Genomic DNA, 144,179 nt, shown 5'->3' with positions numbered 1-144,179 from the left:
TTAACGACGGATCTCTGGATCGATACGTCGGACCGCCCCAGCCGGATTCTCCGCCATACTCCTTTTATCACCTTCGATTCCCTGGAAAGACTGCTCAACGATTTGGGTCCAGACGCTCTCCTCTTTTCGACCTGGCTTCAGAGTGTGATGAGAGAACCTCTTCAAATCCAAGAAGATTCTCAGACCGGGGAAACTTATTTTAGTCCCGTGGAGAACAAGGTGATGGACTTTCAGTTTCAAAATTTATCGGAACTGTTTCAATGTGCTTTATGTTTTTATTCTTCTTAAAGAGTCGGGGGGGAAAGAAAAACTAAAAATTGTAGAATAATCGTAAAAAATAATTTTGTTTTTCTTTAAAAAAATATTGAGATAGTCCAATCTTGGGGAGGAGGTGGAAAATTCAAAACTATTATCTAAAACAGATGTGGCGGTCAGTCCATTTCGATCCACGGAGGAGGATATGTGTGAGATTCTCTGATCCATAGAGAGTTTCAGAAAAAAAACTGCGAAAGTTTCCCCCTATCTCCAAAGAATGGGTATCCAGGTTGAATGCACAGTACAGACTGATGGGAAGCCGAAACTCGAGTTCCTTAAATAGAAAAAAATAAGAGCTCCTTCTAGAAACAATTTTAGATGTCTTGTTTGGATGAGTGAGTCGACTGGGAAAAATTTCTCAGCGCTCTGAAAAAAAAAACTTTTGGTTAATTTTTATCATGTCTTATAGACATGATAAAAATTAACTCTCTCTTCGTTTTGTCTGGGAATGATGTCTCACCGTTTCGAAAAATAGAACATATCCCATTCTTGAAATTCTATTATTTTAGAAAGGATGATGAGTGATGGTCTATTTTTCGAAACGGTGAGACATCATTCCCAGACAAAAAGAAGAGAGAGTTAATTTTTATCATGTCTATAAGACATGATAAAAATTAACAAAAAGTTTTTTTTTTAATTCAGAAATTTTTCTCTGAGCTTTGCCAATTTTTTTCCCAGCCAGCTCCATCCATAAAACAACACCTCTCAAAATCGTTTCTCACTTATCTATTTAAACCACTCGAAGTTTGCTTCCAATGAGTCCACGCATCTTGGCCTTTCTTCCACTCTGCTCTGAGAAAGATAGGATAGATTGTTTTGGGTGGACCGTCCTGTTGACGCTTCCGATTTATATAGAGAGCTATATATAGATAGGGTCCCTCCTAACTCCCTCTATTATGACTATTAGTCTTTTCTTTTTTTTCCAAGAAATATACAAAGAATGATCCACAGTTTTTTTCCGTTAATATAAAAAAAATGCTTCTACCTTCCGACTTCTTTTTAGTACCTCTTTAGGTGTCTCCTCCTTCTGGATTTTTTCCTTCTCCTCTCTTCCTCGCGAGCAGGGAATTGGAAATGCTGTTCAGGATGCAACGCTCGTAAAGGCTCCATTTTCTTCCTGGAGAGGGCGTCTACGGCAAACACCGTCTTGTCATGAAATTGGAGTTGGTAGTAAAGAGGTCCGTGAATAATGTACACGGAGCGAGCTCGCAGTCGATAGGGAATCATACGATACCCGTCGGCTTCTGATTCCATTTCCCATCCATAAAGACGGATAGAAGCTTCTCCGGTTTGAAGAATATGAACCCACTCGGGTGAAACGTGAAATAGTTTTAAAAAGGTTCCAGCATCGACGGCGATCACATTTTCCCATCGCAGATAAGCGTGTAAGCGAAAGGTTCCTGCCTCCATCATCGATTGGAAAGCAAAGTGCTTGAAAGCTTCGATGGACGAAAAATAATGCAGGATTTTTCCATCGTAACAGGATAAATAGCACATGGTTTCTTGGACGATTTGTTCCATACGCTCCGGGTCCCGAAACCATTCTTCGAAACGGGAGAGAGGTTCCCATTGATGAGCTCGTTCGAGATGACAGACGGGCGTGATTTCCATCAGGGTAGGTAGAACTGCAACGGCATCGGTCGACATTTTAGTTTTGCTCGGTTGGGAAGGAAGAACGAGAATGAACCCTGTAGGCAAAAAAACTCGGATCTATATAAATACTAGTGGAAAAAAGGCGAGGGAAGGGAAGTTCTTCCTTCCTCCCAAAGAAAGAAAAGTGGGTGGAAAGAAAAAAATCATTTCACTCTCAGAAAAAAAAAGAATTTTTTTCTTGTCAACATGTTGTCTAGACATGTTTCTAAAAATAGATTTCCAACAAAGGTTCATTCTTTTCTTAGAAATCTATTTTTAGAAAAAACTGACATATCCTTCACAAATAATTTCTTTTTTTTTCCTCCCTCCAGTCAACTGGATGGGCAAGCGTTTCGGGTCAGATCAGTCCGTGCTGACATTATTTTTTTTTAAATACAATGGAATTAGTATAGGAATGTACTAGAAACTGAACCAAGGTTAAAAAAAATATCAAAATCAATACTCACTTCTTGACGATTTCTTTTTCCAAAAACCTGTCGAAGAATTCTTGATGGGTTATCCAATCTCTAGACCTGTCTGAAGGGAATCCAATCTAAGGTGAGCGCGCATTTACCTGACGCGAAACTCGGAATATCTGCATAAATAACAAAACGTCCATTCTTAAAAACTCATCGTCTAGTCCATTGAGTTGGTTGGGGAAGAAAAAAATTCTCAGAGCTCTGAAAAAATTTCTGAGTAAAAAAAAAAAAAACTTTTTGTTAATTTTTATCATGTCTTATAGACATGATAAAAATTAACTGTCCCCTCTTTTTGTCAAGGAAGGATGTCTCACCGTTTCGAAAACGAAACCATAACTCATCCTTCTCATGGCAATTATTCCAAGAATGAGTCACGGTTTGTTTTTCGAAACGGTGAGACATCCTTCCCAGACAAAAGGAAGAGAGAGTTAATTTTTATCATGTCTAGAAGACATGATAAAAATTAACAAAAAGTTTTTTTTTTATCACTCAGAAATTTTTTCCTCCCAGTCGACTCGATGATCCAAACAAGACAGATCCAAATTGTTTCTAGAAGGAACTCTCCCTTCTCTACTTAAACCACTCGTGTTTCCAACTTCAGTTCAGTCTGTGCTGTGAATTCGACCTGGATACACACTTCTCCCTCCTGGAAAGAATTTCTGTGAAGGTATGCGAACATTTTTCTCAGCTCTTAGAAAATTTTACCAGCTGACTTGATCGACGAGAGACATCGAACATTCTGTTATCTGCGGAAGCCGTTTCATTTTCGTGCAGTCCATGCTGTGGACTCACCTGAATATCCATTGCTTCCTCCCCTTCTGGAAAGGGTCGTAGCTTTTTTAGATCCTCGTCGCTCTTTTTACGTTTCGTTGGATATCTAGGACGAACTTTTTTACCTTATTCCTTTCAAACTCTAATATTGCGGTTGGAGAGCCGTCATGGAAAATCAGCCATGATCCTGACGAATCTAAACCGACTCCTTGAAAGCAGAGCTATGTCATGTTTTTTTGATGACAGATTTCCAAGCTCCGAGTGATGAGAAATTTAGAAATTTTGCAGTGTTAACGGAAAGGAGGAGACAGAAACCTGGAGAATGGAAATGAAGCTGAGAAAAAATGCTAAGAGCTCAGAAAAAAAAGACTCTTTCCAGGAGGGAGGAGAAGCGCGTATCTAGGTTGAGTGCACAGCACACACGGATCTGAAGTTGGAAACGCGAGGGGTTTAAATAGAGAAGCGAGAGTTTCTTCTAGAAACAATTTTGGATGTCTTGTTGTTTGGATCATCGAGTCGACTGGGAAAAAAATTCTCAGAGCTCTGGAAAAAATTTTCTGAGTGATGAAAAAAAAAAAAAAAAAAAAAAACTTTTGGTTAATTTTTATCATGTCTTCTAGACATGATAAAAATTAACTGTCCCTCCTTTTTGTCAAGGAAGGTTGTCTCACCGTTTCTAAAAATAGATCATGACTCATTCTTGGAATAATTGCCTTGAGAAAGGGTGAGTGATGGTCTATTTTTAGAAAGGGTGAGACATCCTTCCCAGACAAAAAGAAGAGAGAGTTAATTTTTATCATGTCTGTAAGTTATGATAAAAATTAACCAAAAGTTTTTTTTTTAATCTGATCTAGAGAATTCATGACCATTGGTTTTTTTAATAATGGACTTTCACCTATCCCTTTTAACCCTCCGAGTTTGGCTTTGGATCCATGTCCTTGCTTCCACATTCAGAGCTCTTTTCTTCAACATTTCGATGCGGGGGAAGAATCAATTCTTTCACGACGTTTAGATATTCTTTCAGAATGCTAGAAAACTCATTCAAAGAAGAAGTATCTAAGGGTGGAGTTGCCGGTTGAGGAAAATTCACGAGTCTTGGAACCGGATTATGCGAATCCGTCTGTATGCCAAACTGTAAAGGTGAACCACCCGCTTTAGGAGAGCAGATAATAGTAAGATCCATCTTTTTTCAATTTTTGATTTGAATATACTTGTTTCTTCTTACTCGGAACATTTTCCTTTTTCTTCCTCCTCATCCAGGAACTGAATTCCAGGTGGAACGGAAGCATTTGTAATAAACTGTTGTTTCTTGGTTCCACACGCCTGACATTTTCCCGTGACCATCGGCCGTCGATTTTTCGACATGCGATAGTGGACGTCGACCGTATCGGTCTTGGCTCGGCATTTCACACACCAAATGGAATACGAAACAGGTTCCGCGTCAGAATGCTCCATTGCAGTAACACACTCTTTATTATTTTCTTCTCTTTTGAGAGAGAGAGAGAGATCTTAACCAGAAGTGTAGATATAAAATTTAGGATACGTTTCGGATCCGTCGGCTCTTTTCGCATACCCCACTTCTTCACAGAGGTATTCCCTTTGCTGAGCCGATCTTCGAGGATAAAACTCGTTTCCCCAAGCATCGCGAGCATAACGAATTCGATCGCCGGCCGTTAAACAATATTCGACTCCATCCGCCTTTTTAGGATACATTTCATGCCCCGATTCGTCTTTGGCATAAGGGAATAAAACAGACGTATAAAGCGAATACTCGTCCCCATTTTGAAATTTCGGGTAGTATTCTCGTCCAAAAGCCATTCGGGCATACCGTCGAGGAGCTAAAATGTATTGGTTTCCGTTTAAATCTACCGCGTAATACTCATGACCGTTTTCGTCTCGAGCCAAGATAGGATTTCCTTCAGGATCCGTGACGTATAATTCGTAATGAGGATGTTGGGGGTCGGTCGGGTATCGTTCTTTCCCCGATGCGTCTACTCGATAAACAGACATGCTTAGTTCTCGTCGCCTGCTCCTTCCTTCCTTCTCCCACTCGAGACCCGTTGAGATGAGGGTATGAGGTTGATATCTATAAAATGGGTTGACCCTTTCAAACTATTCCATTGTTTAAAGACGGGTGGGTTAGGAAAAAAAAAATATTAATAAAAGCAAATATCTGAACGGTTCAACACAACGGGTGAATTTAAAAAGGAATAGTTCTCTCTATCCAGTCACAGGATGGTTTCTTCTTCTTGAACGGCTCACACTTAACTGAAGCGAAACTCGGAACTCGAAATGTTTAAATAGATCATAGAGTCCATTCCAGAAAGAATCCGGAGATGTCTTGTCCAGCCAAGTCGACTAGAAAAAAAATTCTCAGAGCTCTGGAAAAAAAAAAAACTTTTGGTTAATTTTTATCATGTCTTCTAGACATGATAAAAATTAACTGTCCCCTCTTTTTGTCTAGGAAGGATGTCTCACCCATTCGAAAAAAACAAACCATGACTCATTCTTGGAATGGTTGCTATTAGAAAGGGTGAGTGATGGTCTATTTTTAGAAAGAGTGAGACATCCTTCCCAGACAAAAAGGGGGTTCATTAATTTTTATCATGTCGAGAAGACATGATAAAAATTAACCAAAAGTTTTTTTTTTTTTTTTGATTAACAGAAATTTTTTCCAGCCGACTCGATCGACAAGACGTCCCCATTTTTATTTAAGAATGGATTCTTGTTTATTTGTGTAAGTATTCCGAGTTTCGTTTTAGATGAGTCTATGTTGTTGAAGAGAAAACATGGGTACCCTCATTTTTTTTTCCTATCTGATTTCTAAGATGAATTCAGTGAGTTCACCTTGACCTTTTTAAATTTTGTTTGTTTACTTTTAGCCCAGAGGTCGACGGATAAATCATTCTGATTTTTTATATATTTTTTGTGTCCCTCTCTCTCTAAGAAACCTGTCTCGTTCCAAGTCTTCTCGAAGTGCTATTGGTTCGTTTCGAGACGAGGTCATTTCACACACACCCCCCTCCTCCTCCTCAAAAAGTATATATATAAATTAAAGGAAGTGATTTTCATACACACACTTCACCTTTTTGAGTGGTGTCACGATGAGCCTATCCAGTAGAGAACGTCTTAGGGAAAGAATGCGTGAACAGAAACGACGCTGGCGAAGCAATTCAGCTAATCGAGAGCGAGAACGAATACTTCAAAGGGAACGTTATGCTGTTCTTAAAAACAACTTCCGACCGCGAAAGAAACATCTTCCTCCCAAGCAGAGGGAAAGCTATATGAATTTGCAGTATAAGGATATGTGGTCCGAAGAAGCCTATCAAAAATGTATTCGACAATGTAATAAAGAGCAATACAATTTCCTGATCTACGTTCTCGTCCGTTTGTACACTTATTACGCGTTACCTGAATCGAAACGTCCCCTTCCTCTGGATATTATTGTGCAAGGATCTGCCGGAACGGGTAAATCTTTCCTGATCCAAGATTTATACCAAACTCTGATTCGAACGCCTCTTTTTAGCGAAGCGTGTTCGGTTCTCAAACTCGCACTCAGTGCTCAAGGAGCGGTCTACATTACGGGAGATACTTTGCATCATGCCCTGCGTCTTCAAATGAACGGGACTTTTGTTCGACCTCTGACCCAAGAGACTTTAGACTATTACAGACCCCTGTATGCTCCTTTACGGATGGTGATTCTGGATGACGTTTCCACGATCGGATCCAATTTATTTTCGCGCCTCGACCAGCAACTTCGACAATTGTGTCATGTGCCGGATAAGCCGTTTGGGAATGTGCATATGATTAAATTCGGAGATTTGCAGCAGCTCCAACCGATTCGCGACACGCCCATTTTTTATTCTGAAGGGTGGTGGACGCCTCAATCCACGCTCTACTATGAACTAGTCGAATGTATGCGATTCTCTCTGGATTACGAGGAGAGACTCGATCGTTTAACGAGAAATCACTTTTTAGAACCGGACGATGTGGCATTTTTCCAGTCCCGCGTTCGCAGTTTCGACGAAATTCCTCGCGAAGCTATTATTCTCTGTTTTTCGAGCAAGGATGCAGAGAAATGTAATATGAAACGTCTCCAATCCCGAGGGACGTACTGTTCGTGTCTGGCTCGAGACGTGATTTATTCCGAGAGCGAAAAATTGCGGAAGAGGATGATGAAATGGATTCAACATTTACATCGATCTCAGATGGCGAATCTCGAATCCGTCCTCCATTTACAAAGAGGAGCGCGATATCAATTGACTAAAACGCTCGACAGATCCAAAGGATGGATGAATGGAGCGATTGGAACACTACACCAAATAGACCAGGACGAAGACGGAGTTGTGACGCGTGTCTGGCTGCAATTTTCGAATAGTCTAGCTCCTATCGATCGCGTCTCCATTCGTATTGACACCTGTTCGACGAAAAGACTCGCATTTTATTGCGAACAGTTTCCTTTGATGTTAGCCGAAGCGATTACGGCTCATAAAGCCGAAGGAGCCACCTCTCCGTCGATCGCAATTTACATGCACGGACCTTTTAATCGATTTCAGCAATATGTCGCTTTTTCTCGAGTGACTCAACTCCAGGGATTGTATATTCTGGACCAGTTTCGTCCCCGCATGAAATTGGCGAGCAAGCAAAAATACGAGGAGGAACTGGAGCGATTGCAAAACATGTCCCGTATTCCGTATGATATATCGGCTCGAAAAGAGAACCAAGATCCGTACGAGTTTCTCATGAACCTTCTTCAATGTGGGAATCGTCTTTCCTTCCATCTTTCCAATAGAAACATCTCCCAAGAAAAACAAGTCGTCAAACTAGAAGAAAAACCTTCTTTCCATGTAAAACCTGTTATAAAATGTCACTCTTAAATCTTTTTTTAAAAATTCAATAAAAAGAAATATTCTCCATCAAAACCCCTCCATTCTTTCAAACCTTCACAAAACGCTCAACAATGTCCACACAATGGGAAGAGAAAAATCGATCTCAACGGTCCACACAACATGTTGACTCCTCAAAATATGTCTCTCCCAAGTGACAGGATGCTTCTTCTTCAACGGCTGACACTCATCTAAAGCCGAACTGGGAATGCTTAAATAGATAAGCGAGAGTTTATTCTTAAAAAAAATGGCGCTGTCTTGTCAATGGAGAATCGAGTCGGCTGGGAAAAAATTTTGAGAGCCGGGAAAAAAAATTCTCTAACTCTTAAAAAAAAAAAAAAAAAAAAAAACTTTTGGTTAATTTTTATCATGTCTTCTAGACATGATAAAAATTAACTCTACCTTCCTTTTGTCTGGGAATGTTGTCTCTCCGTTTCTAAAAATAGACCAGAACCCATTCTTGGAATTTTATTCTTTTTAGAAAGGATGAGTGATGGTCTATTTTTAGAAACGGTGAGACAACATTCCCAGACAAAAGGGGAAGGTAGTTAATTTTTATCATGTCCAAAGACATGATAAAAATTAACAAAAAGTTTTTTTTTTTCAGATTTAGAAAAATTTTTTTCCTGGCTCTCAAAATATTTTCCCAGCCGACTCAATTCTCCAATTGACGACACAGCGTCATTTTTTTAAGAATGGACTCTCGTTTATCTATTTAAACATTTCGAGTGTCACTTCAGATGAATGTCAGCCGTTTAGGAAGAAAAACGCAGATTCCCATTTTCTCATTTCCTTCAGAGAGAGAGGCCTAGATTTTCGAGACTCGATGACTTTTCAAGCATTTTTTGTTTAAGCTATTCGACTTCATATTTGTCTGACGTTCAAGAGTATGATCTCTCGTGGATGGATCTCTTCCACCTCATTCTCTTTCCAGTCGATTTAGAAGGGGGAGGGGAGATTTTTTTCCCTCATGGAGGATGTCTCCTGAATACCGTTCAAAGAGTCTATGGAGAAATTATATGGTCAGAGTCACGGATTTCAAGGGTAATCTGCTTCTCAGCTAAAAAAAAGGATCTCTCTTTCCCAGTCTGTCTTCGATTGCCTCGTTAACTGTGAAACCCATCGCTTTTCCGATTTCATGGTTCTCCCAGTATAATCAGACAGTCGGTCACAAAAGTATTCGAACACCGGTACCCTATCAGAAAATGACAAGATGGCGTTTTTTTTCTCTTTTCCTCTGTGTGTCGTGTTATTCCATCCTAGGTTTTCTTCTCCCCCCCCCTTCTTGGAAAAAAGTGGAAAAAATTGGTCACGATCTCTTTTTGAATGGGGAGATGCCATTTTGAGAAAAAGCTGACGACCCTATCTTGGAGAATGAACATGACCGCTCTACACACCCTTTCATTCTGTCTCTCTCTGAATTGGGAAGCCATTTTGGGAAAAAGCAGATGACCCTATCTTGGAGTATGGAAATGAACGCCTCTCCCTCTCTCTTTGAAATGGGAAGCCATTTTGGGACCCTCTATTCTTGGGGAGGGAGAAAACTGAAGTCTGCACTTCGCTGTCTCTGAATGCGGAAAGCCATTTTGGGAAAAGCGGACCCTCTTCTTCTGATCTTGGAGAACTGGAAATGAACGCTCTACACGATCTCTCTTTGAATTAAGAAGGTATTTTGGAACCTTCTAATTTTGGAAAACTGAAATGAACGCTCTACGCATTTTCTCTCTCTCTCTCTCTCTTTGACATGAGTAGCCATTTTGGAGGATTCTCCACCACCATCCTAACCTTGGAAAACTGAAATGAACGCTCTACACCTTCTCTCTCTCTCTCTCTTTCTCTGAAATGGGTAGTCATTTGAAAACTCCCTAACTTTGGAAAAAACAGAAATGAACGCTCTACACCATCTCTCTTTGAAAATGGGGGGTGTCATTTTGAGACCTCCCTCCCCTAAACTTGAAAAAAAAACTGAAATGAACGCTCTACACCTTCTCTCTTTGGACATGGGTAGCCCTTTGGGGACCCTCTCCTCTTGGTAGAAAAAAAGAACTGAAGTGAAGGCTCTACACAATCTCTCTTGGAATAGGATCCATATTTCGGGAAACGTGGATCACCTCATGCTGGAAAACTGAAGTGAACCACCAAGATTGGACTCTATATAATATTTTTTTTCAATTGACATCTTGACCCTCCTCCAATTTGTTATTAAAAAAAATTGTTTTTTTTTTGTTTTGGTTTTTATCCCATTTCCGATGTGATTTCAGAAATGCAATTCCATAACAGTTCAATTTCATTCGAGGTTAAATGATCTAAACAGTCTTTAACCCACCCATCCGTATGATTATTTTCTTCTTCCTGTTGCATCAAATTTTGTAAGTCCATATAATCATTCCATACGGGAAGGGCTGGATCCTCACAAGGCTGTCTTGAAACACTTGGAGTCTCTTTGGGATGAGTGGAGGGATCTAGGATGTCTGGACCCGGCTGAAATTCTACCTCTACGATTTCTGGACCCGTTGGAACTTGTGAACCCGGCTGAAATTCTACCTCTACGATTTCTGGACCCGTTGGAGCTTGTGAACCCGGCTGTGATTCTGCCTCCATGATTTCTGGACCCGTTGGAACTTGTGGACCCGGCTGACATTCTACCTCTACGATGTCGGGACTTTTTGAAGCTTGTGGACCCGTCTGACATTCTACCTCTACGATGTCGGGACAGGTTGGAGGAGAAGAAGAAGAAGAGGATACTGGAAGAGGTTCTGTCTGTGAGGAGTCCGAAAGAGGCTGCCTGTTTGAACAAGTCGGGGAAGAAGAAGAAGAAGCTTCTGGATTCTGAAGCGGATCTTGCACGCCAGGTAGGTTCCGGTAAGTCGACCGTTTTATAAGACGTAATTTTTTTTCTTCCTCCTCATCTTCAATCGTGATGACTTCAATTTCATTCCGTTGCCGGGTCGATTTTGTTTCGGGCCATGACGGTTTGGTCCAGCTCCTCTTATCATCTAAGGAAGGGATGGGTAAAGGTGGCGGGGGGTTCTCTTCTTCTTGAAACACCATCGGCGATTGGAAAGAAATCTCCTTTTTCAATTGTTTCCAAAGCGAGTACGAGCACCGATCGACGAGAAAGAGACTCTTCTGGGTCGTGACGATGAGATATTGCGTTTTCGGGGGAACGACATAGTTTTGAAAAGGTCTTAGAATATATTTCTTATATTTCGTCCTGTCGCTGACTTTAAAACTTCTTTCCTTCAGATTAGGGGACGATCGTTCGTAATAGGCGAGAGGAGCGGCTGTGGTCTGAACAATATGAACTTCGTCCTCAGCCGTCGTTCTCACTCCAAACGTAAAATATCGTTTCGTGAGAAAAATGGGCCGTCTCAAAGCTCGAACCATCCGATTCCAAGAGAAGGGAGATTCCTCTTTCGTTTGTTGCGATTCGAATAAATTTCTGTATATATTCTGAACGAACAGGTTGGAGGATTCGACATCTTGGTTGAAAGAAACGATCGCTTGATGAGGTGGTAAATGCGGAATAAATGTCGCACAATAACACGCCAAAAAAATTTTCAAGTTGGAGATTTGCTTTAGCGTCTTCAAATCCTGCCCGTTCGAAATCCGTTGAGTTGGAAAAACGTCTAATAGCGACATGGCTCCCAATGGAAAAGAAATGATCTCGCCCAGTACTCTCGCCTTTTTATATATATAGACACACACAGACACACATAGAGGCTCTATGACGTCCGTTTTATTTGTTTTTTTTTTGTTTCTCTCTCTCTTCTTTCCAAGAAATCTTACCTCCATGACCTCTTTTTCTTTTCTTAAAAGATGAATGTGTGTGGGAATGAGGAAGTGAAAGTAATAATTTAATAAACAAAAAATTATCCAACCATGACCTTTTTTTTTCAAAGTCATCCTTTCCAATCCAAGGACGTCCAGAGATAGAGGAAGCAGGGAGAGAGGAGGAGGGAAGAGAAGGTCACACTCTCTTTCCCTCTATAAATAAAAGGGGAGAGCCCCAAAGTCGTATTTTTGTCCAAGTGGATCATGAGGAGGCATCCCCAGCTCACTACGTGTATTCCTTTCAAATATAAATATGTTGATCTTTCCTTTTATATCATCCAAGGAGTCGTTTACTTGAAAGCCTCCGATTTTTCAAAATGTGCGGGTTATCATACCGTGGGGAGTTGTCAAAAGATGCGGGACGAATTTTTGTCCGACGAAAACGTGTTGATGGCTCGTGACATTCCACCTTTGGATGCACAAATTTTGTTAATGAAACGAGCCAAATATTTTTACACGTCCCACTTTCTAACCGTCTCACAAATGAATAGGATTATGGATCGTCTTGAGAAGACAAAAGGGATTCTCGTTCATTTTAGTGAATGGTTGCACAAATGTTTGCACGAACCTCTCTCGATCGAGAAGACTGGGAAGAATACCTATTATATTCTTCTCGAGGACTCTCCTCCTTCGTCTCATCTTAAGGAGGCCACGACTTTTGAAAAAATCCTCGAGCAAGAAAAAATAGAATGGTGGAACAACTACCCCATCCCTCTCCCCGAGCATCAAGAGGAGCCTGTTCAGAAGAAAAAGAAAAAACCTTTCCAAAAGCCTATCCTCATCCTCCTCGATAATGATGGGGATGAGGAGAAGCCTGTTCAGATTCCTCTCCGTTTGTCAAAACCCGTCGAGGATGAAAAACCTCTCCCTTTCTCAAGACCCCTTGAGGAAGAGAGACCCCTCGAGAAGGAGAGATCTCTCCCATTGTCAAACCTCCTCGAAGATGAAAAACCTCTCCCTTTCCCAAGACCCCTCGAGAAGGAGGGACCTCTTCCTTTATCAAACCTCCTCGAAGATGAAAAACCTCTCCATTTATCAAGACCCCTCGAAAATGAGGGACCTCTCGATTTGTCAAGACCCCTCGAGGATAAGGGAACCAAAACTTCTCTCTCTTTCTCAAGATTCCTCGAAGAGCAGAGATCTCTCCCTTTCGAAGAGAAGGGACCTCTCAGTTTGTCAAGACCCCTCGAGAATAAGGGAACCGAAACTCCTCTCCCTTTCTCAAGACTTCTCGAGGAGGAGGAGGAGGAGGAGAGACCGCTCCATGTCTCAAGACAGGATCCCCCTCTATCTTTTGAGGATCCGAGGGAAATGATTCCTATTGAAAAACCATCTATCGACGATCCTCAGAAAAGGTCTTCGGAGGAGACTAGACTTCCATGTAGAAAACGAATCTGCCACAATCATCATCATAATAATAATATACCCCCTTCTCAACAACAGAATCCTACAACATTTGCAGATAAATGCATTCAAACCAATCCCTTTATAGTAACCCTTTTGATTGGAGAACCCGTGCATTAGCCTCGAAAAAAAATGAGATTCTAGACTGTTTCTATGACCAGAATGTTAAGCCAATAGATAGGTCTAGCTCAGAATTTTTCTTTTTAAAAGAAAATAAATAAATAAATAAATAAATAACCCAAAGACTATTCGTAAATATAAATGGTAAAGTCTTGAATCGGCTGGAAAAAAATTTTCAGAGCTGAGAAAAATTCTCCAACTCAGGGGAAAAAAAAAAAAAAACTTTTTGTTAATTTTTATCATGTCTTAGACATGATAAAAATTAACGACCCCCCCCTTCCCTTTTCGTCTGGGAATGTTGTCTCACTCTTTTGAAAAACAAATCGTGATTCATTCATGGAATGATTGTCATTAGAGAAAGGATGAGTCATGGTCTATTTTTAGAAAGGGTGAGACATCCTTCCCAGAAAAAAGGGAGGGTCATTAATTTTTATCATGTCTAAGACATGATAAAAATTAACCAAAAGTTTTTTTTCATTAGAGAATTTTTATCTCAGCTCTGAGAAATTTTTTTTTCTCCCAGCCGATTCGAGACTTTACCATTTTTTTTAAGAATGATTTATCCCTGATCTATTATTTCAAAATTCCAAGTTTCGCTTCAGAACCATCTGTGCTGTTGAAGAAGTAACGTGATATATGTATTTTTTAATGAGTTTTGTCAAGATTGAATTGTGCAGGATCGACCTTGCGAATTTCTTCTCTGTGTCTTTAAATAATAATGATACCGAACCGCTTTTTGTAGAGCGTAATGGAAAAAACCTTTTGTATGGTTAGGACAATTCATGTGTTCGATCCCATTGTATTTGAGAATCTCTTGCGTCGATCCCGAAATGCAATAAATGGATCTTTGCAACCATTTCTCTAAAAACCGTCGTTTCATTTCTCCTCGCACCCAAATCATGGAAAAGGGTTGCGTCAACATCGTTAACACCCATCGATGAGCCTATCCAGTAGAGAACGTCTTAGGGAAAGAATGCGTGAACAGAAACGACGCTGGCGAAGCAATTCAGCTAATCGAGAGCGAGAACGAATACTTCAAAGGGAACGTTATGCTGTTCTTAAAAACAACTTCCGACCGCGAAAGAAACATCTTCCTCCCAAGCAGAGGGAAAGCTATATGAATTTGCAGTATAAGGATATGTGGTCCGAAGAAGCCTATCAAAAATGTATTCGACAATGTAATAAAGAGCAATACAATTTCCTGATCTACGTTCTCGTCCGTTTGTACACTTATTACGCGTTACCTGAATCGAAACGTCCCCTTCCTCTGGATATTATTGTGCAAGGATCTGCCGGAACGGGTAAATCTTTCCTGATCCAAGATTTATACCAAACTCTGATTCGAACGCCTCTTTTTAGCGAAGCGTGTTCGGTTCTCAAACTCGCACTCAGTGCTCAAGGAGCGGTCTACATTACGGGAGATACTTTGCATCATGCCCTGCGTCTTCAAATGAACGGGACTTTTGTTCGACCTCTGACCCAAGAGACTTTAGACTATTACAGACCCCTGTATGCTCCTTTACGGATGGTGATTCTGGATGACGTTTCCACGATCGGATCCAATTTATTTTCGCGCCTCGACCAGCAACTTCGACAATTGTGTCATGTGCCGGATAAGCCGTTTGGGAATGTGCATATGATTAAATTCGGAGATTTGCAGCAGCTCCAACCGATTCGCGACACGCCCATTTTTTATTCTGAAGGGTGGTGGACGCCTCAATCCACGCTCTACTATGAACTAGTCGAATGTATGCGATTCTCTCTGGATTACGAGGAGAGACTCGATCGTTTAACGAGAAATCACTTTTTAGAACCGGACGATGTGGCATTTTTCCAGTCCCGCGTTCGCAGTTTCGACGAAATTCCTCGCGAAGCTATTATTCTCTGTTTTTCGAGCAAGGATGCAGAGAAATGTAATATGAAACGTCTCCAATCCCGAGGGACGTACTGTTCGTGTCTGGCTCGAGACGTGATTTATTCCGAGAGCGAAAAATTGCGGAAGAGGATGATGAAATGGATTCAACATTTACATCGATCTCAGATGGCGAATCTCGAATCCGTCCTCCATTTACAAAGAGGAGCGCGATATCAATTGACTAAAACGCTCGACAGATCCAAAGGATGGATGAATGGAGCGATTGGAACACTACACCAAATAGACCAGGACGAAGACGGAGTTGTGACGCGTGTCTGGCTGCAATTTTCGAATAGTCTAGCTCCTATCGATCGCGTCTCCATTCGTATTGACACCTGTTCGACGAAAAGACTCGCATTTTATTGCGAACAGTTTCCTTTGATGTTAGCCGAAGCGATTACGGCTCATAAAGCCGAAGGAGCCACCTCTCCGTCGATCGCAATTTACATGCACGGACCTTTTAATCGATTTCAGCAATATGTCGCTTTTTCTCGAGTGACTCAACTCCAGGGATTGTATATTCTGGACCAGTTTCGTCCCCGCATGAAATTGGCGAGCAAGCAAAAATACGAGGAGGAACTGGAGCGATTGCAAAACATGTCCCGGATTCCGTATGATATATCGGCTCGAAAAGAGAACCAAGATCCGTACGAGTTTCTCATGAACCTTCTTCAATGTGGGAATCGTCTTTCCTTCCATCTTTCCAATAGAAACATCTCCCAAGAAAAACAAGTCGTCAAACTAGAAGAAAAACCTTCTTTCCATGTAAAACCTGTTATAAAATGTCACTCTTAAATCTTTTTTTAAAAATTCAATAAAAAGAAATATTCTCCATCAAAACCCCTCCATTCTTTCAAACCTTCACAAAACGCTCAACAATGTCCACACAATGGGAAGAGAAAAATCGATCTCAACGGTCCACACAACATGTTGACTCCTCAAAATATGTCTCTCCCAAGTGACAGGATGCTTCTTCTTCAACGGCTGACACTCATCTAAAGCCGAACTGGGAATGCTTAAATAGATAAGCGAGAGTTTATTCTTAAAAAAAATGGCGCTGTCTTGTCAATGGAGAATCGAGTCGGCTGGGAAAAAATTTTGAGAGCCGGGAAAAAAAATTCTCTAACTCTTAAAAAAAAAAAAAAAAAAAAAACTTTTGGTTAATTTTTATCATGTCTTCTAGACATGATAAAAATTAACTCTACCTTCCTTTTGTCTGGGAATGTTGTCTCTCCGTTTCTAAAAATAGACCAGAACCCATTCTTGGAATTTTATTCTTTTTAGAAAGGATGAGTGATGGTCTATTTTTAGAAACGGTGAGACAACATTCCCAGACAAAAGGGGAAGGTAGTTAATTTTTATCATGTCCAAAGACATGATAAAAATTAACAAAAAGTTTTTTTTTTTTCAGATTTAGAAAAATTTTTTTCCTGGCTCTCAAAATATTTTCCCAGCCGACTCAATTCTCCAATTGACGACACAGCGTCATTTTTTTAAGAATGGACTCTCGTTTATCTATTTAAACATTTCGAGTGTCACTTCAGATGAATGTCAGCCGTTTAGGAAGAAAAACGCAGATTCCCATTTTCTCATTTCCTTCAGAGAGAGAGGCCTAGATTTTCGAGACTCGATGACTTTTCAAGCATTTTTTGTTTAAGCTATTCGACTTCATATTTGTCTGACGTTCAAGAGTATGATCTCTCGTGGATGGATCTCTTCCACCTCATTCTCTTTCCAGTCGATTTAGAAGGGGGAGGGGAGATTTTTTTCCCTCATGGAGGATGTCTCCTGAATACCGTTCAAAGAGTCTATGGAGAAATTATATGGTCAGAGTCACGGATTTCAAGGGTAATCTGCTTCTCAGCTAAAAAAAAGGATCTCTCTTTCCCAGTCTGTCTTCGATTGCCTCGTTAACTGTGAAACCCATCGCTTTTCCGATTTCATGGTTCTCCCAGTATAATCAGACAGTCGGTCACAAAAGTATTCGAACACCGGTACCCTATCAGAAAATGACAAGATGGCGTTTTTTTTCTCTTTTCCTCTGTGTGTCGTGTTATTCCATCCTAGGTTTTCTTCTCCCCCCCCCTTCTTGGAAAAAAGTGGAAAAAATTGGTCACGATCTCTTTTTGAATGGGGAGATGCCATTTTGAGAAAAAGCTGACGACCCTATCTTGGAGAATGAACATGACCGCTCTACACACCCTTTCATTCTGTCTCTCTCTGAATTGGGAAGCCATTTTGGGAAAAAGCAGATGACCCTATCTTGGAGTATGGAAATGAACGCCTCTCCCTCTCTCTTTGAAATGGGAAGCCATTTTGGGACCCTCTATTCTTGGGGAGGGAGAAAACTGAAGTCTGCACTTCGCTGTCTCTGAATGCGGAAAGCCATTTTGGGAAAAGCGGACCCTCTTCTTCTGATCTTGGAGAACTGGAAATGAACGCTCTACACGATCTCTCTTTGAATTAAGAAGGTATTTTGGAACCTTCTAATTTTGGAAAACTGAAATGAACGCTCTACGCATTTTCTCTCTCTCTCTCTCTCTTTGACATGAGTAGCCATTTTGGAGGATTCTCCACCACCATCCTAACCTTGGAAAACTGAAATGAACGCTCTACACCTTCTCTCTCTCTCTCTCTTTCTCTGAAATGGGTAGTCATTTGAAAACTCCCTAACTTTGGAAAAAACAGAAATGAACGCTCTACACCATCTCTCTTTGAAAATGGGGGGTGTCATTTTGAGACCTCCCTCCCCTAAACTTGAAAAAAAAACTGAAATGAACGCTCTACACCTTCTCTCTTTGGACATGGGTAGCCCTTTGGGGACCCTCTCCTCTTGGTAGAAAAAAAGAACTGAAGTGAAGGCTCTACACAATCTCTCTTGGAATAGGATCCATATTTCGGGAAACGTGGATCACCTCATGCTGGAAAACTGAAGTGAACCACCAAGATTGGACTCTATATAATATTTTTTTTCAATTGACATCTTGACCCTCCTCCAATTTGTTATTAAAAAAAATTGTTTTTTTTTTGTTTTGGTTTTTATCCCATTTCCGATGTGATTTCAGAAATGCAATTCCATAACAGTTCAATTTCATTCGAGGTTAAATGATCTAAACAGTCTTTAACCCACCCATCCGTATGATTATTTTCTTCTTCCTGTTGCATCAAATTTTGTAAGTCCATATAATCATTCCATACGGGAAGGGCTGGATCCTCACAAGGCTGTCTTGAAACACTTGGAGTCTCTTTGGGATGAGTGGAGGGATCTAGGATGTCTGGACCCGGCTGAAATTCTACCTCTACGATTTCTGGACCCGTTGGAACTTGTGAACCCGGCTGAAATTCTACCTCTACGATTTCTGGACCCGTTGGAGCTTGTGAACCCGGCTGTGATTCTGCCTCCATGATTTCTGGACCCGTTGGAACTTGTGGACCCGGCTGACATTCTACCTCTACGATGTCGGGACTTTTTGAAGCTTGTGGACCCGTCTGACATTCTACCTCTACGATGTCGGGACAGGTTGGAGGAGAAGAAGAAGAAGAGGATACTGGAAGAGGTTCTGTCTGTGAGGAGTCCGAAAGAGGCTGCCTGTTTGAACAAGTCGGGGAAGAAGAAGAAGAAGCTTCTGGATTCTGAAGCGGATCTTGCACGCCAGGTAGGTTCCGGTAAGTCGACCGTTTTATAAGACGTAATTTTTTTTCTTCCTCCTCATCTTCAATCGTGATGACTTCAATTTCATTCCGTTGCCGGGTCGATTTTGTTTCGGGCCATGACGGTTTGGTGCAGCTCCTCTTATCATCTAAGGAAGGGATGGGTAAAGGTGGCGGGGGGTTCTCTTCTTCTTGAAACACCATCGGCGATTGGAAAGAAATCTCCTTTTTCAATTGTTTCCAAAGCGAGTACGAGCACCGATCGACGAGAAAGAGACTCTTCTGGGTCGTGACGATGAGATATTGCGTTTTCGGGGGAACGACATAGTTTTGAAAAGGTCTTAGAATATATTTCTTATATTTCGTCCTGTCGCTGACTTTAAAACTTCTTTCCTTCAGATTAGGGGACGATCGTTCGTAATAGGCGAGAGGAGCGGCTGTGGTCTGAACAATATGAACTTCGTCCTCAGCCGTCGTTCTCACTCCAAACGTAAAATATCGTTTCGTGAGAAAAATGGGCCGTCTCAAAGCTCGAACCATCCGATTCCAAGAGAAGGGAGATTCCTCTTTCGTTTGTTGCGATTCGAATAAATTTCTGTATATATTCTGAACGAGCAGGTTGGAGGATTCGACATCTTGGTTGAAAGAAACGATCGCTTGATGAGGTGGTAAATGCGGAATAAATGTCGCACAATAACACGCCAAAAAAATTTTCAAGTTGGAGATTTGCTTTAGCGTCTTCAAATCCTCCCCGTTCGAAATCCGTTGAGTTGGAAAAACGTCTAATAGCGACATGGCTCCCAATGGAAAAGAAATGATCTCGCCCAGTACTCTCGCCTTTTTATATATATAGACACACACAGACACACATAGAGGCTCTATGACGTCCGTTTTATTTGTTTTTTTTTTGTTTCTCTCTCTCTTCTTTCCAAGAAATCTTACCTCCATGACCTCTTTTTCTTTTCTTAAAAGATGAATGTGTGTGGGAATGAGGAAGTGAAAGTAATAATTTAATAAACAAAAAATTATCCAACCATGACCTTTTTTTTTCAAAGTCATCCTTTCCAATCCAAGGACGTCCAGAGATAGAGGAAGCAGGGAGAGAGGAGGAGGGAAGAGAAGGTTACACTCTCTTTCCCTCTATAAATAAAAGGGGAGAGCCCCAAAGTCGTATTTTTGTCCAAGTGGATCATGAGGAGGCATCCCCAGCTCACTACGTGTATTCCTTTCAAATATAAATATGTTGATCTTTCCTTTTATATCATCCAAGGAGTCGTTTACTTGAAAGCCTCCGATTTTTCAAAATGTGCGGGTTATCATACCGTGGGGAGTTGTCAAAAGATGCGGGACGAATTTTTGTCCGACGAAAACGTGTTGATGGCTCGTGACATTCCACCTTTGGATGCACAAATTTTGTTAATGAAACGAGCCAAATATTTTTACACGTCCCACTTTCTAACCGTCTCACAAATGAATAGGATTATGGATCGTCTTGAGAAGACAAAAGGGATTCTCGTTCATTTTAGTGAATGGTTGCACAAATGTTTGCACGAACCTCTCTCGATCGAGAAGACTGGGAAGAATACCTATTATATTCTTCTCGAGGACTCTCCTCCTTCGTCTCATCTTAAGGAGGCCACGACTTTTGAAAAAATCCTCGAGCAAGAAAAAATAGAATGGTGGAACAACTACCCCATCCCTCTCCCCGAGCATCAAGAGGAGCCTGTTCAGAAGAAAAAGAAAAAACCTTTCCAAAAGCCTATCCTCATCCTCCTCGATAATGATGGGGATGAGGAGAAGCCTGTTCAGATTCCTCTCCGTTTGTCAAAACCCGTCGAGGATGAAAAACCTCTCCCTTTCTCAAGACCCCTTGAGGAAGAGAGACCCCTCGAGAAGGAGAGATCTCTCCCATTGTCAAACCTCCTCGAAGATGAAAAACCTCTCCCTTTCCCAAGACCCCTCGAGAAGGAGGGACCTCTTCCTTTATCAAACCTCCTCGAAGATGAAAAACCTCTCCATTTATCAAGACCCCTCGAAAATGAGGGACCTCTCGATTTGTCAAGACCCCTCGAGGATAAGGGAACCAAAACTTCTCTCTCTTTCTCAAGATTCCTCGAAGAGCAGAGATCTCTCCCTTTCGAAGAGAAGGGACCTCTCAGTTTGTCAAGACCCCTCGAGAATAAGGGAACCGAAACTCCTCTCCCTTTCTCAAGACTTCTCGAGGAGGAGGAGGAGGAGGAGAGACCGCTCCATGTCTCAAGACAGGATCCCCCTCTATCTTTTGAGGATCCGAGGGAAATGATTCCTATTGAAAAACCATCTATCGACGATCCTCAGAAAAGGTCTTCGGAGGAGACTAGACTTCCATGTAGAAAACGAATCTGCCACAATCATCATCATAATAATAATATACCCCCTTCTCAACAACAGAATCCTACAACATTTGCAGATAAATGCATTCAAACCAATCCCTTTATAGTAACCCTTTTGATTGGAGAACCCGTGCATTAGCCTCGAAAAAAAATGAGATTCTAGACTGTTTCTATGACCAGAATGTTAAGCCAATAGATAGGTCTAGCTCAGAATTTTTCTTTTTAAAAGAAAATAAATAAATAAATAAATAAATAACCCAAAGACTATTCGTAAATATAAATGGTAAAGTCTTGAATCGGCTGGAAAAAAATTTTCAGAGCTGAGAAAAATTCTCCAACTCAGGGGAAAAAAAAAAAAAAACTTTTTGTTAATTTTTATCATGTCTTAGACATGATAAAAATTAACGACCCCCCCCTTCCCTTTTCGTCTGGGAATGTTGTCTCACTCTTTTGAAAAACAAATCGTGATTCATTCATGGAATGATTGTCATTAGAGAAAGGATGAGTCATGGTCTATTTTTAGAAAGGGTGAGACATCCTTCCCAGAAAAAAGGGAGGGTCATTAATTTTTATCATGTCTAAGACATGATAAAAATTAACCAAAAGTTTTTTTTTCATTAGAGAATTTTTATCTCAGCTCTGAGAAATTTTTTTTTCTCCCAGCCGATTCGAGACTTTACCATTTTTTTTAAGAATGATTTATCCCTGATCTATTATTTCAAAATTCCAAGTTTCGCTTCAGAACCATCTGTGCTGTTGAAGAAGTAACGTGATATATGTATTTTTTAATGAGTTTTGTCAAGATTGAATTGTGCAGGATCGACCTTGCGAATTTCTTCTCTGTGTCTTTAAATAATAATGATACCGAACCGCTTTTTGTAGAGCGTAATGGAAAAAACCTTTTGTATGGTTAGGACAATTCATGTGTTCGATCCCATTGTATTTGAGAATCTCTTGCGTCGATCCCGAAATGCAATAAATGGATCTTTGCAACCATTTCTCTAAAAACCGTCGTTTCATTTCTCCTCGCACCCAAATCATGGAAAAGGGTTGCGTCAACATCGTTAACACCCATGGAAAATAACTGTACGGAATTTCTCCTTCGTACCACGACAAGCCGTTATAATAATCACTCGCCCACACAGCGGTTCGTTTTTCTTTTTCGGTGAGCATTTGCCATGGAAACGGGGGTTTAAAAACAAATACCCCTCGAGAAGTACCGTCCAATGTGACGTAAGCCAATTCTTTCACAATAAAGGCTCCTTGAGAATCGTAGAAACCTTCAATGTCGAGCACGAGTTCCATGTTTTTTATTTCTTTTTCTTTCCAAGGTGACCTTTATTATTATTATGATGGATGTGTATTGAGATACGCACGATATTATTCAAAAACAAATATATATACGAATGTGACCTTTCCCAGAATTCATACGACCTGTCACGTGCAACCTTCTCTCTCTCTATAAAAGAGGAGATGGCGAGAGAACGCTATCCATTTTTTCCTTCAGGACACACACAGCGAGAGAGAGAGAGAATTTTGTTTTCTTTTTTCCTCAATTGAAGAAGATGGACATTTTGAGTACCAAACCTCTCAAAGATTCCTACATTGTTCTGGACATGGAATACTTTCACTGTTATGATCCAAAGACGGGAGATATATGTTTCATCTTGAAAGAACTGGGCTATATCACTTGCGATTTAACCTTATGCGGATCCATGATTTTTCTCCCTCCTGTCCATTACGATGACTTATCGTCCCGCAATCAAGCTGTGGTCAACCAGACTACAAATAATCGACACGGCCTGCAATGGACCGAGGGTCGTCTTTCCTACGAGCATCTTCCTACGATCCTGAAAATACTGACCGAAAATGTGGAGGCGATCTACGTCAATGGATACGATAAGGCCGAATTTTTCAGCAAGCTCTGCCAGCGATCCGTTTACGAGTTTTACATCCCAGGGAAAACCGAGTGGCGGAACAAGTCGAAATGCACGCGACACCAATATTTCCAAAAGATGATTCATTGTGCCGAGAACAAGGTGAGAAATTTTCGATACCATTTTATGGAGGGTAGTTACGTTTTCCGGAAATTACATTGTTACCCCTCCGAGAGCAAAGCTGTCGAAGACGAAGAGGAGGCGGAAGAATCTCCCCAGGAGAACTCGTGCGACGATGAGGAGGAGGAGGAGGAGGATGAACTTTCTAATAATAATAATAAAAAATGTCTAAGTTGGGATGCTTTAGAGACCCAAGAATATTGGTCTCAACCCTTATCTCACCTAGACCTGAAAGAGGATCCTCAAGTGTACTCTTTGTGGTCCTCTTCTAAAATTTGGTCTTGGAGAGAACCCTTGAATGTTCATGAATGAAATGGTATGTAAATCCCTAGAGAAAAAAATTAAAAAAAAGTTCCTTTTTTTTTGTAATATGTTGATTTCTTTCCAATCCCATTTCTTTTCCATAACTCCACCCCAATCGACGAGAAGAAGAAGAATCTTCCAAGTTACACAAGAGGAATCTTCCAAGTTACACAAGACGAATCTTCCAAGTTACACAAGACGTAGAAAGATTTCACAAGGATTTATAAATCACACTCTCCCACATGATATATGTATAGAGAGAAAAAGACCCTCTGTTCTCTAGCCAATACGTCAAGACTTCCCTAAACTAAGAGAGACCATGAGTACCGAGGAAACCTTAGCAGAGCAAGTGGAAAGACTTTCAAAGAGATTAGAAGAGTTAAGACGGGATAGATTTACAGTTCCGCCGACTAAAGAGGAAACTATCATCGATTTCAACAAACCGCTGTACTTTCATCCCCTACCCTAAAGAATGAGACGAGTGGACTCGCCGTTGAACAGTTCCAATGAGAAACAAAATGTCACTTATTTGAATAGCCAATTTCAACACATGAATATTTCATAAGTATTTTTTTGTTTTTTTTCCCTAAAGCGTAGGGAGATAGGATCAGTAGTTTTTCCCTTTCCATCGTCGAAAAAAATTGGGAGGAAAAATCTTTCTGATCTCTTTCAGAAAAATTTTACAGCCTTAAAAAAAAAACAACTTTTTGTTAATTTTTATCATGTCTTAGACATGATAAAAATTAACTCTACCCCCCTTTTGTCTGGGAATGTTGTCTCACACTTTCTAAAAATAGACCATCACTCCTCCTTTCCTAAAGAATAGAATTCCAAGAATGGGATCTGGTCTATTTTTAGAAACGGTGAGACCCTATTCCCAGACAAAAGGCGGGTAGAGTTAATTTTTATCATGTCTAAAGTTCAGGGTCCATCCATCTTCTTATGTGAAACGGTGACCCTGACGAGATCGAGATAAACAAGTCCTGTGAGTTGTTTTGTAATCTTGACGCGATCCAAGAAAGACTTTTTTTTTTTTTTGAAATAGGCGGGGAGGAGAGAGAAAATGTTCTCACGACCCTCAGATATCTTTTCATAAATATATTTTTTATCACAGTGTTTCTTTCATTCCGATCCTTTTAAGAGGTTGGAATGACCCTGACATTTAGATGGGGTCGCGATCCCGACAGATGTCGCGCGAGTATAAAAGTGTGTGTCCTCCGCGAGATTTCTTCAGAGAACAGAAGAAGATGTGAACTGAGCTGGTAAGGCTCTTTGGTCCTATGAATATGGTTATCTATAAAATCGATTTGATTCTTAGTTTTTTTTTAATAATCATAATAATCATAACTTCATTTAAAAAGAACTCTCTTCTTAACCCTTTGAAAAGAAAAATGTCTCTTTCAAGACGACGACTCTAAAACGTTTTATTGTTTTTTTTCCTTTCTAGATCTTCCCTGTTATACATATATATACCTTTTCGATTCTTTTTTTTCCTGTTTGTGGGAGACATCACCGTATTCATCGCCACGGCGTGTTCAGAAAACTTTATCGTGCTCGATCTAGAGGGTTTCCAGTCCTACAACCACAAGAAGGGTGAATTTACCTACGTTTTAAAAGAATTGGGCTATGCGACAAAAGATTTTTTGACCGTGGGATCGTTGACGTTTGCTCCTCCTCACCCCTTCCACCAACTGAGTGAAAAAAACCAAAAGACGAATGCCTGGCTGACGAGAAACCGGCACGGACTTCGTTGGAACGAGGGTCATATTCCCTACAACCATTTAGGACGCATTCTCCATTCGCTCACTCACAGCTTCTCCACGATTTATGTGGTGGGATGCCAGAAAGCTAAATTCTTTGCTAAAGCCTTGGATTATCAAAAACCCGTGACGGAAATTTATGTGCCAGATGGAATCATTTGGAAGTATCGGGAAAAATGTGCCCGACATCATCAAAGGAGGAAATATTTCCATTGTGCCGAAAACAAAGTGCGCAACTATCGATGGCATATTACGGAAGGAGATTTTCAAATCCATCACGTCTATCCAGACGGAACGGAGAAAGAGGAGAGGATTCAGGAGGAAGCAGACAATCCTCTGCAAGCTTTTGATAAGGCCTACGATCAGTTAGAGAAGGATCCGTCCCCAAAAGCGTACGATGACCTCATCCAGAAATGGGATAATCTGTCCTGTTTCCAAGTGATGGAACATCCGGATGAGCATACGCCTTTCCACTTGATGGGCTCTTCTACTTCTTCTTTGTCGTCAACTTCCTCCAATAACTCGAGGAAGACGGAGGGTTGGGGAGACATACCTGAAAATATTCCCCATTACGATCCAGCAGCCTGTTGGGACGAACCTTCCAAAAAATCTCCTGAGACCCCCAAAATATCTTCAGAGGATCCAAAGACAAAATCCACTGAGTGTTGGGACGATGAACGGACGACTCATGCTCCAAAATCCACTAAGACTATGTCCACTGAGTGTTGGGACGATGAACGGACGACTCATGCACCAAAATCTACTGAGACTATGTCCACTGAATGTTGGGACAATGAACTGACGACCCATGCTCCAAAATCTACTGAGACTATGTCCACTGAGTGTTGGGACGATGAAACCGAAAAGACGACAGAGAATTGGGATGACCGTTCTCAAAAGTATTTGAATTGATATATACATAAACTCAGGAGAAAAAAAAAAAGAAAAGATTTTTAGAAATAAGTAGGGAAAGGTTCTCCGCTTTCCCTATATTTATGGAAATGGACTGAGAAGAGAGAGAGACGAATCAGGAGACCAAAAAAAAATGGGACTTGGAAGGAATGAGTGCAAATGCATTCGATTCCTTCCGAGACCCATTTTTTGGGGTCCCCCTCTCATCCAATCTTGGAAAAGAGCTTTGTCCTATTTTTCTAGGTCCATTCGAAAAGAATTGAATCTATCCATAAATTTTCTTAAAAGAAAAAAACAAAAAGATCCATTACCTCTTGCTCGGTCCAAAGTCGAGAATCTTGGAAAAAGTCATCCACTGTCCATCCAGTCAAGCTTCTCTGTAGAAAATCTAGGAGGTGCATCTGCATTCTTGAACACCCGGCAGTTATTATTGGACGCGAAACGTCGAATGCTGAAATAGTTAACAGTGAGCCCATTCTTATAGAAACGGGGATGTTTTATTCATCCAGTCGAGTGCGGAAAAATTTCTGAGAGCCGGAGAAAAATTTCTCTGGTTGAAAAAAAAAAAAAAAAAAAAAAAATACCCCCCTTTTAGTCTGAAAATTGATGTTTTCAATTTTTAAAAAATTGAAGACATCAATTTTCAAATTTTCAGACTAAAAAGGGGGGTAATTTATTTTTCTAATTGCATCCAATGTAAGATCCAAGTCACGGTTTGTGTTTTCAAAAAATTTAAGACATCAATTTTTAGACGAAAAGGTTTTTTTTTTTTTTTTTTTTTTTTTCATATCTAACTTTGTAAGGATCTTAAGTTTTACTAACGTTTATTTTATTTTAAATCTTTACTATCACTTCTTATTTTCTACTTCCGGCCAGAATTATAAGCGTGAAGGAGTTTATGCAAAGTTGTCTGGCGAACGCCAAGTATTTAAGTGTGGCCTTTTTGCCAAGCAGAAGAGAGGAAGCCGTGAGTTCGAAGCAGGCCGCTTACCTTAGAAGTTACGCAGTTCTTACTTTGCCTTCCAGGCTAGAGGTTTTAATCCTCTTGATAAATTAAACGTATTGTAGTGTTCACAGTCTCTGTGCTACATACGCTTCCTGTTATTATAAGGCCAATCTTATTCTAAAGTTAAATTAGAGTTTAGTTTTATTTTGATATCTTTTAAGTTAGACCCCGAGTGGAGGGTCATTGTATTCCGAAGTACGGAAGTCATTGTATATAAAGAAAAAAAAAATAAAGGGTTTTGTATACCCTTCGTCTGTATCCTGTCTACTTACTACAATTAGTGAACATAGCTTTAGTAAGCTCTCTGTTCTAGTCAGGTCATTGTATGTTTCCGAAGAAGGTTAGAAGAAACATTGAACCTGATAGTGGCGCCCGACGAAGAATAACCATGGCCGAGTTTCAAGAAGAACCTGTGCTGCCTGCAGAAACAGCTCAGAATCCAGAAATGCCAGCTGCCGCCCTGGAAGGATTTGGGTATATTGTCCAGACCATGCGCGCTTCGATGAAACCAGAAGCAACGTTTAATGGAAACTCACAGGTAACCAGTTTTTTGGAAAAATTGGATGACCACTTCATGCTCTACCCCGTGCAAGTGTTTCAAAAAGTTACCTTAGCTACCAGCGCTTTGAGGGGCCAAGCGCTTAACTGGTTCAAATGTATCGGCAGAAGTCTCTTGGGTCAAGCAGGAAGTCCCACCTATACCTACGAAAATTTCAAGACTGCCCTACTAAAAGCCTTCCCTGTTGTAAGGGATCGTGCGAAATTAGAAACAGAACTTTTCAGTATATATCAACAAAGAATCGAAAACCTCTCGAGCTTTATTTTAAGAAAAATTCACGTTTTCAAGCTCTTGTATGGAAACCGTCCGGATCCTGAAATAATTCAAGTGATTTTGCCGAGGTTACTACCCCAAGTGCAAGACTTTATTGAATTGAGAAATCCGACTACACTGGAAAAATTATTTGAGCTAGCAATCCAGTTTGAAAGTAGAAGAACGGCGGACGTCGAAAGAAGACGCCAATATCAACAGCGAAACCAATTTGGTACGCCAAGACTACAGCAAACTCAAGCACATGGCTACGGAGAAAAAGCGAATCAGTGGGCAAGGAAACCCGAGCATTCAAAAACAGCCGGCGAACGTCGACAGTTCAATAGCAACCCAGAAAAAAAGTCTCAAGGCCAGTGGAGAAAGAAGGAAAGCACCGAAAGAAAAAATAATTTAAACTAAAACGGATTTCTGCTGACGAGAGGGTGCGGAAATCCGAAGGCCACGAAAACCCCTCTTCCTACAAGTTAAATACAGTAATGGTGAAAAATTTAACTCTTCCGAAGATTGAAGTCTTGGTAAATAATATCCCGGCCACCGCACTCCTGGATACCGGCGCGCAGTGTTCCTGTGTGGCAGAAGTCTTTTTTAGAAAGTATTTTCGCAAATACCGCATATATAATGCGGATAATACAACAGTATTAGCGGCGCAAGGAGAACAATGTAAGTGCGTAGGTAAAGTACCTTTGTACATCCGTATCAAGGACGAACAAGTAAAGGTGATGTTTTTTATAGTAAAGAATTTGCAAGCACACTTAATACTAGGAATAGACTTTCTTTCAGACGCACAAGCTACACTGGATTTTAATGAAGCGTCTCTTAAGCTGACGATGAAACCAGTGTGTGTAGAAAAGGTTGAACCGCCAAGGGTAAATCTCGACCACCTGCCTAATGACGAGCAAGATAGAATCCGACAAGTGGTAAGTGAATTTGCTTCCTTATTTAGTGATATTCCAGGATTTACCCAGGTTACTAACCATAGTATTGACACCGGAGATGCATTGCCGGTTCGTCAAAAACCATACCGGTATGATAAGAATAAGGAAAAAATTATAGAATGGCATATTACCGATATGCTACGTAAAAAGATCGTAACGCCTATCTCAAGTAGTTATGCTAGTCCGGTGGTTTTATGTAAGAAAAATAATGATTATCCTTTGGAGCATCCAAAAAGGTGGAGATTCGCTATTGATTACCGTAAATTAAATTCCATAACGAAATATCCGGTATATCCGTTACCGATTATAGAAGAAATTTTAAGGAACATAAAATCAACCAAATTTATGACAACTTTAGACTTAACGAATGGTTATTTTCAAATAGGGATCAGGCCTGAGGACGTGCCTAAGACTGCTTTTATAACCAAGTCTGGCACTTATGCATTTTTGCGAATGCCGTTTGGCCTTTCAGGCGCCCCAGCAACATTTCAGCGATGCATGGACATTGTGTTAAGACCTGTTCTCGGAAAGTCCACATTTATCTATTTAGACGATATCATTATTACTAGTGATAATCTAGACCAACATGTACAGGATTTAAGACAGGTGTTTTCTTTATTAAATGAGGCCGGTCTAAAAGTTAATGTCGAAAAATGCAAATTTGCAGCCCCTGATTTAAAATATTTAGGTTACAAAATATCGCAAAAAGGGATCGAGACAGATGAATCAAAAATAATCGCTGTACAAAAGTATCCGACTCCAAACACGGCAAAGAAGCTCTCTTCTTTTCTAGGACTTTGTTCATATTATAGGTCCTTTATAAAAGATTTTGCGGCTATCGCTGAGCCATTGTTAAAATTAAAAAGGAAAAAGGCAAGATTCTCGTGGACGGCCGAAGCCAATAGTGCTTTCGAAAAATTAAAACAAGCATTAACGCAAGCCCCTGTGTTGAAATTTCCTGAAAAGGATGAAAATTTAGAAATTTCAGCGGATGCTTCGGATTATGCGGTAGGAGCGGTACTTTCGCAAAATCAGCAGCCAGTAGCATTTTTTAGCCGAACTTTAAATCAAACACAAAGAAACTATTCCGCGACCGAGAGAGAGGCACTTGCAGTTCTGTTAGCAGTGCAAAAGTTCCGAGTCTATTTTGGAAAGGCGCCGATAACAGTATATTCTGATCATGCGGCGGTAACTAGATTGTACTCTGGAAAAAATTTATCCCCAAGGTTAATAAGATGGGCACTCAAGCTGCAAGAATATAATCTGGTAATCAAGCATACCCCCGGAAAGGAAAATATCGTAGCAGATGCCCTGTCACGAATTAAATTAGACGAACAGGGTAATACCGTAAAAGTTGCAATGCTGACAGCGTGTACAATAAATTCCCGAGAAACTGTAATAACCGAACTGGGTAAGGATCCTGAGTTTGGAAGTATTTATGAGTATTTGAAGGATCCTGAAAATTTTAGCCACCAAGATATTGTGGCGATAAGAAATAGGGCGGCCCATTACGAACTAATAGATGGTCTATTATTTTATACAAAAACTACGAATTCCAACAACGAATTTCGACCTGTTATCCCAGCTAGTCTTAGATTAAATATCCTGCAAGAGCTCCATGACAGCCCTTTAGCTTCTCATGCTGGTATTCGAAAAACTACTCAACGCGTACGCGAGGCAGTCTACTTTCCTGAACTGCAAAAGTTAACAAGGGCGTATGTCCAGTCCTGCCCAACATGTCAAGCCGTTAATTATATTAATTTCCGCCCGGCCGGGTTTCTAAATAGTATTAAATCCGAATTTCCAAATGAAATAATCGGTATCGATTTATTGGGCCCTTTCCCAAAAAGTCAGTTAAACAAAAGTCGCTATCTCCTTGTTATAGTTGATCATTTTAGTAAATGGACCGAAATTGTTCCCTTAAAACGAGCCTCCGCGAAATTAGTTACCGATTCTATTTTAAATAAATATATTTTAAAATACGGGGCGCCCCTAAAAGTTATATCGGATAATGGTCCTCAATTTGTAAGTAATATATTTGAAGACATGTGCCAAAAACTGGGCATACGTCATTTAAAAATGGTCCCGTATCGGCCGCAATCAAATATAGCGGAACGGGTCAACAGAAATATAGTGAAAATTATCCGTAGTTATGTTAAAAATTTTCATAAAAGCTGGGATAACTATGTCAATGAATTTGCTTTCGCCCTTAGGACCGCAAAACATGATACAACGGGAAAAACTCCTGCTGAGTTATTTCTAGGCAGAAAGATTATAACACCGTTAGATAAACTATTTTATGTGCAACAAAGAGCCCCAGAATTTAAAATGGGTGATATAGAAAAACTAATAAAAGAAGCAAAAAAGAATACAGAAGTAGCACAAAGAAAACAAAAATTGTATTATGACTTGAAACGACGGGGAGTAACTTATAAAGTAGGGGATGAAGTACTAAAAATTAAGCATTCACTTTCTTCAGCACCAGAAGATAAAACTGCCAAATTTTTCCCACGCTTTGAAGGACCATATGTTATAGAAAAAATAACTCACGCTGTTGTAGTATTAAAGGCAAGAAATGGTGAAACCTGTTCCGCAAACATTGACCAGATAAAACCATTCTATGACCGTAATAAAATGCAAATCTTTTCAGATCTTTTGCAGGATCCGGTACGGCAGACACCGCAGGTACAAGTTCCAGAGGTGGGAAAACGACAAGTACAAGGCCAAGCCAATGAGAGACAGAAGCAAGTGAAAAGAAAATTGCCCCGCGGAAAAATTGAAGGTACAAAGAAAAAGAAGCCGTTCCACCGTCCAAAAAACAGAGTTCACGAACACCCCCAGAATGAAGAAGGGAGAAGGACGACGTATGTGGAAAAGACCGGGAGAAAGGACGGCAACTATAACCCGGCTGTGAAACGGAAGATTGACTCATCCGACAGAACTCTCCGCAGCAAAAGTCGCCGAACTGCGGAAGGGCCATCAGCGGCGGAGGAAAAAGTACAAGAAAAATTTGAACGGCCAACAACGAGGTCCAAGCAGGATCACGACAGAAGTTTCCCGGTTCCACCAAGACCAGCTGCCTTCAAACGGCCAAGACCACAAGCAGAGGACAGAAGGAAGATGTTCAAGGGTGGCCGTAGTGGTGAAAAACGGAAGCTTCCAGAGGAAAGCACTGAAGGGCGAGCCCGTACAAGAAGGAGGATCAACCAAGCTACGGTCTGCAGCACCTTTAAAGACTGGGCCCAGAAAAGGATGTCTGAATATTACAAAGATAAGTAAAATTTTGTGTTACTTTACAAACTTAAGTTAATCTTTCATTCTTACTGCAAGTGGCAGATTTGAAGAAGTTTTACCTCATGCGAGGTCTACCTTTATCGCCAAAAGGGCGAGAAATGAGTTGTGACCGATTTTCTTATTATGTTTTTCAATTACTCGCGCGTAAAACTAAAGTTGATGTATAATAGCGTTGTATAAAGACTTAAATATTGTAAAAAGTTATTGTATAAATTTTATTTAAAACATTCTAACAAGAAAGAAGTTTTAGTCTGAAAGACTTTTTGAAATGTAGTATTATTTCAATGTAGAAAGAATTGGCACTTGCTTTGAAAAGAATAGAAGTTAACAATGTACTACTAATGTATGTTTTCAAATGTGTAAAATTAACGGCATCTTGATATGTTCTTGTATACATGTGAACTGTTATTTTGAATGTTTAGAAATAACGTGATATGGTAAAAGTGAAAGTAATGTTAAAAAATTTGTTATTCGTGTGACTGTAAAGATTAAATCATGGTGAATATGTGTTAAAGGTTGAATGATGTAGTTAGGCTCTCTGACGCTACACTTTAGAGTTAGCCACTTTCAGAATAGTACCTCAGGGTCTAGAGTTGAAATTAGGGTGTGTTAAGAGGTCTCGTATGTTGAATTTTAACACGTTAGTGTTTTGATTGTAGGAGGAAGTGTTGAACACATAGACAGAAACACATTCGTGTTTGGTGTTTTTACAACACATGTCAGAGAGCACGGGGAGAGATAATTAAAATAGTCATGAATGAAATAAGAATGTTAAGAAAAGTATATTCTATATGTTATTTGCAATGTCATTCTGTAACATTTCATTAAACTAGTTTTCCTTCCAGATCTCTGGAAGGAACCAGAATTGAATAAAGCTCCTGTTTTGATGCAGTACAGATGAAAAAGAAAAAAGATTGTTGTATATTCCGGGAGCTGCTATTGTAACAAATTTCTTTCTTTTAAAATTTTCTAGTTTCTAGCTAAGTTATGTTTGTAAAAGTTTGGCCTCGCGTTAGTTTCTAGAGCTAAAAGTTTTCAACAAGGTCGTTTTAGACCTCAGTTTCAAACTAATTAACTCTGGCGGGAAGTATGTAAGGATCTTAAGTTTTACTAACGTTTATTTTATTTTAAATCTTTACTATCACTTCTTATTTTCTACTTCCGGCCAGAATTATAAGCGTGAAGGAGTTTATGCAAAGTTGTCTGGCGAACGCCAAGTATTTAAGTGTGGCCTTTTTGCCAAGCAGAAGAGAGGAAGCCGTGAGTTCGAAGCAGGCCGCTTACCTTAGAAGTTACGCAGTTGCTACTTTGCCTTCCAGGCTAGAGGTTTTAATCCTCTTGATAAATTAAACGTATTGTAGTGTTCACAGTCTCTGTGCTACATACGCTTCCTGTTATTATAAGGCCAATCTTATTCTAAAGTTAAATTAGAGTTTAGTTTTATTTTGATATCTTTTAAGTTAGACCCCGAGTGGAGGGTCATTGTATTCCGAAGTACGGAAGTCATTGTATATAAAGAAAAAAAAATAAAGGGTTTTGTATACCCTTCGTCTGTATCCTGTCTACTTACTACAATTAGTGAACATAGCTTTAGTAAGCTCTCTGTTCTAGTCAGGTCATTGTATGTTTCCGAAGAAGGTTAGAAGACACATTGAACCTGATAACTTTGAGCCACAGAAATTTTTTCCGGCTCTCAGAAACTTTTCCCAGCCGACTCGATGTGAATAAAACTTTACTGTTTTTTAAGAATGTTATTTAATGGATCGATTTCAACCTATCGAGTTTCGCTTGAGTTTTAGATGTGAATAAAACTTTACTGTTTTTTAAGAATGTTATTTAATGGATCGATTTCAACCTATCGAGTTTCGCTTGAGTTCCGGCCGTGCTGTGGGCCCACCTGGATACAAGTTTTCCCCTTTTGGAATAGAATTTCCGTCAAGGTAGGCTACTTTTCCTCTTTTTGCATTTTTCATGTCATTTCATTTGTATTACAATATACTGAATACGGGCGTTCGAACTGATTTCTAGGCTATTTCTATACAAATGGAGCTCGATCCAAGAAAGAAATGATGTCTTTTTTTTATTTTGTGGACTGCCCTATTTGTATTGGAATATACTGAAAACGGGTGTTTGAGTCGGTTTTCAGTATATTTCAATACAAATAGAGCTCGATCCAAGGAAAAAAATGATGTCTTTTTTTTATTTTGTGGACTGCCCTATTTGTATTGGAATATACTGAAAACGGTTGTTTGAGTCGGTTTTCAGTATATTTCAATACAAATAGAGCTCGATCCAAGAAAGAAATGATGTCTTTTTTTTTTATTTTGTGGACTGCCCTATTTGTATTGGAATATACTGAAAACGGTTGTTTGAGTCGGTTTTCAGTATATTTCAATACAAATAGAGCTCGATCCAAGAAAGAAATGATGTCTTTTTTTTTATTTTGTGGACTGCCAATTTGTATTGGAATATACTGAAAACGGTTGTTTGATTCGGTTTTTAGTATATTCCAATACAAATAGAGCTCGATCCAATAAAGAAATGATGTCTTTTTTTTTTATTTTGTGGACTGCCAATTTGTATTGGAATATACTGAAAACGGGCGTTCACGTCGGTTTTCAGTATATTTCAATACAAATGGAGCTCGATCCAAGAAAGAAATGATGTCTTTTTTTTATTTTGTGGACAAACAATTTTGTATTGGAATATACTGAAAACGGGCGTTCACGTCGGTTTTCAGTATATTTCAATACAAATGGAGCTCCATCCAAGGAAAAAAATTATGTCTTTTTTTTATTTTGTGGACAGCCAATTTTGTATTGGAATATAATGAAAACGGGCGTTCACGTCGGTTTTCAGTATATTCCAATACAAGTGGAGCTCGATCCAAGAAAAAAATGATGTCTTTTTTTTATGTTGTGTACAGCCAATTTTGTATTGGAATATACTGAAAACGGGCGTTCACGTTGGTTTTCAGTATATTCCAATACAAATGGAGCTCCGTCCAAGGAAAAAAATGATGTCTTTTTTTTATTTTGTGGACAACCAATTTTGTATTGGAATATACTGAAAAGGGGCGTTCACGTCGGTTTTCAGTATATTCTAATACAAATGGAGCTCTATCCAAGAAAAAAATGATGTCTTTTTTTTATGTTGTGGACTGCCCTATTTTGTATTGGAATATACTGAAAACGGGCGTTCGAGTCGGTTTTCAGTATATTCAAATACAAATGGAGCTCCCTCCAAGAAAAAAATGATGTCTTTTTTTTTATGTTGTGGACTGCCCTATTTTGTATGGGAATATACTGAAAACGGGCGTTCGAGTCCTTTTTCAGACTATTTCTATACACATTCCACTATATCAAAATGACGTCATCGTTGAGTCCAAACAGAGTCGTCCCCGGACAGAGTCGTCTCCGGACAAAGTCGTCCCCGGACAATTTTATACCGAATTTGTATAGAGATATACTGAAAATGGGCTTGAGGGCCGCTTTCTGGTATATTCCTATATACATTCGGTTGCATTCAGAAACAAAAAGAATGTCTTTTTGAATGGATAGGATGACTATGGAAACCGGATCTCTCTCTCTCTCCCAAGATTGGATGAGAGAGCGGCCCCTATTTGTATTGCAATATACTGAAAACAGGCGTTCGAGTCGGTTTCTAAACTCTTCCTATACAAATTCCACCATCTATATAGAAATGATGTCATCGTTGAGTCCAAACAAAGTCGTCCCCGGACCATCTTGATGACCGAATATGTATAGAAATAGTCTGAAAATGGGCTTGAGGGCCGGTTTCTGGACGATTCCTCTACAAATTCAGCCGCATCCAGAAAAACAAAAATACATAATTTCTTTTTGGGTGGACAGGAGATGATAAATTTCTTTTCTCTCTCTCTCTCTCTCTCTCCCAAGATTGGAGGAGAGAGTGGCCCAAAAAAATGGGTCTCGGAAGGAATCGAATGCATCTTGAAATGCACTCATTCCTTCCAAGACCCATTTTTTTGGTCTCCTGATTCAACTCTCCAGTCTATGGAATAGGGAAAGCGGAGAACGTTTCCCCTTCTTTAAGCGACTGGAGACCATAGCGCATCATCATCATCATCATCATCCTCTTTCTCATACTTTTCAACGAAGGCTTGATGTCTCTGGATGATTTTGGGGAGATGATGGATCCCGAATTGAGTGATGAAAAAGAGGGGACTCTTTTTCCTTTCTTGTTCGTCTTGCACAGTCTCTCGGAGGGTGATATACGTTTCCCCGTCCTCCTCAATTTTCGTCAGAGGTCTCATGAATATTTTACACATCCAAGGGAAGAGCGACTTGTTATGCAGGGATTTCGAAGCGACGAAGGCCGCTTCATTTGAAGTGAGGACAATCTGGTTCGGATGACCCCATTCTTTAGAGTAGTTGTCCAAATCGCCTAGTCGAAGAAAATGGTGTCGATTAGGAAAAAAGACTTGGAGAACACTCGTCGTATGCGACACGTTCGTAGGCAAGAGAGTCAAGATGTCTTTGGCATTCCAGTACAGGAATCCTAGATCCACATACGCGTGCACGTAATAGTCATCGTTATATTCCAGTTTGAGCAGCATGGCTTTTGTTTTTTTTTCCGTTCTCAAGGCGAAACACTCGTCTGATATGAACAAGAGCTCGCTGGCGATCCGTTTATATAGACTCCTCAGAGAGAGAGGGAGAGGGGAGGAAGAACAAGGTTGATGAATTCTAAAATAAAAAAAAAATGATAAAACATGAGTGTTTGTGAAGGTCATAGAGAGATGATTATAAAGTTGTTTTATTTTTTATTTCCTCAAAAGAAAAAACCAAAAGGGTCCCATTCCATACGACATAACCTTTGAGAAGGTGACGGGGTCATGTGTCTACAAAGTTGATAAACTCTAGAATAAAAAAAAAGCTTTCATCACGTAGCTCTCGAGAAGAAAATGACAGGGGTCTCTAGGAGAAGGTCATAGGTAGTATACAAAGGATGGTTGTTTTTTACTTTCGTTCCTCTCAATCCCATGACTTTTGAAAAGGTGACGGGGTGTCCTTTAGGAAAAAAATAGAAGGTCATAGAGAGAGAGGTAGACAAAGTTGATTTTTTTTTCTAGAAGTCAACCGTCACGTCGCCCATCACGTGGTCTTCTCGTATATATAGAGAGGCGAGTGGAAGACAGACTCTATTTCCCAGAGAGAGAGACTGCTGTGCGTAGCCGTATTTCTACTCAAGATGATGATCCGCGTCTTATATAATGAGTTTGTGAGCATTCGCTGTTATGTGGATGACGGAAGATTATTTTGGAACGCTACGGACATTTTGCCTCTGATTCATACTTCCAGCAAAAGAACCTGGGACATTCTCTCCGTGTTTTTCGACGAACACCACGTCTTCAGGAAAATAAAAGATCTTGAGAGTCTCGGCAGTTCTCAAGAGGGATATGTCCTCTCCAGCGAAGAAATGTTACATCTGGCCGAAAAGAATCCTAAAAATAATCAGCTTCTCGCCTGGGTGTATAGCATTTTAACTCAGCCGCTGGTTCGAGTTGTACCCAATCAACCCGTTTACCGACTGCTCTATCCGGGGGAGAGATTTCCCTTCATCACCCTCTTTAATCTGGGAGTGCGCTACATACCGCCTCATCCAGGCATGACGGACTCTTCTACTTACCCTAAACAATATGCCAGCGCTTATTGCCAGACAGACCCCCGTCAAGAAAAGGTCGCCGAGACTCAAACGGATCCTCTGGTGGTCTCTTTAAATGTCACTAAAGTCATCACCTTCTAAAAAAAACAACCACCACCACCCAAAAAAAAATTTGCTCCTCCTCCAAATTTTTTTTATCTTCTCGAAAGAAAAAAAAAGAAACTTTTCCATCTAGCCTCTTTCTTTCAATCCCTCTTAAGAGAGAGAGAGAGAGAGAGAGGGAGGGAGGGAGGAGAAAAGAAAGAGAGTTCTGAGGAGGCAAAAGAAATGGGTCTGTAAGTAAACGGGTGCATTGCGAGAAAAAGAGGGTCCTCTTTTTTTTCTCGAAATGCACCCGTTTCCTTCCAGACCCATTTTTTTGATCACTTCTTCAGACCAATCTTGGAAAGGGGGGGGACACAAATTGTGCGTAAAGTCCATTTCGATCAAGACTGGATTTTTTTTTGAAAAGAAAACATAATGTTATATATAGATAGCTAAATCTTTATCATGATATTCTTTAAGAATTTCTTAGCCATTTGTCAAAGAAGGGGACTATAATTGAAGAATTTATGAATTTGGGAACATGTCACCCATGGCAAATCTAAAATCTTGGAAGTGGATACTGGAAAGCCCCGCTCTGATTATAATTCTGAGTTCTAGCATGGGACATTTTTTAGATCAATAAGCTAAACTATTTTTCTAGTCTCATATTCTCTCGTGACTAGGGTTTCAGATTTGGGTAGACAGAGACACTGTTCTGAACAGAAACGTGGAATGCTTTTATAGAAAAGTGAAGAGTTGAAAGTGAAAGTCGAAAAACGAAATGGGATCGGCTAGGAAAAATTTCTCAGAGCTCAGAAAAAAATTCCGAGATTAAAAAAAAAAAAAAAAAAAAAAAAAAAAAAAACTTTTTGTTAATTTTTATCATGTCTTCTAGACATGATAAAAATTAACTCACCCCCCTTTTGTCTGGGAATGTTGTCTCCCACTTTCTAAAAATAGACCATGACTCATCCTTTTAAAGAATAGAATTCCAAGAAAAGACTGGGTTCTGGTCTATTTTTAGAAACGGTGAGACAACATACCCAGACAAAAGGGGGATGAGTTAACTTTTATCATGTCTTCTAGACATGATAAAAATTAACAAAAAGTGTTTTTTTTTTTTTTTTTTTTTTTTTTTACATCTCAAAATTTTTTTCTGAGCTCTGAAAATATTTTGCCAGCCGATCCATTTGTATTAGAATATACTGAAAACCGACTCGAACGCCCGTTTTCAGTATATTCCCATACAAAATTGGCTGTCCACAACATAAAAAAAGACATCATTTTTTTTCTTGGATAGAGCTCCATTTGTATTAGAATATACTGAAAACCGACTCGAACGCCCGTTTTCAGTATATTCCCATACAAAATTGGCTGTCCACAACATAAAAAAAGACATCATTTTTTTCTTGGATCGAGCTCCACTTGTATTGGAATATACTGAAAACCGACGTGAACGCCCGTTTTCAGTATATTCCAATACAAAATTGGCTGTCCACAAAATTAAAAAAGACATCATTTATTTCTTGGATCGAGCTCCATTTGTATTGAAATATACTGAAAACCGACGTGAACGCCCGTTTTCAGTATATTCCAATACAAAATTGGTTGTCCACAAAATAAAAAAAAGACATCATTTCATTCTTGGATCGAGCTCCATTTGTATTGAAATATACTGAAAACCGACGCGAACGCCCGTTTTCAGTATATTCCAATACAAAATTGGTTGTCCACAAAATAAAAAAAAGACATCATTTCTTTCTTGGATCGAGCTCCACTTGTATTGGAATATACTGAAAACCGACGTGAACGCCCGTTTTCAGTATATTCCAATACAAATTGGCAGTCCACAAAATAAAAAAAAGACATCATTTCTTTCTTGGATCGAGCTCTATTTGTATTGAAATATACTGAAAACCGACTCAAACAACCGTTTTCAGTATATTCCAATACAAATAGGGCAGTCCACAAAATAAAAAAAAGACATCATTCTTTTCCTTGGATCGAGCTTCATTTGTATTGAAATATACTGAAAACCGACGTGAACGCCCGTTTTCAGTATATTCCAATACAAATTGGCAGTCCACAAAATAAAAAAAAGACATCATTTCTTTATTGGATCGAGCTCCACTTGTATTGGAATATACTGAAAACCGACGTGAACGCCCGTTTTCAGTATATTCCAATACAAATTGGCAGTCCACAAAATAAAAAAAAGACATCATTTCTTTATTGGATCGAGCTCTATTTGTTTTGGAATATACTAAAAACCGACTCAAACAACCGTTTTCAGTATATTCCAATACAAATTGGCAGTCCACAAAATAAAAAAAAGACATCATTTCTTTCTTGGATCGAGCTCTATTTGTATTGAAATATACTGAAAACCGACTCAAACAACCGTTTTCAGTATATTCCAATACAAATAGGGCAGTCCACAAAATAAAAAAAAGACATCATTTTTTTCCTTGGATCGAGCTTCATTTGTATGGAAATATACTGAAAACCGACGTGAACGCCCGTTTTCAGTATATTCCAATACAAATAGGGCAGTCCAAAAATAAAAAAAAGACATCATTTCTTTCTTGGATCGAGCTCTATTTGTATTGAAATATACTGAAAACCGACTCAAACACCCGTTTTCAGTATATTCCAATACAAATTGGCAGTCCACAAAATAAAAAAAAGACATCATTTCTTTCTTGGATCGAGCTCTATTTGTATTGAAATATACTGAAAACCGACTCAAACACCCGTTTTCAGTATATTCCAATACAAATTGGCAGTCCACAAAATAAAAAAAAGACATCATTTCTTTCTTGGATCGAGCTCCATTTGTATAGAAATAGCCTAGAAATCAGTTCGAACGCCCGTATTCAGTATATTGTAATACAAATGAAATGACATGAATAATGCAAAAAGAGGAAAAGTAGCCTACCTTGACGGAAATTCTATTCCAAAAGGGGAAAACTTGTATCCAGGTGGGCCCACAGCACGGCCGGAACTCAAGCGAAACTCGATAGGTTGAAATCGATCCATTAAATAACATTCTTAAAAAACAGTAAAGTTTTATTCACATCTAAAACTCAATCGAAACTCGATAGGTTGAAATCGATCCATTAAATAACATTCTTAAAAAACAGTAAAGTTTTATTCTATTCCAAAAGGGGGAAACTTGTATCCAGGTGGGGCCACAGCACGGCCGGAACTCAAGCGAAACTCGATAGGTTGAAATCGATCCATTAAATAACATTCTTAAAAAACAGTAAAGTTTTATTCACATCGAGTCGGCTGGGAAAAGTTTCTGAGAGCCGGAAAAAATTTCTGTGGCTAAAAGTTAGATATGAAAAAAAAAAAAAAAAAAAAAAAAACCCTTAAAGTCTAAAAATTGATGTCTTCAATTTTTTGAAAATTGAAGACATCAATTTTCAGACTAAAAGGGGGGTATTTTTTTTTTTTTTTTTTCAACCAGAGAAATTTTTCTCCGGTTCTCAGAAATTTTTCCGCACTCGACTGGATGAATAAAACATCCCCGTTTCTTTAAGAATGGGCTCACTGTTAACTATTTCAGCATTCGACGTTTCGCGTCCAATAATAACTGCCGGGTGTTCAAGAATGCAGATGCACCTACTAGATTTTCTACAGAGAAGCTTGACTGGATGGAGAGTGGATGACTTTTTCCAAGATTCTCGACTTTGTACCGTCAAGAGGTAATGGATCTTTTTGTTTTTTTCTTTTAAGAAAATTTATGGATAGATTCAATTCTTTTTGAATGGACCTAGAAAAATAGGACAAAGCTCTTTTCCAAGCTTGGATGAGAGAGGGCCCCAAAAAATGGGTCTCGGAAGGAATCGAATGCATTTGCACTCATTCCTTCCAAGTCCCATTTTTTTTTGGTCTCCTGATTCGTCTCTCTCTCTTCTCAGTCCATTTCCATAAATATAGGGAAAGCGGAGAACCTTTCCCTACTTATTTCTAAAAATCTTTTCTTTTTTTTTTCTCCTGAGTTTATGTATATATCAATTCAAATACTTTTGAGAACGGTCATCCCAATTCTCTGTCGTCTTTTCGGTTTCATCGTCCCAACACTCAGTGGACATAGTCTCAGTAGATTTTGGAGCATGGGTCGTCAGTTCATTGTCCCAACATTCAGTGGACATAGTCTCAGTAGATTTTGGTGCATGAGTCGTCCGTTCATCGTCCCAACACTCAGTGGACATAGTCTTAGTGGATTTTGGAGCATGAGTCGTCCGTTCATCGTCCCAACACTCAGTGGATTTTGTCTTTGGATCCTCTGAAGATATTTTGGGGGTCTCAGGAGATTTTTTGGAAGGTTCGTCCCAACAGGCTGCTGGATCGTAATGGGGAATATTTTCAGGTATGTCTCCCCAACCCTCCGTCTTCCTCGAGTTATTGGAGGAAGTTGACGACAAAGAAGAAGTAGAAGAGCCCATCAAGTGGAAAGGCGTATGCTCATCCGGATGTTCCATCACTTGGAAACAGGACAGATTATCCCATTTCTGGATGAGGTCATCGTACGCTTTTGGGGACGGATCCTTCTCTAACTGATCGTAGGCCTTATCAAAAGCTTGCAGAGGATTGTCTGCTTCCTCCTGAATCCTCTCCTCTTTCTCCGTTCCGTCTGGATAGACGTGATGGATTTGAAAATCTCCTTCCGTAATATGCCATCGATAGTTGCGCACTTTGTTTTCGGCACAATGGAAATATTTCCTCCTTTGATGATGTCGGGCACATTTTTCCCGATACTTCCAAATGATTCCATCTGGCACATAAATTTCCGTCACGGGTTTTTGATAATCCAAGGCTTTAGCAAAGAATTTAGCTTTCTGGCATCCCACCACATACATCGTTGAGAAGCTGTGAGTGAGCGATTGGAGAATGCGTCCTAAATGGTTGTAGGGAATATGACCCTCGTTCCAACGAAGTCCGTGCCGGTTTCTCGTCAGCCAGGCATTCGTCTTTTGGTTTTTTTTCACTCAGTTGGTGGAAGGGTTGAGAAGGAGCAAACGTCAACGATCCCACGGTCAAAACATCTTTTGTCGCATAGCCCAATTCTTTTAAAACGTAGGTAAATTCACCCTTCTTGTGGTTGTAGGACTGGAAACCCTCTAGATCGAGCTCGATAAAGTTTTCTGAACACGCCATGGCGATGAATACGGTGATGTCTCCCACAAACAGGAAAAAAAGAATCGAAAAGTATATATGTATAACAGGGAAGATCTAGAAAGGAAAAAAAAAAAACAATAAAACGTTTTAGAGTCGTCGTCTTGAAAGAGACATTTTTCTTTTCAAAGGGTTAAGAAGAGAGTTCTTTTTAAATGAAGTTATGATTATTATGATTATTAAAAAAAACTAAGAATCGAATCGATTTTATAGATAAATATATTCATAGGACCAAAGGGACTTACCAGCTCAGTTCACCTCTTCTTCTGTTCTCTGAAGAAATCTCGCGGAGGACACACACTTTTATACTCGCGCGACATCTGTCGGGATCGCGACCCCATCTAAATGTCAGGGTCATTCCAACCTCTTAAAAGGATCGGAATGAAAGAAACACTTTGATAAAAAATATATTTATGAAAAGATATCTAAGGGTCGTGAGAACATTTTCTCTCTCCTCCCCGCCTATTTCAAAAAAAAAAAAAAGTCTTTCTTGGATCGCGTCAAGATTACAAAACAACTCACAGGACTTGTTTATCTCGATCTCGTCAGGGTCACCGTTTCACATAAGAAGATGGATGGACCCTGAACTTTAGACATGATAAAAATTAACTCTACCCGCCTTTTGTCTGGGAATAGGGTCTCACCGTTTCTAAAAATAGACCAGATCCCATTCTTGGAATTCTATTCTTTAGGAAAGGAGGAGTGATTGTCTATTTTTAGAAAGTGTGAGACAACATTCCCAGACAAGAGGGGGGTAGAGTTAATTTTTATCATGTCTAAGACATGATAAAAATTAACAAAAAGTTGTTTTTTTTTTTTTTTTTTTTAAGGCTGTAAAATTTTTCTGAAAGTGATCAGAAAGATTTTTCCTCCCAATCTTTTTCGACGATGGAAAGGGAAAAACTACTGATCCGATCTCCCTACGCTTTAGGGAAAAAAAGCAAAAAAATACTTATGAAATATTCATGTGATGAAATTGGCTATTCAAATAAGTGACATTTTGTTTCTCAATGGAACTGTTCAACGGCGAGTCCACTCGTCTCATTCTTTGGGGTAGGGGATGAAAGTACAGCGGTTTGTTGAAATCGATGATAGTTTCCTCTTTAGTCGGCGGAACTGTAAATCTATCCCGTCTTAACTCTTCTAATCTCTTTGAAAGTCTTTCCACTTGCTCTGCTAAGGTTTCCTCGGTACTCATGGTCTCTCTTAGTTTAGGGAAGTCTTGACGTATTGGCTAGAGAACAGAGGGTCTTTTTCTCTCTATACATATATCATGTGGGAGAGTGTGATTTATAAATCCTTGTGAAATCTTTCTACGTCTTGTGTAACTTGGAAGATTCGTCTTGTGTAACTCGGAAGTTTCGTCTTGTGTAACTTGGAAGATTCGTCTTGTGTAACTTGGAAGATTCTTCTTCTCGTCGATTGGGGTGGAGTTATGGAAAAGAAATGGGATTGGAAAGAAATCAACATATTACAAAAAAAGGAACTTTTTTTTTATTTTTTTCTCTAGGGATTTACATACCATTTCATTCATGAACATTCAAGGGTTCTCTCCAAGACCAAATTTTAGAAGAGGACCACAAAGAGTACACTTGAGGATCCTCTTTTAGGTCTAGGTGAGATAAGGGTTGAGACCAATATTCTTAGGTCTCTAAAGCATCCCAACTTAGACATTTATTATTATTATTATTAGAAAGTTCATCCTCCTCCTCCTCCTCCTCATCGTCGCACGAGTTCTCCTGGGGAGATTCTTCCGCCTCCTCTTCGTCTTCGACAGCTTTGCTCTCGGAGGGGTAACAATGTAATTTCCGGAAAACGTAACTACCCTCCATCAAATGGTATCGAAAATTTCTCACCTTGTTCTCGGCACAATGAATCATCTTTTGGAAATATTGGTGTCGCGTGCATTTCGACTTGTTCCGCCACTCGGTTTTCCCTGGGATGTAAAACTCGTAAACGGATCGCTGGCAGAGCTTGCTGAAAAATTCGGCTTTATCGTATCCATTGACGTAGATCGCCTCCACATTTTCGGTCAGTATTTTCAGGATCGTAGGAAGATGCTCGTAGGAAAGACGACCCTCGGTCCATTGCATGCCGTGTCGATTATTTGTAGTCTGGTTGACCACAGCTTGATTGCGGGACGATAAGTCATCGTAATGGACAGGAGGGAGAAAAATCATGGATCCGCATAAGGTTAAATCGCAAGTGATGTAGCCCAGTTCTTTCAAGATGAAACATATATCTCCCGTCTTTGGATCATAACAGTGAAAGTATTCCATGTCCAGAACAATGTAGGAATCTTTGAGAGGTTTGGTACTCAAAATGTCCATCTTCTTCAATTGAGGAAAAAAGAAAACAAAATTCTCTCTCTCTCTCGCTGTGTGTGTCCTGAAGGAAAAAATGGATAGCGTTCTCTCGCCATCTCCTCTTTTATAGAGAGAGAGAAGGTTGCACGTGACAGGTCGTATGAATTCTGGGAAAGGTCACATTCGTATATATATTTGTTTTTGAATAATATCGTGCGTATCTCAATACACATCCATCATAATAATAATAAAGGTCACCTTGGAAAGAAAAAGAAATAAAAAACATGGAACTCGTGCTCGACTTTGAAGGTTTCTACGATTCTCAAGGAGCCTTTATTGTGAAAGAATTGGCTTACGTCACATTGGACGGTACTTCTCGAGGGGTATTTGTTTTTAAACCCCCGTTTCCATGGCAAATGCTCACCGAAAAAGAAAAACGAACCGCTGTGTGGGCGAGTGATTATTATCACGGCTTGTCGTGGTACGAAGGAGAAATTCCGTACAGTTATTTTCCATGGGTGTTAACGATGTTGACGGAACCCTTTTCCATGATTTGGGTGCGAGGAGAAATGAAACGACGGTTTTTAGAGAAATGGTTGCAAAGATCCATTTATTGCATTTCGGGATCGACGCAAGAGATTCTCAAATACAATGGGATCGAACACATGAATTGTCCTAACCATACAAAAGGTTTTTTCCATCGCGCTCTACAAAAAGCGGTTCGGTATCATTATTATTTAAAGACACAGAGAAGAAATTCGCAAGGTCGATCCTGCACAATTCAATCTTGACAAAACTCATTAAAAAAAATACATATATCACGTTACTTCTTCAACAGCACAGATGGTTCTGAAGCGAAACTTGGAATTTTGAAATAATAGATCAGGGAGAAATCATTCTTAAAAAAAATGGTAAAGTCTCGAATCGGCTGGGAGAAAAAAAAATTTCTCAGGGCTGAGATAAAAATTCTCTAATGAAAAAAAAAACTTTTGGTTAATTTTTATCATGTCTTAGACATGATAAAAATTAATGACCCTCCCTTTTTGTCTGGGAAGGATGTCTCACCCTTTCTAAAAATAGACCATGACTCATCCTTTCTCTAATGACAATCATTCCATGAATGAATCACGATTTGTTTTTCAAAAGAGTGAGACAACATTCCCAGACGAAAAGGGAAGGGGGGTCGTTAATTTTTATCATGTCTAAGACATGATAAAAATTAACAAAAAGGTTTTTTTTTTCTGAGTTGGAGAATTTTTCTCAGCTCTGAAAATTTTTTTCCAGCCGATTCAAGACTTTACCATTTATATTTACGAATAGTCTTTGGGTTATTTATTTATTTATTTATTTATTTTCTTTTAAAAAGAAAAATTCTGAGCTAGACCTATCTATTGGCTTAACATTCTGTTCATAGAAACAGTCTAGAATCTCATTTTTTTTCGAGGCTAATGCACGGGTTCTCCAATCAAAAGGGTTACTATAAAGGGATTGGTTTGAATGCATTTACCTGCAAATGTTGTAGGATTCTGTTGTTGAGAAGGGGGTATATTATTATTATGATGATGATTGTGGCAGATTCGTTTTCTACATGGAAGTCTACTCTCCTCCGAAGACCTTTTCTGAGGATCGTCGATAGATGGTTTTTCAATAGGAATCATTTCCCTCGGATCCTCAAAAGATAGAGGGGGATCCTGTCTTGAGACATGGAGCGGTCTCTCCTCCTCCTCCTCCTCAAGAAGTCTTGAGAAAGGGAGAGGAGTTTCGGTTCCCTTATTCTCGAGGGGTCTTGACAAATTGAGAGGTCCCTTCTCTTCGAAAGGGAGAGATCTCTGCTCTTCGAGGAGTCTTGAGAAAGAGAGAGAAGTTTTGGTTCCCTTATCCTCGAGGGGTCTTGACAAATCGAGAGGTCCCTCATTTTCGAGGGGTCTTGATAAATGGAGAGGTTTTTCATCTTCGAGGAGGTTTGATAAAGGAAGAGGTCCCTCCTTCTCGAGGGGTCTTGGGAAAGGGAGAGGTTTTTCATCTTCGAGGAGGTTTGACAATGGGAGAGATCTCTCCTTCTCGAGGGGTCTCTCTTCCTCAAGGTGTCTTGAGAAAGGGAGAGGTTTTTCATCCTCGACGGGTTTTGACAAACGGAGAAGAATCTGAACAGGCTTCTCCTCATCACCATCATTATCGAGGAGGATGAGGATAGGCTTTTGGAAAGGTTTTTTCTTTTTCTTCTGAACAGGCTCCTCTTGATGCTCGGGGAGAGGGATGGGGTAGTTGTTCCACCATTCTATTTTTTCTTGCTCGAGGATTTTTTCAAAAGTCGTGGCCTCCTTCAGATGAGACGAAGGAGGAGAGTCCTCGAGAAGAATATAATAGGTATTCTTCCCAGTCTTCTCGATCGAGAGAGGTTCGTGCAAACATTTGTGCGACCATTCACTAAAATGAACGAGAATCCCTTTTGTCTTCTCAAGACGATCCATAATCCTATTCATTTGCGAGACGGTTAGAAAGTGGGACGTGTAAAAATATTTGGCTCGTTTCATTAACAAAATTTGTGCATCCAAAGGTGGAATGTCACGAGCCATCAACACGTTTTCGTCGGACAAAAATTCGTCCCGCATCTTTTGACAACTCCCCACGGTATGATAACCCGCTCATTTTGAAAAATCGGAGGCTTTCAAGTAAACGACTCCTTGGATGATATAAAAGGAAAGATCAACATATTTATATTTGAAAGGAATACACGTAGTGAGCTGGGGATGCCTCCTCATGATCCACTTGGACAAAAATACGACTTTGGGGCTCTCCCCTTTTATTTATAGAGAGAAAGAGAGTGTTACCTTCCCTTCCCTCCTCCTCTCTCCCTGCTTCCTCTATCTCTGGACGTCCTTGGATTGGAAAGGGTGACTTTGAAAAAAAAAGAAGGTCATGGTTGGATAATTTTTTGTTTATTAAATTACTACTTTCACTTCCTCATTCCCACACACATTCATCTTTTAAGAAAAGAAAAAGAGGTCATGGAGATAAGATTTCTTGGAAAGAGAGAGAGAAACAAAAAAACAAATAAAACGGACGTGATAGTACCTCTATGTGTGTCTGTGTGTGTCTATATATATAAAAAGGCGAGAGTACTGGGCGAGATCATTTCTTTTCCATTGGGAGCCATGTCGCTATTAGACGTTTTTCCAACTCAACGGATTTCGAACGGGGAGGATTTGAAGACGCTAAAGCAAATCTCCAACTTGAAAACTTTTTTGGCGTGTCATTGTGCGACATTTATTCCGCATTTACCACCTCATCAAGCGATCGTTTCTTTCAACCAAGATGTCGAATCCTCCAACCTGCTCGTTCAGAATATATACAGAAATTTATTCGAATTGCAACAAACGAAAGAGGAATCTCCCTTCTCTTGGAATCGGATGGATCGAGCTTTGAGACGGCCCATTCAAACAGACCGGCGATATACGGATCCGCGCACGAGTTTTCGGTGGAAGAATATTTTTCTCACGAAACGATATTTTACGTTTGGAGTGAGAACGACGGCTGAGGACGAAGTTCATATTGTTCAAACCACAGCCGCTCCTCTCGCCTATTACGAATCATCGTCCCCCAATCTGAAGGAAAGAAGTTTTAAAGTCAGCGACAGGATGAAATATAAGAAATATATTCTAAGACCTTTTCAAAACTATGTCGTTCCCCCGAAAACGCAATATCTCATCGTCACGACCCAGAAGAGTCTCTTTCTCGTCGATCGGTGCTCGTACTCGCTTTGGAAACAATTGAAAAAGGAGATTTCTTTCCAATCGCCGATGGTGTTTCAAGAAGAAGAGAACCCCCCGCCACCTTTACCGATCCCTTCCTTAGATGATAAGAGGAGCTGGACCAAACCGTCATGGCCCGAAACAAAATCGACCCGGCAACGGAATGAAATTGAAGTCATCACGATTGAAGATGAGGAGGAAGAAAAAAATTACCTCTTATAAAACGGTCGACTTACCGGAACCTACCTGGCGTGCAAGATCCGCTTCAGAATCCAGAAGCTTCTTCTTCTTCTTCCCCGACTTGTTCAAACAGGCAGCCTCTTTCGGACTCCTCACAGACAGAACCTCTTCCAGTATCCTCTTCTTCTTCTTCTCCTCCAACCTGTCCCGACATCGTAGAGGTAGAATGTCAGACGGGTCCACAAGCTTCAAAAAGTCCCGACATCGTAGAGGTAGAATGTCAGCCGGGTCCACAAGTTCCAACGGGTCCAGAAATCATGGAGGCAGAATCACAGCCGGGTTCACAAGCTCCAACGGGTCCAGAAATCGTAGAGGTAGAATTTCAGCCGGGTTCACAAGTTCCAACGGGTCCAGAAATCGTAGAGGTAGAATTTCAGCCGGGTCCAGACATCCTAGATCCCTCCACTCATCCCAAAGAGACTCCAAGTGTTTCAAGACAGCCTTGTGAGGATCCAGCCCTTCCCGTATGGAATGATTATATGGACTTACAAAATTTGATGCAACAGGAAGAAGAAAATAATCATACGGATGGGTGGGTTAAAGACTGTTTAGATCATTTAACCTCGAATGAAATTGAACTGTTATGGAATTGCATTTCTGAAATCACATCGGAAATGGGATAAAAACCAAAACAAAAAAAAAAAACAATTTTTTTTAATAACAAATTGGAGGAGGGTCAAGATGTCAATTGAAAAAAAATATTATATAGAGTCCAATCTTGGTGGTTCACTTCAGTTTTCCAGCATGAGGTGATCCACGTTTCCCGAAATATGGATCCTATTCCAAGAGAGATTGTGTAGAGCCTTCACTTCAGTTCTTTTTTTCTACCAAGAGGAGAGGGTCCCCAAAGGGCTACCCATGTCCAAAGAGAGAAGGTGTAGAGCGTTCATTTCAGTTTTTTTTTCAAGTTTAGGGGAGGGAGGTCTCAAAATGACACCCCCCATTTTCAAAGAGAGATGGTGTAGAGCGTTCATTTCTGTTTTTTCCAAAGTTAGGGAGTTTTCAAATGACTACCCATTTCAGAGAAAGAGAGAGAGAGAGAGAGAGAAGGTGCAGAGCGTTCATTTCAGTTTTCCAAGGTTAGGATGGTGGTGGAGAATCCTCTAAAATGGCTACTCATGTCAAAGAGAGAGAGAGAGAAAATGCGTAGAGCGTTCATTTCAGTTTTCCAACATTAGAAGGTTCCAAAATACCTTCTGAATTCAAAGAGAGATTGTGTAGAGCGTTCATTTCCAGTTCTCCAAGATCAGAAGAAGAGGGTCCGCTTTTCCCAAAATGGCTTTCCGCATTCAGAGACAGCGAAGTGCAGACTTCAGTTTTCTCCCTCCCCAAGAATAGAGGGTCCCAAAATGGCTTCCCATTTCAAAGAGAGAGGGAGAGGCGTTCATTTCCATACTCCAAGATAGGGTCATCTGCTTTTTCCCAAAATGGCTTCCCAATTCAGAGAGAGAGAGAGAGAGAATGAAAGGGTGTGTAGAGCGGTCATGTTCATTCTCTAAGATAGGGTCGTCAGCTTTTTCTCAAAATGGCATCTCCCCATTCAAAAAGAGATCGTGACCAATTTTTTCCAGTTTTTTCCAAGATGGGGGGAGAAGAAAACCTAGGATGGAATAACACGACACACAGAGGAAAAGAGAAAAAAAACGCCATCTTGTCATTTTCTGATAGGGTACCGGTGTTCGAATACTTTTGTGACCGACTGTACGTATGTATGCATTTTGCATAACTCAAAAACGGTTAGTTATAGTATGAGGGTCTATGTTCCTTCTTACCTTCTTCGGGAACATACAAGGACCTGACTTGGAACAGAGAGCTTACTAAAGCTATGTTCACTAAATGTGGTAAATAGACAGGATACAGACGAAGGGTATACAAAACCCTTTATTTTTCTCTATATACAATAACTTCCGTACTTCGGAATACATTGACCCGCTACTTGGGGTCTAACGTAAAATATAAAAATAAAACTAAACTCTAATTTAACATTAGAATAGTAAACGTGGAAGTTTGGCCTTATAATAACAGGGAGCGTATGTAGTACAGAGACTGTGAACACTACAATACGTTTAAATTTATCAAGAGGATTAAAACCTCTGGCCTGGAAGGCAAACAGCAACTGCGTAACTTCTAAGGTAAGCGGCCTGCTTTTACTCACTGTTTCCTCTCTCTCTTGCTTGGCAAAAAGCCACAACTTAAATACTTGGCGTTCACCAGACAAACTTTGCATAAATACGTTCACGCTTATAATTCTGACCGGAAGTAGAAAATAAGAAGTGATAGTAAAGATTTAAAATAAAATAAACGTTAGTAAATCTTAAGATCCTTACATACTTCCCGCCAGAGTTAATTAGTTTGAAACTGAGGTCTAAAACGACCTTGTTGAAAACTTTTAGCTCTAGAATCTAACGCGAGGCCAATCTTTTACAAACATACTCCGCTAGAAACTAGAAATTTAAAAGAAAGAATTTTTTTTTTTTTACAATAGCAGCTCCCAGGATATACAACAATTTTTTTCATCTGTACTGCATCTAAACAGGAGCTTTTATTCAATTCTGGTTCCTTCCAGAGATCTGGAAGGAAAACTAGTTTAATGAAATGTTACACAATGAAATGGCAAGTAACATATACAATTATACTTCTCTTAATATTCTTATTTCATTCATGACTATTTTAATTATCTCTCCCCGTGCTCTCTGACATGTGTTGTAAAAGAACACCAAACACGAATGTGTTTCTGTCTACGTGTTCCACACTTCCTCCTACAATCAAAACACTAACGTGTTAAAATTCAACATAACAAGACCTCTTAACACACCCTAATTTCAACTCTAAACCCTGAGGTACTATTCTAAAAGTGGCTAACTCTAAAGTGTAGCGTCAGAGAGCCTAACTACATCATTCAACCTTTAACACATATTCACCATGATTTAGTCTTTACAGTCACACGAATAACAAATTTTTAACATTACTTTCACTTTTGCCATATCACGGTATTTCTTAACATTTAAAATAACAGTTCACATTGTATATAAGAACATATCAATATGCCGTTAATTTTACACATTTGAAAACATACATTAGTAGTACATTGTTAACTTCTATTCTTTTCAAAGCAAGTGCCAATTCTTTCTACATTGAAATAATACATTTCAAAAAGTCTTTCAGACTAAAACTTCTTTCTTGCTAGAATGTTTTAAATAAAATTTATACAATAACTTTTTACAATATTTAAGTCTTTACACAACGCTATTATACATCAACTTTAGTTTTACGCGCGAGTAATTGAAAAACATAATACCAAAATCGGTAACAACTCATTTCTCGCCCTTTTGGCGATAAAGGTAGACCTCGCATGAGGTAAAACTTCTTGAAATCTGCCACTTGCAGTAAGAATGAAAGATTAACTTAAGTTTGCAAAGTAACATAAAATTTTACTTATCTTTGTGATATTCAGACATCCTTTTCTGGGCCCAGTCTTTAAAGGTATTGCAGATAGTTGTGTGATTTATCCTCCTTCTTGTACGGGCTCGCCCTTCAGTGCTTTCCTCTGGAAGCTTCCTTTTTTCACCAGTTCGGCCACCCTTGAATACCTTCTTTTTCTCCTCTGCTTGTGGTCTTGGCCGTTTGATGGCAGCTGGTCTTGGCGGAACCGGGAAACTTCTTTCGTGTTTTGCTTAGACCTCGTTGCTGGCCGTTCAAATTTTCCTTGTACTTTTTCCTCCGCCGCTGATGGCCCTTCTGCAGTTCGGCGACTTTTGCTGCGGAGAGTCCTGTCGGATGAGTAGATCTTCCGTTTTAGAGCCGGGTTATAGTTGCCGTCATTTCTCCTGATTCTCTTCACATACGTCGTCCCTCTCCCTTCTTCATTCTGGGGGTGTTCATGAACTCTCTTTTTTGGACGGTGGAACGGCTTCTTTTTCTTGTTACCTTCAATTTTTCCGCGGGGCAATTTTCTTTTCACTTGCTCCTGCCTCTTATTGGCTTGCCCTTGTACTTGTCGTTTTTCCACCTCTGGAGCTTGTGCCTGCGGTGTCTACCGTGCCGGATCCTGCAAAAGATCTGAAAATATTTTCATTTTATTACGATCGAAGTAGGGCTTGATTTGATCAATGTTTGCGGAACAGGTTTCACCATTTCTGGCTTTTAACACTACTACAGCGTGAGTTATTTTTTCTATAACATATGGTCCTTCAATCGTGGAAAAAATTTGGCAGTTTTATCTTCTGGTGCTGAAGAAAGTGAATGCTTAATTTTTAAAACTTCATCCCCTACTTTATAAGTTACTCCCCGTCGTTTCAAATCATAATAGAGCTTCTGTTTTCTTTGTGCAACTTCAGTATTCTTCTTTGCTTCCTTAATTAATTTTTCCATATCACCAATTTTAAATTCTGGGGCTCTTTGTTGCACATAAAATAATTTATCTAACGGTGTTATAATCTTTCTGCCTAGAAATAACTCAGCAGGAGTTTTGCCCGTTGTATCATGTTTTGCGGTCCTAAGGGCGAAAGCAAATTCATTGACATAGTTATCCCAGCTTTTATGAAAATTTTTAACATAACTACGGATAATTTTCACTATATTTCTATTGACCCGTTCCGCTATATTTGATTGCGGCCGATACGGGACCATTTTTAAGTGACTTATGCGCAGTTTTTGGCACATGTCTTCAAATATATTACTTACAAATTGAGGACCATTATCCGATATAACTTTTAGGGGCGCCCAGTATTTTAAAATATATTTATTTAAAATAGAATCAGTAACTAATTTCGCGGAGGCTCGTTTTAAGGGAACAATTTCGGTCCATTTACTAAAATGATCAACCATAACAAGGAGATAGCGACTTTTATTTAACTGACTTTTTGGGAAAGGGCCCAATAAATCGATGCCAATTATTTCATTTGGAAATTCGGATTTAATACTATTTAGAAACCCGGCCGGGCGGAAATTAATATAATTAACTGCTTGACATGTTGGGCAGGACTGGACATACGCCCTTGTTAACTTTTGCAGTTCAGGAAAGTAGACTGCCTCGCGTACGCGTTGGATAGTTTTTCGAATACCAGCATGAGAAGCTAAAGGGCTGTCATGGAGCTCCTGCAGGATATTTAATCTAAGACTAGCTGGGATAACAGGTCGAAATTCGTTGTTGGAATTCGTAGTTTTTGTATAGAATAATAGACCATCTATTAGTTCGTAATGGGCCGCCCTATTTCTTATCGCCACAATATCTTGGTGGCTAAAATTTTCAGGATCCTTTAAATACTCATAAATACTTCCAAACTCAGGATCCTTACCCAGTTCGATTATTACAGTTTCTCGGGAATTTATTGTACATGCTGTAAGCATTGCCACCTTTACGGTATTACCTTGTTCGTCTATTTTAATTCTTGATAGGGCATCTGCTACGATATTTTCCTTTCCAGGGGTATGCTTGATTACCAGATTATATTCTTGCAGCTTGAGTGCCCATCTTATTAACCTTGGGGATAAATTTTTCCCTGAGTACAATCTAGTTACCGCCGCATGATCAGAGTACACTGTTATCGGCGCCTTTCCAAAATAGACTCGGAACTTTTGCACTGCTAACAGAACTTGAAGTGCCTCTCTCTCGGTCGCGGAATAGTTTCTTTGTGTTTGATTTAAAGTTCGGCTACAAAATGCCACCGGCTGCTGATTTTGCGAAAGTACCGCTCCTACCGCATAATCCGAAGCATCCGCTGAAATTTCTAAATTCTCATCCTTTTCCGGAAATTTCAACACAGGGGCTTGCGTTAATGCTTGTTTTAATTTTTCGAAAGCACTATTGGCTTCGGCCGTCCACGAGAATCTTGCCTTTTTCCTTTTTAATTTTAACAATGGCTCCGCGATAGCCGCAAAATCTTTTATAAAGGATCTATAATATGAACAAAGTCCTAGAAAAGAAGAGAGCTTCTTTGCCGTGTTTGGAGTCGGATACTTTTGTACAGCGATTATTTTTGATTCGTCTGTCTCGATCCCTTTTTGAGATATTTTGTAACCAAATATTTTAATTCAGGGGCTGCAAATTTGCACTTTTCGACATTAACTTTTAGACCGGCCTCATTTAATAAAGAAAACACCTGTCTTAAATCCTGTACATGTTGGTCGAGATTATCACTAATAATAATGATATCGTCTAAATAAATAAATGTGGACTTTCCAAGAACAGGTGTTAACACAATGTCCATGCATCGCTGAAATGTTGCTGGGGCCCCTGAAAGGCCAAACGGCATACGCAAAAATGCATAAGTGCCAGACTTGGTTATAAAAGCAGTCTTAGGCACGTCCTCAGGCCTAACCCCTATTTGAAAATAACCAGTCGTTAAGTCTAAAGTCGTCATAAATTTGGTTGATTTTATGTTCCTTAAAATTTCTTCTATGATCGGTAACGGATATACCGGATATTTAGTTATGGAGTTTAATTTACGGTAATCAATCGCGAATCTCCACCTTTTTGGATGCTGCAAAGGATAGTCATTATTTTTCTTACATAAAACCACCGGACTAGCATAACTACTTGAGATGGGCGTTATGATCTTTTTACGTAGCATATCGGTAATATGCCATTCTATAATTTTTTCCTTATTCTTATCATACCGGTATGGTTTTTGACGAACTGGCATTGCATCTCCGGTGTCAATACTATGGTTGGTAACTTGAGTAAATCCTGGAATATCACTAAATAACGAAGCAAATTCACTTACCACTTGTCGGATTTTTCCTTGCTCGTCATTAGGGAGGTGGCCAAGATTTACCATCGGCGGTTCAGCCTTTTCAGTACGAACTGGTTTCATTGTCAGCTTAAGGGACGCTTCATTAAAATCCAGTGTTGCTTGTGCGTCTAAAAGAAAATCTATCCCTAAGATTATATGGGCTTGCAGATTCTTTACTATAAAACACATCACCTTTACTTGTTCGTCCTTGATACGGATATACAAAGGTACTTTACCTATGCACTTACATAGTTCTCCTTGCGCCGCTAACACTGTCGTATTATCCGAATTATATATGCGGTATTTCCGAAAATACTTCCTAAAAAAATCTTCTGCCACACAGGAACACTGCGCGCCTGTATCCAGGAGTGCGGTGGCTGGGATATTATTCACCAAGACTTCAATCTTCGGAAGAGTCAAATTTTTCACCATTACTGTATTTAACTTGTAGGAAGAGGGGTTTTCGTGACCTTCGGATTTCCGCACCCTCTCGTCAGCAGAAATCCGTTTTAGTTTAAATTATTTTTCATTTCCGTGCTTTCCTTCTTTTTCCCCTGGCCTTAAGACTTTTTTCCTGGATTGCTATTGAACTGTCGACGTTCGCCGGCCGTTTTTGTATGCTCGGGTTTCCTTGCCCACTGATTCGCTTTTTCTCCGTAGCCGTGTGCTTGAGTTTGCTGTAGTCTTGGCGTACCAAATTGGTTTCGCTGTTGATATTGGCGTCTTCTTTCGACGTCCGCCGTTCTTCTACTTTCAAACTGGATTGCTAGCTCAAATAACTTTTCCAGTGTAGTCGTATTTCTCAATTCAATAAAGTCTTGCACTTGGGGTAGTAACCTCGGCAAAATCACTTGAATTATTTCAGGATCCGGACGGTTTCCATACAAGAGCTTGAAAACGTGAATTTTTCTTAAAATAAAGCTAGAGAGGTTTTCGATTCTTTGTTGATATATACTGAAAAGTTCCATTTCTAATTTCGCACGATCCCTTACAACAGGGAAGGCTTTTAGTAGGGCAGTCTTGAAATTTTCGTAAGTATAGGTGGGACTTCCTGCTTGACCCAAGAGACTTCTGCCTATACATTTGAACCAGTTAAGCGCTTGGCCCCTCAAAGCGCTGGTAGCTAAGGTAACTTTTTGAAACTCGTGCACGGGGTAGAGCATGAAATGGTCATCCAATTTTTCCAAAAAACTGGTTACCGGTGAGTTTCCATTAAATGTTGCTTCTGGTTTCATCGAAGCGCGCATGGTCTGGACGATGTAACCAAATCCTTCCAGGGCGGCAGCTGGCCTTTCTGGATTCTGAGTCGTTTATGCAGGCAGCACAGGTTCTTCTTGAAACTCGGCCATGGTTATTCTTCTTCGTTGGGCGCCACTATCAGGGTCTATGTTCCTTCTTACCTTCTTCGGGAACATACAAGGACCTGACTCGGAACAGAGAGCTTACTAAAGCTATGTTCACTAAATGTGGTAAATAGACAGGATACAGACGAAGGGTATACAAAACCCTTTATTTTTCTCTATATACAATTACTTCCGTACTTCGGAATACATTGACCCGCTACTTGGGGTCTAACGTAAAATATAAAAATAAAACTAAACTCTAATTTAACTTTAGAATAGTAAACGTAGAAGATTGGCCTTATAATAACAGGGAGCGTATGTAGTACAGAGACTGTGAACACTACAATACGTTTAAATTTATCAAGAGGATTAAAACCTCTGGCCTGGAAGGCAAACAGCAACTGCGTAACTTCTAAGGTAAGCGGCCTGCTTTTACTCACTGCTTCCTCTCTCTCTTGCTTGGCAAAAAGCCACAACTTAAATACTTGGCGTTCGCCAGACAAAGTTTGCATAAATACCTTCACGCTTATAATTCTGGCCGGAAATAGAAAATAAGAAGTGATAGTAAAAATTTAAAATAAAATAAACGTTAGTAAAACTTAAGATCCTTACAATAGAACGTTGAAATTTTGTATATGGGTCCGTTATAACATCTAGATGTTCACCTCCCTTTTTATTGCAATCGGTAATACTACCAAACGTAAATATGTATATATATATATCAAATAAATTATAATTAAATGTAAAGTACATATATATGTGTCCTTATAATTAAATGTAAAGTACACACACATACATATATATATATATAATAAAAGCCAAGTAAGGCGAAAATAAAAGCTTTGGCTTTATAAATAAATAAAAGCCATCAGGAAAGATGAATAAATAAATAAATAAATAAATAAAAATAAAATAACTATTACAATAATAAAATAATTATCAACTAGAATATTAAATGATTATTATTATAATTCAATAAAAAAATTAAAGACAAATGAAAATTTAATTAATTCTTAAATTTAAGATGAATAACTAAGTAATGAAATAAAATACTAAACATCGTCTTGTTTGGGGCTGTGGCTAAAATTGCAATTTAAGAACTAAGCCGAGCATTAGCTAAATTTAGGCTTTTGATGAGCAAATAATGTACTGTTTACCAGAGTATAGATAGAAATTTGGTAGTGTAATTCTTCTAAAACGACGTTTCGGAGCTGCCTTCCAGCACCAATTCCTGTTTTTTTTTTTTTTTCCGGTTTCGGTTTATTCGGTTACAGCAAAGCACACTAGGGCTATTGCCTACGGGGAGGGAGGCCTTCGTGTAGTATTTTTTAAAGGGAACTGACTCATATGCAAGTTACACACGGGAATAACAATGAAAACGCCCGTGCAGCTAGCCGTTAGCCGGGAATTGAACCCCGGACCGAACTATTAGTGCTCAGCGACTTTACGGCTCGAGCTCTGGTGGGCTCTTTTTTTTCTTTTCATTTGCTGTTTGAAAAACGGGTGTTCACTTTACGATAAAGTAAGCACCTGTTTACTTCAATTAAAATGGGTTAGACGATGTGACTCTTCCTACTTTAATCTCACTTAGCTTTTGATTTCTAATATTGATTCAATGTTTTCTGTAGACAAAGTATTCTGATTAGAATAATAGATTTCAAACATGTTCAAAAGGTGTGTATCTGAATATAATTAGGTTTTTATAACATAGGGCCCATTTTATTAGCTTCACATAGTTCTAAAGCAATTGAACCACAGCATCGCTGTTTTGAAAGAAAGTAAAAATGTGAGAAATGTATAATGAACATTAATATACAAGCTTTATTAAAAATAGTCAGCCTTTTAAAACGTGACCGTCTATGCTTTTAGAGGATTTTTGGAGCCCGGTGCATTTGCTCTGGCATCTTAAAAAAGTGATGTTCAATATCACCGTATGTTTATGTTCTCAAAAATACAGGTCTCTTTCAGAAAGCGACCTCTTAGAAGTCGTCAATAAATGATTCAGTATAATTATTTTCTAATAGACCATAGAATAAATTTATTTTAACGTCAATTTAAAAATGGCTGCTTGTACTAAGAGTTAAGAGCAATAAGACTCTAACTTTTCTTTCGCAATTAGCTATCATGCCAGCTGAATTGTTTTCTGCATAACCTTTATTGTGTATAATTGAAATATTTAGCTATGCATTCAACAAATATACAACAAATGTAAGACAAATCATTAAAAAAATTAAAATTTGGAACATTAATGATAATTTTTTTGTTATACATAAAATATTATTAATGAATGATGAATTTATATCATATTATATATAAATCAAAATTTAAACTCCTATTCCTTTATAATAAATTGAAGAAAAACTATAAAGTGAATTAATTTTTAAAAACAAAACGAAAATTAAAAAAAAAAAATTGTCATATACCTAGAATCTAAAAATGACGTAACAGAAATTGTAACAGAAATTTTGTTAGAAGTCTAGCATATGTATAGTTATTTGTGATAAAACTGTCGTAACATGATGCATATTTATCATTATCGTGAACCAAAACAGTATGCTTTACATCCTTACAAATATACGTGATAGATTTTAATATTTATTTCTGCATATACTTACGTTTCCCAAAGACACGAAAGCAAGTCAAGCAGATTTTTGTCGTATTAAGCAGACTTAAGTTCTCTGTTAGCTAGTGTAACATAATTTCGGATGTTAGTGTAACATAATTTTGGACTCTATGAACCTTCCAGAATTATTAGCAAAATAGTGGAAACGTCTTTACAAAGTGTTTTTATAAGCAAACAGCAGATGTACACTGAGCAGTGATCAACTGATATATTTCTTAAATGATTTGGTTTAGTTGATTATGACAAAACACACTGGGGCTATGTGCCTAAAAGGAAAAATGCCTTCGTAGAGCACTTTCTTAGGAAAGCTGGCTCGTATGGTACGTGGTAAGCTGGTACGGGAAAAAAACCACGAAACGCTTATGAAGCCAACCCGTTTCCCTGAGATCGAACTCAGGTCAGAACTACCAGTGTTCAGCGATTTTACCGCTCGACCGCTGGTGGGCCATTTCTTAAATGAATAAAGGTATACTCATAGCATTATGAAATAACACATTGAAATATTTAGTGCTTCACTATTATCTCTAATAAAGTAACATAAAACTTTCCTTACCTTTTATAGATTTCCAAATTTCTTTTAAGTTCTTATTCTTACTTAACTTATACATTTGCGAATGTTTTTATCGATTTTATTGTTAAGTGTAAAAAGCAATTTGACATTTGTAATATAGCACTCCTTGTCTCAACAAATAACAGTCTCAACAAGGAGTTTTTGGAGAGGGGATGAATCGGGGAAATTTCACCCTTTCGTCATTAGCGGTTCTGATGAAGGGAGTGGGGGAAGCAGCAAACGAAATAACGAATAACGGACAAATAACGAAAGCTAATCTTTAATGCGGTCTCCTAGTTTCTGTATTTGTATTTGGGAAAGTTTTATGGTCATTATGAAAAAGTGAAAATTTGATATGGATTCCGCATGACTTCCTTCTACGACTATTTAAATTATGCTTATTTTTTCTGCACTTCATTTAAACTTATTTCCTCGAATTATTCTAACTCAATTAAGCGATACCCGAAGGCAAGTTACAAATGGCATCAAACATTGCAAATTTTGAAACTAAATTTCCTGGTCAATCTTTGTCCTACGAGACTCAAACTTCTTGTATTTTTATTTTTTCATAACAAGTATAAAACTTTGCCAGATATAAATATAGAAACCAGAAGACGACATTAAAAGTTAGATTTCATAATTTGTCCAAAATTAATTCTTTTTTAAATTTGACATTGACAAAATATGAATATTTTCGTCATTTAAAATACTTCTGTATTTTTGTTGCACCGTATTTAAACTTGCTTCCTCGAGTTATTGACATTAAATTACATTAATTCCATTATCTATCGGAAAATAATTATAGCAAATCATCTATTTACGACATCTCTAAGAGGTGCTTTTAAGAGATCTCTATTTTTGGGAACATAAACAAACATTCGTAGTGAACATCATCTTTTTAAGACCACCACATGTAAAATCCTCTAAAAGCATGAATTGTTGCACTTAATGAGGACCCATTACTTTTAATAAGAAATGTAACATTAATCTAAATTATACGTTTTTGATGTGTGTGCCAAAATAGTGATAACGTACTTCTGTTGCTTTAGAAATGTGTGAAATTAAAAAAATGCATACTATACAACAAAAATGTTATTATATTCAGATACACACCTTTTGAACACGTCTGAAATTCATTATTCTGCTCAACATAATTTGTCTGCATAAAATATTAAATAATATTAAAAAATCAAAAGCTAAGTCGAAGTAGAAACAGTCATATCTTCTAAACCATTTTAATTGAAGTAAACAAACGTTCGCCTTATCGTAAAGTAAACACCTATTTTTCAAACAGCGGATGAAACGGGAAAGAAGGATTTGGCGGGGGAAGGCAGCGAACGAAATAACACTTTTTCGAGCTGAGGATGAAATGAGAAAGGACGAAACGATACTAAGCCAATAAGGCAAGATCTGGTATTTTACTTTATTATTTAATTAGTCATCATAAATTTAAAAATTATTTTAACTTTTATTTGTTTTTACATTTTTATTAAATTGTACTTATAAGTATTTTATATGTCAGTTGCTAATTATTATGTTACTTTAATTATTCATTATTTTAATCACTATTTTTTATTATTTTAATTATTAAGTTTTTAATAAGTAATTTTTTGTTATTTTAATTACTAATTAATGTTATTATTGTAATATTTATTTCCTTTCTTTCTTTATTTTTTATTTTATTTTTTCCTGTTTTCCTGAGAAACTAAGCCCTGACAGCAATAGAAAAATTAATAATGAATCCAGTGCACCAAAAAATAATAGCCAAAATAAAGTGAATTATTTCTACCCCAAAATGCGACGCAAAGCTCCCTATCGCAGCACTACCCAGTTCCCGCGGGGTGATTCAATGCTCACGTGATTCAATGCAATGCGACGTTTCAAGGCCCTTTTTAGGGCCGTAGACCGATAAAATAGGCTCAGGATACGGATACCGATCGATTTTACCGAAAGTAACGAGTAACGATACGATAGTAACGAGTACTGGTTCACCGAGTAACGAATACATACGGGTACACAATTTCTCGTTACTTCTACAGCACTATTAATCAGATAGCCTGGCCCAGTGAAAGTAGACGGCCAGAGTAACTCTGATTCTTTCTCGCTTGACTGGGTCTGACCACGTGGTTCTGCATGTTGGTTGATTTTGAATATCAATCATTTGCACTAATTTGTTGCTGATAGCCAGCTTTCTGGTGCTATTTTTCTTTGTCTTCAGTTTTACAGTTCTTTTATCAGCTATACTTTATTTTGATATTAGTATTGTTTTATAATAATAGTTTTCTTATTTGGTTATTTGGCCCTACAAGTCGCCCTCCTAGCTTGCGCCTGTAGGGGTTCATCTGCCCATCCGCAGAAAAGCTTCTGGGGCTTTTAGCGGGGCGCGAGTTTTGCTGTTGTCCGTTGTGTGGACTGGATTTTGATTTCCAAAACATGTCGTGTTTGAACATGGAAATAAAGGACATTGAAGTTGACATTGTATTACTCCAATACATGATCACTAGCATTGATGAAAAGATTAGTGAAAACAAAGCTTCGGAAATTAATTTAGTAATACGCGCGAATTTAGAAACACGCATTCTAAAGAAACAAAAATATATTGAACTGTTCACTGATGAGGGTAATTCGGCGACGATAAACATATCCGAGAGCACGTCTGCAGGGGAACAGGTATTTGTCCTCGCACATAGAATAAAAGCTACAGGTACAAGATTCAAAGCTAATCATGTCGCTTCTCATTTTGAAATTCCCCTTTCCAATAATTTTTCTATATCAGAAAACTTGAATGAAGCTGAAAGTGAAAATGTTTCTGGTCTTCGCAAAAAAGATGGCGAAAATTAATATACCTCAAAATGAGGAGACCAGGGTGGCTCCCATGGGTGACACGCCCGTTGAAGAAGAACAAATATATGACAGTGCAGCTAAGATACAAGAATCAAGTGCTGTTGACCTACAAAATACTGCCAATGAGATGGCGGATTTTTCCTTTCCTAAAAAAATTAGTGTAAGACATCCTTCCATTGTAATTAGAGATGGGAAATGCAGCTTCTAACCTCCTTGGTGTGAGTAGCCTTTTAGCTATTCGCATCGTTGGTGCGATTAGCCACTGCACTCAATGCGCATGCGTGAGTGATGTTGGTGCGAACAGCTTATTCACAAAGCCTACAGACCGTTTCTACTGCTGTTTGATCTGATTGGTTAAAACAGGAAACGTAGGGTTACAGAACCTAGTGCTTGGCACTTTTGGTTCATCGCCTTTACAATTTGAATTTGAGCGTCGTGTACCAAAAATTGTGCATAACCCACCGGAGAAACCACAGCTCAGCGATAACGAACGTGGGAAAAATTCTCAGACTTCGAGATCGTCGGTTCTATCCCCGCTCGTATAATTGATAAACTGTGCTCTACACGGATTTACTTTTAACTTTACTTTTAACTTTATTGAATGACTTTGTCATTATTTATCTTTTCGATTTCGGGTGCGGTGTTAAAAATTAAACGCCTGTATTTTCTCTATTTTTGTTAATTTTTCTTATTTTTATTTATTGGTTCGTACTCTTTGTAGTAGGTACCAGTAGCAAGATTACGATCCAAGATCCCGAAAAGCGTTTCAATAGAAATAGCGCATAATTGAATAAAATATAATTTTAGTTATACTTACTTTTCATAATTTAAGTAAAAAAGAATAGGAATCCGACGCCCTTAAATGTTTACTGAATGTTTTCATTTGGATTATTTTTTAATGTTCCTTTATTTGTATAAATTAAATGCGCTATGGAAATTTACACAATAGGCTCTTTCTAACAGAAATGACAAAAAAGTGCATATGCTATCTCCATGTAAACACCTTTTTGCTGTAAAACAATTACGTACTTTTAAAAGTTTAAATTCAAATACAAATAAACTATTACTAAGATCAGTAAGTTATTTAAAATATATTCCACACAATTCCTCCAAGCTTTCATTCATAAACTAAAAAAATAGCGAATGAAATAAACCCTGTTTCCATTTGTTCGGCGTTAATTACCACGCCTACAAGCAAGGCCTTGCTACAAGGCGATAACTCGCCAATCCAAATATTAAGGCTCCTATATAGAGGAGCCTTAGTGCGAAGGAAAAGTATATAGAAAGAGGGGCAATTTCGTATTTGAGGAGAGTAAAAAGGAACTTCGTACATTTTTTACGAGTTCAAAAGGCCAGAAAGAAAAGATGGGGCAAAATAAAATTTAAAATAAATGGCCCAAAAATAATAGAGGAGAAAAAAAAAAAAAAAGGGCCTATAGAAAGAAAAGGAAAAGAAGTAGAAAATATCCTAAAATACGATTGTGTCCATGAGTGTAGTTAAGGAGTTCATCTGAAAAAATTAGTGTCTTTAAGAAGCAAACTTTAGCTAAGTTAAAAAAAAAAAAAAAAAAAGGGGAATGAATTCCCACATGGTAATGTGTATGCCCTTATCTTGAGACCTAACTAGAAAAGACATATATCATCACAGAGATGTACATAATATTCTAACTAAAGTAACATTAAATATTACCGTTCCCAAAAAATTCATTTATATTTCAGAAAAACAGTTATTGACAAAATTATAAATCCATCATACACAGTGTGAGAGCATTTCAGCAAAAATAAATTATACAGTTTATTTTTCTTAAATATTAGTTAAATATAAAATTAATTTATTAATTTAACCGTTGAAATTTATTATAGTACAAGTTTAACAAATTCCGTCACTGTATTTTTATTTGCTCATAATTCTAAGTTTGAGACATGAAAAAAAAAAAAAAAAAAAAAATCGGGGATCTTTGTTACAAAAATCACAATCTATACTCATCGATGATCAAGAGATCCCCATTTTTCCCTCACAAGAAATTCCTAAGCACTAAAAGGTGGGGCCTCCGAAGGGTGTGAGTTGCTGATAAGAACGGACTACTGATAAGGAATGTGGCATCTCTACGGAATAGTTACGAAGAAAAGAACCACATGACCTGCTACTATTACCAACTATTGTATAGTGCTAGAATCTTATGAAAATAATAAATAAAGAAATTTAATGACACTCTAGTGATAGAGAAACAGATATTTTATAAATATTTTATAGAGAACAGAATGTTACTTATCTGAATATTCCGTGTCAGGGCCTCTTTTGGATTTCTCGTGTTCATAGTGAACAGCTAACAAAACACCTGTAGTTTCGAAGAAGCGAAGTTTCCTTTTTCAATTTGATGAATGAGATATTGCATAGGAAAGGTGCATTTAACTATTTTAGAGAGTTGAAAACATTTTTGAAACACTTGTTTAAAAATTTTCGGAGCTATGTTTAGACACTGCCTCCAGCTTTCGTGATCGCAGCGCCAGTCCCCCCAGATTTCCAATTATTGAAGTTTGGCAACATCATTGCGTTAAGCATGGCGGTTGTGTCAACAATTTTTAGCACAAATAACAACAAATGGACCAAGGCTTGTGTTATAATAGGTGGCTGTGCCGCTGTAGGCTTTTCAATGTATTCGGTTTACTGGTATTTTAAAAATAGGAATAAAATGATTGACGAGGGTTTTGAAGATATTTCCGTAAGTAATTGTTTGTATCTGTTATCGTTTTAGCGATTTGATTATTTATTTTTTAAATTTCTAGAAGTACGTAATTAATGTAGCAAATATAATGAAATGAGAATTAACTGATATGCTTATTCTTAAGACATTTAAATATGCCAGTGTGCTTAAATCAAAAGCAGAATGTTGGAGCCGAAAACTTTTTTATTATGTGGGAACTTAAGTCATGATTTTAGATAAGGAAATATTCATTTAAAGTAATTGTTAGAAATATTATTGAGGAATTCGGCATACGCATCTTCGTATACGAGAGAATGTAATAAAGTTTCTGCAAACATTTGCAAATTAAATATAATTCTGGTTCAGAGACTTTTTAATCCCACTAACAGAAGATTTCACCACAGTTCTAACAAGGGATCGTTCTAAACAACTTATAGAAATATGATTATGTGGGATTTCGTAATTTTTGGCGCAAAAATCCCCGCTACACAAAGCCAAAATAACAAGACAAAGAATTGCACAAACTGGGTATTCATGTACACATCAACCTATTTTCACTTAGAAAAACAGGTTAATCTTTACATTATGGTAACTTGGCGTTTTTTTGGCGAAAATTTGGCGACCAACTCTCCTACAGCAACCCTCTATTTTTTTTTCCCGCCGCCATTTTGTCTTCACGAAGTAAAGACATATTTCTTTTCTTTTTATCTACTGAACACTTCTTCCAACAATCTACTAGCCGAATTACACTTATGCTACAAATTTTATCTAACAAAACTGCTTAATCATGACAAATATTCACTGCAAAATTGGGAAAAAGTGCACAATACCATACTCCTTACGCGTTTTTCAAAATAACACATACACATAAACCATGTACACGCCGACTTATTTTTACTTAAAAAAACATCCCAGAATTGCACAAAATAGGCATTGCGCACACTCTTCACTATATCCATGTACACTGCTTTTTTCTCATAAATTAGAAAAATTTCACAAAAATACATGACAATTCTCTCAATCTTTAAACCCGGTAAAAAGAACATATATGAAATTACCCGATCGCGAAAACTTATTTACCCTTTCCAAATATGAACATTTCCACATATAAAATAAATAAAATATCCAAAAACTTTTACCTCTAAATCATCTATTACATTATACACGTCACCAACGAATTCATACCGCACGCATTACAAATACTTAGTATCAAAAATTTAAATTATTTCCATGCACGTTTACTTCAACTTAAACGTGTACCAAATTTCTACAAACATAAAATTCACAAAATAACTATCATTTAATTAAAATATCACTAAACCATGTACACGTCGACTTATTTTTACTTAAAAAAACATCCCAGAATTGCACAAAAATGGCATTGCGCACACTCTTCACTATATCCATGTACACTGCTTTTTTCTCATAAATTAGAAAAATTTCACGAAAATACATGACAATTTTCTGAATCTTTAAACCCGGTAAAAAGAACATATATGAAATTACCTGATCGCGAAAAAGTATTTACCCTTTCCAAATATGAACATTTCCACATATAAAATAAATAAAATATCCAAAAACTTTTACCTCTAAATCATCTATTACATTATGCACGTCACCAACGAATTCATACCGCAAGCATTACAAATACTTAGTATCAAATATTTAAATTATTTCCATGCACGTTTACTTCAACTTAAACGTCTACCAAATTCCTACAAACATAAAATTCACAATATAACTATCATTTAATTAAAATATCACTAAACCATGTACACGCCGACTTATTTTTACTTAAAAAAACATCCCAGAATTGCACAAAAATGGCATTGCGCACACTCTTCACTATATCCATGTACACTGCTTTTTTCTCATAAATTAGAAAAATTTCACGAAAATACATGACAATTTTCTCAATCTTTAAACCCGGTAAAAAGAACATATATGAAATTACCTGATCGCGAAAAAGTAATGAACATTTCCACATATAAAATAAATAAAATATCCAAAAACTTTTACCTCTAAATCATCTATTACATTATACACGACACCAACGAATTCATACCGCAACCATTACAGATACTTAGTGTCAGATATTTAAATTATTTCCATGCACGTTTACTTCAACTAAAACGTATACCAAATTCCTACAAACATAAAATTCACAAAATAACTATCATTTAATTAAAATATAATTAAATTCAAAAACACTACTTAAAATATAAATGAGCACATACATTAAATTAATACATACACAAATACCCATTTCGAATTCACTTTAGTTACGACCATGGGATCCAAAAATTCACGAACACTGTTTCACACAACACAGAATAAAGCCAAATACAAAATTTCCAGATTTTTCCCGATTTCCCCCCTTTTCCGATTAAAGAACCGTAATTCGTCCATTAATATCACATGACATATCCCATGATCTCTCATTTCCCTCACACAAAATAATGCATAATCGGAACTGAGTACTGCTCACATTATTACCAAAGTGCCAGGTAGTAACCTTTATCGCCTCCAAAATGTCGCCAAACTACCAGTTACCATATTGTAAAGATCAACTGAAAAACATCAGAGAATTGCACAAACTAGGCACTGCACACTCCCTTGGCTTTGTCCATGTACACATCGAAATGTATTCACGTAAAAAGTCAAAGGAGCAGCCAACAAAAAAATATATAATCTCAATGAACTACATTTTAAATCAAGCAATGAAATAACCAAAAAAGGTAATTCATCTTTGCGTTACACAAAGGAAATACCCACTTACCTTATTTACGAATTAACATCACGTCAAACAAAATTCCTTAACAGCATCCAAAAACTTCCTAAAATTATCTGAACTAGAATCTGTATATTGGCGTCGTGACATAAATTCACAAAAAAAGTGTAAAAAATATCCTCCGTAGCGCCGTTCGACCATACGCATTTCCTTCCTACAAACAGGACACTTGATAATGGCTACTAAGTAAACCTTCATTTACCCACCAGTCAAGTAATGCTCTTTCCCCCTTTCCTTCCAAATCGTACAGAAACTTCAAATTAATCTCACCGCATTCAGCCATTTTATCGCCTAAACCACAAAACAAGCAATATACGTCCTAACCAACACACATCACAACCCCTTACGAATTTACCGCAATCATGCAGCCGATTACACCATATTAGGGTTTCCATAACATTCAACTACTGAGGCTACCATAAATGAAACAATAACTTCGCGATAATACAGTCAAAAGTCTTTAATCCGTACTCGTAGGGACTTCGGCGATTCCAGATTATAGATCATCAGTTTAAATCTGGTAAGATGTCATGCAGAAATTATATAATTAAAATATGAAAATGTAATTTATGAAATAAAGAGCAATTATGATCTAAAGGGTATTAAACTTTACTAAAAAAAAGCTTAATATTTATTTGTTTACTTTATTAAACATATCTTTCAATGCGCGCATGCGTAAAGCATACATTACGCATAGTCAAAATTAGAAAATTGGACCGAAAACTATTTGATGTGTATTTGTGATATTTATAATGACGAGGAAATTAATTTAAATTATATCGGAGTACATCGAGATAAAACACTGCATTTAGTGAGGAATTATAAGCTGAATAAAATTTTAAAAAATCGATTGATCTTTGGATTATGGTAACTTGGCGATTTTATGGTGAAAATTTGGCGACCAACTCTGCTACAGCAACCCTCTATTTTTTTTTCGCCGCCATTTTGTCTTCACGATGTAAAGACATGTTTCGGTTGATCTTTACAATATGGTAACTGGTAGTTTGGCGACATTTTGGAGGCGATAAAGGTTACTACCTGGGACTTTGGTAATAATGTGAGCAGTACTCAGTTCCGATTACGCATTATTTTGTGTGAGGGAAATGAGAGATCATGGGATATGTCATGTGATATTAATGGACGAATTACGGTTCTTTAATCGGAAAAGGGGGGAAATCGGGAAAAAATCTGGAAGTTTTGTATTTGGCTTTATTCTGTGTTGTGTGAAACAGTGTTCGTGAATTTTTGGATCCCATGGCCGTAACTAAAGTGAATTCGAAATGGGTATTTATGTATGTATTAATTTAATGTATGTGCTCATTTATATTTTAAGTAGTGTTTTTGAATTTAATTATATTTTAATTAAATGATAGTTATTTTGTGAATTTTATGTTTGTAGGAATTTGGTATACGTTTTAGTTGAAGTAAACGTGCATGGAAATAATTTAAATATATGACACTAAGTATTTGTAATGGTTGCGGTATGAATTCGTTGGTGATGTGTATAATGTAATAGATGATTTAGAGGTAAAAGTTTTTGGATATTTTATTTATTTTATATGTGGAAATGTTCATATTTGGAAAGGGTAAATACTTTTTCGCGATCAGGTAATTTCATATATGTTCTTTTTACCGGATTTAAAGATTGAGAAAATTGTCATGTATTTTCGTGAAATTTTTCTAATTTATGAGAAAAAAGCAGTGTACATGGATATAGTGAAGAGTGTGCGCAATGCCATTTTTGTGCAATTCTGGGATGTTTTTTTAAGTAAAAATAAGTCGGCGTGTACATGGTTTAGTGATATTTTAATTAAATGATAGTTATTTTGTGAATTTTATGTTTGTAGGAATTTGGTACAGGTTTAAGTTGAAGTAAACGTGCATGGAAATAATTTAAATTTTTGATACTAAGTATTTGTAATGCTTGCGGTATGAATTCGTTGGTGACGTGTATAATGTAATAGATGATTTAAAGGTTTTTGGATATTTTATTTATTTTATATGTGGAAATGTACATATTTGGAAAGGGTAAATACTTTTTCGCGATCAGGTAATTTCATATGTGTTCTTTTTACCGGGTTTAAAGATTGAGAAAATTGTCATGTATTTTCGTGAACATTTTCTAATTTATGAGAAAAAAGCAGTGTACATGGATATAGTGAAGAGTGTGAGCAATGCCATTTTTGTGCAATTCTGGAATGTTTTTTTAAGTAAAAATAAGTCGGCGTGTACATGGTTTATGTGTATGTGTTATTTTGAAAAACGCGTAAGGAGTATGGTATTGTGCACTTTTTCCCAATTTTGCAATGAATATTTGTCATGATTAAGCAGTTTTGTTAGATAAAATTTCTAGCATAAGTGTAATTCGGCTAGTAGATTGTTGGAAGAAGTGTTCAGTAGATAAAAAGAAAAGAAACATGTCTTTACTTCATGAAGACAAAATGGCGGCGGGAAAAAAAAATAGAGGGTTGCTGTAGGAGAGTTGGTCGCCAAATTTTCGCCAAAAAAACGTAAATTTACCATAATGTAAAGATCAACCCATGTTTCTTTTCTTTTTATTTACTGAACACTTTTCCAACAATCTACTAGCCAAATTACAGTTATGCTAGAAATTTTATGTAACAAAACTGCTTAATCGTGACAAATATTAACTGCAAAATTGGGAAAAAGAGCACAATCGCAAACTCCTTGTGCGTTTTTCAGAATAGCACATACACATAAACCATTTACACGTTGACTTATTTTTACTTAAAAAAACATCCCAGAATTGCACAAAAATGGCATTACACACACTCTTAACTTTATCCATCTACACTGCTATTTTCTCATAAATTACAAAAACTTGCACGAAAATGCAAAAACATTCTGTGATTCTTTAAACTCGGTAAAAAGCACATATATGAAATTACCTGATCGCGAAAAAGTATATACCCTTTCCAAGGATGAACATTTCCACGTGTAAAATAAATAAAATATCCAAAAACTTTTACCTCTAAATTATCTATTATATTATAAACGTAACCAACGAGTTCATACCGCAAACATTACAAATAGTTACAAATACTTAGTGCCAAATATTTAAATTATTTCCATGCACGTTTACTTTAACTGAAACGTATACCAAATTCCTACAAACATAAAATACACAAAATAACTATCACTTAATTAAAATATAATTAAATTCAAAAACACTACTTAAAATATAAATAAGCAAATACATTAAATTAATAAAAATTAGCTTACAATCCTAATTACTTTAAACTAAATCATTGCTAATAACAATTTTCCAATAATACCATATTACTTTATTTACTCCTTACATTTAGAACAATGCATAAAAATAATATCCTCAAATAATTAAAAATACTAACTTACCTAATCTTCTTGATTACGTGGCTGATAAACTTTTCTTATTTCCTCCTCTAAATAAAAAGCAAGTGTATTGGCGCCTGTTTCAGGATCTTTAAAATCATACTTATAGTTCACAGCAAGGTACCAGGTAAAATAAATAACTTAATAAAACATCTTTACTTCTATCTCGCACAACCTTAAAAAAACACTTATTACTACCCCTTTCAATCCCACTAAATACCCATTTCGAATTCACTTTAGTTAGGGCCATGGGATCCAAAAATACTAACACTGTTTCACACAACATAGAATAAAGCTAAATACAAAATTTCCAGATTTTCCCCCTTTTCCGATTAAAGAACTGTAATTCGTTCATTAATGTCACATGACATCTCATGATCTCTCATGCGTAATCGGAACTGAGTACTTCTCACATTATTACCAAAGTCCTAGGTAGTAACCTTTATTGCCTCCAAAATGTCGCCAAACTACCAGTTACCATATTTCAAAGATCAGCCAAAAAATCTGCCCTGAAGATGAGGATAGTGCTGACAGATCAACTTCCAGATAATTGCACGCCGCGACGTTCACCCCCCCCCACCCCCCGCAGAGCAGCGTGAAATTGATAAACAGATTTTGGAATGGTTAGAGAAACAAATCGCATCTCTGTCACTTTCTTCATGCCTTTATCCATTTTTTGCAGCAATTCCACTTTTTATTTGATGGACATCGAAACATGCTTTCACTTTGTAGATCCTTTGGCAGCTCCAGAATCAGAAATTCTTTTTTTGACATAATCGAAAGTTCAAGTTTACTTTTATAAAATTGCTCTAACAGTCTGCAAAAAATAATAAGCCGGATTCAATTAGAAGATTAAGGAACAACGCAATTTGCAACATTAACTGAAATAGATAATTTTAGCTTAGCTTATACCGTCCGTAATACATTAAACACGCATGCGTAAACGTATTATGCGCATGTGTAGACGCATAATGCGCTTACGCATGCGCAGAAGGTTTGTAGCTTTGAGGTCCGGATTGAAGACTTTTGACTGTACGAGGGATACTCTTCTCTGTACTCTGTGTTATGTTCTATAATTTACTTGTGACCTTTCAGATTAAAAAATTAAAAAATATTGATGTAATTATCTTTAATCTCCCCCCCTCCCACAATGAAAATTTTCAATGGTTGCTGATAAAATGATGAAATTGTTATAAAAGGTGTTGTACAACAAGTACTCTAACACGCTGGTTATCATAAATTAAGGAAAAATCACAAAAATAGCGATGACTCCCTCAAAAACAGCGAAACCGTATAAAATTTGAATAAGTTTCCAAGTAAAAGTAGCTGAGTAAACCTTCAATATGCAAATTAGTGGCACTGCACTCGGAATATGTCATCTGCGGGGAGCATTAAAATCCTTGTTTGAGAGCAAGCCGACATATTTCACTAAGTGACATCAGAAATCTGAGATAGCCAATTCGTTACAAAGACCTCCAGGCTTCGTTTGTCTGCAGAACTACGATGGAGAGCCATTGGGAGAATAGAGGCAGGACAAAGGCAAACAAAAGTGGCCAGATGACTAAATGTGAGTCCTTCTGTGGTTCATAGACTTTGGAGGCAATTTCAGACCACAGATTCGGCATCTAGGAGGTTCAGCCAAGGACGGCCAACTATTACGACGGGCACCGATGACCGATACTTGACATTATGTGCACGTAGGAATAGAACCGCTACTCTGACTCTTCTTAGATCCTCCCTTGCTGCAGCCCCCGGAAGGCTGGTATGAACGTTAACTGTGAGTAGAAGGCTTCATGAAGGTGGTCTGTATGCGAGGCGACTAGCCATTTGCGTGCAGCTCATGTCACGCCATAGGAGGGACCGTTTGCAGTGGGCATGACAATATATCTACTGGACGCGTGATCAATGGAGGACTGTTCTCTTTACGGATAAGTCCAGGTTTAGTCTAGAAAGCGATAGTAAGTGTTATTTGATATGGAGAGAACCTGGAACTCGTTATCATCCGTAAAACATCCGTGAAAGATATGCAGATGGAAAGAGGCAGTGTCTGTGGTTGGGATGGCATCTCTTTGGATGGACGCACAGACCTCCATGTCTTTCCAAGGGGAACCGTGAATGTGAATGCACAGGTTTATAGAGATGACATCCTTGATGTTTATGTGCGCCCATATGTCTGAGCAATAGGTGATGCTTTCCTGTTACAGGACGACAACGCAAGACACCACAAGGCTTACGTTGTAGATGATTATCTTCAACACGAAACAATTATGCGCATGGAGTGGCCAGCTCGATCCCCGGACTTGAATCATATCGAGCACGTTTGGGATGCTTTAGGGAGATGACTAGTTGCTCTCAATCCGCCCCCTCAGACCCTTGCCGTGCTTGCAACTGCTTTGCAAGAGCAATGGCTCTCGCTTCCTATAGAACTGATAGACCGCATAATTGAAAGCATTACACATCGCTGCATGTGCTGTATTGCTTCTAGAGGCGATCAGATTCCATTTTGGAGGTACTTTTCCTATACCAAACTGACATCTTCGATTTATCCATTTTATACTTGTCCTAATTTCGGCTAATCTTTGGAATATGGTAACAGGTAGTTTGGCGACATTTTAGTAAGGCGATAAAGGTTACTAGCTAGGACTTTAGCAATAATCTGAGAAGTACACTATTAGAATCGCAAACTGTTTTGTCTCAGAGAAATGAGAGATCATGATACATGTAATGTGACATTTTTCGGAAAATTCCAATCGGGATTTTAGCTAATAAGCACTTAGAAACAATTTCGCTACTAAAGTGCAGAATCGCACACTTATTTGTTTGGCGCTTTTTACAAGTGTAAGAAGAATTGGATTTTTTGTCAATTTTCTTTGACTTTTTAAGTGAAAATAGGTCGATGTGTACATGGATAAAGTCAAGAGTGTGCGCAATGCCATTTTTGTGCAATTCTGGGATGTTTTTTTAAATGAAAAATAAGTCGACGTGTATATGCAATTCTTAAAAACGCGGCGAACAGTGGGCGATTCTACACTTTCTCCCAATTTCGCACCTAATCTTCATCATGATTAAGCACTTTTTTCCATAAAAGTTCGTACTTCGGCTAGCAGATTGTTGGAAAAAAAAAAGCCTTTAATTCGTGAAAACAAAATGGCGTCAAAAAAAAAAAAAAAAAAAAAACCAGCAGGTTGCTGTAGCAGGGTTGGTTGCCAAAGTTTCGCCAAAAAATCGCCAAGTTACCATAATCCGAAGATTCACCCTAATTTCTATACTACAATATTTGACTGGTAATTTTTTTTTTGTTATTTAATACCTTTCTATGTGTTGTATATTGTGGGTAAGTTTCATTAACTTCTACATGTAACTTCTTCAGTAATCGTGATTTTTGTGATTTTTCCTTAACCCTCTGAGCGGCCAGGATTTTTGCTAAGAAAGCACATATTTTCTAAAACTACTATGAGAACAAATTATTTTTTTGATTTTAATGTAAAAACTCTGCTGGTATTTCATACCTAGATTTGCTTTCTTTTGATATATTGCCTTAATTTCTTTCACATATTTTAATATGCACGTATATATACGTTCTTAGAGATATCACAAATAATATTGTAGGCTGTATATGTACAGGTTTGCCGCTTAGAGGATTAATTTATGATAACCAGTGTATATAAAGTAGACTGGATACCTTTTGCAGCATATCTACTCTGACGATGATGGGATGGCCAGGATTCTTACTCCTGTTACATTATTGTATATTTTTCATTAGATAAGATTTTGCTTAGAAACTTTTTGTTATATATGTGTTTATAGAAGCCCCTGAATGAATATTTGGAGTTTAATTTTAAGTGTTAAACCTCCTCTACTAATATCACCTGTAAACAGAACCTTTTTGGCTAATCTTTGGAATATGGTAACAGGTAGTTTGGCGACATTGTGGTAAGGCGATAAAGGTTACTAGCTAGGTCTTTAGCAGTGTACATGGATAAATTCGAGTGTGCGCAATGCCGTTTTTGTGCAATTCTGGGATGTTTTTTTAAGTGAAAATAGATCGACGTGTACATGTATACCGTGTATGTGCAATTCTTAAAAACGCGGCAAGCAGTTTGCGATTCTGCACTTTCTCCCAATTTCGCACCTAATCTTCGTCATGATTAAGCACTTTAGTTCCATAAAAGTTCTAGCATAAGCGTAATTTGGCTAGCAGATTGTTGAAAAAAAATTTTGAGTTAAAAAAAAAAAAAAAAAAAAAAGCCTTTACTTCGTGAAAACAAAATGGCGTCCAAACAAAAACTAGCAGGTTTGGTTGCCAAATTTTCGCCAAAAAATCACCAAGTTACCATAATCCAAAGATTGAGCCTTTTTTTGAAGATTAGATATTGTTTATAGTTGAAAAAAATACTTTCTACTGGAGCTGATACATTTAGGGGTGAAATACTTAACTGAGCAGACAGACAGTCATGCTCTTTTCAAATTCCCTCACATTTTTCAGGACTGGACAGCCTTGAACATAAATAAAAATTGTGGGCTGTCTGGGATAAGCCCAGATATTGGAATATTTTTGTTTCCTCTTTTGTTCTATAATTTACTATCACAACAACCTAAGGTTGAAGTTTATTCTACGGTACCACTTGGTGAATCATCTATTTTCCGACGCCAAGATTAATGCCAGGAAGGATCGACATTAATTTTAAAACCACCTTCTGCCCACTACACAAAATCAAAACAAGAAGTCCATGACTTACACATACTCGGTGTCCATGTACACACTGACCTATTTTAAATTAAAAAGAATCAGAGAATTGCACAAATTAGGCATTGCACACTGCCTTAACTTTGTCCATGTACACATCAATTAATTTTCATTTAAACAAAATCGGGAAGCTAAAACAAAGTTAAAACTATCATATTAAGAAAAATTTTGCTACTATCTTCACACATAGAGATAAACAAATAACCAAAAATACCCAAACAGAGAGTAATAAATAATCAAAAATACATTTTCCCAAAATAAAAACATTAAACAACAAATCTTTTAGCAAAAATTAAATTGCAATGAATTGGAAGTTGATCTGTCAGCACTATCCTTATCTTCAGGGCAGATGTTTTTATTTTATTTGGCTTATAATTCCTTAATAAATGTAGTATTTCATCTCGTTGTACTCCGTCTTTGATATGATTTAAATCATATCCCTCGTTATAATTCGCTTCCGATAGTGAAGAAAGTGACACAGAGGTTATTGAAAACAAAAAAATTTCGATTGACAAATTATTCGGTACTCTCGACACAGTAATTATAGGACTTGAACCGCGAAACTTTGTAACTGAAGAAGAAATTATGTCTGTTTATAGAATTAAAGAGAAAGTATTATCACATAAAACGAAGCAACTTAAACAACTTACATTGAAAGAAATGTTTAATAAAGTAAACAAATATCAAGCTTTTTTTTTTTTTTTTTTTGTAAATTTTGATACCTTTTAGATCATAATTGTTCTTTATTTCATAAACTACGGTTTCATATTTTTAATTTTATAATTTCTGCATGCCATCTTACCAGATTTAAACTGATGATCTATAATCCAGAAAAATCGATAATCCGGAATCGCCGAAGTCCCGACGTATCTGGATTAACAACTTTTGACTGTATTACTCAATTTTCAACAAATCTTCGCTTTGTCGAGAGAAGGAAGCGTTGTTGTGCATGCTCTTTCCAGAATTAATAATACCATCTCCAACTGATTGCGCAACCATTTCAGAATTTCAAGATGATGAAGAATTAATAATTTTTAAAAACAACCCAAGGCTGAGAATGGTTTAGATTCCCTTTCCAGGCACTGACAAATTGTTTTATTGTGATGTTTCCTCCAACAACCGCCCATTCATCCCCTTAAACTTTCGCCGACAGACGTTTTCTTCTATTCAGACACTATGTCATATAGGGATTAGAAGCACAAGAAAATTAATCACAAAAAGATTCATATGGCGAAGTATCTATAAAGATTGTCAGTTATGGTGTAGGGAATGCATGGAATGCAAACGATCTAAGGTTCAAAGACATACAAAGTCACCTCTTATAGACTTCAAGGTTCCACCTGAACATTTTCAACACATTCACATTGATATTGTTGGACTCTTGTCTTCATGTCGAGGTTTCAGATACTTACTAACAATGATTGATTGTTTTTCAAAATGGGCTGCAGCCCGGTGGATCAATCGGCAGAAACAGTTGCAAAGTGGATGATCTCAACCCATATTTCTAATTTAGAATACCAGAGCATATTACATCTGATCAAGGGCATCAGTTTGAAAGTGAACTCTTCTCATCTTTGAGCAACTACTTCGGTTTTTCAAAAATCCAGAAGTGCAGCATACAATCTACAATTGAATGGATTGATTGAGTGACAACACAGGATTATAAAGGCAAGCTTGAAATGTTATTTACAACAAAGCAAATCTTAGGTAGACACTTTAACTTTGGTTCTTCTTGGATTACGCTCTGCACTGAGAGAAGATACAGGATACAACTGAGCTTCTTTACGGAAGTTCCCTCTATTTACCTGGAGAATTCGTCACTACAATCCCTAATGTCACACACGTACAGTTCATGTAAAGGCTACAAAGTATTATCCGGAACATGAAACTTTCTGCAATGACTACCCATGGCATTGCATCTGTATTCGTTTCAAAACACCTTTTGAATTTCTCACATGTTTTCGTCTACAATAACGTGGCCACTTCATCTTTGCAGCCAGTTTATCTTGGGCCTTATGTTGTCAAACACTGAGCACGAAAGTATTTTGACATTGAAATTAAGGGAACTGTCAAAAGAATTTCAATTGATAGACTGAAACCATGTTTACAATGATGAGCATCCTCTTGAAAGCCGCAGGTACATGGATTATCCATATCCACACACATAGTTCCATCAGGGGGCACATAAAGAACTTCAGGGCAAAATTTCGCCATTGGTCAATCACAGCCGAAGAACCGTCGGATTTCCACCCAATTTTAAAAGGATTATGTCTCCTAATCATTTTTACTGAAAAGGGAGTTGTGTAGCATCCTCTCTGTTTCCTCTTCATCTTACCTTTAATTTCTGTGCATTTTAATTTTCGTAAGATGGCAACATAGGATTGCTGCTCACAAATTTTCTTTCATGTGAATTATGTTTTTTACTTGTTGCATTTTATTAATCATATTAAATTTAATTCAATCTGTGTTATTTTAATCTACTATAGATATTTGTAAATTTTTATATGAAGATTCAAAGAATGTTTAATCAATTAGTATTTATATTTAGTTTACTTCCAATTAAAGGTATTAAGTGTATCCACATGAGTAAAATGTACATTAATTATTAATTTTATTTTCATCATTTTTAAACATGCTTTGACAAATAAAAGTTTTCCATCACTTCTGGAGATTTTCTCACTATAAAAGTGTAAGAAAATTTAAAAACGAAATTATCCAAAGAAAATTAAATTTAGAATAATCATTTAAATATAAATATTATACAGTACAAAGTCTGTAATCCAGACTCATTGGGACTTTGGCGATTCCGGATTAGGGGTTTTTCTGGATTATAGATCATCAATTTAAATCTGGTAAGATGGCATGCAGAAACTGTACAGTTAAAAATATAAAAACCGTAATTTATGAAATAAAGAGCAATTATGATCTAAAGGGTATTAAATTTTACAAAAAAAAAGCTTAATATTTATTTACTTTATTAAACATTTCTTTCAATGCGCGCATGCATAAAGCATACATTACGCGCGCGCGTAATGTATACACATTCTTTACGCTCATGTGTAAAGTTTGTGGCTTTGAGGTCCGGATTATATATCATTTCGGATAATGGACATCCAGATTACAGACTTTGTATTGTGTTTTACTTCATGATTGTATTACAAATAGTTCATTAACCTGAACCATGCATTATAAAGTGAATTAAGGTCAGTTTAGAGTTCCTTTGAAATGGTGTCTCTGTGCAGTGTGGAAACCTTTTTTTTTTTTTCCAATTTTCTGCCCAAAATCTCCCGGGCTTTAAGATTTCAGTGTTGGTATCTATGTAAACGACATAATAGAACACAGTTTTTGTTATTTTTGTGAGCTTATTTAATGCTCTTGAATATATTTTGAGCTTTAAAAAATAAAAAGTTAAACTCTTTTTTGTAATAAAACTCTATTCTGTAGTAAATATATCACATCAGTCTTAACTCTGCAATGTTAAGATTGATGTGATATATTTACTACAGCAATGAGTTAAGATTGAAGCAACAAATTTGAAATTCTAAATTCTTGTCATCTTGTTTATTTGTAGTAATGTAATTTCAATGTTAAGTCTCAAAATCATGCCACTTCTGATTTCTATTATCTTCTTGTATACTTCAATACTTAATTTAGTCATTTATAAGACAACAAGCATTTATTAGAAGATAAAACGTATTTGTAACTTATTATGTGTAATATGTAACGTATACTTGAATGTATATCTCATAACCATCTTTTTTTAATTGCACTTACATGTGTGTAATTTTAAGAATGAAAATAGAATAGCTGTAACTATTGCAATTTCTCAGTAGGCATTCTATCTTATTACAATAAATATTTTAAATCATACTGTTGTGACTCCTATAAGTTTAGCATTTCCTGTTTCTTATTATTTAATAGTTTGTTTGGTAATTTTGTCTGATGAATGATTCTGGCAATCAGCTTTGTTTTTTAATGTTGTGATTGAAAAATTCCCATTCTAAGTAAGCAGCAGTTAAGTATCACTAAAAATACTAAATTTGTTTCATCATTAAGATGTAGGAATAATTTGATCGTTAAACTAAACTCTACATGTAAAAAGTCACATTTACCTGTATGTGTTTGTAAAGTGAAATAAATCTGATATTAAACAAAGTTCTATTAAAAAAATAATTCTGATTGAACTTGAAAATAAACAATGAGACGTATTTTCCATGCCAGAGCGTGATCGGCTCTTAAGCAATAACGCCAATTACGCGCCAGTGCATGATCAACAGCGAATATGTTAAATACAAAAGTTGTAAAAAATTTTCCTGTGTTAGATCTATTGACAGTAAAGTACACTACTTATTTAAGTTCAAACATCATCTCCTTCATAATAATCACCTTGTGCCGAAATGTGCCAATCTCAGTGTTCCTATCACTGCTAGAATGTAGATTTGAAGCAGTTTATGGAATTTGCAATTTATGCTGTAGATTTTGTGACTAAATTCACAAAGCTTGTGACCAGAGGTTGTGCAGATTTTAGGATTTTGTGGATTTCAGGATCACATCCCACAAGAATTGTGGGCAGATGCTGTGACTACTGCCTGTTATTTGCACAACAAGTGTCCATCAAAACCTGAAGGAAACGTACCTGAAGATTTCTGGACCAAGAAGCCTGTGCAAATCAGTCACCTGAGAATATTTGGCTGTCGAGCTTTTGCTCAAATTGGTAAAACGCTACAGAAAGGAAAGCTAGGGAAGCATGCTCAAGAATGTGCCTTTATGGGATACCCGAAGGTATGAAAGGATACAAACTATGGAATACAGAAAAAGATAAGTTATTAGTGAGCAGAAATGTTAAATTTGATGAGACTGTTTTTCTATTGAGGAAGAGCCAGACAGCTACTCAAGCAAAAAAGGAAAATGAAGTGACCTTCAACTTAAATCATGAGTACAACTCTGACAGTGAAGTAAATGTTGTTCCATTAGAAGTACCCATCAGTTGCACCACCACAGGAGTCAAAGATGTTGAAACCCCATTAAATGACACAGCAGAAGAAATTGAAGACACAGAATCAGCATTCCTGGAAGACTCTATTGGAATCAGAAAAGCACTAGAAAAAGGACACCTAAGACTTACTATGGAGATCTAATGTTATATAAAGCTGTTTGTGAAGAACAACCTGCCATCAAAATCTGTAAGAACCCAACAAGTTTAAAAGAAATAATGACTTCACCAAATGCAGAGATGTGGAAAGAAGCCATGAAGGAAGAATTGTCTAATTTGTACGAAAATCAGACATGGGAATTGGTTCAAAAGCCAGCTGGCATCAAACCCATAGGAGCACAAGTGAGTATTCAAAGAAAAACAAAATGCAGAAGGAGAAATAATCAAATTTAAAGCTCGATTAGTAGCTAAAGGCTACTCACAAGTCCCTGGTAGAGATTTTCAGAGACTTTCTTCCCTTTTGTAAAGATATAAGAACCCTTCTAGTCCTTGCTGTTGAGTTACAAAGGGAAAGTAATCAAATGGACATCATTGCTGCCTATCTAAATGGCTTACTCAGGGAAGACATATACGTGGCATAACCTGAAGGATTTCAAGAGCAAGGTAAAGAGCATCTAGTGTGCCATTTAAAGAAAAGCTTGTATAGCTTAAAGCAATCAGGAAGACAATGGAATGAATGCTTTGATACTTTCTTGAAGAATTGTAGACTGTCACGCTCCAAATGTGATCCATGCATTTATTATCATCCGAACAAATCATTATATCTTGGTATCTATGTAGATGACATGTTGGTTGTTGGAACCCTAAAGGAAATAACCTCATTTAAGCATAAAGTTGTGCAAAGATTGAAAGCAAATGAAATACTATCTATGAGGAGGATCCAGAAGCATACTAATGGCACCTTATCATTAGATCAAACAGCTTACATAGAAGAATTTCTGGAAGGGTTCAAATTAGAATCAGTCAGGGGAGCATCAACACCCATGGATCCCACTGTAAAACACCAAAAGCTAGATGACGAAGAGTGAAGAAGTATAAAAGCAGAAAGTGACCAAATTCCATATAGACAAGCCATAGGTAGCCTATTATACCTTGCTTGTGGAACGCATCCTGATATTGCATTTAGTGCAACCTATATGAGCCAGTTTAATAAGAGGCCATCTGAATTTCACTGGAGGAGTGTTAAACATCTTTTCCACTATCTTAAATAGACCGAACATCTATCCCTTGCATTCAGAAAGACAGGAAGAGCCTTTGAAACATTCTCTAATGCTGACGAGGTTGACAGAAAGTACTTCAGTGCATATGTTCTGATCTTAGGTGCTGCTGCAATATCTTGGTGCAGTAAGAAGCAGTCTACTGTTGCCTTATCATCGGCTGAAGCCGAATATGTTGCTGCTGGCCTTGCTACAAAGGAAGTTTTATGGATGAAGGGACTGTTGAAGGAACTGGGGATGCTGAAGTTTATCCAATCACCCTCAGTTAGACAACCAAGCAGCTATATTCATCACACAAAACCAAACTACATATGAACGCAGTAAGCACATGGACATCAAGCATCACTTCATACGTGACTATATTGAACAAGGTGTGAATAAATTGGAATAGGTAAATTCCAAGGAAAACATAGCTGATCTTCTAACTAAAAACATTTCAAGGACAGTGTTAACCAACTTGAGAAAATATTAAGGTTTTTCACAAATAGCCCTCTCATGTGTAATATAAAAGGTGCCTGTGTATGCTCACAACACTTGTAAATTTCTTTTACCAATTTTTTGTATTGTTGAGTTATGAAGAGTTACTGTAAGTTCCCTTTTTTTTTTTTAATTTTTGCATTTTTGAAGGTTGTGTTTAATCAGTTTTTTTATGCATACTTTGGCAAGGAGGAGTGTTAGAAATAAACTTAATTTTGTTTTTATGATGTTGTATCTGCCAAAGCAATGCTATATTTATAAACACTATGTTCCTTAATATTCATGTGTAGCTTTTTTTGTTTTTTGCTGAATGGCAACAGTTAGTCAAGTAAATAAACATGTAATGTACATTTGTAGTTTGCTTATTTCTTTCTACTATATTTCAAAACTATATCTGCCATTTAAGTGATTTCTGTCATGGATAACTCATTATTTTTATGGTAAAGACCATTACCGCTCCAAGAGAGTATTTTTATGTTGCACCTGTTGCTGAAATTTTAATAATTTCGGTAATAATGCTGAAATTATTGGTGAGTACGTAGGTGTGGGCCTTAAACTTTGTTTCTTCTACTATTTTACGAATGAGTCAATGTGAGACTGAGTGTGCAGTTGTAGTTTGCATATTTCTTTCTACTATATCTGCCATTTAAGTGATTTCTATCACTTCCTATGTCATGAAGTAGAGGGTGAAGAACATCGTTTTTAGCGGAAAATGCATTTGCAAGTAGTGTTAAACGAAAAGAATTGAATGCATTAGTTCAACTAGATGAACCTACTGCTGCTACTTTAATTTCGAACATATCTGCAAGAAAAGTTAGTTGTGTATTCTACAACCATCCTGTTGGAAGTCTGGATTGTCAAAAATTATCAACAATGAATTACAATGACAGAAAATCCGAAGTTATGCGACAGAAATTTTGCCTTAAGCCTGGTCATATGGCAAAAAAGTGTCACAGTAGTGTGAAATGTTTGAATTGTTCTCGGAGGCATTACACGTTACTTTGCCCAGATTTATGTAAAGATATTAATTACTCATCAAAGGACAAGATAGCAGAGGAAAAGCAAAATTCTACATAGACTATCGACATATCTTCCTTCAGAACATGAAATATGTTTGAAAACAATCATGATCAGATTACGGCACAGGGGCAAGAAAATCTGTGTTCAAGTGTTAACTGAAGATGGATCTCATCATTCCTATATTGAGAAGAGCTTAGCTGCTGAGTTAAATGTTCCTCCTTCTAGAAAAGAAGTGTTATCTCAAAGACTGTTTGGTGGAAGAATTTCTCCAGCTGATGAGCATAATAGGTATGCAGTGTAACTATTGAAAGTTTAGATCGAAGGTATTCTACTTCAATGTCTCTGTTTGATCAACAGAAAATTTATTCAACGCTACCCAGAATACGTGATGAAACATTGCTTGTTGATCTTGCTTTTCGAGGGATAAAACTGACAGATGTTGGAAGAGATACACTGCCTGCAAAGATTCTTCTATCTATTTCATCTGTAGAGACTTTACTAGGTTGGACAATTTTATTGGACAATTGGGGGACTAGGGAAGAAGAAGCAAGTGGTTAATGTGGTCACGTTAAATCTTCAAAATTTTGAATTGCTGAAGGTATGGGATTTAGAAGTTTTAGGGATTAGAGATCCTGTATAAAGAAAACTTAAGATCCTTTTTGAAGAAGAAACTTTGATCGATTTCAAGAAAACCTTAAGGGTATATGAAAATGGACATTATGATGTAGCTTTGCTGTGGGTAGCTAGCGAGGCATCCTACTCTTAATGATAAGTACAATATAGCTGAATCGTGACTTTGCATGGTAACATAACGTTTGTTAAACAAAAATAACTTCGAAGCCTCTGATGCTGTATTCCAACAGTGGAAATTAAAAGACATCATAGAAAATGTTCTAATGGAGCAGCTGTTTAAACTTGGTCATTATCTCCCTCATAGGCCTGTTATCAAGCCATCCAGCAGTAAATACTATGAAGGTTCGCCCAGTATTTGACGCTTTTTTCAAGCGGCCTGGATGCACTTCTTTAAACAATTGTTTGTGTGGTTGACTGAGTCTGATATATCAGATAGTTCCCATGCCGGGAATTGAACGCGGGCTGCCTGAGTGAAACGCTTGGGCTTTGTGATAACGAGATTCAGGAAGATGTAAAGGTAACTCAAAGCGGTCATCGAGTAGTGCCTGTAAAACATCTAGACCTATGAACTGCTATTTACTTTTTCCTTAGGGACTTTGATCATTGAAATGTCATTTGTGTGTTTATTGTTCTTCAATGTTATATTCATACGTTTATTCAATTTCACACCAAGCGTTAAAATTTCTGACTATTATGTATATATATGTTACAGTAAAAATGATAAATCAGTGATTATATAAAATTATCGATGATTATACATAATCACCACTGAATTTGGTAAATATGATAAATTATTTCAAATTTATCAAATTTACCGGTTACTTTATAAAATCCCCAACTCGTAATGGGGAAGGTAATAATTTCGGATTATTTTGTTGAAACAAACCAAACCCATATTCTATGATGGAAAAATCATTTATTTGCATTTACATGTAAGTTTACTTCTTTAGACTGTTTTAGAATTACAAAGATTGCCAGATTTTTTACATTTGCACTTATCATCATAATCACCACTAAATTTGGGAAATATCCAACTCATAATGGTAAATATGATAAATATCATGACTTATTGGGTCAGTAGAATAGAGTGCAGGTTTTTCTTTGAGTAGTTACTACTCAGAAAGATATTTTTTGGTTGGACAATATGGTGTTAAGAGACCACGAATTACAATATTTTATATTTTAAAATTAAAAAGTCAATAAATTGTTATTTTAGGTCACATACATTTATTTAGCCTGAACGAAATTTGAATAAGGGCCTGACGGGTGTTGTGAAATGGAAAAAAAAAAAAAAAAAAAATATGCAATTTACATGAGCTTGTACAAAACAGTTGCACATTAAAAAAATAAAATAAAAATAAAAAAAAAACTGCAGTTACATATAAAAAACAAACTAAGCTCATATTCTAGAGGAAAAAAAAACATTTTTTTTCAAATAACATTAAATGCTATTACTAAATATTTTAAGTTTACTTATTTCAACATGTTAGACTATTATGACATTTAGAATTACAAAGTTTGCCAGATTTTTTTACATTTGCACTTATCAGACTCGCATTGTCCCTTACAAACACATCGCTGATCTCCAGATAGAGATGTCTTTCTAATGCATTCTCGAAGTGATATTGCTAGATCTGGAAAATCGTTAAGCAAAATAAATTTTTCTTCACAAATTATGAATTGATTTCTGGTATACAACTGTGAAAGTCTTCCTTGTGTCATTCCTAATTGATAAAACTCTTCATTTTGAACTTCTAATATCACCGCTAATAAATTTCGGGGATCTCTTCTTGCTCATATGTCAACGTCTGGTATTCGTAGCTTCACTGTGTCACCAACTTTACCAGCAGGGAATTTAAGATTTGAAACCTTCAACATTTTCTTCGCTTGTAATTCTAAACCTTCTTTAGCACTCATTCTACTCGTATGTTTTCTTACTTGCTCTTGCCTGCATAAAATATCTGCCTGGATTAGAGCGACCACTGCTTCATTCTCTTTCTGAGTCTTAAAATTAACTTCAGATGGAGGGCCATTTTGAGATAGATCGTTATTATCCATATTAGAAACATTTTCTATTTTGCTATTGGTGTTTTCAGAAGCATTATTAACTGTCTCGATTAATGCCTGAAGCTCTTCTTCAATTCTAAGATGTTCGATAGAGTCATTCAGGAATGAAGACGTTTTCAAGCCAAATTTTGCAGGCGTCCCAAACATTGCTTCATAAGGAGAACACTTGATGCCTTCATGAATGCTCTATTTTTCATAAGTTGCACAAGCCGTAACCCTTTGGACCATTTACTGGTGTGATTGCTTTCAAACCAAGAACTTAGCATATTTTCAATATCCTGGTTTGCATGTTCAACCGAACCTTGAGTCTGGCTGTGCCTAGGTTTTCTGTGCACAGTTTTCTGATCCGACCACATTGCCTAAGCTTCTTCTACGATTTTGTTACTAAACTCATGACCGTTGTCACTTTGCAGTACACTAGGGGCTCCAAATATAGTAAAAATATCAGTTAGATGACATGCAACCTCTTCTGCACATTTGCTTTTTAGAGCTTGCAACTGTACGAACTTCGTCAAGTGGTTTTGATAGACAAATATAAACTTAAAGTCATTATCTGGTTGCGACTGCATGCCAATTAGGTCCACCTGGCATCTTGAGTTCATCATGAAAGACCATTGGCCTAACAAGTCCTTTCTTAGGTACCTTTTTTTGGGGGGGGCGGACAACTTTCACACAAATTTAAGTAAATGACTTCTTTGGTAGTAATGTTTTTGTACTTTTTTTGAAGTTCTTTTAACATCCTGTTTCTACCACCATGGCCTATTGAAAGTGTACCTCATGAATTATGGTGAAAATTTCTTCAAGTACACGTAAAATCTAACATTGGAGCTGTCTTCACTTACGGGAAAGATAAGTTTTTCAACATTGCCTACTTTCATTACATCATATCTTTTTAGTCTCTGATAACCTTTCGGTTTTTTTCCCACTACTTTTGCTTTTACTATTATTCACTTTTTTTAAAAATCATCATATCTTTCTTTCGTCAGAAAACCACTGTTTGTTTTCTTAGTATCCATAATATTAAGTAATTTGGAATTAAAACGTTCAAGCATACCAGTCATTATTCAATGTTTTATTTTTTTAAGAGAGGGTAGCAAAAAAATGTCTACATGCAATGAAATGAGAACTGCTTCTGAAATCACGTGTTGATAGAAGCCAAGCTGTTGCGCAAACTGAACGAATTTTTGTAAAGTTAGGGACTTTTATCACATTCTCCATTATGAGTTGGGGATTTTATAAACTAACCGATAAATCTGATAAATATGAAATAGAATTTTCGTAAAGTTAGGGACTTTTATCTTATTCCCCATTATGAGTTGGGGATTTTATAAACTAACCGGTAAATTTGATAATATGAAATAATTTATTATATTTACCAAATTTAGTTACCAAATTATGTATAATCATCGCTAATTTTATATAATCACAGAATTTATTACTTTTACCATAATATATACATTTTCATTGCTTCATTTTGCATTGATTTTATGGCAAACTTGCCTGCAATGTAAAGTAGGGAGAGGATGTTGTGATTCCTGTTTAGCATTCCCTGTTTCTTATTATTTAATAGTTTGTTTTGTAATTTTGTCTGATGAATGTAGATGAATGTATCTGGAAACCAGCTTTGTTTTTTAATGTTGTGATCGAAAAATTCCCATTTTGAGTAAGCGGTAGTTAAGTTACATTACTAAAAATACTGAATGTTTTTCATCATAAGATCTTTAGATCATTTGATCGTTATACTAAACTCTACATGTAAGTTAATGTAAGTAAGAGTTATACTAAACTCTACATGTAGTCACATTTATCTGTATGTGTTTGCAAAGTGAAATAAATTTGATATTAAACGGAGTTGGATTTCGAGTCAAAACACATACTTACTTAAACTCCATAAAATTTGATCTGATTGTACAAAGGTTAGAAAAACTGATATTTTATGTATTAAAATATTTTGTGTACTAATTATACAGAATTTTTATTTTGCTAGATTAGAATTTAGTTTGTTTTGAAATTTTGAAACTGGACTATTGCAAGGCCAGATTGCACAAAATATTGCTATATAGCTCTTATGTAGGTAAAATTATATTTGTGTATTTAATGTTTTATTAAGAAATATATTTATATGATATTAAAGATAAATAAAATGGTCTTATTCGTCATTATTTGGCAACTAGTTTATTACAAAATGAATACTATAACATTTCAAAGATATTTTGGTATCGTCGTAACCGTTGATCTACCGAATTTTGTTACTTAGTAATTAGTTTTGTAACAGATAGCGCCACCTCTTTTCCCAGTCATTTCATTGTGCAATTGAGTGTGCCATCATCCAATTAAAAATGTAGAAATATCTTTCACATTTGCATGATCAGATTTATTATTTAATATTAATAATTTTTTTACATTTTCCAAAATATATGTTTCTTTTGTTGTGTTTCATGGTATGTATAAGAAAATTTTTAGTGTGCGAATGAAAGGGTGAAGTATTTTTTTTATTAGATAGCTGATTTATTATGTTATGTATTTCAATGAATTACTTGATATTAATATAACTAAAAGTGAGCCCCTAAATGTTATGGATATAGATCAGTGCTTCTTAGCCCTTTGACTAATGCATGCCATCTAAACGTAAACTGAAAAACTTTAGTCCACTACAACATTTTATAGTAATTACTTTTCATTTTCTCTATAGAAATATTAAAACAAATATGTACTGCCATTTAGGCAGCCTATTGGCTCTGTGTATTTTAAATATGCACACGTAAAATAAATATTAGATTAAAAATTGGTTACCATTTTGATTATGAAGATTTTAAGTTATAACAAATTTCACACTAAATTATAAAATTCAGTGTGAAATTTGGGCCTGTTTAAGAGAGGTCAGTTTCCTTATGTCTGGTCTTATTTCACTTAGTTTTAATCATAAATTAGGATCCACTTTAAATTTTGTTTTGTATTTATTTTTTAAATATAACATGGAAGAAAATGCTTATTCACAAAAATAGTTTGAGCAAAAAGGCAATAAAAATTTAGTAGCTTTGTTTGAAATTCCTTTAAGTTCTTTTCTTTTTTTGGTTCAGCCGAAAATTAGCAAGTGTGTTATTTTTGAAATCTTCAGTTAGAGTTTGATCACAGAGACAAAATTTCAGGTACATTAGAACAAAATCTATTTCTAATCCAATTTTCTTTTCATAATCCTCATGTTGAAATTATTTATCAATGAAAAACAATGATTTTTAATGTTGGATGCTAATTCTTTGTTTATTTCCAAATTATTTTTGGTTTGAACTTTCTAAAAGTGGTAAAAAGCTAAAAATATTATTATCCAATTCTTTGCTTATTAGCTCCTGTTTTTTTATCATTGCATTTATTTTATCTCTAATGGATAGTTCATGCACTAGGATTTCTAATCTAAGAGAGAGGAACATGTTCCTTCCTCTCTCCAAATCAAAACATCTGGAATCCCTGTTCAGACTATATCTGGACTCCTCAGTAAACAGTACTCGGGGGGCCAGTCATCTTGGCTCCATTGAATGATAATAGCACCAGTTTAAACGGGTTCCCTGGAAGCTGGAGTGATTGGAACACAAAACATTGGTTTTATCACATACAGTCCAACCTCATTAAGCCTTCATGCAGCAGTAGAACGTCTAATTCAAGTTTTTGTGACAACCTGACAGTCTGAAACCAAATCTCTTCTTGTTACTTCATGGTTTCTTCGAGCTGACAACAGAAAATGGTCTTCTGAAGCAGCAAAAAATTCTAATATAGAGCTATATAATCATGCCAGATTGACTCAAGAGCCGAGTAATTTACTTCATGTAGTGGGCATTTGATTTTACAAACTCATGCCGACTACTGAAAAAGTTTGTAGAATTGAGAGTTTGCAAATGCAAAATTCATTAAAAATTGCAGTTTGCTCTCACTTTATATTTGTTAGTGATTAGAAAATAATCAGTCATTTTTATTTGCTACATTTCAGTAAAATTCTGTAGAAATCTTATAGAACTAATCTCATAGTGTGTGGCTATGTCAGTTTTAGTCAAGATATGAACAATCAATTATTTTAATTGTTTTCCATTATCACTCATTAAAACAACACATTCTCTTCTTTTGATTTGATACTTCTTGGAAATCAAACCCTGTCAAACAAAGAGCAACATGGTAATGTCAGAAGTTAGAAACGCATGAAGATTCTTCCTCTTATGTTACAGCAGATATTTTGCATTATTGCCAAAAGCATTATTAAGGCTTTTGCAATAAATTCAGCTTAATCATTGCATGCAATTCATTTCAAAAATATGTTAGTTCATTGCTTGTTGTTTGAAAGTTTTATAACTATTTATAGAAGACAACTCCAATTAAATTGTATTATTCTGCAATTTTTTCTGTCTTATTACCATTGTTAAATTATTTTTATATTTAAATAATTTTCATGCTGCTTTCCATAAGAATTTATAAAAATACTTAGCAAGGTAACCTTGTTCTAAAATCCAGATTTAAAGATTGAATTTTGAGTTCCGATCTGGGACCAGCTATAAAATCAAGAAGAGGACTTAGAATCTTATGTAAGAATTTTTGGAGGTGCATATGGTTATAACTCTTTACTTATGGATGATAATCTACATCTGTCTACATTAAGAAAACTTTATTGACAAATTCTGTGGAAATGAAGCCATTGAGCAAATACTGTGGCCAGCAAAACCTTCTTATCTTACCCCAATAAAGAGCTTATAGGATTACCTTGTGAAAGCAGCTACAGGGATACATCCTCCTCCTTGAGATATTAATGCCATGAAGACCTCGTTGCTGGAGGAGTGGAACTTAATTCCCCAAAGTGTGGTTAGTAACATTATTGACAGCATAAAAACATGTTTTGATGTATATGAAGTCGTAGATCATATTCTGTATTAAATTCTTAAGCTTTTTTTTTTTTTTTTTTTTCCTGTGATTTTTCTTTTTTTTATATTTCTCCCAACTCTTCTTGTAACGTATTACAGTTAGTCTATATTTTAGGGTGCCCCTTGAATTATCGCCAAGTTGTTGTTTCATTTATCGCCAAATTGTTGTTTCATTTATGATAACCTGAGTAGTTGAATGTTACGGAAACCCTATTATGACATGATTGGTTGCATGATTGCGGGGAATTTGACTGATGGGAAAATATTTGTGAGGGCTTATTTCTGTGTTGGATGTCAATTAGGAAGTACGTTGCTTATTTTGTGCATTACATCGTAAAATGGCTAATTGACTGGTGTGTAAATGAAAGTTTACTTAGTAGTCATTATTAGTGTCCTGCTTCTACGAAGGAAATGCGTATGGTCAAACGTAAAGATCGTTCAGATGGCTTTGCATGGGTTTGTTGCAAGAAAGGAAACCTTGTGAAGGGTACCTTGGGTACCTTGTGAAACCTTGTGAAAGCAGCTACAGGGATACATCCTCCTCCTTGAGATATTAATGCCATGAAGACCTCGTTGCTAGAGGAGTGGAACTTAATTCCCCAAAGTGTGGTTAGTAACATTATTGACAGCATAAAAACATGTTTTGATGTATATGAAGTCGTAGATCATATTCTGTATTAAATTCTTAAGCTTTTTTTTTTTTTTTTTTCCTGTGATTTTTCTTTTTTTTATATTTCTCCCAACTCTTCTTGTAACGTATTACAGTTAGTCTATATTTTAGGGTGCCCCTTGAATTATCGCCAAGTTGTTGTTTCATTTATCGCCAAATTGTTGTTTCATTTATCGCCAAATTGTTGTATCATTTATGATAACCTGAGTAGTTGAATGTTATGGAAACCCTATTATGACATGATTGGTTGCATGATTGCGGAGAATTTGACTGATGGGAAAATATTTGTGAGGGCTTATTTCTGTGTTGGATGTCAATTAGGAAGTACGTTGCTTATTTTGTGCATTACATCGTAAAATGGCTAATTGACTGGTGTGTAAATGAAAGTTTACTTAGTAGTCATTATTAGTGTCCTGCTTCTACGAAGGAAATGCGTATGGTCAAACGTAAAGATCGTTCAGATGGCTTTGCATGGGTTTGTTGCAAGAAAGGTTCATGCAAGAAATGCTACTGACAGTCTGATACTAAGGAGGATATTTGTTAGTTTTATTTTTGTGAATTTATTTAGCTATGCCAGTATGCAGATTCTAGTTTCAGATAATTTTAGGAAGTTTTGATGCTGTTAAAGAATTTTGTGTGCCACAGACTGAAGACACAGGAATTTCTAGATAAGGTAAGTAGATATTTCGTTTGTGTAGTGCGTGGATGCGATATAATGTATTTCCTTTTTTATGTTATTTCATTGTTTGATTTAAAATGCAGTTTATTGAGATTATCTATTTTTTGTTTGGTTCTAGTGTAGAATTGGGTGCTTCTTCGATTTTTAAGTGAAAATAGATCCATGTGTACGTGGACAAAGTCAAGGGAGTGCTCAGTGCCGAGTTTGTGCAATTCTCTTAGGTTTTTTTAAGTGAAAATAGATCAATGTGTACATGGACACCGAGTTTTTGTAATTCTTTGACGTGTTATTTTGGTTTTGTGTAGCGGCCATCTTGAAATTGTGCCTTGCTGGCCAACTACCAATTTTCGGTGAGGGGCACCCTAAAAAATATTATTACCCATATTATTATTTTCATTGTTTCATGATACAGGTTTATATTATATGCAGTGCTCTTAATTTTTTCCCTTTGTTTTTATGTGTTATGCTATGAATAACACACAAATTCATAAAATTATAATTTACAGTTTCGTGCATGTAAAGATAATTTTGGACATCAATGTAAGGGCTTTGAATATATTTAGGGAAATTGATTGGTTTATGTTGATTGATTGACTTCTGGAAATTTAGTAGTGAATTTTAATTAAAAAATGTGTAATATAAATGTATTTACATATTAATTATTTGTGTTGTTGCATTTGTTCTATAGCCATCCTCGAAATGTTAATGTAAATCATCTTTTCTGTAAAGCCCTGGCCACACTTCTTACAATGCACAGTAGCCCTGTGTATCTGCCTTTTTTTCCCTGCAGTATTACTGCCCTAGTAACAAGTCATGAGAATAAAACTTGTGTTAATGTGCTTTTGGTAATTTTATGAAAAAAATTCAGTTTCCCTCTTAGAATATAATATTTGGGATGCAACTTGTGCCTTTGGCAGCTTAGTGTCTACAAGGGGGACTATCCAAAGAAAACTTAACACACTCTTTCTCTTGGAGAAAAAGTGGAATGTGCTTTGACAGTATGTATTTTCATGCTTTTTACTTTCATAATAAATGAATGAAAACTTGAAATATAATCTCATATAAAAAAGAATTATTGAAATTTTGGGTTGCAAATATTTTACTCATTAGCAAAATTGCTCCTATACTTCAGGCAAGAATGTGTGTATTTTGCTATATTTGAATAGCCATAACCAACCATCTTCAGGCAGAAAAAGGTGTAGATTTTTCCCATCATATTATCCCATTTAATTGACAGTTATAAATGACAAAGTGAGAGAAATTCATCATTTAAGATCTTCAATGAATAAAGAAAGTGATCTTTTAAAATAATTAACTCATGCATCCATTCATCTGATTGTCATATTTCATACCATATTTAATAATTAAATAACTAATTTAGCAAACAGTACATAGCACAAGCTTTTTTGTTTGTTTAATAGGAACATCTAAAATTTTTGTGAACATCTATGAATATCGCAACGTTTGCACTTCTGCAGATAGGAAGGCTGATTTAATATGAGATTAGTACTTGAGCAGCAGACATAATTTAGTTTAATTCACAGCTCTCTGATGTACAGTCTGCTTTTAAGTTTTAAGTGTAACTTGTGCCTTTGGCAGTCATATTTATTTTACTCTTGGACACCTCCATCCTGATTTGTAAAAGGGAATAATAGTTAAATTCTTTAAAGTAATTTCTTCAGGTGTCTATACTTTCATCAGTGTACTTTGTTTTTTCATTCAATAACTATTATTGTTTTAAAAGGCATGTGCATATTTTTTTTTATATCACACAGTGATTATCTGTAGCTAGTTGTAAAAGATTCAAAATCCTAAATTTGAATTTTGCATCTAATTAAGGTTGGAAATCAAATGCTAGAATTTAATAAAGTCATTCTGAAATTGGATTGCTAAATATACTAATGAATGGTAAAGTTATCTATGTATTTATTTTAAAATTTTATTGCACAGATGTAATAAAAATGGTATCTTTGATGATATCTTTTTAGATGATTGATGATTCTGTGAAGAAGATTTTGGTTCTGGGTCTGGATAAAGCTGGAAAAAGTAGTTTTTTATCTCACTTGTCAAAAGCTGAAGACAATGCTAATAAACCAGAACATACTGAGGGATTTAGTGTTGTATCTGTAAACTGCAAAAATGGGAAGACATTGAATTTTTGGGAAAGTAAGTTACATGAAATATTTGTTAACCTTGTATTTGTGTATCTGTTTCCAGTATGCAGCATTGGGTTTAGTGGAAAAATTACTTCTTACAAGGAAAGTGTTAGCCTTGAAGTATGTATTGGTTTGAAAAAATAAAGCTCATTTTCTGCCCAATGAAAAAGAATGATAGTTTAAATTAACTTCTAAATACCTATAGGTAATCCAAAAAATTTTCAAGTTACGATTGCCAAAGATCTCCCCAAATGTTGCCACATGTGTATGTTTTCTACTGTTTATATCGATTTTAACTAGTTTTATTAATATATTTCTGAATGAGCAGAATATTGCAGTTTTTGCATAGCTTTTGTATTGATCCAAATTATAATACTTTAATTGAAGCAAATAATTTCATTATTATATTGAAGCTGCTTACTGATATTTTCACCAAATCTGCAGTCTACACTTTGAAGTTACGTCATCAAATTGTACATCCCTTACCTGGGTTAGTGATTTTTATTGCAGACAACTCCTGATTTACTGGGGTAATTACGGAGAATGACATCTGCAGTTTACTCAAAATTACAGTAATCAGAAACAGTTGAACACAAGAAAGAAGCATAACCTAACAGAAACAACAGAAAAATTCCATTAGCAGTTTCTCTTCTGGAAGATCAACTGCTGTGTTTTATTTTTTGTAGTCGTTCAGTTCCTTCTTTTGTAGTTCTCATCTGTATTTTTTTCAGTTGTTGAAAAGGTTTGCAATTTTTTCCAGTATGTTGGAACCTTAATTTATTTTTTGTTGTATTTACACTGAATTTATTTTTTGTTGTATTTACAGAGAATTACACTGGTTATCATAAATTAAGGAAAAATCACAAAAATAGCGATAACTACCTAAAAAATAAACCAAACCGTGTAAAATTTGAATATGTTGCAAAGTAAGAGTAGCTGAGTAAGCCTTCAATATGCAAGTTAGTGGCACTGCACTCGGGATACGTCATCTGCGGGGAGCATTAAAGCCCATGTTTGAGAGCAAGCCTACATATTTCACTGTGACAGTGACATCAGAAATCTAAGATAGCCAATTCGTAACAATGACCTCCAGGCATCATTTGCCTGCAGAACTGTAATGGAGAACTATTGGGAGACTAGAGGCAGGACAAAGTCAAATAGAAGTGGCCAGATGGCTAAATGTGAGTCCTTCTGTGATTCATAGACTTTGGAGGCAATTTCAAACCACAGATTCGGCATCTAGGAGGTTCAGCTAAGGACAGCCAGCCCACTGCTACGATGGGCGCCGATGACCGATATTTGACATTATGTGCACGCAGGAATAGAACCGTTACTCCGACTCTTCTTAGATCCTCCCTTGCTGCAGCGACCATCCATTTGTGTGCCACTCACGTCACGGCATAGGAGAGACCGTAGGCACGACATGTCCACTGGACGCGTGATCAATGAAGGGCGGTTCTCTTTACGAATCAGTCCAGGTTTAGTCTAGAAGGCGATAGTAGGCGTTATTTGATATGGAGAGAACCTAGAACCCATTATCATCTGTCATGCATACAGAAGGGGCAGTGTCTGTGTTTCGGGTGGCATCTCTTTGGGTGGACACACAGACCTCCATGTCTTTTCAAGGGGAACCATGAATGCTCAGATTTATAGGGATGACCTCCTTGATGTTTACGTGGGCCCATATGCTGGGGCAATAGGTGATGCTTTTCTGTTACAGGACGACAGCGCAAAACCACATAGGGCTTGCATCGTAGATGATTGTCTTCAACAGGAAACAACTATGCACATGGAGTGGCCAGCTCGATCCCCGGACTTGAATCATATCGAGCACGTTTGGGATGCTTTAGGGAGACGTCTAGCTGCTCTCAATCCGCCCCCTCAGACCCTAGCCGCGCTTGCAACTGCTTTGCAAGAGCAATGGCTCTTCCTTCCTATGGAACTGATAGACCGCATAATTGAAAGCATCACACATCGCCGTATGTGCTGTATTGCTTCTAGAGGCGATCATATTCCATATTGAAGGTACTTTTACTATAGCAAACTGACATCTTCGATTTGTTCATTTTATACATGTGCTAATTTCTTCACTACCATAATTGTCTGGTAATTTCTTTTTATGTTTCATACCTTACTATGTGTTGTATATTGTGGGTAAGTTTCATTAAATTCTACATGAAACTTTTTCAGTAATTGTGATTTTTCCTTAATTTATGATAACCAGTTTATTTGGTGGAATTGTGGTGGTGGTTCTTCCAGATCTTGTTGACAGAGCTTTTTCTTCTATTTCATTTTTTTCTGCAGTTTCTGGACTTCATGCTATGGATCTGTTTTCTTTAAAAATTCATTGTTTTACTTTCTGATCATTTGTCTGATAAGGTATACTTTTCCTTGTGTTATTTTCATCACATTTATTTTTTTGATGATGACTTTGCTTGTATCTCAAATATAGGATCTGTATCCTGTGGTACGATAACTGTATAACTCTGATATGGCTTACATTCAGTTTATTGTTGTTCCAGAGCTCTTACAGTGTTTCATCAATTGATAGTATGTAGTCTCTTTTGCAAAGAGATCTCTGGTATTATCCCGAGAATTAATTTTCGTGTCTGGAATTGAGTAGTAGGTAACTTGTCATTTCCATTTTTTCTTTCTGCTCAACTGTTCTGTTGTGTTGAATTTGCTTCTAGGGACTAGTCGTACTTCTTTTAGATGTTTATTTTTCAGCTTGTTTATGTGTGTTCTGTAATTGTGTATTCTTTGCAAACTCATTTTTGTCATTGGTTCAAATTGCTCTTACTTTGGAATTGCTTATTCTTAATATTTAACAAGTGGACTACTATCATTGGTCCATAAATGTCTGAATACATAAGCTCCAGAATTTATTTTGCTGTGTAGTTATTTTGCTTAAGATACAATAGTGCAGTTATTTTTTTACTTCTAATGGAACACCTTTTTTTACTTCTAATGGAACACTTTTTTGTATTTAATATAAATTTCCAGTCTGCCATCACTATTGCATTGCCGCTTTATTCTACTGGAGTTTTCTTCCATTTGTGCAATCAACTCTCAGCAATTTTGGTATTTTCATGTTACCTGCCCAGCACTCCTGCTAAGTCACCAATCATTGGTGACTACTTTTTCATCAATCTAACATGTGAAAAGCAGTACCCTTTTTAAGAAAATGGCAGCACACTTGAAAATTACATGAAGTAGCTACAAGTTAACAAAATTGAAAATGCAAGAAACATCCATAGTGAAACAGTAAAAATTACATAAAACAAATATCCATGACCAAATACTCAAAATTTAACGAAACTGCAACAAATTAATTAAATTAACAATACAGCAAAAATTCACAATAAAACACTTTATTTTCCGTTGTCTTGGCCCATGTGCACAGTGACTTGTTTTAACTTAAAAGTTAGAGATTTGTAGAATTCCGCCGTTGCAGAGCAAATTGGCACTGCTATACATCCACCAATTTTTAACATAAAAAAAAAAAGAGAACTGCAAAATTCTTTGCATTGCACATCAATTTGGCACTGCTATCTGTGTATGCATTGACTTGTTTTAACTTAAACTTCAGAAAAAAATAATTTATTGACACTTTTTTCCTCATAATAGACACATATACTTCTTGCAGATAATTACACTGCTGGCCATTAAAATTGCAACACCAGGAAGGAATGACCTGACAAACATCAAAATCACATGATAGGAAGAATTTTTGATATGCAAATGATTAGTATTTCAGCACATTTACACGACACAGGAGGTAGAAACGACATCTGAAGATGTTTATAAAATTTGTGGAGTGGATTTCTCATTTGGAATGTGTTTTGTAAGGTCCGAGTTTGCTCAGAATATTGTGTTATGTCTCGAAAATAAGAAGAAATGCTTACCAGCAAGTGTCACAATGCAATAGATGCATGATCGTTGCCTATCAAGAGTGTGGATTACCATTCCGTGATATCGCCCATTGCGCTGGTCAACATTCAACCACTGTCATGCGAATATGGAATTTTCTTGCTGAGGGTCATATTGAATGGCATGGAGGTTCTCAAGGCCCTCCAATGAATAATGCCTGAGAGGACATACATATTGTAAAGCCAGCCCTGCAAAACAATAAAACTACATCATGGACCATTAGTCAGGAAATGGGCATGTTTGCAGCACACCTAGTATCCACTTGTACGGTGCATCGATGTTTGCAGCTTCCTGGACTATCGGTACTATGATCATTACTTTGGCTTCCCTTGACAATGCAGCATAGAGAGATGGCTACTCTGGTGTGCCGATCAATAAAGCTGGAGTGGCTTAACATGTCTTTTTCGACGAGTCCCAGTTCTTCATGCAGTATTCTGATGGCCATATATGTGTCTGGAGGCACCGAGGAGACCGCATGTCGCCTGATTGCATTCGATATCGGCATAGGGACCCTGCATCTGATATAATGGTTTGGACAGTGAGTAAGTGCACGACATGCACATCTCTAGTTCAGATCAATGGTAATTTGAATGCAGGTTGGTACATTTCTGACATCTTATGTCCAGTGGTTGTCCCTATCTTCGAGGCCTGCCAAATGCCATCTTCTAACAAGATAATGCAAGAACACATGTTGCACGTTTGTGTTCTGACCTTCCTCAATACACAGAATATTCAACTGCTGCCCTGACCTGCATGGTCTCCAGATCTGTCACCCGTTGAAAACATCTGGTCGGGAATGGGACTATTTGCTGGGGCTGTTTCACCATTTTGACGTTTTGCCGTCAAGACATTTTTCTTTACATGATTGTATTATATTAAGTTGATTTACATTAACAACTCTGTTTAGTTTAATAATTTAATTTATCAAACATTTTATATAAAATGTTTTTGTGTGCAGTTTTATACAAATACACCATTACACATGACTTATTATAAGAGAGTAATGTGCTGACAAGATTCCAAAGTAATTCCGTTTTCCATTCAGATACCATAAAAATGTGAATTTCCTGCTTTTATGAGTGATTTCTCTAAACTTTCCGATTAATATTTCAAGAAATTTTGACAAATCATGTAGTAACTTCTGTTATATCAGAAGTTTAGCCCCAGTTCTCTTTGATACTGACATAATTTTCCAACTATGTGTAATTTCTTAATATCTCATACTTGTAAATAACTATATGCAAGGTGAGACCAAAAAGTAAGGTGACTGATGTCATAATAATAACTGTATTACATATTTACATATAAATGCATCGCTCTCCTTCAAAGTAGTTCTTGCCATCTACAATACACTTCTGACAACGTTCATACAAGTTCTTCTGGAAACTTTAAAAAAAGTCCTTTGAGACTGTGTTAACCCTTTGCGGCACGGTATGTCCGGTATGGGCACAATTAAAAATTTCCTTCTGTACGCACAGAAAAATTGTCAATGAAAAAGGATTTGAGGTTACTATAGGTTACTCTGAACCTTCTTTATTTATAGTAGATGACAGTTCAACACAAACCAGTCCATATATTTTAGCCATGTTTAGTTTTTTAAGACCCTCATTTTTCAAAGAAATCTTCCAGATTTGTTTTAGGGTATAAAAGGAATTGTTTGAAAGGAAATTTTTATGTTATTATTATTATTATTATTATTATTATTATTATTATTGGTTGTATGCTAATCTTCTTATACATTAGTCTTAAATTTTTACGTTGAAATCTTGCCTAAAGTCGAACGGCGAACCGAGGTGTTCCCAAACTGGGCTCACTGAGAGGCAGCTTTATCTTTGTTTCTCTCCAGATCATCGGTCAGCTCATTAACATAGAAATGCGGGTCCACATCTGTGAAATATTGTATCTTTCAAATAGTTGCAAATGTAAGTTATTATTTTGTTTATATTTTATTTTTATCTTTGAATAATGCATGCTGAATTTCATTTTTGACGTATTTGTAATTGTGCAATTTTTTAATAGTTAGGTTCTGGCACTAGTAAAATATTTCCAAGTCTGGTTCTATTCTTTTTAATTTTAAGAGTAATTTATGCTGTGTTTTTGAGTTATAAGAAGAGAAAGCATCTTTTTGTGATATTTAGATGCACATATTAAGTTTCAATGTGCTTATGTCTAACAAATGTGTTTTATGAAACAACTTGGAATTTTAATGAATTGTTATTGATTTTGGAGTATTTTTGAGGGGCAATTATTTTTTTCAACTGGCGTCCACAACAGGATTGGAACTGCAACTAAAAGTAAGCAATTTGTTTTCATTATTTTTAAGCATGGAAGCTTTCAAACTAGCATGTAAGCAGCATTGTAGAGTATTTTCTAAATCGTGTAATGAATTTGATCAAAGAGAAAATAATTTAAGTGAAGAAAAAAAATTTAGAATTAAGGGTTATTCAAGAGAAATCAAAAATTAATGATTTCAGCTTTTATGCAAGAGCTATTTAAACAAGTTATAGATGAAAAAGTTATCGAAAAAGAGGTTGATAAGTCAGAATCATATGTAGATAGATGGAGAAAGTTAGAATATAAGATGAATAAATTATTACAAGTGTCAGAACAGAAAACTTCTGGTTTACATATAGGATGTGCTTCAATTTCGCAAATTCCTAATACAATGATACATTATCCCAAGATAAAATTACCAACATTTAATGGTGATTTAAAAAATTGGCTTAATTATTTTTGGGGACAATTTTAGAAAATTGATAAGGACCCTAATATTGATAATCAAGATAAATTTACATATTTATGCCAGGCCATGCAACAAGGTTCTGTTGCAGAAGAATTAATTCAAAATTTCCTGTCAAGCTGCAAAAGTTATGAGAAAGCTGTAAAACAATTACATATGTGTTTTGAAAAGAATGAACTGTTAATTCAAGTTTATGTGAGAGACTTATTGGCTTTAATACTTCAAAAGCAAAACACACCAGGGTGGTCTTTAAGAAAACTTTATGACCAGTTGGAATCTAAGCTTTGTGCTTTGGAAGTTCTAGGGGTTACTAGAGATAAATATGCAGCCATGCTTTTTCCTCTTGTTGAATCTTCTTTGCCTCATGAGACACTTAGAGCATGGGAACGTTACTGAACAGTTAATCATAGATCTAGAGATTTAAATCCACAATCCGAGGAAAATTCTGAGCAGTCAAAAATAATCGAGAAAATTGATCTAGATTATTTACTTGAATTTCTTCAAGATGAAGTAGAATCGGAAGAGCGAGAATCTCTAGCTTCCCAAGCATTTGATCAAAAGAAGCCAGGAAAATATGATAACAAATGCAGCGTTAAAATACCTTTTGAAAATAAAATCGGGAGTACTAATTCAAAATTTGTCAATCCATTGCCTGTGCCTAGTACTTCCGAACTGGTTTCGGATTTTGTACAGTTGTATATTGTTTGTATAGTTGTATATAGTTATGTTGAAACAGTTTGTATATTTTGTTCAACTCCTCATAATTCTTGGGGTTGTAGGAATGCAAAAAATATCCCTCTAAATGAGAGAGAAGCTATTGTTGGGAAATCACGTTGCTGCTTTCTCTGCCTGAGACATGGACACCAAGTAATGAGATGTAATGAGAAATCGAGTTGCGTATTATGAAAAAAGACATCATGTATTTCTGTGCAGAAATATAGCTACAGTAAGTGCACAACATTCTAATAAAAAGGAAACAGTCTATTAAAACTGATTTAGAGAGAGATCAGGCACATGCTAATGTATCAAGTGCACCTAATGTTATGTTACAAACATTAACTGTGATTTTAAGATGCAATGGTAAAAAGTGAAAAGCTCAAGCCATTATTGATTCTGTTTCTCAGAGGTCTTACATTTTGAGAAAAACAGCTAAAGAGATGAGGTACAAAGCCTTAAGAAATGAATACCTTCAGCACTCACTGTTCGGAAGAAGTAATACTAAAATGTATACACATGATGTGTTAATTATATATTTATCAAATATGAAGTGTACATATACTTGTCGTTTCGAAGCATTCAACCAACCTGTAATATGTGATACCATGCCACGAGTAGCATCGGAATTGTGTCTAAAAGAACTTGCAGACTTAGGCATTTATCCTGATGATAAGGAATGTGGCCCTATTGAAATTTTAATTGGAGCTGACATATCGGGCAAGTTGATGACTGGCGGTGAGAAACTTCTACCCAGTGGTCTTGCAGCCATTGAAACAAAACTAGGGTGGATGGTTATAGGTCACATCCCAGCAGCATCGTCCAGTGAGAGTACAACTTTAATTTCAATGTTAAATAAAAATGCTTGTGTAACAGATTTGTGGACATTAGATAGTTTAGGTATCAGAGACCCATCAGAAAGCAAAACAAAATCCGAACTTGAAGCTGCTAAGTCCCATTTTTTAAATACTGTGAAAATCAAGAACAAATGTTTTATGGTAAGTCTACCATGGATTGAAGGTCACTGTCTACTTCTAGACAACTATGAGTTATCTCTCAAAAGATTGAATTCTACATTGAAGAAATTAAAAGCTGATGGCCTATATGAAGTCTACGGAAATATATTTCAGGATTGGTTAAAAGAAGGTATCATTGAGAAAGTACCATTGAGTGAAAAAGATGTTCCTTGTCATTGTCTGCCCCTCAGACATGTTGAAAAAGAAAATTCTGTGTACACTTGACTTATATAGGCTAGGGCAAGAATTTCACCCTTTGGAAAAAGAACTAGCATTGCACGATTGGAGCTTCTTGGTGCTATTATCGCTGCACGACTTTTGTCAAGCATACTAAAAGATCATCCAGTGAAAAAGGTTTACTGTTGGACCGACTCAACGACTGTGCTCGCTTGGATAATAAGAGAAGATTCATGGGGAATTTTCGTCCATAATAGAGTAAAAAAGATATTAGAGTTGACATCTAAAGAAACCTGGAGATGTGTTCCCGGTACAATGAATTCAGCAGATTTTCCTAGCAGAGGTTGCTCTGCACGACATTTTTCATCTTTGAAATGGTGGGAGGGTCCTTCGTGGCTCTATCTACCTGATGAAATGTAGCCTGTCACTGAAGATTTTACATGGGAAGAGGAAGTAAACAGAGAACGAATGAAGAAAATCATATCCTCTATGTTGACTCCTGGAGTGAGCACTAAATTCTCATCTTGCGGATTATAAAAAAGCAGTAAATATCATTGGTTGGATAAGGAGATTTGTCTACAATTGTCAACATAAGCAAGAAAAGAGGGAATCTCAGTGTATCTGATATCAATGAAGCAGAGAAAACAATAGTGTATATTTTACAACAAGAATCCTTTGGTGGGTAAGAGATAAATGATTGCAATCTTTGGACACATTCCTTGATAATGGAATTATACAATTGAAATCAGCTGTAGTCAGAAGAGATGATCATGTAGAATTTAAAACGCCAGCAATTTTACCAGAAGAACATCCACTTGTGAAAAGTTTGGTATTAGAAGATCACCAGGGCATGCTGGTGTCTCATACACTTTAAATTCTTTAAAAGAGAAATACTGGCTTCTCTGTGGAAGGAAAGCCGTTAAACATGTATTGAGATCTTGCATTATTTGCAAGCAATTTTCAGCTAAAGGTAATAACCCTTCCACTGCGCCACCATCAGCAGATAGAGTTCAAGATGCTTCTGCATTTCAGATAACAGGAGGGGACTTTGCTGACCCAGTGATTCTAAGAGATAACTCAAAAGCTTGGATTGCTCTTTTCATCTGTGCAGTGTATCGTGCCTTCCACCTCGAATTAGTAACATCCATGTCAACGGAGACATTTCTACTAGCTTTTCATCGTTTTGTTGCTCGCAGAGGCATACCTTCAGTCATATACAGTGATAATGGAACTAATTTCAAAGGAGCAGCCAGTGCTTTTGCGTTAATTGATTTTGAGAAATTTTTCCTTGAAGCAAAAGAACACATAACTTGGAAGCTTATACCACCTAATACTCCTTAGTGGGGAGGTTGGTGGGAGAGACTTGTAGGAACGATAAAAAATATTTTAAAGAAAACTCTAGCAAGAGCCAGTTTAAACTACAAAGAAATGATTACAGCTTTATGCAATTGTGAGGCTATTTTAAATGAAAGGCCTTTAACTACAGTATCATCTGATCCAAGTCTTACCTCTTACACCAGCAAATTTTCCCAAGGAAATCAAAAATAGTACCATACCAGACCTTAAAATGAATCCACATTCAAATAGTTTGCGGTGAAGGTTACGATATATTCAAACAGTACAGGAAGCATTTAGAAAAAGATTTTGTCAAGGATATTTGGGAGCATTATTAAAATAAGCATAAAAAATTCACCCCTCTAAAAGAAGGAGACGTAATTCTCATTGGAGATGACGATAAAAGAAGACAACTTTAGCCACTTGATCGAATAGTTAAAGTACTACCAGGAGTTGATGGTATTGTTCGTCATGCTATTGTAAGGACTCAAAATGGAGAACTGGTCCGAGCTGTTCAAAAATTGTATCCTTAAGAACTTTCTGCACTAGAAACTACACCAGAAATAATACAAAATGAAGTAAAAAATAAAAGAGCAAGGAGAAACAAGAAACTGCTGGCAAAGTATTAAATGAGGACTATCCTGATCAAGCTAAAACAAAAGCAGAGAACCCTGTGACAACTAGCAGTGGCCAACTAATTAAAGCCCTTACTTTTGTGGGATTTCAGTACTTTCTATGTGGATAATATATTACTCGTAGTATTGAAATATTCGTATCATATCTTATGTAGTAATTATACATTGTAATAATGCTATGTAACCTTAGAATACTTTTTAACTTTTTAATATTAGCAACTATATTTATAAGTTAACTTTCTATATTTTAGTTAACTTAGAGGTGGAAGTATGTGAAAAATATTATCTTTCAAATAGTTGCAAACGTAAGTTATTATTTTATTTATATTTTATTTTTATCTTTGAATAATGCGTGCTGAATTTCATTTTTGATGTATTTGTAACTGTGTAATTTTTTAGTAGTTTGGTTCTGGTAGCAGTAAAATATTGCCAAGTCTGTTCTATTCTTTTTAATTTTAATTTAATTTATGCTGCTTTTTTGAGTTATAAGAAGAGAAGGCATCTGTTTGTGATATTTAAAGATGCACATATTGAGTTTCGATATGCTTATGTCTAATAAATGTGTTTTATGAAACAACTTGGAATTTTAATGAATTGTTATTGATTTTGGAGTATTTTTGAGAGGCAATTATTTGTCAACTCCTGTTTTTCTCTTTCTTGTTCCCCCCCTTTTTTTTGAGGGGAGGTTTGTTGTCAACTAAGAAATTGTTGGGGTGATTTTCTGAAGGTCAGGGATAATTTTATCAGTTAGCTGTTTGGTTTTTCACTAGAGCAGTTCTCTTTTTCTCTTTCGCTTTGGTTCAAAGAACTTTTCTTAGTGCTACGTTTAATAGTTTTGAGTTGCAGACATTTATATTTTTATTTTATAGTTTATAATTTCAAATTGTAGATATAATATTTTTTTTATTTATTACGTGCTCAGCCCTTAGGCACTACACGGAAAAGGAGGGATGCCCCTTGGAGGTCTTTTCAAGGGAAACTGGCTCGTATCCACATTACACATGGAGAAAACCACGAAAACGCCATGCAGCCAGCCCGTTCGCCGGGACTCGAACCCCGGAACGAACTACCAGTGTTCAGCGGCTTTTACCGCTCGGCCGCTGGTGGGCCATAGATATAATATTAGTTTATTTTTTCAAATTTTTAATTATTTTCCAAACAGATCGGAGAGGGCTCACCATTTCTAAAGCACTGAAAGTGCTACACGAATTGCTTTCAGATAGTGAATCTGATAAGGATCCCAGCACATGTGTAAAACATACAATATTGGGTTGTGCTTTTTCAAAAATGGTGTCACTTTCTTCGAAAAGTACAGAGATGGGAAAAAAAAAAGACTAAAGTTTAAATAGGAAATGTAAATAATGCAAATATCACATACCCAGGTTACTTTTTTTTTCCCATTCATAAACGTGTGATCATCATATAACCAAAAGTGAGCTTTTTAGGGGGGTAGAGTAGCAGATCTCTCCGTGGCACAGCTTCAGTAATGCTAAATCTGCCATGGTATTCAGAATCTAGTGTTTTTTTATCGTAGGCAAAATCTCTTACTCTCTTACGCTTTCCAGCAATGCTCGTTTCAGCACTCTTTTCGAAATTATTCAATCAGTGTGCCCAAACCCACAGAATTAAAACGATAAGTGCTATCATTACAAAATTTTACTTGTGTACTCCTCTAGGGCTAATTAAACTGCCTACCTTTTTTTAAAAAATCAAAATTCCAACTTTAAAATGTAACATGCTAGAAAGGGTTAAGTTCCTTGGTAACAGCAGCTTAAATGTCTGAGATGCTTGAAAATCGGAAAAAAAATTCTTCATAAATAAATTCCCTGTGCGTCGAAAAAGGTAATCAACATTGTCTTTTATTTTTCAAAACGAAATTTTTTCGATTTCGGCGATGAGGGGCCGTGCTACTCCATGCTTTGGCATTTCGTTAGTGGATCATACATGAAACACCACGTTTCATCTCCTGTGACAATTGACTGTAAAAACGTGTCATCTTCATCTGCGGCATTTTAGTCGCTACAGGAGTCCAATCGCTGCTGTTTTTATTCATCGCTTCTCATTTTCGAAAGGAATTTTGAGTCACCTTACTTTTCCGTTTCACCTTGTATATTAAAAACAACCTCTATTAAGTATACAAATGCTAAACAGAATTATTAAACTATAATATTAAAAATAAATTTAATATGAGTAATTTAATACAGCGAGATAAAATACAGTCATGTAAAGAAAAATATGTCTTGACGGCGAAAAGTCCTAGACCCCATCTGGTCCTGTGTTGCTGAGAGACTGGGCTGCCACCCTTTTCCAGGTAATACGATTGACGAAGTGTGACATAGACTTGAAGTAGCATGGAATGAATTGCCCATTTCTGTCATCCAAGCCCAGTTCAACTCCATGCCTAACCAGGTAAGGTCCATCTTAGATGCCAAAGGTGGCAGCTGTTTCTACTAATTTCGCACCCCTGTAAACCCTCAAACTGCTTACAAATTTAATCATTTATCTTTGTGCCATACTGTTTACATACAATAAATATCTTTTTTGTATTTGCTTTCCTTTGTGGTGTTGCAGTTTTTATAGCCAGCAGTGTACATCAGTCACTAACTGTATTTTGAGACATAATAAGAACTGTAAGAATAAAAAAAGTACCAGGTGTATATTCTTTAGATCAAATAAGAACTGTAAGAAGAAAATATACCAGATGTATATTCTTTAGATCAGTAATAAATAAATCAAACAGCTCTCGTAAGTGATATTTGGCTATTTCTCAAACCAGTTTTTTGCTCTCATAAAAATAATGTTCGTTATATTCTAGGTTGCCTAGTTGGTGACATAGTGCTTTGCCCGGTGATTCTTCTCACTGCTGGGCAGATAACAAGAAAGTACCGCAATTTTTCCTACAAATATCAATTGTCTTTTCAGAGCTGGATTAAATTTTATTCCTTTTGTTTTCCTTCTATATCTGTATAGTAAAAGTGTCCTTCTCCCATGCCTCTTTTCTTTATTTGAATACTAGTAGCATCTGTTATTTACTGCATTTTGCTTCTGCCTAGTTTTGTAAAAAAAGTTTATATTGCCATTCACAAGCTCTTGAATCAAGTGTGCAATGTTTTTCATAATTTACTGTATTGTATTCATATGATATTCACTTTTGAAACTGTGATTACTTTCATTTAGCTCTTTAAGAATCTGATTGTCTGAGTCATATTTTCGAGCAATAATTGTGTCCTTCATGAATTTCAATATTAAAATTTTGTGTTGAAATTTGTTTTGAAAACAGCTGTCTCTTAAATTTATTTTTGTGCTTTCTTTTTCTTCTCTTCTTTTTTCTGCCATCCTCTCCTGACTGCGAAAATTTCTCCCCAGCGGCCCTCTGTTTTTCGCTGCATGTAATGTTGTTTTCTCTGTACAGACATCACTTTCCATCCATTCGAAGTGGATGAATGCAAATGAATATTAAGTAAAATTATAAGGAGATAAAACATGAATATTATTTTGAAAAATATATTCAAAATGTAATAACATTTTTCTTGAATAGATAGCTCCATTTCTTTATAAAATTTTCAAAGTATGTTGAACTGTAAAACATGGGGTAATACATAGTCCTACATCTCATTCTTTACAATAGTATCACGTTTCTTTGCACACCTTTTTCCCCAACAATGTTTTCTACAACATATGTAACATCTTGTTGGTTCTTTCTGATTTGCAGTAGATGGAATGGGATCTATAAAGTGCCTTTCTGTAAGTGTGATACATCCAGGGGTGTTTGTGCTCTGGAGAAACCCCGGAATTCCGGGGATTTTGAACTTCGATCCCTGGAACGACGTTCAAAAGGAAGTAGGAATAATAATGAATTATTTATTTTGATCTGGGTAATTTTGTTTGCTTTGAAAGCAGAAAACGCAAGGTCAGTGTGTGTGGTGAAAACTTTTCCTTTCTTTCTCCAAAGGCAGTGATAATGCGTGAAAAGGGGAGAAAAAACTTCTTTTTTGTTCTTTCCTTATTGCGAGTTATGACTCATTCCCCCGGTTCTCGGACATTCTCTTCTGGATTCTTTTCGGCAAGTAGGCGCGCAGAAAAAAAAGGGAGAGACTTCGTTCGACCAGATGTGCGATCACCTGACTATGGGTTCAAAGGTCTTACCTCTCCTGGCATGGCGCCAATAAGTAGAGAAGGAGGATTTTTCGCCGTATTAGCTATTTGTCATTGATCGCTTCTCAACCTTTTTTTCCTCCGCTGTGTAAAATTTTCGTTTCATTTATTGATGCACGTGTAAATTTTTCGTTTGGTTTATTGAAATATTTTTTTTTATTTATGTACGCAAGAGAATTTCACTATGAAATTTCTCGATATAAATAGTGATATTATACAATTAAAAGAAGGCGTCCGGAATGCATTTAGGTGGAATTGGATTGAACGGAGAGATGGTAATGGGGATACCATCGGCACATGGTGCAAGAAAATAAATGTTGCTGGACAAGCATATTGTGTTTTTTGTAACTCACTGCTGAAGTATGGTGGGGAAGGATTCAAGGCTTTCAAATCATTCTAAAACTGTGATGCACATAAAATATTCAAAGTGCATTAGACATTCAATGACTTTAAGTAATTATGCTAATTCAAAAAATACTGATAACTTACTGGAGACTGATTCTCGGCCATTGGATGTAGTGACAAGAAAAGCACGCCAAGAGGTATTAATAACTTCGTTTATCGCCGAGAATTATCTTTCTTTCAATGTAGCTCCCAATTTAATTGAACTCTGCAAACAGTTGAGCCGCGATCAGACGGCACTAAACTCGTTGGAAATGTCCAGGACAACTGCATGTTATAAGATGAAATATGGGCTCGCAAAAACTATTAAGGAAAATATCATTAAAACTTTAAAGGAGACTCCATTTTCTCTAAATTTGGATGAAAGTACTAGCAATGCTCAAGAAAGTATACTGGCAATATTGGTGCAGTTTTATGACAACAATCAAAATGAAGTTGTAGTTCATCATTTTGCATCTCTAAAGATGGAATCTTGCAATTCAGAAGCTGTTTTTAAAGCAGTTGTTAATACTATTGAAGATAATAATATTCCATGGGCAAACTTAATTAGTGTATTAATGGACTCATGTAACACCATGCGTGGAAAAAAAAAGAGTGTTGAAACCAGACTACAATCAAACAAAGCACCCCACTTATTAGATATTGATGGTGACACATGTCACACAGCTAATAACTGTGCAAAAAAATTTTCTTCATGTTTTGATAGATACTTAGAAGATTTGTTTGATGACATCTATTTTGATATGAAAAGCTGCAGTAAAACAGAAAATTTTTTCAAAATCTGTGAATCCCTTGCCATTAAAAAACTTAAGCCCTTGAAGAGACCAGACCATAGGTGGGTGTACATTTTATGTGTTTTAGAAAGAATCAAAGATCTGTAGGATGCTCTTATTGCATTTTATTTTCACTACTTGGATAAAACTGATAAAGGGGATTATTTTTCTTATGTTGAAACTGTATACAATAAAAGAAATATTTCTGCAGCTCAGAAAAAATTTTTTGAAGGGGTGTATTCTTGCTTGCATTCCCAACAACTCACAAAGGATGCTTTAACTCGGAAAAAAAGAATACTAAATGGGTTATTTGTTATGCAAAACAAAACTTTATTTCATATGGCATTATATTCAGCAGTATTACCAGAGTTCAACACGTATATTAAATTATTTGAAACAAAGAAAACCAATGCTTTATTTAATACATTCTAGTATTTATAAATTGATGGCAAAATTTTTCTCTTTTTTTATGAAGTCAGAAAATATAGAGTGCACATCTTATAATGATTTATTAAAGGTTGATGTCACAAATCCAGAATTCCATCTACCTAGCAAAGTAATATTTACTGGTGCAGAAGCTTCCACTCTCCTGAAGAAATTATCAAAAAATCATCCAATAGCAAAAGAATTCCAAATTTCTCTGATGAAAGCTTATACTAATACAGCACAGCATATGAAACAGAAATTACCCCTTAAAAATTCATATCTATTAGTTTTACAGTATTAGATCCAGATCTAAGAGGTAAAACCGGTACAATATTAGCTTTTGAAAAATTATCATCTTTTATGTCCCATATTTTTAGTGATAATGAAAAGTGAAAAGTAGAAGCTGAAATAAGGTTATACCAGAGTGATATTGATATCACCAAAGAAATGCTCTACACATCTGATGAAAGTGGAAATCAAGTCAAGTGTACAATTGATAAATATTGGTCTAAAGTTTTTAATTTAAAAGATGATTTCACAAATGATTATAAGTATCCTACTTTGGCTAAATTGGTCAAAGCCTGCCTTAGCTGCTTCCATGGCCCATTAGTGGAAAGTGCATTCAACTTGATGGATACACTTGTCACTGACTATAGAACCTCTCTTAAGATTGATTCCCTAGATGCAGTGCAGACTATTAAATATGATTTAATGGCTTCTAAAGAAACCTCATGTGAAAAATATGGCTCAAAAATCCAATGACTGATCCAATTCACAAAGATCTCTTACTGAATATGAACAGAAGTTGGAAAACATATCAAGAGGACTTAAAACATATATTTTAGATGAGTCACCTATATAAGTCCCTGAAAAACCTTCTACGTTAGCAGAAAAGCAAACTGCTTCTACCTCTGCATGTGCAGTTCTCGAGGAAATTTCTTCAACTAATTTCCACTACTTTTCTTGTACAAAATACATGCATTAAATAAGGCCATATATCTCTGCTCACAGCAGGATAATTTGATAGCATCTTATCCAGGCGGTCTACTTCTCCCATTTTTTGTTGTTGTAATCTTTTGCAATTATCGTTTTTTTTTTTTACAGTTCTTTTCTGTGTTTCAATATCAGTAATTGAGTTATTATGGACTACTCATCAAACATATATCCTTCTTGTCTTTCCACTTCACAACTTCATTTTTTCTCTTTTTCTGCTGAGTAGATGTTGAAGCCATCTTCCACTGTCTTTCATCTTATGCAAAATGGTGCGAATATTCATAAAACCTGGAGCAAATTCAATTGGAAATGTAATGCCTGATTAGTGCTGCCCTCTAGGAGGTATTAGAAAAAACAAAAATAAAAACTCAAAAAAGTAAACATTTAGAAAGCATTTTAAACTCTTGAAAGTTTTCAAATGAAAGATGAATGCTTGAAGCACGTTACGGCCGCAATGCAGAAGTTTCACTTGAACATGCTAGACGCGTTATGGATGACAAAGAGGTTAATTTGGACAATTATTTTTCACATTTATTTCATGGAAAACTCTCCGTGTATGAGCAAATATAGTAATTATGCTTCTTTTTCTGCTAGAGTCATATTTTTTTTAGTTTAACATTTGGTAGATTTAGAAATCTTTTAGGCTTAGATACTTAAAACATTCACTTTCAAAGCTTCGACTAATTTATAATGAAACATGATTTAGTGTAAAATTGATGTTGAGCTAATTTGTATATGTGAGCTCTCAAAGAAGTAAATACTTCTGTTGATAATTTTAAAATCACATGTTGAAAGAAATACTGTATTAAATTTTATAGGCAAGAATATGTGAAAATTAAAAAGTAATAGCTATGCATAATAAGATCTGTTGGATTTCTGATTAATGTTTTAGTTAAGGAAGGTCTAAAACATTGCAAGATTACCGCTTAAATTTAGTAAAAGGGATCCTATAAGTATTGTGATAGGGAAAGGAATTAGAGCCAGGTTCTCAACCTATTTTGCCCTGTACAGCCCTTTTATCATTGCTTGATGATCATGTGCCCCTCTTTTCCAAAATTCGAAAAACACATACAGGATGATTCACTACCAGTGTGACAAAATTTGCAGGTGAGTTAGGAGATGCAAAAATGATTTGGAATCACATTGCATTGCAGAGTCCGAAATGTCTTCATCATGCATTAGGGGGAGACACTCTAGATAGAGTGATTTTATAACAAGATCTGAATTTTGCAGGAGTATTGCAGTTTAATTTCCGTACTTAGATATGATGTCTGCATTTTCTGTAAACATGTTTAATATAAATGTGCTAAGATACATATTAAATAGTAAAACTGTGGAAGAAAGCTAAGTTGCTTTGAGCATTTTTTCAACTTTTTATGGTTATAAGGTTGTTTTGCACCATTCCTGTTTTGTAACAGTTATTATATGACTGTGCAGTGTATTAAGATTGGTTATTGTATTTAATTTATGCTTCCATTTATTTATTGCATATGTGCGGATTACATTTGTATTTGGTTTAAGAACAACTTTATTTCACTAATCCCCATTAACTGTCACTATCAATGACTTGTTAATATTGGATTAATTGGCACATGCCACTGTGGGGCTATGTACTTGTTTGTTTTGTTGCTGTTATCTTCCAGCTAGGGGACAGAGGAGTGGAGCAAGTTCTGTTCATTGGGTCTCAGATTTGGTGCTATTCTTTAGAATAAGTTTAGGGGCATCCAGAGTATTAACTCAGAGAATTTGTTAGATTTTTAACTAGGTTTGGAGAATTGGCTAGATGCAGTTAAGCTTCCTATCTGATCTCAAGATTTTTTTTGGAGTTGTATTTTTGCTTGTATAGTTGACTGACACAAGAATTGTCTTGACATATTTTCATCTTTTCTGAGCAAAGATGCAAGAACTCTGCACAATAATAGATGTTTATGATTTGGATGGAAACCTTTCCATTATCATGATGTCATGAATATCTCACCAAATAGGCAGCATCTGTTTTCGCTTTTCTGATCCAAAACGTGGATCCAGTTCTGGAAGAGCACCTTTGCCTACTTATTGCTGTTTATGTGTACTTTTAAAAAAGCATAATCTCTTCATTCCCAGTAATTTCAGAATCCCAGTGGGCAGTGTAGATTTTTACATGTTGGTATCATTTATATTCTGACAAATTTTGGGAAGAGTACCAAACTACAACTTGATGCCATGTACATGTTGTGCAGGCAATGAAGTATAACTGAATAGTTCACATCCAGGGTTTTTTCGTCCTTCATATATGATTATGCTTGATATCATTCTGCTGGCTGCTTTTATGTTCTCGTATCCATTTTTTTTTTTTTTTAAATCAGTTACCAGGACTTTATTTCTGTGTTTGATGTAATTTCCTTACTTAAATTATTTGAATGAGTTGTTGATACTTTTGTAAAATGCAGTGTCTTGTCTAAGTGCTTAACCTCCGTATAAATAAATTATTTTAAAGCGTACATGGGCATTTTATAGCATTGCAAAGCTACGAATCTCTAGCTGCTTCAAAATACTGCTTAACTTCGCCATTTAAAATAGTGGATTATATTTAATGGTGCAATTAAAACATTTTAAGAAGCAAGTCACTGTTTAAATAAATAATATTATTTACTAGTTAGTAATTGTAAATTGCATAAGTAAATATTACAAGTTAAATTTTAAGAACCTATTCATTTAACTAAAAATATTTTGCAAAGTAGTACTACTGTACTCACATGAGTTATCTGAATTGCACCACTGACTCTTAATTTTCAAACTGTGTAACAACCCAGAAATTGTATGAGAAATTGTAAAGAACTACCGCCCCAACGTATTTGTATTTGTTTCTTTGTGTAATTTCATTTTGAGGCATTATCAATTTAGCGACTGCACTTTTATTTATATATAGTTGGAGGCTCAGTGAATATCCGTGTCTACTGGTCCAATTTCGTTCAGGATACGGATGTTTTAATATATATAGTTGATTCGGCAGATGATCACAGACTTGCAGAATCAATTCAAGAGCTTCATAAACTAGTTGCCTGTGATAGACTAAAGAAAGTTCCAATATTTATTTTGGCAAATAAACAAGTAAGTTTAAATTACTTTTTAATGCACTTCAGTGTTGTGTAATTCTATGTTGTGCATAAAATAAAATTATTGTTAACTGTGTTAAAAAAAAAACCTAATGCATGCAATAACTTAAATTTAGCTAACAAAGTATTGTATGTTAAAATTGGCTGACTGTGTTTATGCATTTATTTACTTAACAAAGTATAATCATGATTGATTTAAGACTAAGTTCATTATATTGATTTTTATTATTTGCAGATATTAAGCTAGCTTATTTCTACCAAAATATAAAATAGAACATTATCTAAATTTGATTCTTATTTTAATTAATTTGTTTAGCTGTTAGCACTAGTAACAGACTTTAAAGATGGTTTCAAGCTGAACATGCACATAATTATTATCCTTGTTTTGATGTAATTTAGTAAATTATAAATGGCAACAGTTGATTTTTTTTACATTCATGTGTTGAGCTTTTTAGTTTTGTTGAAAGGGGAAAAATGAGAAAAATGCCTTTGAGTTGCTTTTCATGTGTATTTGAGAATTAATGAGTATTGTCTCATGTCATTTAAGTTTTGGGTGTTGTTTAAGCTATCAAAACTAAGTGGCCTTGTTTCTGCACATTTCGCTTGTGTTAGAAAGTTTATTTTTAGTAGACACAAATGCACCTTACTTTGTTTGGAGAGTTTGGTTGTTCTGACTTCTTTATCATGTCGTGTAGAAGCATTGGTAGAAAATATCTAATGAAGAAAGAGATTTTGAAAGTCTTTCTGATGATAACTTTGCTTCAGAAATTGAATCTGATGAAGAATTTCATACTGAAACTACATCCAGTTTATCCAATGAGGACTTGATTGTACCTACTGAAGCAAGTGAATCCGATTCATCTAATGGAGAACCTGTTCATGAAACAGTAAGGGAAACTAAAAATTTAGATCAAGATCACAAAGACTGCAAACTGATCTATTTTCCCTTGTTTCGGACATTATTTTAAATGCTTTCATAGAAAATTTTTTGAAATGTTATAAACCAGATAAAAATATAACAGCGGAGGAACAATTATTTTTTATGAAGACCCGATGCCAATTTATTCAGCATCTGCCCGAAAAAGGCTGGAAAAATTTGGCATTAAATTTTGGCTTGCTACTGATGTGAAGTCAAAATATTTATTGAATGGATTTCCGTATTTGGTAAAAGATGAAACAAGACCAGCTGGAGAAACAATAGATGAACATGCAGCTTTACGCTTGATGGAACTGCTGAAATTAGTAAAAGAAATGAGGAACTTGGGGATAAGCTGCGTTGGCACAATGAATAGTTCAAAAAGAGAAGTACCTTATTTCAAAAATATGAGGGATGAGCTCTAATCTAGATTGATAAAGATTGCTAAGCATGACAACATAAGACTTATCCAAGGGATAAAAAAACAAGAACTCGCTGTTCCTGAGTACCATTCGCCCAACATTGGAAATCGCATCTGATGAAAAAACACACAGGAAGTTGTGAATTTTTGCAATTCGGCCAAATATGTAGTTGATGTTTTGGACCCCATGGCTAGCTAGATAATGCTCAGTTAAGTCCTCATCCAGCCATTTGCCAGTTCAAGTTTTTTTTTTTTTTAATATTGTTGATTTGGCCGTGATAAATGCATGGATAATTTACAAGGAATATACTGACTGACAACTGAATATAAGAATATCAGCCATCGTGATTTTATTTTGAAAATGGCTGAGGAGCTTCGAAAGATGAACGTTTCATCCAAAATTCACAGACTGTCTGTATCTAAACAAAAAGAGAATTGGAACTTGCGTCAGCCATTCCCTTAAGCATAAATAATGTCAAATAACTGCATGCAGGGGTAACAAAATTTTGAATACGTGTGAATACTGTAAAAAATGCTTGTGGAACCTGTACAGGTAAAATTAAAAAATTAGTAATCTGTATACACTGCAAAACCGAGTAATGTTAGTACTAATATCTGTAATTTTAAATATATATTTTTCATATTAAAAATTTTTATGAGGCAATTTATTAAATAATAAGTTTAAAAATATCACAAATGATTTTCTTTCTCTTTTGACTCTCTGTTATATTAAGTTATCCTTGGATTAATATATTTACTCACTTTGCTTTGTTTTGCTCTTTGTTACATCTAAATTAGCTTTTTCCTGCACATATTTACTCAATTTACTTAATAAACTTGCAAAGTGTATCATATAAGCATTACTTTACATAATATTAGCAAAAAGCAAGCCTTTTCTTCTGTTTGGAAGAAGCTGTCAAAATGACCACTGATCGTAGTTATAGCTATACAGAAAATGCTGACCGCTGATCGTAGTTATACAGAAAATGCCGTAATGCTAGTATTAAATGGTAATTTTTAGGTAATCCAGCATTTTCCTCAGTAGTACTCTGGAGTAGTACAGCTGATTTACAGGAGTAAGGATGAGGATTTTATGTTGGAAAAAATCGCTGAGGAACTCATAAGGAGAGAAGTCAACATTTTGAGGTACATGTCAGTTTAGAAAATATCAAGGCAAGCATACTTAAACTTTTAACACAGATGAAGGGGGAAATAGAACTGAAAGTTAAATTTGAATTAAGAAAAAATAGGGAATATGAAGATAGGATCTTGTTATAGATTTAATGGAAAAAATAATAATAAAAGCCAGAAATTTAAAATATGGTCAGAAGGAGCTGTTTAGAGATAAAGAAGATAATGAGAATACAATTAATTGAGATATAGATATATATATAGATGAGATATAGTTATAATTCACTTCTGCAGTATTAAAAAAATAATGATAAATTTTGAAGAAATAAGTGATATACCTATAAATTTTAAAAGTAAGGTATTAGGAAAACATACTGTTAACTTTGACTAAATGTAGGCCGTTGAATAAATTAGATCGCATTAAAAAATTTATAGTGTAATCCAAATCTAAAATAATGTTTACTATAGGGAACGAGGTTAGAAAAAGCGGGTATCAATTTTTTTGCGTTCGAACAGTAAAATGTAGATATATTTCAATTATTGGGTTATATTATGTTACACTTAATATGCAACAGAAAAAACGGAAGCTTGTTACGGTACGGAAACCAAAGAGTTAAATAAAGTAGACAGTGCGAAGTTACAACCTCGAAAATTTTGATTACATTCAGAACACTAGTCAAAATCAAAGTGTTAAAGTGTTGCCTGAAAATGAAAAACCAAAGGAGATGTGTGAACCATGCATTATTGCCAAATGTAGTACAATATCTTTTTAACACACTCCAAAGTGATCTAATAAAAACCACCGCAATCGGTCGATTCAGATGTTTGTGGCCTGCTTTCAGTTCCATCTAAATGTGGGAGTAAATATTTCCTTGCTATTATAGATAACTGTAGTAGATTAGCAACTGTATATTGTATAAAAAATAAAGATAAATCGTTCAATAACTAAAAACTATCATGGGCAAATAGAAAATTTGATAAACAAAAATTTAATTAGTAAACATGCTGACTCATTTGCTACTGCTTTAACACTTGTTCTTTAAAAAGCCTTCTCTGCCACTATGCCTTTTTCTCCTTAAAGGGGGGAATATGTAAGATATAATAAAATACTATGGCTATGTTCAGAAATAATTTGCAGCATCCAAATTAACTATTCTAGATTTTATTTATGCTCTCCCCATAAGTTCATCCTTTCTTCCAAATTCGAGATCTTTTCAAATTACATAACACTGCTTGAGAAAGGTAACTAAAACTAAAATTAATCAATCACAGCTTAGCTTTACAGAAAGCAACTACATAACATAAATACAGCTTCACAAGGAACTACATTTCTTTTTTCCTGACTTCTGTCATGCAAACAACTCTGCGCCGCTTATGCTTTCCTGCCTGAAATGACGTCATATCTTTTTACCTGTGTATATAAAAATTATTGTATTCAGTGATGATTGAAAAGGAATTTGTCTGCCGAAAAATTATTTGAGATGTATAAAAATAAAGATGGTGATTCTTCAATTCAGTTTTGTTATCCGTTTCATCAAGCCTTCACCCTCAGCCATGTTTACAGCCAGACGTTAAACTACCAGATTCCTTCTGCACATTAAATTATTACACACACATATATATATATATATACACGTAGCGTATTTGGAAACTAAGTACCGTTTTCTAGCGCCGTTGCAGCGCTGTGGTGGGCGTCCTGCGCATGCGCACTAGACTTTCTTGTTCACTGACTTTCAATTGTCGCCATTTTGGTTGCTCTATGTTGTGTTTTCAGTTTGCTGTGCACATTCAAAATGTTTAAGACAATTAGTTCTCCCGCTGACTGTGAGATTCGTGCCGTGATTAAATTTTTGAATGCGAGGAATGTTAAACCAGCTGAAATTTATCGTCAAGTGACAGAAGTTTACGGTGAATACGCGATAAGTGATGGAATGGTGAGAAAGTGGGTAAGAATGTTTAATGCAGGTCGAACAAATGTCCATGCCGAGGCTCGGAGTGGTCGGCCTTCTGTTGTCACCGATGATTTGGTAAGGAAAGTTGATGAAGCAATTCATGAAAACAGACGCTTCACAATGACAACTCTTTCAGAGGCATTTCCACAAATTTCACGTACTGTTTTGTTTGAAATTGTGTCTGACCGCTTGAATTATCACAAACTGTGTTCCCGATGGGTTCCACAAATGCTCACTGATGTTCAGAAAACAAAGCGACTTGGTAGTGACCTGACATTTCTCACGCGGTACAGTGATGAGGGAGAAAACTTTTTAAACCAAATTGTGACAGGTGATGAAACTTGGGTGTGTCATTTCACACCAGAATCGAAACAACAATCGATGGAGTGGAGACACACTCATTCTCCAAAAAAACAAAAGTTCAAAGTGACAATGTCATCACAAAAAATCATATGCACTGTCTTCTGGGATAGGAAAGGCGTTTTGCTTACTGAATTTCTTCCCAGAGGTGAAACCATTTATTCAGCACGATATTTTGAGACTTTAACAAAACTAAGGCGTGCCATTCAAAACAAACGAAGAGGAATGCTCAGTAAAGGAATTGTGTTGCTCCATGACAATGCTCGTCCCCATACTGCTGGTGTCACTCAATCGTTAATTCAACAGTTTCATTGGGAGCAGTTCGATCACCCGCCGTACAGCCTGGACTTGGCGCCGTCCGACTATCACTTGTTCCTGCACATGAAGCGCGAGCTTGATGGCAAGCGCTTTGGATCTGACGATGACACGAAAAATGCTGTGGAGTCGTGGTTATCGAAACTGGCGGGAAGTTTCTTTGACGATGGTATACAAAAACTGGTCACCCGCTATGACAAGTGTTTGATCATTGGCGGAAACTATGTTGAAAAATAGTTTAAGACGTATTTTCATGTAAAAATAATATTGGATTCGAAAAAATTGTTTTACTATTTTTTTTTTCCAAAACAGTACTTAGTTTCCAAATACGCCTCGTATATATATATATACACACACTCTTGAGAATAGTCATCATGGAAGTTTTAATAACTAAAAAAAGAAGAGATCTGTGCGTTGGCTGCTAGGTTGTAAAATGATGAAAATCAAAAGGTAAAGGTCGGAACGAAAATGAATAAAATTCCATTCCTGAGATATGAAGGTCTAACCTTTCCTCTCCAGGCAAAAGTTACCAAACTGAGTAAATGCAAAATAATGAAACTTTCAAAAACAGAATCGTTAATTTTAAATTAAAAATGTGAAAAAAGAGCATTTTTTAAAATTACAGAACATGATATATAACAAAGCAAATACGAAAATAATTTATTAATTTCGTCTGTTTAGCACTTCAAACAGAATTTGTCAAGGGAAAAGTGTTTTGAAGCCTTAAACTAAGTTGATTAATGAGTTCCAGATACATGTTTTGTTTCTCTGAACCATTTGAGACTTAAAACCACTTTTCATTACCAAACTTCATTTTAAAACAAATTTCTAGTAGGTCTCAAATGCTTAGATCTTTTCCATGCATGCATTTGTACCCAAATTAAACCAAAAGTTATATGCGAATACTAAAAAATAGTACAAAAACTTAAAAATAGGCAAAATTCAAACTAATTATGCAAAACTAAATTAAATCTAAAAGGAAAATTCTAAAACAGTAATTAATGAATCAATTTGCACTTCAAACTTGCAAAATAAATTATTCAATCGAATTATATATAACCTAATACAAGGGCTGGCTCAATTAATTACCTGATAGTTTTAAGTAATTTATGCCAAAAGAGAATCAATAAAATATACTGCTGGAGCAATCAAAACTAATTATGAAAAATATGAAAAAACATACGTTTCCTAAATTTCCATCCTACCAAAACACTTCAGATAGTGGATACCAATAGTGTTGCAAAATTTGAAATGAACCCTGCTTAAGGGTTTACCAGACAAAGGGAAAAAGTAGAACCAAACGTATAAAACCAATGGAGGTTGAATGAAAAAGAAATAAAAACAGTTAAAAAGCTCACACTTTCTAGGTGGGATTCAATTGGTGGATAAACTGGAATGGGAGGGTGGTGTTAACTTGTGTTAACAATGAAGAAGGCAACTTTGAGACTAACAATGGCATCATAATCTCCCACAAGTCTTGTAAGAGAACCATTAAAGGTGGTGATGTATGTCTACAATCTTACGTTTAAAACTAGCCAAAAGTTCAGGGAAATGAAATGAGGTATTAACCCTTTCTGGCACACTACCTCTTAAAGTTGGAATTTCGATTAAAAAAAAGGTAAGCAATCTAATTAGGGCTAGAGGAGTACACAAGTAGAATTTTGTGAAGATAGTACTTATTGTTTTAATTCTGTGGGTGTGCCTGAAGTGTAAATTATCTTGTGACAGTAAATCTGCTACTGATTTTTGGAGATCACCAATAGAAAACAGTCAAGCAAAGCACGTTGATGTACTTTATAACTTTATTAGAAGATTGGTGAGTTATGGGTTGTTTGACCTTCCATGCGTCCCCAACGAATTAAACAATGCTGACTTGTTAATGAAAGCCATGACTTCTGTGTATTTGAAGTTTTGTTCAAGTGTTTACAATAATCAAGAAGAATAAATATTGTGTTCATGTTATAAAAATGTGCAGTTTTTAGTTGTATGTTTATAGGATAAATTTTGACTGTGCATGAGAAAAGTGGTCAGTTGTTTGTCTCATTAACCATTCTAAAGGCTCTGTGATTTTTTTCTCATCGTGCAGATTTTCAGAAGCTAGTTTGCTGAAAATTGATGTGATTACTGCTGATTGGTCGACGACATGGTTTCTGCTGATTGGCTGATAACATGTCAAGAATGTGTGAAGTGTGAAATTGGTCAACTCCAAACACACTATCGATTCTACTTTAGTTTTAATGCTGCTGCAGCCTAGTTAGTATCAGAAGAGTGAAATAAATGTTAGTTGTTGTTTTAGTCATGCTTCTGTGTTTTTATTTCTGCTAACGATGAAGTAGTACACATTTCAGCATATGTCTTAGCTCTCCCACTGAGAATAAGTACATTTTCGTGACAACCTGGGTTGCCTATTTCAGTGACATAATATGTAGCCTGGTGAATCCTTCCCAGGGTTGGATGGATGATCAGAAAATACAAAATTTTTATTATGAGTGTGTTAAGAGGGATTAAAAGAGATGACTGTGTGTATATTATTTCCTTAAAAATCTTGTAAAATTCATAAAATGAGGTTAAGAGTATTAGTAGTATGGAAGCAGTTTCAGCTGTGTGGGTGGGAAAAGCCAATAAATAAATTTTTACTTTTTATGTGGTTACTGAAAGGCTAGAACCATGTTAAAACAATGCTTTAATAAGTTTGGATTAAAACAACCTTCTTACTTTTGTAATTAAAATTCATAGAAATAGTCTTAAATGTTTTTAATAGCCAGACAGTGATTTATAGTATTGTGACCTAAATAAAATGAACAGTTGGCTGCTAAGCAAATAACATTTATTTTGTAACTGCTTCCTGAATTGTGAACAATGAAAATAAGCAAATTAAAGTGATTCAAATCAGTGAATGTTTCCTTGAATATCTTTGAGAACTGTGCTCATAATGGTATAGAATTTTAGTTTTTGATGAATAAATGACTAATTATAAATTTTATCTGCAGGACTAAAGAAATGGATTTAATTTTTACAGAACCATCTTGTCCACACTATTGAAACTGTTTCCATAAAATTCTGAATGTTACTTTAGAAAGTATAGCTGATAGTCTGCTGGTAGTTTAATATACTGGCATTTAAAATTAAAGAATAGTAATAAAAGTAAGGCTAAGTATACAAGAAAGTTACATGATAAATGTATTATAAAAGTTATCAATTATAAATCTAATATTATAAAAACAAGACTTGTAATCATTGTAAAAGTAACATTTGTATAAAAGCAAAATAGGATAAACTGCAATAATTCTGTAATATTTATTTTATGCTGTTTTATATACACATGTGCAGTAGTGTCACTATTAAAGAACCATTGTGAAGCATGCTAATTATAGAATGAGCAATTAAAATCCAACTAGTGTAATTATGTGCATTAACGACATGCAACTGAATATAAAAACAAATTGTGGCATGAATATTTTCACACAAAATATATGAATATCATAAAAGGGACATTTTGGTTTACAGATATAGTTTAGTGAAGCGTAACTTTGAAAATGATCATATGTTGTTAATCATGTGTGAAAGACATAATTGAGATCAGTGATCAGCAACCTTTTACACTTAATGTGCCAAAACATTCCACAAAGTTTTGAAAAATAGTAATTGCGTGTCAGTGTCAAAAACCAGTTATTATTTCTGCCTAATGCAATGCTTTTGAATAATCATCATTTATTAATAAAATTAGAAAAACCTATTGGAATGAAGCATGTTGAATTATTCACTTATGTTAATAGGATCATTGTCCTTTTTTAGTTGCTCTATGTCAGGACTGTACTTCGATACTTTTAGCTTGACACATGCTTCTGAATGTGAAGTTATCAGGCGACTTCTGTGTGGGTTCAAGACACATCTAATATGTGAGAAAACCTGCTCACATGTGTAGCTGGATCCAAAAGCAGAAATGAGAGCAAGTACTACCTTCTTCAAGCATGTGAAAGTTTCATATATAGATGCTCAGCACTTTATGGTTGTTGTAGAACTGTCATGTACAAGATGTTTGTATAATTGTAAAAATTTTAGCATCCATAGTTCAGATATCTTCTATTAGAATCTAGAATGCAGAAATCTACTAGATCTAGAATTCTGTATGTTCCATCTGTAAATCTTCAGTACCCATACATTCAAAAATCAACAGATAAAATGTATCAGAAGTAAAATTTATCAATTCATGTGTGATATGATAAGAAAACATTAGCCCATAAATTTGGAAGTCTTGTCCTCATATTGCAAACTTTACTTTGAGTGCTTCCATATAGTGCAAGAGCTCATATGCGTTAAATTCATGATAGTTGAGGGAGCTTACATTTGGGAAGTGCTTGTAATTTCTGTTGATACTTAATATGTCTAATTTTGATGCAAAACCCCTGCCAGTATTTGTAAACTGTTTGCCCCTTGCATTCAAAATGCTTTTCTTTTTCTTCTGCGTATTGAATGTGTTGTAACATCACAACAAAGTGCAACTTATACAGGAAACCTTCAACAGCCAATTCTGGGAAATGTTATTTTTCATCAAGGAACAACTTGATTACATCCGAGCATGACACAGAAATGTTCAGTACCTTACCTTGGTTAAGGCAGCAAACATTACTATACAAAGGGAGATTGCTATAAGAGCTCTGCATTTCTTCCAGTGATGAAATGAACTAACTTTCTATGTTTAAGATAAAATAAAATGGTAAACTAGTATTAATTTACAATTCAAACCACAAAAATCAGTGTTATATTTGCAAATTTTTGTGGTTTGAATTCTAAATTAGTAACTGTCTAGTGTTGATGCAGAGCAAGACGCAATGAAAATCGCTATATTGGTTTAGTTTATTTCATTATGGCAAAGCACTCGAGAAGATGCCTTCATGGAGGATTTTCTAAGCAAAACTGCATTATTCACATGTTACAAATGGGAAAAATCATAAAAACAACCATGGAGCCAGCCTGTTTTGCTTTAGTTAAACTCTGGACCAAACTACCAGTGTTCAGAGAATGTACTGCTCTGTTGTTGGTGGGCCTTGAAAGCCACTATCTTAACAACAGTTTCCATCACAGCATTCGATTCACATGCTGGGATCTTTGTACACAAATTCTGTTGACTTATAATGCAAGCTGAAAATGTGATGGCAAATATGATCTCCAAGAAATTTTGCAAAGTCCTTGTTCATGCCAACTAAAGCAAGAGCACGATTAGTTGTACCTTGAAATGGAAGCAGCACAATTCCTCATAAACATGGTAGCCATAATAATGAACCACTTTATCTAACAATACAATGACAATCTTCAACAGGTCCACTGGCATCAGAAACCTTTGTAAGCAGCTTGTTTGTTTTTCAGATGGATTTAATGGAGGCATCTAAAAGATCAATGAAATCTTCTGCAGGTATTTTCTAAATACAAAATAAGTGTGTTTATTTGATAAGTTATTGAATAAATGTTCAGCAGAATTAGGGCTTTTTAACAAATTCTCCATCTGTGAACTGTTTCTCCCTTAAAGCCAAGCAGTAAGCAATTTTATAGGCACCCCAAAACCTTTTTGGGGTACCCTTCTGGTACCCAAAAAATACTTTCCTTGGTATATGATGGCTCATATTTGTTTTGGAAGTGTCTTTGTACATTTATGTTTGAATCACCACACTTTCACAACACAAAACAACAGAAACAGCAATTTTTGTTCTCTAAATCCATGCTCACTTTTTCAGGACACTTGAAGAACCCACCTCCAACCAAGCAGTGAAGTTGCTGAGCACTGGTAGTTTGGTCCGGATTTCAAATCCTTTCAAATTGGCTAGTTGCACTAGCATTTTCCTGTTTTTCCTGATGTGTAACATGTATAAGAGCCAGTTTCCCTTAGAAAGTCCTCCCTGAGGGCATCCCTTCCCTTATGCATATAGCTCTTGAGTGTTTTGCCATAATCATATGAATCCAAACTCTTGGGAAGCTTGAAAAGAACAAGTGTCTAATTTGGGGTTTTTTAGTGGACATTTGGGTGCTCTTTAACCAACAGAAGGACAAAGCACAAAGGAACATGCTGGCTAGAAGACTAAAAATTAGAACCTCTCTGTCATTGCACACATACACTTAGGTTGCATCAGACTCTGTGACCCTCCTTGAAAACAAACATACTCGAGCTGTGGCTCACAAGCAGTTTGTAGTAACTTGCACTGGTTGAAATTTTAAGCTGTTTGTTTATTAATTGAAAATATTCAAAACTATATTTATGACTTTTTGTAGATATATTTCCACATTTTTTTTTTCACATTAACAAATACCAAAGATACTTCTAGGGTTTTTTTTTAATTATTTGTTCTGTATGCCATTATAGATCATTCTCCATGCTACATCCGTAACCCATTCCAGGGTTGCCAATCGCTGATTTAGATCATAGTTTTCATATCTCTTGATTCATCCACCTTTTGATATATTTCTCCTCAGAAACCCCTACCTATGCTGCAGTGAAAGGTTAGATATCTTTTGAGTGTAATCTGTGGACACTGACTAAAAATGGTTTAAAAAATTAGGTATCTATTGCACTTGATGAATTTATTAATTAAACTGAAAATGCTGTAAGATACAGAAAGGTAATGCAGTGTCTGCAGTGGTCACAGTACCTGCAGTGGTATAATTAACATGTTACTTTTGCATAGTGGATATCACTGTCATTGCCAGTAGGGATTAGTTGTGCTGCTTTTAGAATATTAGAGTTGTTTATTTTTTTCTTTGGGAATAGAAGAGAAAACACGTGTGCATTTTATAGCAGCATGTGTGAGGAATAGCACTGACATAATTTAGCATGATTCTTGTAAAGATGCATGATTGTAATGTTTGTATAATCAAATGAATATTTAAATCTTTATTCAAAAGTATTCATGCAACCATAGTTTCTGAGAGTGTTCTTGATGCCCCACTGCTACCCTTGAAACTAATAAACCTTGGTGGTATTTGTTTATAAATAACTAATTTTATTTTTTAATATTTGGCAAATTTGTGGCCTTGGCTACTAATGTTCAAAATTAATTTATGATTAGGAACAGCATGAATTATAAACAAATAGCTAAGTTTATTGCATTTTATTTTCCAGCTATCGAAATACGACGCTACGAGCAACGTTTTGAAACCAAAACCTAGCAATCATGAATCAGAACTAGAACTAGTTGCCATTCAGCATAAAGAAATTTAAATATAAATATGAACTACTTATTGCCATTCAGCATAAACGAAATATAAATATGAATATTAACAAAATATTAAAGTTAATTTTATAAAATAATTAAGCACATGAACAAATATATGAAATAAAAAATAATTATTTCTCATGCAATAACTGGGCCACTAGTAACTAAGTTACGTTACAAAGATGGAGAAATAGGTAGTAACTAGTATTGCAGTGTTAACCACTATCAAAATAATTTAGTCAGTCCTTGAATTAACAGGTAAACGTATAGTTCTGCCTGTGCGAGAATGTTTTTGATTCGCATGGGAATTTGAGTACGGTCTCTGCAAGTTACTGTAGTCAGGTTGTATCAACTGGGAATTTTCCTCAGCTAAAATATATGCTGGTTTCTAGCGATCCAGGGATACATTAATATGTTTTCCTTTTATGCTAATAGTAAAATATTTGTCCTTGCGATCAATAACAAGAAATGGTCCTTCATAAGGAGGTTCCAGAGGTTTTTTTACCCGATCTATTCGCTGAAACACATGAGAACAATTTTTTAAGTCTTTATGTACAAATATCCATTCACATGAATTTTTACGAATTCCAACAACTTCCATCTGTTTCTGGAGTTTATTAGCAAAAGTCTCCGATGCTGTCTGGATACTTGGTTCGCTGAAAAACTCTCCAGGAAGTCTGAGACTCTGGCCATAAACTACTTGTGCAGTAGAATAATTTGTATCTTCTTGAATAGCAGTACGCAAACCCAAAAGTACTGTTGGTAACGTGTCCGTCCAAGATATGTTGTTGTGGGCTTTTAATGCTGTTTTTAATGTTCGATGAAGGCACTCAACTTTGCCATTACACGAGGGGTGGTTGGCAGTAGTGTGTTGTAAATTGATGCCACAAATTTTGGACAAAGCTCGTAATGTATCACTTTTAAATTGGGATCCACGATCACTAATGAGTTTACTTGGCGTTCCAAAACGCGCAATCCAGTTGCTATAAAAGGCTTTTGCGACGTTCTTAGTGGAAATATTTTCTAAAGGAATTGCTTCCATCCAATTCGAAAATCTATCTATGCAAGTAAGACAATAAATATTCCCTTTAGATGGGGAAAGTGGTCCTATGAGATCGATATGTATGACAGAAAATCTTCCTGGTGGTACTTCAAGCTCACCTAATTTTGTTTTGGTATGCCGACTGATTTTAGCTTTTTGGCAAGGAATGCAGGTTCTTGTCCACAACTGTACATCTTTTTTTATGTTAGGCCAAATGAATTTTGATGTCATTAATTTCATAGTCGATTTTATTCCTGGATGTGATAAACCATGAATTTGTTGAAAGACGTGTTTTCTGAAAGCCTGAGGAATATGCGGCCGAATATGTTTAGTTGAGGTATCACACCACAAATATTTCTCTAAAGGTAGAGAACATTGCTTGAAATTCAAGGAAGTAGTGGTTTGCAAACTCTTCATCTTGAGTTTGTTCATCAGCTATTTTATCATAATCTATCAATGAAATTTCATTATCTCTAGATAATATATCCGCCACAATATTATTCTCACCTTTTACATATTTGATATTAGTTGAAAACTGGGAGATGTATTGAAGTTGGCGAGCCTGTCTAGGTGCTGCTTTGTCAAGTTTTTGACGAAAGGCGAATATTAAGGGCTTGTGATCTGTGTAAATTGTAAATACTCTTCCTTCTAGATAATGCTTAAAGTGTCTAACTGAAGGATATATGCTTAATAGTTCTCTATCATAGGTGCTATATTTTTGCTGAGTATCACTTAATTTTTTAGAAAAAAAAAATGCTATTGGCTTCCACGAGAAGTTTTCATATTGTTGCAACACTGAGCCAATCGCCGTATCTGAAGCATCTGTAAATAACACCAGAGGTAGTTCAGAATTGGGAAAAGACAACAGTGCCGTGTTCACCGGATCATTCATGCACTTTTCAAACTGTTTTTCAGCTTCTTCAGTCCATTCGATTTTACGTTTGTCCCTCTTTTTAGCTCGCTTAAGATACGCATGCAACAATGTGATTCTTTGCTGCATCCTTTATATAACGACGATAAAAGTTAAGTATTCCAAGAAAAGTTCTAAGTTGATGAATTGTTGCTGGTCGTTTGTAGTTAGTAATAGCTTGAACTCTTTCTGGCAGAGGACGGGAACCCTTAGGTGTAATTGGGTAGCCTAGAAACTCGATTTGTGGAACAGCAAATACAGATTTTGAAACATTAATTCTTAACCCAAATGTATGTAATCTTTCGAAAACTAATTTAAGGTGATTTTCGTGTTCTTCATGGGTACTGGATGCAATGAGTATATCGTCTAAATAGGGAAAAACGAATTCTAATCCTCTAAAGACTTCGTGAATAAATCTTTGGAACGTTGCAGGAGCATTTTTTAAACCGAAAGGAGTGATGATAGCCGTTTTACATTTGTCTTCTTCTGCAATGGGAATTTGAAAATAAGCTTTGAATAAATCAGTTTTAGAAAAAAATATTTGTACCTCTTAAAATATGATGAAAATCTTCAATGCGAGGAATTGGGTATCGATCAGGTATTGTCTGCGCATTCAATCGTCGGTAATCTCCGCAAGGACGATATGAACCATCCTTTTTCGTAACAAGGTGCAAGGGGCTTGACCACTGGGAGTTTGATGGACGAATTATTCCATTGTCAAGCATAAATTAAGATTCCTCTTTAGCTATAGCTAAGCGTTTTGGATCGAGCTGTCATGCCTTTGAATAAACGGGTTGACCATCAGTCGACCCGTTTATGTTTAATTTGTGTAGGAAAAAGGCTAGGTTTAGAAATTTCGGGATATTTTGACAGTAAATTGAAAATTTTTATGGATTTATTTAATGTGATTACTGAGTAATCACTGGAAATAGCAGCTACATCACACGGGACACAAAGCTGTGTTACGCCATCAATTAATTTTTTCTTATTTACATCGATAATCAATTTATATTTGTGAAGAAAGTCAGCTCCTAAAATACTTTTTGTGACATAGCAATTATGAATGGAAACTGAAAATCACGACGTAATCCCAAATCAAGAGTTAGCGTTTTTATGCCATAAGTGGAAATATCTGTGCCATTAGCTGCATACAGTTTGCATTCAGTTTTACATTTATTCTGTGAAGTAGCAGGAATTATACTTACGTCAGCTCCGCTATCAATAAGAAAGTGCAAATTTGATCTTCGGTCACGAACGAATAAACGAAATTTGCGACAATCCTTCATGTTTTCTGCAGCAGCGTTTGCCACTGAACCTACTGCAGATTCGTGTTTTCCTGGTTTTTGGAATCGTTTTTTACCCAAGCACATGGAGGCTGGCATTTCCCTGAAATACATTTTGCTCCAAATCGAAAATGATAATAACAAAATTTACCAATAGGGTCATATCGTTTACGAGATCGGCTTCGAGATCGTGAACGTGAATTACTTAAATCTGAGTCCCTGTGTCTTGAGCGAATGGTTATTTGATCAATTTTTTGTTCAAGAAAGTTAATTCTGTGCAACAAATCATTTCCGGGAACAGAAGGAGCATTAGCACTAAATACTTCTGGTTTCCAATTCATATCACTAATTTTATCTGCCATAGACGCAACTTGGTTACATCTTCATTACTAACTAATAATATATTTTTATTGAGTCAGGTAGCTTCTCCAGCCAGAAAGTTTTGATTACATTTTCAGACACATCTGTAGTAGCTACTGATCTCAACTTCTGCAAAAGTTGGCTTGGTTTCTTGTCTCCAAGTTCGATACCAGTAATCAAACGTTTAATCCGTACATTTTCACTTTCTTTGAATAAATGTAATAACCTAATTTTAGCATCCTAATATTTTGTGGCATAATCGTTCGTTACAATGTCCCAAATATTTTTGACGAACTTAGGTTAAAGCTGTGAAACTAAGTAATTAAATTTCGTTTCTTCTGAAATGATATTACTAATTCTGAACTGAGCTTCAACTTGAAAAAACCATATTTCCGGTTTATCAGTCCAAAAAGGAGGTATTTTTACACTCACCTTATGAAGCTCCGGTGACTGCATCGTATCTTTCATAGCAGTTTCAGAAGAGTCATTTGTTGACATTTCGAAAATTAATCAGGGTCACCACGATGTGGCCTTGGCTACTAATGTTCAAAATTAATTTATGATTAGGAACAGCATGAATTATAAACAAATAGCTAAGTTTATTGCACTTTATTTTTCAGCTATTGAAATACGATGCTACGAGCAACGTTTTGAAACCAAAACCTAGCAATCATGAATCAGAACTAGAACTAGTTGCCATTCAGCATAAAAAAATTTAAATATAAATATGAACTACTTATTGCCATTCAGCATAAAAGAAATATAAATATGAATATTAATAAAATATTAAAGTTAATTTTATAAAATAATTAAACACATGAACAAATATTTGAAATAAAAAATAATTATTTCTCATGCAATAACTGGGCCACTACAAATTTAATGCTTTGCATGTTCTTTTGGTTACGGTAAATGTTCTTCTAGTGATGGTAAATTATTTAAAATTTGAATTTAATAGCAAATCAAAAAGTGAAAGTATGTTTAATGTGCGGAAAATTTCGTGGGTACTTAAATCAAGCAAAATATTAAGTATTCTGTCTTCCAACATGGCATACCAAAAAGTTTTCTTATAAAAATTAAAACTAATGTGGTTGGAAATAAGGAATGTGTCTTTTTTTATCCTTATAACTTCTTAATGAGAATTACTATCAGAAATGCTGCTGTATTCTTGCAAAACCGATTAGGAAAACACTGTAGCATTCATAGTTGCAATTAGTGTTTTACAGGAAAAAGAAATCAAGAGACCAAAAATTGAAATAGTTTGAGATGTCAAAGGAAGTAGAATTCACATATGATACCATCCATAGGTCTTTAAAATGAAATAATCTCATTAATTAGTAAAAGAATTTTAAACAATTTATTGAAAATTATTATGAAACTAAGTTCTTTTAAAAAATTTTAATTCAGTTATGTTAAAAAGTCCAGTCTGTGCCTCTTTCTATGTAACCTTTCATACAGGTCAACAGTTTTAATTATGTAAATTTAAATTGCCAAGTCTCATATATATATCAGTCCCCGTTAAAACATTATTAATATTTTGCTTTCAAATTACTTCAAAACATCTTTCAAAATATAACTTACCAGTATGGATGCACACTTTTAAAATAATTCTACTTAATTAAAATTAAACTTAGGAGATAATATAATCAATTAATCAATACTGTTTAGGAAATGAATTATTATATATATATATATGTAATGATATTTTTAAATTAAAATTGATTAAATTAAATTCTATTAATATCGCTTAATAATGTGTTGGCGATTCTCTACCTAAATTGCATCCCTGTTCCTAAATTTTGGCGAAATCCTTTCTTTAGTATAAAATATATTAACCTGTTGGTGCCCGCCAAACCGCCAAACTCATCAATCTGTCATATTACATAAAGTACTTAAGAACACTCCTGATGAGAAGATAGCGTCACCTCGTGATTTCAATTAATATCGCTGATTGGAGGAGCCTCGTGACGTACACATGTGTATAAGTAGGGCTTCTGCTCAAGGTACGAGGAGAACGCTTACCAGATGGATGCTAAAATAAACCTACCACTTTATATTCCAAAATTTGTCTCATTCCTGTTGCCCCGGCTGCGTAAAACAAATAATGTATGAGAAATTACATTTCAGAAAGCCGGTAGGATACCACCTTCAAAGGGATTATCTAAAAAAGAAAATACCCCAAGGATTATACGGATAAAATATTACGCACTTAAGATGAATTTGCCGCTGTGCGACTTCTATGTTTCTACATTTTTCGCTAGGTGTTCTTGCTTCAAGAGAATCATCCTTCTGTTACCTGTATTCTGGTATTCTGCAGATTATTTTACATCCAGAGAAGCATCCTTCTGCCCCCTGTGATGTGCGATCTGTGTTTCCATCGTAAGTTCGTTGTTCATCAAATGTGCTCTTACCGTTGACCTACTTTTGAGGATGGAAATCTTTCCCTACGTCTACGCCGTTCTGTGTTGCTCTCGAGAGCTTTGTGCTTGTGTGGTGATTGATCGTGATTTGCGAAAATCTAAAGAGTGCACAAAAATGTGTATTTTCGTGTCGATTTCATCACTCGTATTCTCGTCACAATAAGTCAAACAGAAGCAATTAGGAAAAGGATTGGCGATGCAAATGATATTATTACTGTTGAGTTATAATTACTGATTTAATAATAGTGTTTTTATTTTGAAAATTTTAAAAAGTATTATTTTGGTATAAATGTATTTTAAATTTGGTATTTAAAGGATGTATTTTGGTTTTAATATCGTTTTGGGAAAATTTAAAGAGTATTATTTTTGAGTTAGTTTTATTTATGAAAGTATTATTAATTTTATTTATGAATGTATTATTAGTTTTATTTATGAAAGTATTATTAAAAGAATAATGGCTAATGAAAACCTCTCTGATCCTGATGATTCAGTAAGGGCAGCTAGCGCTGAACCTGAAACAAGTATAATTCCCTTTGACGCGCAGAATGATATGGATATAAATTCATGGCTTGAGTACTTTAACAAAACTCATTTAGATAAAGATGAAACGTGGAAGCTTAATAATGTAGCTCGATATCTAAAAGGTAATGCACTTAGCGTATATGTCAAAAACTGCCATAAAATTACTAAATATGTGGAATTAGTCCAAATTTTAAAGGAAAATTTTTTCGACCCCACTTTAACTACGTTTGGTGATTTTGCCAATTACAAGTACAATCATAAAGAGGACATAACGCAATATTTTCGCAAAAAATTAGATATTGGTAAAAAATTAAATCTAACTCATGAAATGATCTTGGAGGGTCTGACGGATGGCCTTCCTATAGAATTAAAATCCTTAATGACGATCAACGCACCCTCTGACCCCATCTCTTGGCTTACTCATGTCCATAAGCTTATTAAGATTAGCGAAAATCAACAAATCAAAAATGTACCTCCCAGATTTGTTACTCCGATTGGGAACAGTCCCCAAGATTACAATCGATTTAATAGAAGTAGAATTTCAGCTTCAAGCTATGAAACTACTGTGAGACAAGATTCCCCTAGACCCAACAATTTCCAACGTTTTCAGAGACCAAGTAATTTTTATAATCGGTTCAGTGGTCCAGGATTTACAAGCCATCATAATTATAATTCTCAAAATAGATTGCCATTGCCCCCTAGTCCCTGTAGACTTTGCACTCGGAACGGAATCCCAAATGCTTTTCACTGGTTTCAGGTTTGTCCTTTCAGAAGGGAGAGATCTGATACGCCTAATGTTACGCCCCTTGCAATAGAACCAACCCCAGAAACCCCTCACAGTAGTTGACTATTAAAGGTGTGGGGATATTTGCCCAATAAGAAACGTCTAGAGTGTGTTGTAGACAGTGGTGCCACCATATCAATAATTTCCTCCAAAACAGCTAGACAATTACGTTTAAAAGTACAAAGAGTTAGATCATTTTCAGTAACCCAAACTAAAGGAAAAATAATCTTCAACAAAATATGTTGTATACAAATGAAAATTGGACGGATTAGTAAACAAATTACCTTGTTTGTTCTTGATAATAATTTGAATTATGTAATTTTAGGACTTTATGAATGCAAATTATTTGAGTTGAGTATTGATTGTACTAATTTAAAAATTAAACAGAGAGCTATTGTACTTAATGATGACTGCGATTTTGACAGCCGACCCATATCTCTACACCTCCAGCTTCAAGGTGGTACAACAAATGTTTATCCATGTGTTAACAATAATGATGATGATGTAAGAAATTTTCCAACCTGTAAATCTCGGACTACAAATCCAAAGGAATTAGTTTCTCAGTCTAACATTTATGTGAAAAATGCTGTTTCTAATACTGTCGATAACAAAGAGTATAACTTGGAAAAATTGTTAAATGATTATTCGTCTGTGTTTTCTAAAAATAAGTATGATGTAGGAAAAATTAATATTGAACCTCAACGAATTAATTTAAATTCTGATTTGCCTGTATCATTAAGACCTTATAGAACATCCCCTATGGAAGAAGAGGAAATTAAGACCCAAATTGATCAATTATTACAAGCAGGTATAATTAAAGAAAGTTGTAGCCCATATTCGTCCCCCGTGACTTTAGTATTTAAACGTGAGGAAGGAAAAAAAACTAGATTGTGTATAGATTATCGAAAATTGAATTCCCTGGCTAAAACAGATGCAAACCCTCTTCCTCGCATTGACACTTTGTTAGACAAATTAAGTAAAGCAAAAGTATTTTCTACAATTGATTTGAGATCTGGTTTCTGGCATATCCCGATTCACCCTGAGATACTGAGAAATTAGCTTTTTGCACGAATTTTGGATTATTCGAACGGTTAAGACTCCCTTTTGGTTTCAAAAATGCTCCTGCAATTTTTAACAGAACAATTAGACGAATATTAACAAAAAATAAAATTAATTTCGCTTGCAGTTACTTTGATGATATAATCGTTTACTCTTCCTCTGAGAAGGAACATTTAGAACATTTAAAAATTTTATTTGAGGTGTTTAAAGAGGAGCATATTAAATTGAATCGAAACAAATGTGTGTTCGCCCGAGATCAGATCACATTTCTTGGCTATGAAATAAAAAATGGTAGAATAATTCCCGATAACCATAATATAGAAGTTATTAAGAAACTTAAAAACCCCAGTAACACCAAAGAGTTACAAAGAGTTTTGTGAAGTGTGAATGTGTATCATAGATTCATTCCGAATTATGCAACTATTAGAGCTCCATTAAACAGACTCTTGAAAAAAGATGTCAAGTGGGAATGGGATGACCAATGTCAAAAAGCTTTCGACGAAATGAAAAGAATACTGATTTCCAAACCTGTTTTACAATTGTATATTTCCAGTAGGCCATGTCATATTTTTGTTGACGCTTCTCAAACTGCTGTTGGAGCTGTTTTGAAACAACCAGATGAAAATGATGTCCTTCACCCTGTATCATATCATTCCCGAACTTTAAGAAATTATGAGAAAAATTATACGATTACTGAGTTAGAATGTTTGGCCATAGTAGATGCCCTAGACAAATTCTATTACTATCTGCATGGACAAAAATTTGTTATACATACGGACCATGCGGCCCTCGTTTGGCTCAAAAATGTTAAAAATTTAAAAGGTAGACTCTTCCGTTGGTCACTCAAACTAAGTATGTTCAATTATGAAGTAAAGTATCAGAAGGGCTCTACCAATATTGAAGCTGACATGCTTTCTAGACATCCTGTTTCATAGCACCTCCAACATTATGTACATTTACTTGATAGAAATGAAATAATCCAACAACAAAAAACTGATAATGTCTGCGGAAAAAATTACCAAGAGATAAATGATATGATGGTAATTAAGAAAAAGAATTTTTATAAAATTGTAGTACCTAAATCTTTAAGATTAAAATTGTTGAATAAAACCCATGAAAATTTTGGTCACCCAGGAGTTCAAATTATGCTTAACTTAATCACCTCTCAATATTATTGGCCTCATATTAGCGAAGATATCGGAAATTTTGTTAAACATTGTCATACTTGTCAACTTAATAAAAAGCAAAAACAGAAAAAATTTGGTCTTATGCAAGACGTACCCCCAACCGACAAACCTTTCGAATGTCTCTCTATTGACACTGTGGGAGGATTTAATTATTATAATTCTACAAAAAAATATTTGCATATAGTTATTGACCATGCAACAAGATATGTCTGGGCGTTTCCCTCTAAAAGTGTAACTTCAGAAACCTATGCCAATTGTCTAAAACAAATATTTCAAATACAAGTCCCCGAAAAAATTCTGAGTGACAGGAATGCAGCCTTCACTTCCTCTAGATTCAAAAAATTTCTTAAAAAGCATAATGTTAAACAACTTTTAACTTCATCTCACCATCCCCAGACAAATGGTAAAGTAGAAAGAGTAAATCAATCAATAGTAAGTCGACTAAAATGTAAAGTAAATTCTTCTTCTAAAAAAGTACTGTGGACTAAAGTGCTAGAGCAAGTTGTTATCGAATATAACAACTCCCCTCATACGGTAACTAAGTTCACCCCAGCATACTTACTATTTGGTAACCTCCCTTTTGAATCTCCAATTGATCAAAATAAATACCCTTCCTTAAATGAAGCAAGGGCTTTAGCAAAGAAAAGAACTATCGAATACCACCGAAAGAATAAAACTAGATATGACATCAGATTTGTAGAATCTAAATTTCAACCTGGAGATTTTGTCCTTTACGAGGAATTTGAATACCCAAATACTAGAAAATTGACTTCACCCTATTCAGGCCCTTATCAGATTATGAATAAATTATCTGAAGTTAATTATGAAATCGACAGGGAAAATTTTCACACGAAGAAACCAACTGAGATTGTACATGCGTCAAAATTAAGGTTCTATTATCCACCTGAAAACTTTAAATTACATCATGAATAAATCAAAATTTATAAATCAATAAACAATCCATAACCCTTCTTTTAGTTTTCATCCTGTTGTCTCCCTTAATAGTTGATGTATCTCTCAGTGCCTGCAAAGTTTGTCTGGCCTTTTCTTTTACTGGGCTCCTTCAAACTTGAGTTTCAGGTTCAATGCACTTTCCGTGTGGGAAACACTCAATTGAGGCTATACTACAAGTAGAGTACTATACCCTCACATTTCCTTGAGCTCATGTTTTCCTATGTTTGTGTTATAAATTGTAGCAACAGTTGAAAAAGTTAAATTTCAGTTGTTGAAATTTCTGAATTTCATTTTATGTTTCTGCAGCATCGTGTACAAAAAACTGGTATGGATGTTGGAAGTTAAATTTTGTTTTGTTATCATTAATAAGAGAAAAATAGAGTGACAAAATATGTTAAAAACCTAGCAAAATGTGTATTTTCAACAAGAGTATATAAGAGCTCTAGTATCGTGACATAAAAACTCAAATGTTTTCAGTGCCAATGCTGATCCATATTTCGCTAATTAAATATAGCGCTAATTAAATGATCCGGAGATCTCCAAAGACCAGTAAAAGACTGAAGATGAGCCTGAATGACAACTCTAATGATTGTACGGACTCATACACAAACTGTGAATGGCATGCCCTAAGATATAAACTTACAAATTCAGTTATATTACTATTTCATATTGCCGCGTAGCTAACCAGCAATATGTTATTAGTGCTTTATTTGTTCTGCACTTAGTTACTATATTATAATTTCATTAATCATTTATTATATTTTATATACTGTATTCAAATATTTTATGTAAACATTTTGTGTGCCTTGAGGTAAATCCAATCAGTTTTCCTACTCACTTAATTTCCTAATAACTAAATTTTCTGCTCTCACTATCTGGACTGTCTTGGGTCGACGGCCGCGACTGCAAGCCTTTTCAGATGGGGGGGATAATCTGTAATGATATTTTTAAATTAAAATTGATTAAATTAAATTCTATTAATATCGCTTAATAATGTGTTGGCGATTCTCTACCTAAATTGCATCCCTGTTCCTAAATTTTGGTGAAATCCTTTCTTTAGTATAAAATATATTAACCTGTTGGCGCCCGCCAAACCGCCAAACTCATAAATCTGTCATATTACATAAAGTACTTAAGAACACTCCTGATGAGAAGATAGCGTCACCTCGTGATTTCAATTAATATCGCTGATTGGAGGAGCCTCGTGACGTACACATATGTATAAGTAGGGCTTCTGCTCAAGGTACGAGGAGAACGCTTACCAGATGGATGCTAAAATAAACCTACCACTTTATATTCCAAAATTTGTCTCATTCCTGTTGCCCCGGCTGCATAAAACAAATAATGTATGAGAAATTACATTTCATATATATATATGTACAATTTTAATTCTACAAAAAATTGCAAATTAAATACAAAAACCGTAACATTAATTATATCAAATATACCTGTAGGTAAATTTTAAAAAAAATCAGGATTATGGAATTAGTCAATGAAAATATAATCTTTAACAAACAGGAAGAGGTTACAGTAGAATAAGTTAGTATGCTTGGAATGCCATTAATTTGTTGATAAAGTTGTTTTTTGATAATTAATCAAATTTTGTAGAAGTGCACATTTAAATAATTTTAGTTACAGATGAGTGGATAATTAGTATATCTGTATTTTTCTTACACTTTTAGGATTTACCAAATGCATCTTCTCCTGAAAGTATTGCTGAAGCATTTGGAGTGGTTGAATTGTCAAGACACAATAAAGTTCAAGTTCTGCCTTTGCAGGTGCCAGCAAATTCTGATGAACCTAATGAATCTGTAAAAGTAATTAAAGACACTGTTATTAAATTGTGTTCTGGAAAATAAGCAAAAGCCTTGCATGTAAGAGTTGTAAATAATGTCATTTAAGTTTACATTTGTCTTTTTTTAGCACATATGCATATGAAAAAAAAAAAAACATATATGTACTTTTTTTTAAATTTATGTTAAAATATGTCTTTTTTTGATAATACACATAAAATATTTTTGCATTGGTTATACTATGCTTCAAAATTTAAATGCAATGTTTTACTTTCTTGTTTTGCTTCAATTTGTAGGGAAAAAAGTCTGGGCATATCACATTCAGAAACTGTAATGAAAGTATAAACTAATAATTTGATAATGATGCTTATATGCTCACAAATGTTAAATTTACTAAATGTTGCATTACTGTAGAAAATGATTGAAGTTTATCAAAAAGTATTGAGTATATTGAAAATTTCATATGAGCTTAAAAATTGTGAAATTTGATCATTCTTCTTTGCTTCATAATGCCTGTTTTGTTTCAACTTAAGCCATTATAATAAATATTTTGTATTATAATCTGATAATAATATTGAAATAAGTGGGTGGTGAAATGTATAAAAAATCTTTACTTAATTTTCTCGTTTTTTTTTTTTTTTTTTTTGGCATTAAAATATTTTTGAAGGTAGTTGCAGTCACTGCTTTTAAAAAACAATGACTAAAATAATTTGATTATAATACGTTTTATTTTAATAACTTGGCTAACCTTTAGAATCTCAAGTGCAGTAGTAGTAAGAGCTTCAGTCATAATATGAAAGATGATATTTTCCACTATATAAGCAAGCAAAATCTCTCGAAAGCTAATTTTTGTAAATTAAATAACTGCAAGTTTTTTACATTTTTAGAAGTATAAATTAAATACTATGCATGAGCTCTTTGGAGGTTTTTAACTCCTTTATTTAGCCGAAGATGCTGGATATCACCTATGTTCCTTTAATTCCATTCCATTGTCAGCTCGATGCCACTTTATATAGCCAAATTATGTTTTAATTGTGTTTGTATTTTAGAGTACGGTTAGCAAATGGGCTTTTAAATTTGCAATTTCTTAAATTGTTATGGAACTGCTTTCATTTGTGACGTTTCAGCTTATGTATTTGACAGAGGTGAGGAATTTTAAATTTTCTCAAATCCGTATCCTAAAGTTTGTATCTATTAAAAATGCAGTTATGTTAATTAAGAAGACTTAAATGAAGTACATAGATAAAACTTATTTCTTGAGGCTTTTCCTCATTATAAGCTGACAAGAAAAATTTTGAGCTAACAATTTAAATTTTTAAATTTTCCTGAAATCTTTTTAAATCAAAGGTGCGTTGGAGAGTTTATATGAAGAGTCAATATAGATAAAGATTAAACACTGGACATTACAGTCTGTCAGGAATATTAAGACTGTGACGCTGTGGACTTGCCTATAGTGATACTGGTGATTCTCAGCTACAGAAAATATAACAGTCATGTTCTATTTGTATTCAATGCTTCTGTTGGGTATCAATAAAAGTAATTGTTAAAAAATTCTGAATTAAAGTACTTAAAGATTTTTAGGTTAGGATTTGAAAGACTCAGATGATGAAAAATATGTGAAAATTCAGGTTTTGAAATCTCAGATTTCTTTCAGGATTCAGTAGATTCAAGAATTTGACGATGGATTATTTTGTATAACATTTTAAAGTGTTTCAGCCATTTTTTTTTTTTTTTTTTTTTTTTCATAATTAATATTTCAGCAACATGTAAATATTTTTAAAAATGCATTTATTGTTTTGAAATCTTTTTGTAATGAGTTAATAGTTGTATATTAATTCATCAACATCTTGTTATTATATATTTTATATAACAATACATCTAATAAGCAACTTTTCTCTTCAGGAAGTTCATGAAGTCACGTGTATAAAATTTTCAGTACTTGAATTTGGCTCTTAGAGGGCTCTTACTGGCAGGTTTTTGACAGTTTTTGGCTCTTACTATCACTAGAAGAATTGTAAAAAGTAACAGCATCATGAATGCTGTTACTTTTTACAATCATCATCATGGTGCTATGGTGAAAAAGGACTTAAAGCATGTTTTGATTGTTGTGCAAGATGTCATATTTCAAGCATAGAACCTCGTGCTTATTTTATCAGGAGCAGATTTTCATACTACTGCAATGATTAATTTAAGTCAAACAACAAAAATCAGTGTTTTATTTTCAAATTTTCACAGGACGTTTTGATGGTTTTACCGAACCATCAGCCTCAGCTGCAAAAGCCCAAATGAACGAACTAAGACATAATGGTTAGATAATACATCTAATAAGCAACTAATAAGAAAGCTTAGACTGGTGCTATCTGTTGATGAAATCAGAACTAAAACAATTTCTTTAAAGGCTGAAGGCAAAGATGGATTGGAATTAGGGTCTTCAACTAGAACAGAAAGACTTTTTGAATGTGAAATGCCTCTAGATAATCCAGTTCATTAATGGAAGATGTTTTTTGAATAATTTTGGCAGCAGAAAAATTGAAAGTGTGATTTTTGGACCAACAATGTTGGGCAACAGGAAATTTTAAGGCACGAAATTTTAACTCTCTCTTAGTTTGGCCAACGTAAATTAAACCACACTGGCAAGGAATCCTGTAAATACCCCAAGAATTCATATCCGGAATGGGGTCCTGGAGTATGGAACTCGGAATTCCAGATATGAATTCCTGAGTTATTTACAGGATTCCTTGCCGGTGTGGTTTAATTTACAATGGCCAAGCTAAGAGAGTCTTAAAATTTTGCATTAAGGAACATGTGGCATATGGTAGAAAAAAGGAAGCACAGAAGTCTTCTGTTACCCAACATTGTTGGTCCAAAAATCACACTTTCAATTTTTCTGCTGCCAAAATTTTTCAAAAAACATCTTCCATTGGTGAACTGGATTTTCTAGAGGCATTTCACATTTAAAAAAATC

At 35.9% G+C, this 144,179-nt stretch overlaps 1 protein-coding gene and 1 pseudogene across 1 annotated transcript; both read left to right on the top strand.

Annotated features, from left to right (window-relative positions):
- The first annotated feature begins 66,332 nt into the window (after positions 1–66,332).
- LOC118197983 (uncharacterized) lies at positions 66,333–143,598 on the top strand. The gene is made up of 5 exons (XM_085807075.1): positions 66,333–66,504; positions 96,042–96,219; positions 107,008–107,061; positions 116,414–116,595; positions 141,104–143,598. Exons 1-5 carry the CDS (start codon positions 66,343–66,345, stop codon positions 141,278–141,280), a joined length of 753 nt encoding a protein of 250 aa, XP_085663201.1. The 5' UTR covers positions 66,333–66,342; the 3' UTR covers positions 141,281–143,598.
- Positions 112,560–113,846, top strand: LOC146993093 (uncharacterized; annotated as a pseudogene).
- Positions 143,599–144,179: the final 581 nt, after the last annotated feature.

This window comes from Stegodyphus dumicola, chromosome X1, assembly GCF_044657685.1.
Source record: "Stegodyphus dumicola isolate Sdum_Otavi_A_Nest chromosome X1, ASM4465768v1".
Taxonomy (NCBI): Eukaryota; Metazoa; Arthropoda; class Arachnida; order Araneae; family Eresidae; genus Stegodyphus; species Stegodyphus dumicola.
This window is presented reverse-complemented; position numbering and strand designations above follow the sequence as displayed.

Coding starts and splice junctions, on each gene's coding strand:
- LOC118197983 (XM_085807075.1), top strand. CDS start 66,343: ATGGCGGTTGTGTCAACAATTTTTAGCACAAATAACAACAAATGGACC. Junction 96,220..107,007: donor GACATTGAATTTTTGGGAAA/GTAAGTTACATG, acceptor TCTATATTTTAG/TTAACTTAGAGGTGGAAGTA. Junction 107,062..116,413: donor TCTTTCAAATAGTTGCAAAC/GTAAGTTATTAT, acceptor ATTTATATATAG/TTGGAGGCTCAGTGAATATC.